We start from the raw sequence: 139291 nt of genomic DNA, 5'->3' as shown, positions 1-139291 counted from the left end.
AGCGCATTTTGGCGTTATATAAACAGAATACAACAATGATCATGCCTAAATGGTTTGTTTAATTATGAGATATAAAAATATAGGAATGGACATTATCCTTATCTTTTAGACACCTATGGGAAATGGTACGACAACGGCAGCCTGCACCTTCATGGAGAAAGTGACATCCGATCAACTTCCATTTTCATGCATTGAGAGTAAAATGCATGCAATGCTGGACCAATTGCTATTGTTTGTTTCTTCATACGATCGACAGGAGAAATCGATGATGATGATTAGTGGCGGATTCAAGATTTGAATTTTGGGAACCCAGTATTAAATATAAGTTTTTTAGATAGGAATAGATTGCAACGGGAGCAAAAAAAAAAAAAAAAAAAAAAAAAAAATCAGTTTATTCATTGAGACATTTCGTCGAATACTTGGCAGGCTTGTTGACATCAATCAAACCATGTTGCGCTTCCCACTAGGTGTCAGTATATGTCGAAACAATCTGATGAGTGAAATAACAAGAGTTGTTGATTGATGTCATGCAATATGTCGATACATGTTTAGCTTGCATTACATCAAACATTTAGTAGACCCAAAAGAAACCTGTACCAAACACACAGAGGATCTTTGAAAGACCTTCACATGTAGATTTTCGGAATATAAGTGATGCTAGGACCACCTTGATCCTTATTTCCATCCGCCCTGTGGATGAGATTGCAAAGTGTACGGAATATCTTCCTCCCCTTTTTTCTTTTTATTTTTGTTTTGTTTTGTTTTGTTTTGAGCAACTTTTTTTCCAGTTTCAGTTTCGTCAAAGGTGGAGAGGATGGGGAAGTGAAAGGAGACTAATAGAGCTCTTGTTCTTGTTTTGTTTATACAAATTTGGCAGAAAAGTGCAACAGCTACTGAATGCTACCGTGGAGCCTAAAGTCTCCTTGGAGAAGGCATTTGGTGGGTAGGTATCATCGATTGAAAGCTTGTGCATGACTAGACTTTTGAGAGCGATTTTTTGGGTGTATCTGTAAAATCATCATGTCTTATTACTGTTTTACTTAAATTATAACACATTTTTTATTTTTTAATTAAGAATTAGATGTCCTAATGATTCTACAAAATTCAAGTGCTTAACTAATGCATTGAAAAAATGATGGGTCTATAACTGTGATATGAAAGGTTTATATAAGGCCATCTGTTTGGTTAGTTTGACAATCCAAATTTATATCATCGGTTGAAAGCTTGTGCATGACTGGACTTTTGAGAGCGATTTTTTGGGTGTATCTGTAAAATCATCATGTCTTATTACAAGAATCCAAATTTAGTTTGACAATCCAAATTTAGTTTTTCATCATTTATCCTCTTTTTACAAGAATTTTCTACACCAATTTGAATCACAATAGTTGTCACAACCCGTCCCGGAATTTTAATTCCGAGGACGTGAAGTTATGAAAATGCCCTTAAACGGGACTAAGGGGCGTAAAATATGTTGTAACTTGATGATTTGGGGATTGGGTAGGAACCCCACATCCCTCAAATCTCTCCCCCATTTCTGCATCTTGTCTCTCTCTCTCCTCCCTCACAAATCTCTCATTCTCTGAGAGTTCTCTCTCTCTCCTTCGAACTCACACAGACCACCCACAAACCACCCCAAAACTATACCAACGAAGGATCTAAGACCACCATCATTCTCCTGAGGACCACACGAACACGATGGTACCAATTTCAGGTGAGTTTCACTTCGGAAAACATGGATTTCAATTTCACTGTGCGTGTGCACTGTTCATGCACACGTAAAACTTGATGTTTTCTGGGATTTTGAAGCTTGTAGGAAGCTTGGTGAGGTCCTAAGGAAGCTCGGAGTGCTTCGTTTGAAGGATTTGGACATCGGGATCACGAACTGTAAGTTTGGCCGAATTTTCGTATTTTTGGAAAAGTTTGATTCCGTTGTTTTTAGGCCATAAAACTAGTCCAACGTGGTAGATTATGATTAGGGCTTCATTTTGGTATAAATTACGTGAAAAATGGACGTAGGAACACGGAGAACGACAAGTTCAAAGTTTGGCCGGAACTGTCGGGGCTTTTTCCGGTGAAACCACGGCGAGTTAGGGGTCGAGACAGGTATGGATGTGTTCGTCTCGTCAATACCTTCAATTTGATATATAGTACGTTGAAAATGGTTAAGAAATGAAGAAGTTATGACACTTTGAAATTTACCCAGAAATTCCGGCAAAACACTATTTCCGGCGAAACCAGTCCGGCGACGCGAGGAAGAAGACGCGCGCGTGGGCAGCGCGTGAACAGTGCGCGTGGGGGCGCGTGAGAGCTCCAAATTGAGTTCTGAAAATTGTCACGCGTTCGTGACGTCGTGTAGATCACCGTGGTATATTCATACACCCAAATTGAATAACGTATGAGAAAGTTATGGACGAATGTTTGGTGTATGTACGTTAAATAACGTCAATTTGGTTACTTTTTGTATAGGTGAAAATTATACAAAAGAAGAGTGTAACCAATCTAGGGGAGGCTCAGGGACCTACGAGACGTCGATGTGATATGTGAGTGGGCAGTTATTTTTCAGTATATATATATACGTATGCTTGACGTATTTTAAAAGAAATACGAATTAAGTATCCTGTCATATATGCATCATATTTTAATATGTGCATTACCATAATTATGCATACTGTTGCATGGTGCTGAGGAGGCCCAGGTAAGCTACATTTGAAATACATTTGATATACGTATGAAATACATCATCACATGCATTAGTAGTAGCATACATTTATATATGTGTATTTGGTGCTGTGGACGCACAGGTAAGTGCCAGGTAAGTGGTATTCATGTTTGTATTCAGTAGTAGCTTGAGCATTTATTGAGCGTGGAGCTCTATTGATGTGAATTACGCTTACGCTTGAGCGTGGAGCTCTATTGATGTGAATTACGCTTGAGCATTTATTGAGCGTGGAGCTCTATTGATGTGAATTACGCTTGAGCATTTATTGAGCGTGGAGCTCTATTGATGTGAATTACGCTTGAGCATTTATTGAGCGTGGAGCTCTATTGATGTGAATTACGCTTGAGCATTTATTGAGCGTGGAGCTCTATTGATGTGGATTACGCTTGAGCATTTATTGAGCGTGGAGCTCTATTGATGTGGCATATTCTCGAGCATGAATGGCATATTCTTGAGCATGAATGATATACCCTTGAGCATGTTGGCATATCCATACATACGTATATATGTTATTTTCTGGGAAACTATACTTGTTTTACGGCGAGGGGTTACAAAGTTTTGAGAAGTGTTTGGATTTGGAAAAGAATTGTTTTGCTGACCCACTCAACTTTGTTTTGCACCCCTCCAGGTTCAAGAATTGCAAATGTGTGGTGACTACGAGGAAGTTCAACGGTGTTCTGACAGAATGGACCAAATGAGGACTCACCTTCGGGTGTTTCATCTTAGAAGTTGTATATTTTAAGCTTCCGAACTGTGTAAATGGTTACGTCACTCTCACGTGACGGCCAGCATGCCCTCCTTCGGGACGGGGTGTGTCAAGTTGGTATCAGAGCCTAAGTTTCAATCTTGGACATCTTGAGAAGTTCTAGTGAATTCTGTCAGAACTACACCGCCTCGTAGCAAACCACATAGTTAGAGGAATTTAGTCTCCCTGATTTAGCTGTTAGGGGAAACTATTATTTTGGTGATTCAGTATATTATCAAAAAGGGACATTTTAAGATGGGTTATGAGTTGAAACTGAATCACTTTATGGAAAAATGATGGACCTAAGGGAGCAAAACGATGGCTTAATCATTTGGAAAAGACATTTTGGATTATGCAAGTTAAGGAAATCTGTCTTTTGAAGGTAAGTCAAGACGACTACCTGGTTTCTGAGTATTGAGTTGCATCCAGGTGGAGACTGGAGTCTTATATGATGTCACCGGAGGAAACAGCTGAATGGAAAAAAAAAAAAAAAAAAAAAAAAAAAAAAAAAAAAATTTAAAGAATTGGTTAAGAAAAGGTTTATTCCTCCGGCATATATGGATGATAATAAGCAAGAGTTTGCGATTTGAGACAAGGAAAGATGACGGCGAATAAGTATTATAGAAAGTTTACGGACTTGCCTTATTACCATCCGGATGTTGTTGATAATCCGGCAAAGATGTCTCGTCGTTTTAGGCTGGGTAATAAGAAGAAGTGGCGTTCTTTGGCGACCACTACCTACTGTACTTATTACAAGGAGTTTTACGAGATTTTATTAAGAATTAAGGACTCTGAGATTATGTCCAGTGATAATGATGAAGAAGAATAAAGGAATGGGAATCAGAGGAATGATGACAAGGATAAAGGCCAGTCATCTCGAGAACCTCGAAAGATTCGGAACTTCAAAAGAAGTGAAGCTAATTCTAGTTCTTTTAGTAAAGATTTTAATGCCATTGACCAGAGGCGAAGTGATAGATGTATTGGTAATCCCAGATATCAGAGACAAGGTGATTTTGGTAAAAGAAATGTACCTTTGGGCTGTAGGTACAATAATGGACACCTTTGAGAATGTAGGCGAGAAAGCAGTGGACGTTTTGCAAGTGGATAGATGGGACATAGAACTGCAAATTATGTCCAAAACCAACAGAAGCCCTAGCAGTTTTCTTTGCCACAACTAGCGCCGATCCAGTAAGTTCCTGGATCTATTAATTATGGTCAGTTAGGCCGTGGTGTACATGAAAGAAGTATTTACACTAATAGAGGTTGTGGGAGACAACAACAAGCCCAGGGATGTGTTAACCACACATCACTGCAAGATACTCAGAATTATTTGGATTTGATTAGGGGTACGATAATTATTCTTAATGACTTAGCTAGAGTCTATTTGTTAATAATGTAGAAATTTTACGTTATTAATGTTATTGCCTTGAAAGTAGTAAATAAACGCGGTTGAGACGTGTGTATGTATTTCCTAATGAGTGGCAAAATAGTAATATTACACCCTCGAGAGTTGTTGCTTACTTATCGAGACAACGATGATTTATCAGTATTGCGGGCTGCAGACCGTAATATTAATAACTTATTCGTGGATTCGTTAAGCAAGCAAACCGGTAGGTTATCCTATGTTAGTATCGTACTTATTTAGAGTGCTCAGTAATAGTAGAGTATGTATTGTTGCCAGCTATTTTTGTTTCATTAGATTGTGGATTTCGATGTTATTCTAGAGCATTCTATTATGATACTTGGCATGACATACATTCATATTGTCTAGCATTTTTGAGATATATTACGTATATGAGTATATGCTTTAATTCCGGGAAACCAGTTATTTTCCATCGGTCTGGATGACTAGAGATTACTTTTGTAAGTATGCAAAGTGGAGTGAGGCAGGCCGTTATTTATGCTGTGAGAGCAAAGAGATTATTATCAAAAGGCTGCCAAGGATATTTATCTCATGTGGTGCTAAGTGATGTCACTTCTAGTAGTGTGGAAGAAGTGGGAGTAGTCAAACATTTACCTGACGTTTTCCCTGAGAATTTACCTGGATTGCCGCCAGTTAAAGATGTAGAGTTCACTATGGATTTGTCTCCAGGTACAAACCATATATTATAGAATGTTGCCTTTTGAACTAAGAGAATTGGAAATTGGTTGATAAAGGTTTTTATTCAACCTAGTACATTACGTTAGGGGAACCCCAGTTTATTGGTGGGAAAGAAAATGGGCGTTAAGGCTGTGCTTTGATTATAAGCAGTTGAATCGAGTAACAATTGAAAACCGTTATTCCTAACCTCACATTGATGGTTGTTTGATCAACTTCTAGGTTGTTGTATATTTTCTAAGATTGACTTGAGGTCTGGATATTATTAGTTGAAGATTATTGGTGAGGATGCCCTTATGATAACTTTCAGGACTCGTTAAGGTCATTTCAAGTTTTGGTGATGCCATTCGGAATGACGAATGCATCTACTACTTTATGAATTTGATGAATGAAGTATTCCAATGATATCTAGACTGATTTGTTGTTGTTGCTAAAAGATTAATAAGACTAGAGCAAAGTATGCTAAACATCTTAAATCGGTATTGCAAGGATCGAGGGAACGTCGATTATATACTAAGTTTAGCAAATGCTAAAGTTAAGTGAATCAAGTGGCATTCTAAGATTTGCTATATCTGCTGAAGGTATTCAAGTGAATCCTTAAAAGGCAGCAGGAATTGAGAAATTGAGAATTTAGAACAACCACGAATCGTGATTGGGATTCGGAGTTATCCTAGCTTAACAAGCTATCATGGATGGTTCGTGAAAGATTTTTCAGTCATTGCCTTGCCATTGACGAGAAAAGAGGTTAAGTTTGAGTGGGATGATAATTATGAGTAAAGGTTTCAACAGTTGAAGTATTCCTCACTTATGCACGTATTTTAGTATTCCCAGAAGATAGTGGTAATCATAAATTTTAGTGATGTTTCTTGAATGGTATGGGATGCATGTTGATGCAAATGTTAGGGTGATTACATACGTTTCACGACGAAAGGAACCTCATGAAATGAATTACCCTACTGGTGATTTGGAAGTCATGATTACCATTCTTGCTGTGAAGTTATGAAGACATTATATTTGGTAAGAATGCAAGATTTTTACGAATCCAAAAAGTCTCCAATATCCATTACTTGGAAGGATTTTGATATGAGGCAGCGAAGGTGGATTGAATTGTTTAATGAACATGATTGTACGACCAGGGTGATCGTAAAATTGTTCTAGCTGATGCACTTGGTGAAAAGACTGTGGTAAGAATTAATGTCTAGCACGCTTGCCAAGATTGTCTTCTTATGGATTGGAAATCAACTGAAGTAAAGTTGAGAATGAAAGATTGAGAAGAAGTTGTAATTGCTAATTTTCAAGTTAAGTCTTTTTAGTAAGGTCGTACTCAAGACTCAAATGGTTAATGACGAAAATTAAGAATTAACCAAGGTAAAGAAAGAAGGGAAAAAGAAAGATTGCTGAGTTCGAGAATAGGATGGTTATGATTGAACTTGAAGTGATAGTTGATCAATGTACCAAGTTAGTACATTTACTCCAGTGTTGAGTAACAACCACAGTGCAACAGTACTTATATGTTTTATGGAGAAGAGATTTGGGTTACGGAACTACTGAGTTTCTTAAGTATGTTGGTTGCGCAGTTTCCGATGTAACGCCATAGGACCATGAAATGTGTCGATTTTTGTTGATTTGTGGAAGAAATACTTCTGGATAAAGAAGATTCGATCACGAAAGAATTTTGGTAGGCCCTGAAAACTATGGATGAGTCTTCTCAAAGTATTCAGGTGATTAAGTTTAACCTGAGAGTAGCCAGGAATGGCAAAAGTGATTAAGAGTTGAACATGTCACTAATCGAATGTTTAACGTAGATGATCTTATAATTTTGAAGTTTTCACTTTAGAAAAGATTGATACGGCTTGGAAAGGAAAGCAAATTAAGTCCTAAGTACCTCGGACTTTATGTGATCATCGAAGAGTAGGTGAAGTTGCTTGATTTACTTCCAGAGTTTGTTAGAGCATGATGTGTTTCATGATTCAACATTTTTAGAAATTTCATCACGAAAAGAAATAGTGAGATTTGGAAAGGAGACAAAATAAGTCTTAAACACATCAGACCGTTTTTGACCACTAAAGGAATCGATGAAGTTGCATACAAGTGGTGATGTCTTCAGAATCGGCTAAGGTGCATAATGTATTATATTTCGATGCGTTGTCACTAGGTGGCAGATTCGTCACATGGAGTTCCGGTGCAACTGTTGAGAATTAATCCGGATTAAACTGGTTGAGGAACCAAGGACGACTTTGGATTGGAAAAAGAATGTATTGAGAATTAAGACAGTGTAATTGGTAAAGAATTGGTGAAGAAAGCATTCAGTGGAAGAAATTACGTGGGAGAAGGAGAATCGGATGAGAGAGATTTATCCGAAGCTATTGTACGAGTTTAGATGATTAGTTGGTTGTTGGAATTTCGGGGACGAAATTCTATAAGGAGGGAAGGTTGTCACAACCCGTCCCGGAATTTTAATTCCGAGGACGTGAAGTTATGAAAATGCCCTTAAACGGGACTAAGGGGCGTAAAATATGTTGTAACTTGATGATTTGGGGATTGGGTAGGAACCCCACATCCCTCAAATCTCTCCCCCATTTCTGCATCTTGTCTCTCTCTCTCCTCCCTCACAAATCTCTCATTCTCTGAGAGTTCTCTCTCTCTCCTTCGAACTCACACAGACCACCCACAAACCACCCCAAAACTATACCAACGAAGGATCTAAGACCACCATCATTCTCCTGAGGACCACACGAACACGATGGTACCAATTTCAGGTGAGTTTCACTTCGGAAAACATGGATTTCAATTTCACTGTGCGTGTGCACTGTTCATGCACACGTAAAACTTGATGTTTTCTGGGATTTTGAAGCTTGTAGGAAGCTTGGTGAGGTCCTAAGGAAGCTCGGAGTGCTTCGTTTGAAGGATTTGGACATCGGGATCACGAACTGTAAGTTTGGCCGAATTTTCGTATTTTTGGAAAAGTTTGATTCCGTTGTTTTTAGGCCATAAAACTAGTCCAACGTGGTAGATTATGATTAGGGCTTCATTTTGGTATAAATTACGTGAAAAATGGACGTAGGAACACGGAGAACGACAAGTTCAAAGTTTGGCCGGAACTGTCGGGGCTTTTTCCGGTGAAACCACGGCGAGTTAGGGGTCGAGACAGGTATGGATGTGTTCGTCTCGTCAATACCTTCAATTTGATATATAGTACGTTGAAAATGGTTAAGAAATGAAGAAGTTATGACACTTTGAAATTTACCCAGAAATTCCGGCAAAACACTATTTCCGGCGAAACCAGTCCGGCGACGCGAGGAAGAAGACGCGCGCGTGGGCAGCGCGTGAACAGTGCGCGTGGGGGCGCGTGAGAGCTCCAAATTGAGTTCTGAAAATTGTCACGCGTTCGTGACGTCGTGTAGATCACCGTGGTATATTCATACACCCAAATTGAATAACGTATGAGAAAGTTATGGACGAATGTTTGGTGTATGTACGTTAAATAACGTCAATTTGGTTACTTTTTGTATAGGTGAAAATTATACAAAAGAAGAGTGTAACCAATCTAGGGGAGGCTCAGGGACCTACGAGACGTCGATGTGATATGTGAGTGGGCAGTTATTTTTCAGTATATATATATACGTATGCTTGACGTATTTTAAAAGAAATACGAATTAAGTATCCTGTCATATATGCATCATATTTTAATATGTGCATTACCATAATTATGCATACTGTTGCATGGTGCTGAGGAGGCCCAGGTAAGCTACATTTGAAATACATTTGATATACGTATGAAATACATCATCACATGCATTAGTAGTAGCATACATTTATATATGTGTATTTGGTGCTGTGGACGCACAGGTAAGTGCCAGGTAAGTGGTATTCATGTTTGTATTCAGTAGTAGCTTGAGCATTTATTGAGCGTGGAGCTCTATTGATGTGGCATATTCTCGAGCATGAATGGCATATTCTTGAGCATGAATGATATACCCTTGAGCATGTTGGCATATCCATACATACGTATATATGTTATTTTCTGGGAAACTATACTTGTTTTACGGCGAGGGGTTACAAAGTTTTGAGAAGTGTTTGGATTTGGAAAAGAATTGTTTTGCTGACCCACTCAACTTTGTTTTGCACCCCTCCAGGTTCAAGAATTGCAAATGTGTGGTGACTACGAGGAAGTTCAACGGTGTTCTGACAGAATGGACCAAATGAGGACTCACCTTCGGGTGTTTCATCTTAGAAGTTGTATATTTTAAGCTTCCGAACTGTGTAAATGGTTACGTCACTCTCACGTGACGGCCAGCATGCCCTCCTTCGGGACGGGGTGTGTCAATAGTCGACTATGACATTCAGTATCATACTTATGTTCTAATATCTATATTATAATATGGGTAATGCTAGGGAGATCAAAACTTTTAAACTAAGAAGGGTGTATTCAAAGAAAACGTTGAAGACCTAATTAATTTTTTTGACTTCAATCTTTGGCACGTATGATTAAATGATATCTATAGTTAACAAAAAAAAAAAAAACAAATAGACCTTAAAGGAGGAAATAAGAAAAATAAAAAACCTAAAATATAAACTTAAATCTTTTTTGTTCAGGAATAAACTGATCAATATTATAAAATCCTCTAACAGTGGAAAGTTTGACAAATATGCTAACGAGAGTTGATTGAGTTGGTAAAGATCGTTCTCTTTGCTAGATCAAGTCCTATGTTCAAGTTTCGCTGCTGGCAATTGGTTTTAAAAGACGCTAAGCGCTAGTTGGGCGGCGGGCTTGGGCCTAACGCCTAGGCGGATTAGGCAGATTTAAGTAAATCTATCATATTTTGTGTAAATAAGTGTTTGCTTATACTTAAAATATATATAATTTCATCATAAACTACAAAATAGCATGACATATATATATATATATATATATATATATATTATGAAGTATTGGAATATAATGAAAACATGGGGAACAATGATATAATGTGTGTTCATTTAAGTATGCAACAAGTCTTTTACAATTTATTAAAAAAATCAAATGCAAAATGAAAGTTATTTATTTTCTGTCTAAGTGAGTCGTAACCTAGGTGGGTGTCTAGGCGAGTCTGGGCAGGCTAGACGGGTGCCTAGGCAATTTAGGCGGGCGCCTCAATAGTTCTAGAGGCCTTTTTTTCAAACGCCTAGACATTAATCGGGGCATTAGCCAACCGCTAGGCATGGATTTTTAGAATAGTCAACAAGGGTTGATTTAGTTGGTTTTCTAAGATTTTTTTACTAAGATTAATTTAAAAAATATTTTTTCTAAAAACGCTTTCAGTTATTTAAAAACATTTTCCAAACCAGCCCTTAATCTAGTATGCACAAAAAGAACCACACTTCAATAAAATCCAAACCCAACGAAAAAACTTTTCTTCGACCAAAAAATTAAAAAAAAAAACTTTTCTTAAGAAAAAGAAATCCCCGTACATGAAAGCAATTTAATGGATTATAATTTGTATTTTTCTAAAAGAGAAAATTGACAACCAAATGAGTCATATTCCAACTCCAAAAGAAAACAATAGGTTTCAAATAAAAACAAACTCAACCAACTTGTATATTTCACAAAGATGTAAATAATATTGTTTTTATACCAAACAAGCAGTAATTATTAACTATATCGTATTTTCCGTCTTAATAAACCATTTATAGTCGCTCACATGCTCCAATTTAATACTTAAAAAAATAGTAAAAGAAGTAGAAAATCAATGAGCAGTACACACACTATGTGTGTGATTTAAAATTTTAAAAAGAATTAAATTGTTACTAAAATTTAATTTGTGCAGTACAAACTTACAGTACGTGTTTTTTGAGTACAAACTTACAGTAAGTGTCACATCCCGGTCCGGGACGGATCACTTCCTGGGCCCGTTCCATCACTGTAGCACTATATTGTCCGTTTTGGACCCCGACCACGCCCTCACGGTTTTGTTTCTGAGAACTTCCCGATGGGTCACCCATCCTGGGAATGCTCTCACACGCTACTCGCTTAACTTCGGAGTTCCCATTGAACCCGAAGCCAGTGAGCTCCCAAAAGGCCTCGTGCTAGGTAGAGATTGGAATATACATTTAAGGATCACTCCCCTGGGCAATGTGGGATGTCACAATTCACCCCCCCTTAGGGGCCCGAAGTCCTCGTCGGCATACCACGACCAGGGTTAGGCTCTGATACCAAATTGTCACATCCCGGCCCGGGACGGATCACTTCCCGGGCCCACTCCACCATCGTAGCACGATATTGTCCGTTTTGGGCCCCGACCACGCCCACACGGTTTTGTTTCTGAGAACTCACACGAGAACTTCCCCATGGTCACCCATCCTAGGATTGCTCAAGCCCTATTCTCGCTTAACTTCGGAGTTCCTACGGAACCCAAAGCCAGTGAGCTCCCAAAAGGCCTCGTGCTAGGTAGGGATTGGAATATACATTTAAGGATCACTCCCCTGGGCAATGTGGGATGTCACAGTAAGTGTTAATTGTTACTAAAATAATAAAATTTATTTTGTGTTAATGGAATATTATTTTTTTTATTTATAACTATATGGAGTACACACGTTATGTATGCGATTTAAGATTTTAAAAAGAATTAAATTTAATTAATGTCAAATTATATAAAAGAACTAGTGGATCGGGGAAGTTTGAAAAGTGGAAGAAACGTGCAAATGTGAGAGAGAGAGAAAGACTGAGAGTGAGTTTCCCGTATTGATAGGGTGATATGGAATTTAAAAAATAAACTTGTTTGTGCGAATTATTTTAATGTTCACATTTTCCAAAAAAAAAAGTTTCCAATTATGTATAAAAGGATAAAAATGTTTATGTTGCAGGGTGATACATCCTGACCAAAATCAAGGCGTGTTGGCCGTCATGTGAGGGTGACATAACCATGTGCACAATGCGGAAATGATATTGATAAAAAGAAATGTGAGTAACTAAGAACCAAGCTAACTAATTTACACTAAGCAAATATAAGTGCAAATCCTGATATTTAAGTGTGATACACCATAATCAGAGTACAAGTAGCCCAAGTGCAGTCTAGTAGGACAGTACTAATTATACAATACCAAAGATGGTCCTACATTAGTGATAATCTATCAGAACCGCGGTCAATTCCTCCTAAGCCACCAACAAGCATTCCTACCTAAAACCTGGAGGGGCGCAAAATAGAAAATGTGAGTAGGCAAAAACAAAGCTTTTTAAAACCATTTCAATTATCAAAGGTAGTAACCCCTCGCCGTAAAACCTGTATAATTTCCCAGAAATTAAAATACATATCTATATCACAATCATGCTCAGAATAGCAAAATCCACAGGTATACCATGCCAAAAATCTCGGTATAACGAATTTGGTAAACTAGTTGAAGTAAGTCAATGACAAGTAACAAATCAGCCGGAATCACCTAACATGACTTGTATGGCTGAGTCTATAGCTCATCCATCCAGCTGGAGTCATCTAATGCTACCTGTATGGCTCAACCAATAGCTCAACAAGTATGCATGCATACGAGTTGGAAACACCTAAAATGGTTTGTACGACAGGACTGGGTGTAAATAAATACGCTCAAGTGCTATGATTACATGAAAACTGTGCAAATGATTGCGGGTCACCTACGAGTCGAAACCACCTATAGTGGTCTGTACGACAAGACTATGCACCTAACTTGGATCCAAGGTAAGCGTATGGTGCAGGAAGTGAACATCACGTGAAAGATTGTGCCCTGACCACGGGCGGGAGCACTAACACTGGGGTGTAGGTTATGAGCTATAGGTACATCTCAGCATAATCATGCAACTCACATCCACAATTTATAAGCTCACCTGGAACTTACCTGAGCGACTGCAGCGTCAAACATAAATATGTGCAACTACTAAATGCATATTCTAAATATAAAACATTTGGCATGGCATGTTAAAACACAAGTCCATTTAAACACGTTTTTTGGGAAAATATATATATATACCAAATGGGGGCGGAAGCTTACTATCTATTGACGATGATAGAAATTATGGGGACAGCACTCAAGACTACAATCATTAACATGAGGAGGAGTACATTTATCATGCCAAAGGCTATAGATGCAAAGGAAGAACAAAACAAATGATTGATCGGTATTTACCTTGAATTTGATAAACTCAATGAATTGTCTAGGAGTATAAGAATCAAAATTAGTAATTATGAAAATATTCTTCATAATGAAATTAATGAATTTAAATTAATGATGCAGAGATATAATTTGAAAAAAATATTTTATTTTAGATTTGGAAACCAACTTACAAAATCGTGTACTGACGATTGATGAGAAAACAGATGGTGCTCGCATGCATCCTTTATGGTAAATTAAATACAAGTGTTTGATATTTGATATTGGGATGGAGCTAAACCACTTCTGTTCTTTGCGAACTCGCAGAAGCTCTAGCTCTTGTTCGACTAAAGTCCGTTCTTTTGCTCTGAAAATGAGCTCTTCTTTTATTCCCCTCATATGAATGATTGAGACTGAGATGATGGAGCCAGGATTCCCGCTTGCATATGCCAAAGCTGGCTAATGATGATGCTTTCACTGTGTATTCACGTGTTCCGACTTCGAATTTATGGATGAATAGTAAAAAGTGATTTTACTATTCATGGAATAGTGTCTTGTCTATTGCTACTGCTGATGAATAGTTCTTTGTCGGAATGATTGTTGCTATTGCTGATCACATGGCTGGAACTGTGCAATTTACACAGGTAAAACCCTTGAAATGATTACAATCTATTACATTTTGAAAAATTCAAATTTCAAATAGATCTTGAGAATCTTGGTAGTAATTAGCTTGATTTGCCCACTTGGTAGGAATTTGTGATGAAGCATCGGATGAGTCTAAATCAGGTTCTTCTTCTTCTTTTCGTAGCAAGGCTGTTTCTACCATAAGCTTATATGCTAAATAAGTTGAGAGGATTTTTCTATTCTCTTCGAACTTGTAGACTTGGATGATTTGGATGACTTTGTTTTTCCCTTGAAGGGGGATGAATGACTAATGTCCGATAAAGACTGAATGTCTTCTGGAACTTCTGGCAATGCCTTCTGAACTGGTGGAGACACCATTGGAATAGGAACTAAAAAGAACTCAGATGAGACCAGACTGATAATTTTCTGGCAATCAAATTTGCCCCACTATTTGACCCACTGGGACTTGTAGATTTGGCCTGTTTCGACTTCGTAGTTCCATCTGGAGATCCAGGGGACCTTGTATTTAGCCATGAACAATGATAGAAGGGTGATTCTGCCATCGAACCAGCTTCTGTCGAATCTTTGCTGGAAACCAGATGATAAAACCTGCATGAGTTCTTCGGGTAGTAAGCTGGCTGTTGGGCCGTGAACTGACCACCAATTGGGAAACCATGCTGGAAAACTTAGCCTAAAATTTCTGTCAAAGGTTACAAACCATGAGTGGTTAAAATCAACCGTTTGATGAAGAAATATATTAGTCCAAGCTTGAATGTAATCAAAGTAATTATAATGGTTGTTCGGAAGGAGAACATGTTGGGTGTAAAGTTGCTTGGTTTGATAAGGGGGATTCCCCATTCTTGTTTTGTAAGAAATCTACCAATATGAAGGGAATGGTGGAGTATTTTGCGTTCATGGGTGGTACTGAAAATGGGCTTAATAGCAATGTTTTATGTTTCAGAGAGGATGGCTTGATAGTATTTGAGGGTTTTATAAGATACTTCTGGTAAATGATGGGAATTTGGAGGAAAAATAGTTTTGGCTATTTATCCTGGTGGTTTTTTTTGTCAATATGATGGGGGATGTAAAATAGGTATTCCATTGGGTTTTTCTTGACATATGGGGATGTTTTAGCAAAGCTAAGTGTTTTTGGTTTGGATGATGATAGGGTTGGCATGGATGAATATGGATCGTATGAATTGGTTAATGTCGTTTGGTAGTTGGGTCGGATATTTCCTATTGTGGATCCTAAGGGAGTGAACCTGTTGGTAATGGCTAGGGCTGGAAAAAAATCCCAAAAATCCCAAACCAAACCGAAAAAATCCCGATCCCAAACCAAAAAAATCCCAAACCAAAATTCCCGAAATTTTCGGTACTTCATCCCGAACCAAACCGAAATTTTCGGTATGGGATTCGGTATTGCATCTCCATTTTTTCGGTATTCCCATACCGAATCGAAATAAATATTATATATATATATTATTTTTTAATTATAAGAGAATTATTTCAACCGTTCATTGTTTTAGATTTAATCTGTGCCGTTCATTTGTTTTTAGGTTAGATCCCCTTCCCTCATTTCAGTTTTCACTTCCGTTTCCATACTTCCATCAAGAGCGCAGCCGCTGTGCCACTGCCAGTGCTGTGCCACCAGCCTTCCTTCACCAGAATCACCACCCAGCTTGCCTTCCTTCGAATCGTCTCTGACTCTCCAGCGGCTCAGCCTTCCTTCACAAATCAACACCCAGCCACCGCCACGCCAAAGCATCAAGGACAGAACTCTCCAACCTTCCTTCACGATTCCTCCGACACTTGCGAGTTGCGATCTCTCTCTCTCGGGCAATTTTCCCTCACAGACAGAACTCTCAATCTAGCACTGAGTCCGAGTCTCACTCTTCATCCAAGATCTCTCACAAAATATTACATGTTGCCTTAGTTGTCCATATCTGGTTTAAATCATTTGATTTGTGAACTGTGAATGGGATTTTCAATCTTAATGTCTCATTTTTGGACATTTTCAATTAATTGGATAATTCCGTTCATCAAAGAAAATTGATAAGCAGAAGGTAGAATGACATAATGCACTCTGTTGCTGTCCTGCAGGTGAAAGTCCTTTTCCTCATCCTTATGGATCTTTGCCGGCGAACAGCAAGCCTGGCACATTCATTGCCAGTTTCTCAGGTGGGAAGCAGCAACATTCAGGTTCGGCTGCATTATATCGATGGCAATTATACTGTACTTCCGGAGGTTGTTGAAGCATCCCTTGGCCCTCATATGCAGGTATAGTTGTATTTCCTAAAATACCACTCATGATGATGGGAGTTGCACGGATTCTGCTCTTGTTAATAATGCTGCTAAACTCAATGCCTGCAACTTTATTCTGTCAGAGGATTAACTTTCTTGTTTACTGGTTGTTTAAAATTCTGTACAGTAATTTTAGCTAATTTTTTTAGTGTCAATTACAATCTAAAATCTCACAGTTACAATCTTTTTAACTGATTGGCTATACAGAATATGCCCCGGCCTAGAGGTGCAGATGCTGCTGGTCTATTACTCCGAGAGTTAGAACTCCACCCTCCAGCCGAAGAGTGGCATAGGCGCAATATGTATGGTGGGCCTTGGTCTGATTCAGATGATATGGATCCTCAAGATGATACCCCCAAGCTATGTAATTCTTCAGACCCACCTGATTCCGGATCTTTGGAAAGTTGTGATGTTTATTATGGAGCCCATGGCCTGTGGCCAAGGAAGCGCAGGATGTCTGAAAGAGATGCAGCTTTTGGCCTAAACACTTCAGTGGGTCTGGGGGCATATCTTGGTATAATGGGATCACGGAGAGATGTTGTTACTGCCGTATGGAAGACTGGTCTAGAAGGGGTTTGGTACAAGGTTTGATATGAAAAGTCCATGCTTTTTGTTTCCCCATCTTAATAGTGTGATTCTTTGAATCTTATTTTCTACTCGTGTGCATGCAGTGCATAAGATGTTTGCGGCAGACTTCAGCTTTTGCTTCCTCAGGTGCTACTACTCCAGCGAATCAAACTGGGCGGGAGACTTGGTGGATCAGCCGCTGGGCTTATTGCTGTCCTATGTGTGGCGGAACATGGGTTCGAGTTGTATAGATGACTGAACTGACTGTACTATTTATTAGGTGAGTTCCTAATCCTTTTACACATGCATAAACCGTTGCTGATCATTGACACAGTGGTATTGCTGATAGTTGACGACTGAGTCATATGCTGTGCATATTGGTTAAACTTTTTGTCTTGTTTTCAAAAATGCTTCGGAAAGCTCTCCATATCTCTGCATCTGCTGCCGAGTTTTCATTCTTATAGGGTTTCTATTTTGCAGGTTGTAAATTCTTGCCCTGATCACCTTGATGGATCCATTTGACCTGTAGTGAGAACATAACTTATGACACGCATGTACACTGCCGCTGGGGAACGTTGTTGAGACGGTAGCCTCGGCAAAATCCTATCGTGAATTTTCGTTCCTACGGGACTGAAAGGCTCGTTTGATTTATTAGGTTGCTAGTTTTGTAGTTTTAACAGTAGAGTACTAATAACATGAACTTTGCCGTTCTTCCGGGCGTGGGGGGTGTCAAGTCAGGTGGGTTGGTAGGGTTTCTGTATTGTCTGTTGTAAATTTTTTGAAGCAGATCAACATATTACTCTCTCTTTTCCTAGTCATAATTAATAAAGCATCATATTTCAAGTCATTACAAAATCTAACCATATGAATAATTTGATGCAATTTTAGTTAGTTAAAATGACAAATGCCTTTCCACTCCTAATAGCATCGAGACATTTGATACGATTTTGTGTAATTCTTATTAGTTGGTGTTAGGGTGTGTAGAAAGGTTTTTGTTACGTGGAAAATTAAGTGACATAAATAAGTAGGGCTGGAAAAAAATATTACATGTTGCCTTTATTTATTACTTTATAATATGTCAAATTTTAGCCCAAAAACATAATATGTCAAATTTTAGTCCAAAAGCCCAAAAGCATTTCGGGATTCCCGATTTGTCCCGAAATCCCGAAATTATTTTGGGATTCCCGAAAATTGGGATTCCCGAAAATTTGGTTTGGGATTGGGATTGAATTTGGGATTCCCAAAAATTTCGGTTTGGGAATCGGGACAATGGTTTCGGTATGGGATCCCATACCGAACCACCCCTAGTAATGGCTAAGGCCGATGAGGAATCGGGAATAGATTCCTGTTTTACTGGTGGTAGAGGTGGAAGAGTGGCTGGAAGCCTTCTCTGGCTACTGATGTTTCTTGTCATTCTTCCTCTGCATAAATTCTCTTGTTAAAAAATCTGGAATGCAATTGTGGCTGCCTTTAATGTATTCAATATCAAAATAAAAAATGCTTAATATGGCTTGCCACCGTGCAAAAATCTGTTTGGATGCAATGTTTTGAACATCTTTTTGTAAAACATATTTTGCAGATTTGTAATCAACACGGATTAAAATTTTTTGATTTAATAAATCGTCTTGAAATTTGTTAATGCATAATTCAATAGATAATATCTTTTTCTTAATAGTACTATAATTACATTGTGCAAAGTTCTATACTCCTGAATGGAAACGAACAATTTGTTTAGGAGATCCGGAAGAAGTTTGTTGCTTGAGGATACCTCCATAACCAATGCCAGATGCATCGGTTTCAACTATCTTAAAAGAGCTGGGAGTTGGAATGCCAAGACAAGGCAAAGTCTTAACATGAGTTTTTATCTGTTTGACAATGGAAGTATGAATGGTAGACCATGCTGGAGGATTCTCTTTGAGACGATCAAACAATGGTTTACACTGCTGACGAAGATGAGGATAAAATTCAGATACATAGTTCAAAGAACCTAAAAAACGTTGTAATTGAGTTTTATCAGTAATTTGATCTGCAAATTTATTAGCAAATTGAATGACTCTATCAATAGGCTGGATGGTAGACTTATGGATGTTATATCCTAAAAATCTAATGTTGGTCTGAAACAGTTTAATCTTTGATGCAGAGACAACTAATCCATTGGACTTAATTATTCTAGCAAACAAATGCAAATGTTTCCAATGTTCGTCTATAGACTTTGAATAAATAAGCACATCATCAATATAAACAATGGAAAATGGCTATATTAGTTGAAAATTTCATTCATAATATTTTGAAATTCATTGGGTGCATTCTTTAAACCGAAAGGCATTACATTCCATTCATAATGTCCGAAAGAAGTTACAAAAGCTGTTTTATATTTATCATATTCACGATTTTGAATTTGCAAAAACCCTGATTTCATATCAAATTTTGAAAAAATAACTACTTGTGAAAGCCTTTTTATCAAATCTCTTTTGTTGGGGATTTGATACCTAATCCATTTCAAAACTTCATTAAAAGGTTTATAGTTAATAACTAATCAGGGAGTACCTCTTTCTAATTCGGCGTTCTTCTAAACATAAAATGCAGGGCATGACCAAGGTGACTTACTTTTACGGATAATTCCTTTATTAAGAAGTTCTTGTATTTCTGTTTACATATATATATATATATATATATATATATATATATATATATATTGAAAACCAAAAGCCCACTCACTTATATGTGGAAGGGTCGTAGCCCTCGAGTCTTGCTTGACTGTGCTCGTCCTCTGGAAAAGTCTCACCTATATGCGAAACAACTATTTTAACATTATTTTTAAGCACATATACAAAACTAGGTAATAACTTCTCATACGTTGCTTAATTGGGGCATTTGAATATACCATCGTGGCCTACTCAACCCCATGAACATCTCCATATTTTTAGAAAAAATTTCTAAGTTCCCACGCACCCTAACGCGCCGGCCAAGGCATGGCCACACGCGCAGGCACGTGCCTTGCATATTGGACGGAATCCCTAACGGCGTTAGGGAATATTCCATTAAATAACATCATATTCCGTCTAAAAATTAACGGTGTTACCTTACGCTGTTAGCATATTCCGTCAAAGTTGACGGAATATTCTCATTCGTCTCTAATGGTTCGCCGGATTCTGGCACCTGCCGCCGCTGCACTCACCGGTTTCTGGAAAAACTTCAAACTTCAATAACTTACTCAATTCTCAACCAAAATTCATAAAATTGGTACCAATGTGAAGCTCGGGACAAAAAGAACATATCCTTACCACTTTTAGGTCCTAAAACCAACGGAATTTGGCTGGAAAAATCTCGATAGTCTGGCCACCCCTGCAACTCGACGAACTCGAGTGTCCCGACGTCTAAAACCTTCCAAAATTATTCTATGAGCTTTGCAAAGAACTATAAAGACTCCCTAGGACCCTAAAACTCAACGAAACATCCGCGATCACGACGGAGTAACAGCGCACCTCGTCGGAGCTCTTTGGTTCTCGAGTTTTCGAAGTCCTCACGTCCAACCAAAGCTATAGTTTGACTCTTAAGCTTGAAAGGAGCACGAAGATAAGATCCACAACCTTGATATATGAGTGATGAAGTGGTTTGAGAGAGTGACCGTACGATTGTACAAAAAATGGAAGAAAATCCGAGAGGGAGAGGGAAAAAGGTCAACGGGTGTGTGTGTGGGGTCCAGGTTGGCCAACCAAACAAAATAAACAACAAACAAAAAAAATCTTAAGTTTTAATTGGGTCCAACTACTTAGGAAGAAAAATGAATTGGTCCAAATCCTAAGCTCATTCACACAACACACTCAACGTTCAAGGGCATAAAAGTCATTTCTACGCTATCGAGGACAAAATATATTATAATTCGGGACAGGTTGTCACACAGTGACAATAAATAGTTGTAAAATAAAGTTGTTAAATGTTTGATAATTTTTTTTTTTGTAAAAGTGCTTTTAACAAAAAATAATAATAATTGTGTCTGAGTGTTTGGTAAATTTTTATATAAAATTACTACGAATATGTTAAATGACTAAAAATACATATGGTATTTTATGTGATATAATTATTGCAAGAGAATAATGTAAAGACAAATATTGTAATTTTGTAAAATATTTGGGCACTGTTCACAAAAATGTGAGCATTGTTCATTATGCTTTGAAAAAAGTTAGGAAGACTAAATTCGTAGATAAAATTTTAGAAACTAAAGGACATAAAAGTTGATGATTGGTTTATTATTTAAGCGTTGATAAACATACTCATTTCTATTAGTGACACATCAAATTTAGTATTTCTAGCATTATTGTTTTAGAAATATGGTCTACCATGCTTTTATTTTTCTACTATCAACAATTTTTTAAAAAGAAAACTAAAGAAAAGAGTTTGAAAATTTTGAGTTTTAATGATAAGGACAAAATAAAGGGAAAGTGAATAGTATCATGATTGACTTTTTAATGTAAAAATGTGATTTTTCGTTAAAGTAAACAGTATTAGAATCTTTTCGTTAAAATTTTCTTTTTTAAAAGCATTTTTTATTTTACTAAAACATATTTGAAGTTCTAAATTTTTTACTAATAGCCTTTTTTAAAAAGCACTATAAACCCAAACCAACTTTTAATATACAGTTTAGATTCGTACTGTTTCTTGAAGGTCCTTCTAGAACCGAAACCAAAACCAATTTTCCCAATTTAGGTTTTGCCTCCTCAGCACACTCACAAAACCGAGCACTCCACTCAACCACTAACAACCAGGGCAGTTCCGTCATTTCAAACAAACCACTCCGTACATCTCAGCCATCCACTTTCAAGCGTAAATTCAACAAATTTACGCTTTTACCCACCAAAGCGAATATCCTTCGGAGTATTCCACTTCGTCTTCCTTCTATAAATTCCAAAACACAATTCTTCAGAACCCCAAAGAACCTGCAACAAAAAAAAAAAAAAAAACCCAAAAATCCCAACAACAAACAACCAAACACGGCCTTAACCGAAAAAACCCCCCAAATGTATGACACATTGAAGAACTCCTACCAACTCTTCGAAGAAATCGGCCGCGGCCGGTTCGGCACCATCGTCCGAGCCTTCTCGCCCGACTCGGCCGAGTTCGTCGCCTGCAAGATCATCGACAAATCGGCCCTTACCGACGAAACCGACCGCGCCTGCCTCGAGAACGAGCCCAAGATAATGACCCTTTTGTCCCCGCACCCCAACATTCTCAAGCTCTTCAACGTCTTCGAGACCGAGGACTCGCTCGCCATGGTGCTCGAGCTCTGCGAGCCCGCCACGCTCTACGACCGCATCGTGCAGCGCACGCTCTCGGAGCCCGAGGCCGCAGCGATCATGAAGCAGCTGCTCGAGGCCGTCTCGCATTGCCACCGCCTCGGGGTGGTTCATAGGGATTTGAAGCCGGAGAATGTTTTGTTCGACTCGAGAAACAATTTGAAGCTTGCGGATTTCGGGTCGGCGGAGTGGACCGGCGACGGAGGCGCCATGGAGGGCGTTGTCGGGACGCCGTACTACGTCGCGCCGGAGGTGCTGATGGGCAGGGAGTATAATGAAAAGATCGACGTCTGGAGCGCCGGCGTGATGATGTACATAATGCTCGGCGGGATTCCTCCGTTTTACGGAGAGTCGGCGACGGAGATCTTCGAGGCGGTTTTGAGAGGGAATTTGAGATTTCCGCCGAAGGCTTTCCGATCTGTGTCGCCTGCGGCGAAGGATCTGTTGAGGAAGATGATCTGCAGAGACGCTTCCAGAAGACTCTCTGCTGACCAGGCACTTAGTAAGATTACTAACAAAAGTTGATTTTTGGTTTATCAAGTTAATTGTTTTAGTGTTTGATTTCTACTACTACAACAATCAAGTCTTACCGCACTAAGATGGGTCGGTTTTTTTAATTCTAGAATGTCACTGAGCTCGGTTTAGCGTCAAGTTTTCCGTCAGTTCCAATTAGTGTTCGATTACTAACAAAGTCGATTTCTTTTGTGAAAATTTTCAGGGCACCCATGGATCTTAAGTGGTGGAGAAGCAAATCCAATTGACCAAATCTGACTTTTGGGTCAGCTGACTCAGATCAATCAACCAAATCCAAGTACATAAATCGCCAAACCCCAGTCATCCAATCTATGTGAATAAGAAGCAGTCCCACTTTCCTCTCTAAAAAAACAGAAATCCTGCCCTCAATGGATCCCAAAAACCCCTAATCCTCTCAAGAGATATTAGCTAGGAAGCAGAAGCGGAAGCAGAAACACTTGCATGGAACGGGTTCACCGTTAAGCAGAAGATGAGATGATCAATTAGTCTACGTAACGAGTTTTACCAAAGTAAGAAAAAGCCTGCACATGATGCTCTGCAGGCAGTTTTTTTTTTTTTTTTTTCATTTTTTAGGGAAAAAAAAGGAAGAACAAAAAAAAGTGGAAAGAGAATCTTGAGAATGTAGATAGAAGTGGGGTTTATGGGGATCCTTTGTCTTTCCCCGCCTTCTCTTGTTTGTTTTAGGAGAGAGAGATTCGGAAGTGAGAAAGCAAACTAGTCCCATATCCTTTGTGTACGAATCTGCGATATCTGAGTGTTCAACTCGGAATCTGAGTACTTTTTCCCGATGGTGGAATAAGTTCGTGTGTGTTGTGTTTGTAAGTGTGTTGCCGTATACAGCCGGCCGGATGTAAGAATTTTCTCTTATAGTATATGCCCTTAAATATTTATGTGCATTTTTTTGTTATGTGGTGCCTTGGGATCAAAATGTTCTATATTTTCTGCAGGCATATTACAGCATATGCTTGCGTTGAATCAAATATATACTCAAACGCTCCCATTAATTCAAATGAAAAGTTGAAAAGTGAGCTCCTCCACCACGTTTACAACTTACTTGCCAAGAAATCCAACGGGATACTCTTCGGATCATTTTTGTGAGGATCTTGGAAATTTATGAATCGTATATGTTCATTGTACATTATACGATCAGTTTTTGTCAAATACTGTTTATATTTATTTTTAAATAAAAATATTTAAACTGATTTTTTATTGTACAATGTACAATAAACAAATACGATTTACAAAATTTTAAGATTTTCACAAAAAAATAATCTGACGAGATTCGGATCCATAAGAAATGGATACACAGTTGGAAGTTCATATGCAAATTATGCCACAAAAAAATAAAATATACCCACCAGGGACCACAATCAACTGATATTTTAACTTTTTAATTATATTTCAGACGCATGCCAGGCAATTGATTTGGCCAGAATACTGTGCCGACTCTTTTGTACTTGTTCTTTACGCCTATATTTTCTTAGTCGTGTTAGCTTACGATTATTTGCACTTAAGTTTGATTTCTGTTTGTTGACAAAAATATACGCAAACTCCTCCCTTATCAAACATGAAGATCGAGAGAAAAACTTACATGACTGGTCATACATCTTTACGCGACTACTCCCGTATCAAAGCTGGAGATCAAAAAATAAACTTTCATGAAACGAATACGCTACACCTTTATCAAAATTACAAATTCGAAAAAGAAACTTTTACGACACGATTACACTGATGTTTCGTCAACGTTCTTGCAGGTCAAGGCTGAAAATTTTCATAAATGCCATTAAGGAATCTAGTATAAAGTGATGAATAGGATGTAGGGGTCCAAGTGTCTTTACGAGAAGGAACCAGCACAAGTGAGCTGTCCAACATATATTGAACAAAATATATCTGAAGCAGGACCAAAATATAATTTAAGATTTATTTAATGGTCAGAACCATAATTTTTTATAAACAAAATATAATTTACAGTAGCGAGTCTGGCGCCGGACACGCTAGTCACGTGAATTTGCTCTTATTCGATTAAATTGCTACTAGCCATCCGATGAGCACACATTCTGTATGTGTGAATAATTTCATTTTATTTTATTTTTTTTGTTAAGAAGTGTGATTATTTTAAAATTTTAAAAAGAGTAAAAAAATGATGATGAAACAATTTCTCTTAATAAGTGTATATTTTATCTTAATATTATATAATTACTATTTTTTGTCCTCCTTATGTAAATATTGTGTATCAAAAGTGAGGGTAAAATAGGAAAAATAAGGATGTGATTGTCATTTTTTTTTTTAAAAAAAAGGTAAAATAGGAAAAATAAGGATATGATTGTCATTTTGTCAAAATATACAAAATTACTAGAGTGCTACTAGACCCACCCAAATGTTCTATTTTCCCACCCACTATAGACAATTAAAAAAGTAAAATGTTATTTCCCCACCCACCATTATTCCCAAAATAACCATAATAATTTTTTTTTTAAATAACTCTGATATATCCTTAAATAATATTATAAATAAATAAATATAGAAAAAATGAAAGAAAATGCAAGACCTAAGACCTAGACATTCAACATCTCCTTCACACCTAACGCCGCCTCGTAGAGACCCCGGATCCTCAAACCACTATTCTTCCTCCTTTCTTTTGTCAAAACCGCAAATCTCACACCCAATTCTCTTTTTTCTCCTTTGAAGTTTCTCGCCATCATCTAGCACACGTCCATTTCTTCCTCCAACCTTTCGGTCGATTCTAACCCAAATCTTTCACAACCTCTTTCCACCAAAGATATCACACCCCACCCACCATTATTTATTTATTATTTTAGTACTGAATTAAATAGAGGTTTAAGAGTCTTTTTTTAAAAGGATAAATATGTTATTAACATTTTCATTAAATGGTGGGTGAGGAAATAAGACACCGGGGTGGGAATATCACCACTCAATTACTATTGTCAAAATGTACAAAATTACTATTTTACCCTTTTCATATCAATTTTGTGTATTCAAAAGTAAGGGCAAAATTGAAAAAAAAAAGAAAAAAAAAAGTTGACAATGACTATTCTCTTAATATAATAGATAGTAGAAAGAAACGTGGCTAACATGTTTAGTTTGCCTAGCCACGGGTACAATAGCGAGTTTCGGTGCAATCTCGTATTTTTGATTTTATATTTTATATTATTGATACGAAAACGATGTTAAAAATACAAAACAGCACAGAATTAATACAAAATTATATTTTTAAGAAAGTATCTTTAACATTCTCTTTCAATAAATATTAGAGGGCAAAGATTAAATGGTTAATTAATCCAAATCCTGACAACGGTGTCACTGTAGACGAACCTTGGATCGGGTGGCAAAACCACAAGTGTTAAAACTAGGGCCACAAAATTATTTAATTACTTAATTAATTGCTTAATTATTAATTAGTTAAATAATTAATCCAACAAGTTGGAATCACGAGGAAGACAATCCCGGTCATCTCGGTTAGTGCGTAGTCAACGGCAGCGCTCCCCATGCGGTTGGACTTTGGAGGCACACCATAAACTACGGTGTGTGATATGATAAGTTGACTAGGATATCTCCTTTTTTCTTTAGTGCGCTTCCGTAATTGCCACGTACCAACTTTTTTTTTTTTTTTCTTCTTTTTTTGGCCTTTTCGATCTTTATTTCAAGCCTAGTAAGCACAAAAACAAAAATTATACTACAAATTAGTGTATAAAACGCTTTTGGAAAATGCTTTAAAAATCAATAGTTAGTAAAAATAAAAATGAATCATAAAAAAGTACGTTTTCTATTAGAAGTACATAACTGATACTTCTTGCAAGTTTGAAATCCAAAAATATTTTTATCAAAAACTTTTTCAATTATTTTAAAAGCATTTCCAAACAAATCTTAGGGTCGTGGTGGATTGAATATGTGGTTAACAAATTAACGATCAATAAGCCATTGGTTGTAACTTGTATATACTATATTCTAGTGCATACTAAAAAAGGTTAAGTAAAATCGTGATTTGTAAAACCGTGAATGGATTGAGGAGTCATGCTAAGTGCTACAAAAACAGAAATCTGCTGTGACCTTAGGTGGAAAATGGGATTCATGGAAAATGGAATTAAGTGCCTATCTCTTTTCTTCCATTTTCCTTCTCTCTAGTTCCCTCCTATTGACGCTTCTGATTAAATCATGCTACATCTTGCGCCAACTTCTTTATAGAGGTCACTTATTACGGTCTAATAGTATTCTTATTCACTTATAATTAATATGTCTTAGGTTTAATTCTCGCCAAAGGCAAATTTGAACCACATTATTGCTATGAGGGAAAGATAAGGGATTTAGAGAAGAGAGTGTTTGTTCACTCTTCCACCCCTTTGTGTAGATAAGATCGTTTGTTCACAAACAAAAAAAAAAAAAAAAAAAAAAACCTTCTTTATAGAGAGAGACAAAAAAGAAGGTAAAAAAGGGAATTTCCCCTTTGTGTAGATAAGATCGTTTGTTCACAAACAAAAAAAAAAAAAAACCTTCTTTATAGAGAGAGACAAAAAAGAAGGTAAAAAAGGGAATTTAGAGAAAAGAGAATTCTACTCTGCTACAAAATTGGGCATCCTACTCATTGACACTAGATTCGGGTAGATCTCAAATACAACGGTTTCAATTTCATATGAGTATATAGTGGCATAGAACAATTTTATTAACGCTTATTACATGACTGTAACATTTTGTGCATAAACATAACTATACCACTCATCACTTACAATTATAAACCAACACACCTATGGAGCGACACAGTAGCTTTTCTCCTAAGTTAGTAAAGAAGTAGGATTCTCTCTCATTCAATTCCTCTTCCCTTCCCTCTCCTATCACATTTTCGACTTTGTGTTTCTTTCATTATAAAAACATTAATATAAAATATTGATGTGATTTAATTGTGACCGTACAAATATGAAATAAAGAAAGAGAAGGGACAAAAATATGAGAGATACTCCAACTCCGTTAGGAAAACAAGAAACGTTGGCCATCCAGTTCCATTTGTTCGTGGAAAGAAAACACAAACTGGGTCATCCCTTACGTATGTATTGGTTCTTGTTGCGTGGGGCCACCAACAATGTTTGTCACGACTGTGTAACGTGTCATTTTTGTTTTTATAATTTCTCTAAATCAAAACTTTTTATTTTGTTTTTAAGAGAAATTGTCAAGAATTTTTCATGAACTCTCCGTCACCTTATAATTTAATATCAAATTTTATACTAATATTATAAATAAGTTAAATTAAGGACAAACCAATGAACGTTAATTTATCTTGATTTTTTATCTTGAATTTATAGTCAAAGTACTGGAATTTGGCTCAGAACCTTTGCCAAATTTGCTTAAAAAGTACTCTTACTTAACTTTCACGTAGAGAACAAGTATTGTCTCCATCATTAGCGCGATCAATTTTGTTCGAATGAGGCTTCCGAGATAATCTCTTATTAGTATCGGAAACACAAAGTGCATAATATATCATTTCACGTATTATAGAGGGATCACATGTTATGATCCGTACCTAGTTATGTTGTCTTTTATTTTCTCGAGGTTGTGAAATTATGAAAATTCTCTTAGAAAAGCTAAGTGGAAATCCTATGTGGACATTTAAGCTCTTTTCATATTTTATCTCATGTATTGCCATATTTAAGTAGTATCGTTGTTACAAACACTTGAGAGCAAGCAAACATAATTTGGAATTACAAGGAAGATTTTACGAACTCATAAGCGCAAGCAGAAGATATTCTTATGTTTAAGTTTATGTGGAATAGTAAAGTGGTATTGGCTTGTTCCAAGACACCATATATCAATTATTCAAGAAAAATCGGTTAACATATTCTGCATGTGCGCCGATAAATGAATGCGTTTTGGAAAAAAAAAGAAGAAGAAAGAAACGAGATGTGGATAGATAATTAAGGTGCATACATGTTAACAAGAACTGCTTTTATAATTTGAATATTAGTCTATGTGAATATGAAGCAATCAGAGTAGGATTATCTTCCCTCTTAATCTTTCTCCTCTTTCTATTTAAACGCTTACGATTAAGCTATGTTCTTCTTTTAATTTTTTTTTTAAAGATATAAAGACAAAATGAAAGTGTGAGAGGAGGGGAGGGAAGGGTAGGAGAGAGAAAGAGGAGGGGAGGGAAGGGTAGGAGAGAGAAAGATGAGGGAAGAGAATCCTATTCAATTCCGCTTTTCTCTCTAAAAAACAGAAAATCTTGCCATCAGTGGATCTTGAAAACCCCTCTTCCTCTCAAGAGCTATTAGCTAAGAAGCAGAACTAGAAAGATAAAAACTTGCATGAAATGAGTTCATTAGATAAAAGATGAGATGATCAATACATATTTCATGGAAGAGTTCATCGTCAGAAAAATCTATGTAGCTTTACAAGCGTTTTTCTTTCTGTGGAGAGAGAATCTTGAGAATGTAGATAGAAATGGCGTTTATGAGGATCCTTTGTCTTTCCCGCCTTCTCTTGTTTGTTTTAGGAGAGAGAGAGAGAGAGAGATTCGAAAGTGAGAAAGCAGACTACTCCCATAGCAAATGTGTTACTTTTTATCTAAAATTCCACGTTTATTGTACTAAAAACGTTAGACGAATCTGCGATATGTGAGTGTCCAACTCAGAATCTAAATCTTTTTTCGATGGGGGAATAAGTTCGTGTATTGTGTTTTTTGTGTTGCCGTACACGGCCGCTGGATGTAAGAATTTTCTCTTATAGTATATATGCCCTTAAATATCCATGTGCATTTTTGGTTACGTGTTGCTTTGGGATCAAAATGTTCTATATTTTATGCAGGCATATTACAGCATATGCTTGCGTTGAATCGAATATCTACTAAACGCTCCCATTAAATCACATGAAAAGTTGAAAGTGAGCCCCTCCACCATGTTTACAACTGTCTTTCGAAGAAATGGGTACACGGTCGGAAGTTCATATGCAAATTATGCCACAAAAAAAAAAAAAAAAAAAAAATATATATATATATATATATATACACACCCACTAGGGACCACAATTAACTGATATTTTAACTTTTTAATTGACGCATGACAAGTAGTTGATTCTTGCCAGATCAGTGTGCTCATTCTTTTGGGATTTGAATTCTCTCCTGAGCTAATGAAGAGGATCCTCATGACCAATCATCGTAGACCGTTGAATTTTTATCTAACGGTTACAAATAAAGGATCCCTTTAAAGTTATAATAATTGTAGCCGTTAGATAAAAATCTAACGGTTCATTATAATTGATCAGGAGGATCCTCTCCATTAGCTCAGGAGAGGATCCAAATCCATTCTTTTGTACTCATCTGCGTGCAAAGTCATAAGCTTTCTTAGTTGTGTTAGCATACGTTTATTTGCAGCTAAGTTTGATTGTTATAAAAAACGATGTGATCAGACATTTTTACAGGGTTATTCCGTTTTCAAAGATGTCGTTGAAATGACGTGATCAAACACATGTATGCGACAACTCTCTTATCAAAGATGCAGACCAAGAAAACTTTCATGATATGAACACACTAACGTTTCATCAATGTTCTCGCGGGCCATGGCGGCAAATTTTCATAAGTGCCATTAAGGAATCTAGTAAAAGTGATGAATAGGATGCAGGGGACCCAAGTGTCCTCACTAGAAGGAACCAGCACAAGTGAGCTGTCCAACATATCCTGAATCCACCTACTGTTTAGGCATCCTCCGGTCTCCATCTGGAGGGAGGACCAAAATATAATTTAAAATTTATTCAGGGTCTGAAACAAAATTTTTGATAAACAAATATTAGAAGGCAAAGATAAATGATTCATTATTCATATCTCGGCACTTAGTATTACGATCTAATAATATTTTTTTTACTGATAAGTGAAAGATCTTACGTTTGATTCACGCCAAAAGTGAATTTGAACCATCTTATTACTAGTTTATTATGAGACATAACACACTTTCTCACCCCTTAATGTAGATAATGTCATTTGTTGATTTTTTTTATCCATATCCCAACAACAGTGTCACTGTAGACGAACCTTGGATGGGGTGGCGCAACCTCAATAGTCTTAAAACTAGGGCCACATAATTATTTAATTACTTAATTAATTGTCTAATTAACTAATTAATTAATCAAAGTATCAATTAGTATTACGATCAAGTCGTATTCCTCTTCACTTGTCATTGAGAGATCTTAGGTTCATTTTTCACTAAAATCGAATTTAAACCACATTATTATTCGCTCATTATAAAACTAAGTTCATTCCTTCCTCTAAATGTAAATATTGTTAGTTAAAATAAAAAAGTAAAAAAAAGTGTGTCCATAGGTTTCAGGTAAATTGAATCGCGAGGAGGACACTGGACAAGTATGATCTGATCAGTAGAGCTCCATATCAAATTAATCCGGTCATCTGGATTATGGTCCAGTCAACCGTGGTGCTCCCCATGTGGTTGGACTTTGGTGGCACACCTTAAACTACGGTGCATCTGTGTGATATGATACGATGGCTTGGATATCTCCTTTTTCTGTAGTGCGAATCGCTTCGTGCCATATTTTTTTTTTTTACTCTTCTTTTTCTTTTTCGTCCTTTGCTAAGTAAAATCCTTGTAGAATTTTAAAAAGAAAAATATTAAGAACACTTTTTCAAAAGTAAGATTCTCTATAAATTTTTTGTTACCTTATACATTTAGCATAATATTTTATAAGGTCGGTGCAAAAATTGGTAAAGAGATTCTCTCAAAATGTGACTCTCTATGAACTCTTCGTCACCTAATGTTTTTGGCCCATTGTTTCATAAGATTGGCACGAAATATACCAAAAAATGAGGTTGCAGAGAATCCATAAAGAATTGTACTTTTGAATCTCCTTAGCTTTTCTCATTCTAAAATATCACTGCGCTCGGTTATTAAAACAAAGTTAAGAATACTTAATTTTGTTAACATGTGCCGCCAACTAATAAAAAAACACAAAAAAACCGCACACTAAATAAGTGCAAAAATTTTAAACTAACAATATTCTGCTCTTGTTTATAAATATTTTATACATAACTACAACACTTATCATGTGACAGCCTTAAACAAAGGGGTGTGCTATTCACACACCATATTTTACTTTTTATACACCCCTTGATAATTTCTATCCGTTGATCTTCTTCAATTCATCTGATCCGATGACCGAAGATTAAAAACGTGTGTAAGAAGTAAAATGGGATGTGTAGATATCACATCCCTAAACAAATATACTTGGTAAATCACTTAGTGGCTTCTCCCGTAAGTTAGTAAAACAATATTGTCTCTTGATCCCTTAATTTTTGTGGAGCTGAAAGAAACGTTGGTCATCCAATTCAATTTGTTTTGGAAAGAAAACACAAATTTGGTCATCCCTTACGTACGAATTCGTTCTTGTTGCGTGGGCCACCAACAATGTTCGTCACTGCTGACCTGTGCATGCACGTTCGACAATTTTTTTTTAATGATTTCTCTAAATCAAAACTTTTATTTTGTTTTATGTCAAACCTTCTTGCGCTCTTGGTGAAAACCAGCCTGTTATTCTTAAACTAATCTTTATCCGTATAGCGACGGCCTTTTCATTCGACACCACTAATGCTAAGTCAACTTTCGCCTGCTCTTGACGGGTAAATCTTGCAGTCAAGCTCACTTACATTTTGTTTTAAAAGAAAATAAAATAGTCGTTTTCGTGTAGGTCACGTATAAATCCGAAGTTTAATTCTGTAGTACCACCCCAAAACCCTCCCAAATAAAAGAAATGACATCATACATCTGAAGAAAAATAAAAGTCAAGTTACGGACGAACTAATGAACGTTAGTTTATTACGCGTTTTTTTTTTTTTTTTTTTTTTTTAAACAATTGAATTTTGCTCGGGAATTTATAGTCAAATCACTAGAATTTGGCACAAAACCTTAGCCAAAAGATTTGCTTAAAATTTAAGCGTGCTTAACTTTGACGTAGAGAATAAGTATTGTCTCCATCATTAGCGCGACCAATTTTGGTCGAATGAGGCTTTCAGAAGAGAAATTTTTATTATTATCAAAAACACAAATTACGTAATGTATCATTTTACATATTGTCACATTCCGACCTTGGGTCCATCCTGGGATTGCTCTTGCGCACTACTCGCTTAACTTCAGAGTTCCGATGAACTCTGAAGCTAGTGAGCTCTCAAAAGGCCTCGTGCTAGGTAGAGATGAGAATATACATATAAGGCTTACAGAATCCACTCATCTGGACGATGTGGGATCTTACATATATTATAGAGAGAGATCATTTGTCATATTATATCTTATTTCTTGTCATATTTGAGTAGTATTATCGTTACGTACCTGTGAGCAGAAGCAAAACATAATTTAGACTTAAAACGTAGATTTTATGAACTCGTAAGCGCAAATAGAACATATTCTTTATGTGTGAAAACCAAGACACCATAAATTATTCAAGAAAATAGGTACATATTTAGTATGTGCGCGCGCATAAATAAGTTGCACATGTTAATTAGTACTGCTTATATAATTTGAATATTAGTTGACAAGCGGGCTATAGGTCAATGTTCGGGCTTGTTCTTGGTAATGCTAGTGTCAATTCAACATAAAATGGTTCAAAAGGGCCTTTATCGAGAATAAATCTCACATTAATGAGACGGAAGATCTTGCATGGGCTTATAAGTAAGTTGGGCTACTCCTCATATTGCCATTTGGTTTTATGGTAAAACCTTAAATTTTTTCATGGTATTAGAGTAAGTTATCCCATGTGTAAAGCCAAACGGCCACACGCACTCCATGTCACACCGTTTATGTTGTCCACATGTTAGACTTGAAAATTCGTCACACGTGAGGGGGCGTGTTGAGAATGAATTCTACATTGATGAGGCAAGAGACCTTGCATGGGTTTATAAGTAAGTTAGGCTACTCTCTATATTGTCAATTTTATGGTAAAACCTCAACTTTCTTCAGCAATGCACTAGCATATGTTGAATGTAAGTTCGTGCGGCGATCATGAAGAAGGTCGTTCCTCGTTTGAAATGTCTTGACGTGACTTAAGAGCTCTATTTTAGAGTCCATTTTTGACATTCAGTCATCGTCTAAAAGTTCACGAACAATAACAATGGGGAGTTTATTGAAGTTTTCTCAGCATATAATTGGTTTCGAATATATATAAGCATCTTTTTATAGGGCCGCTCACGTAATATCATGGTCCATGACTTATAAGTTATACCCAATAATTTGATTAATTCAAGCAGTATAATATAGCAATTTGATATTATCAATACTATTATATCGCTCAAATCATGTGAAGTTCAATGTTGGTTTTGAAACTATTAAAAGGCAATGCATATTAGGAGTAGTAGATCCATGATTTGAACTTTGGGAATCTTAGTGTTAATGCAAGTTTTTAGATGGAAATAGAGCATGAATAGCGCAAAAAAATTTAGTTTGTTCACAAAGGTATTTTCTTGAACACTTAGTTGACTTGTTGTCGTTAGCCAAACTATGTTGCGCACATATCAACAGATATCAACATATTTTGAATCAATCTGATGAGTGACACAAAGAGAAGTTCTGAATCGATGAAATATGTTGTGATATACCTAACATGCATTATATCAAACACTTGGTAAATATAAAATAATCTTGTAGTAAACATTCAAAGGATACTTGAAAGTTCTTCACATGTATATTTCTTAAACTCCGAGCGATTCTGAGATCGCGTTGGTCACATTGTCCATCTACCCCTGCATATTTGGACCATTTAGTTATAATAAATAGACTTCAACAAAAGAAAGTGATTATAAAAAGATCCAGAATATTCTTTTAAAGTAGCATGCATGTGCTTTGGTTCATGCTTTCTCTGACTACTGACTTGGCTTGTTTCTTTCTGCAAGTATTGCTTTAATATATAAATAAAATGCGCATGCACCATGCAGCTTAATTACTTTGCAAATCTCAATTTGTATTCATAAACCATATAAAACAAGAATTATTGATTAAAAAAAAAAAAAAAAACAGAAAGAACCAACAAAACAAAACTCCCCAAAAACCAGAAGAACAGCATGGATCGAAGAAGAAGAACAAAAAACGATAGCACGAATTAGGGTTAGGGTTACACGTGGTAGCACGTGATAGTGAATTGGGTGAGCCGACCATAATGATCTGTCGACGGGCAGATCAATACGTACGTCGGTGGTGCAGACTCTTTGTTAGGTCCGTGATTAACGTTGATAAGTACTTGCACTTGCCTTATCATGAGGCAATGTCAGAAGCACTCATAATTCAGGACCCTTGTAGTTATTTTTTGCTATAAAAAATTAGTGTCTGGTCCATTTGGACTTTAAATCGTTGCAGTAAGTACTCGCAGTTGCTTGCAAGCACGCATGCCTGTGAGGTTGGTGGCTTCCAACGACCAGCCTGACATGTCTTTTGATGAATGAATCGAAAAATCTAACAAAAATATGCATCGGTACATACTAGAAAGTTCTCAAATATTATCGCATTTTAGGTCCTTCTATTTGATTTTGCGGGTCTCATCTTTGATTTATATATAAGTATACTACACTTGAGTTTTTGGCTATTAAATCTTTAGACGAGAATACAATAACAAAGATATAACGTTCAATAATTCTAGAGTATAGAATACTCCAGAGATAATAATTTTTGCTGGCCTAGTTCTAGACTAGTATAATAATTGCTTGCATTAATTTTGTGAATGTCGCGTTCATATATTTGTGGTAAGAACAATATATGAGTGGTGGAATGTACATTAGGACTAAAGTGGTCCAAAGACCTCCTGAAGTCAGGAAAATATATATATGATGGCTTTTCGAGGACCTTTCGGGATTTTGTTATGGGTTTGTTTGGTGTTCAATAAGTGTTTGGTGTAATGCTTTATATACATATCTCGGGAGCACTCGTCAGGTTGCGTCGAGAGTGTTCGACAAATTTTCTCGATAACCCTTATCAGGTTGCTTTTGCATATGTTGATATGTGTTAACATGTGCGAACATGGTTCGACTAACAACAACAAGCCCACCAAATGTTCAACAAAATATCTCGGTGAATACACTAAAAGTTTTTTGCGCACTTCGTGCTCTGTTTCTATCTAAAAAATTTAAACCTTTAACACTAGAACCCCCAAAATTGGAATCCTGGATCGGTCACTGGGTAAAGTTAACGCATTATAATGACCTAATTTTATTGTGTGAGCAGGTTGTAACATATCTTCCTACTTGGCTTTCTACAGTCCTATCTGGCTTAACTTCTACTCCATGTGAGTGCTACCTGTGCAATGCCAATTAGGTATGAAATTCAAATTTCAATTTCCCAACTTTCCCTAACTAATCCTTCTTCTACTTGTTTTTAAAAGGAACTAATCTAACTGCTAGTATAATTATTAATGAATAAGCATATAGATATACAGATCAGATATCTCTTTTTTTTTTTTTTTTTTTTTTTTCTGTCAGGATAATGTACGACTCCTGCTTGTTTAGGTGCAAATATATACTTGAAGAATAAAAAAAAATATCAAACGTTGGGCGCCAATGGTTTTGGTTTGGCCCCATGCCAAGTACAAACGGAAGCCACAGTATAATTAAGTAGCAATTTTGATCTTATTATATATATGATGATATGATATATAAATTCTAATGACAGAATTATTAGGGTTCCTTTAGCAATGGTTTTTTTAAAAATTCATTTTTTTTGACAAACGATAAATTTTGTTAGAATAGATGTTAAATTAGTCAACGACAGAGTTTGAACTCACACCGTCATGCAATGACTTAATACATTTCCACCACACTTCTAGTACTTCTTTAAAGAAACATATAGTAGGTACGTCTTTCAGGGCTTTTCATAACTCAAAAATACTTTTAATTTTCGGGCAAACATATAAGTGTTTTTGATAACTTGAAAACCATTTAATTAGATACCGTTTGATAATCATTTTGTTTTAAAAACTGAAAATTACTTCCTTAAGTTTTCAATAGTTAACAAACAAGATTTCAATTTTTATAAAAGTAAAAAAAAAAAGAAAAAGGAAATAGGTATCAAACGGCACTTGAATTATTTAAAAATACTTAACTATTATTCTCATCTCAAAGTATGATTTAAGAAACTTTTGCAGATATAATATACAGAAACTTCATTTAGTATACTAAACATTGTTGGATGTGTGTCCTACTTCTACATACACTGTCCACGTGTTCCACTGTGTTCTAGTCATGCGACACCAATTATTTTTCCCTTCGTATTATTTAAGATCACCATTTGCATATCAGACAAGAGCTTCATTGTTGCACACAAATTCCTTTTATTTCTGTTGGAATGCACATCCAAGTTAGAATCCACCTTTGATTTAAATATACTCACTTTGATGTAATATCATATTTCTTCAGACTTATTCTTGCTAATCTGTTTGTTCCATATAATGCTTGAAGGGCAGGTAATGACCTAACTAAAACAAAAAAAAAAAAAAAAAAAATCGATCATGGGAATCGGAAGAGGATCCTCTCCTGAGCATAGGATGAGGATTCTCTTGACTACGAAATCCGGGCCGTTCAATTTTAATCCAACGGTTCTAAAACAGTGGGTCCTCTAAAAGTTATAATAATTGCAACCGTTGGATTAAAATTGAACGGCCTTAATTTCGTAGTCAAAAGGATCCCCATCCTATGCTCAGGAGAGGATCCTCTTCCATGGGAATCAAACAATTAGGCACATGAAGTTATATTTTGTTATTTTTTTATGGCACCAAGAAACGAATCGAGCACCTTTGATCTTTTTAAATTTACTCTATCCTCAAACATATAACTATACTAAAAATCTCCGCCTGTAGTCTGGGCCTCGCCTAAGCGCTAGACGGATGACCACCATCCGGATTAATGTCTAGGTTATGATGAAATTATATATATTTTAAGTATAAATATACATTTATTTACACGAAATACAATAGATTTATTTAAATTTGCCTAGTGCACCTAGGTGCTAGACCTTAGCCCGTTGTCCGACTAGCGCCTAACATCTTTTAAAACCTTGAACATATCGAATTACAGATTTCACATTGTAAACAAAATCTTTGCACTGGTGAGTTAAATAATCGTGATCTTTTCTATCTGTTGTCAATTGATTTCGAAAATATACGACGATTTGAGTTCATAGTTCCTTCTATAAATTCTGAACCCTAATCTGCATGCAGCGTCGTTATTACGTATTCATCGTGGACCTCCATAACAACTTGGTCTTCGTTTTGTAGCGCTATGTGGTTGCATTTGTGTCGCATTAGTACTCCTTTTAGTGTGACTTGCAAGTATGATGATGTAAAATCAATTGACATGAAAATATCTTTTTACCTACCATTTTAGAAAGTTATCTTCAGATGACTCAAACATTTAAAGGTGTGTGTAATTTGTCCAATTTTACTGTTTTCTACTTGACATCCGCTCACGTGATTGAAGCCAGTGTTGTCTTTTAGAAAAAAAAAAAAAAAATTCCTGCATCCGTTGCATGAAACAAGTCGCTCACAACATGTGAGTAGAAAATGACCTGAACCACACAATGTGGATCCCTGTCTCACTTTAAATTAAGAGCACCCACCAAAACCAACAGATTTGTGTACCAGTTAAGCTGTATATCATGTACATTTCAATATTCGTGGTGCTTAATCGTCAATATTTGTGGTGCTTAATCGTCAAGTTTGTGGTGCGCTTAATCATCAAGTAATGTACTAATTGATGAGGTCTGTCTGAAGAGAGAGGACTTTTGAAAATGGTTTCGACACACAATTTTTTTCCTTGTGCAAACTCATGTATATACCTCTTGATTTTCTTTTAGTTTAATCAATTTAAATACCATTGATAAACAGAAGCGCATAGACAGAAAATGGGTTAGCAAGTTGAGGTTAGCTTTTGGAGAATTTTGCAGTGTGCTGGAAGCTTGGAACACAGTCAGTACACCAAGGGTAACAATACAATTGATTGAAAACGTAAAAAGAAAAATTTCCAACCAATTGTATTATATGACACTTGATGTACAGGACCAGGTTCTCAACAAAATGATTTTTTTTTTCCAACTTTTGCTGGCCTTGCTTACACAATACCTAGCATTTGTAGGAACAATTTGGAAAATGAATTCTGCATATTCTCTTTTGGAACACCTATTTTATTTATGTCCTTTGATTTATTCTCCAAAACAAAACACAAACAAAGGTGTTAACGGAGAGAAAATGAGCGTTCGGAAATATCTTCGGTGTTTGTAATCACTAGAGCTACAAGTCACAATGTCCAAGAAAAATTAAAGGATGAAAAATGGTTACGAGTACATGCAAGAGAGAGATTTTGTTAACAAGAAGACTTGGACAATTTTCCCCGATATTTTCATTACAGGCATCTGGCTGTTCTGAGATTTTCCATGGTCTCAGAGAGACTAATAATTCATAGCAGCCATTAGTGTACAAGGACGAAGAGAAGAAGGTACACAGCCTTCTACCTTCAAACCCAACTTTATATCATTCTCCATTAGTTTCTAGTGACTTTTCCTTTCAAATTTTACAATTTAAACAGATTACAGCGAAGTTAAATTGGCTCTCGTGCTTCCAGATGGAAACCTTGGCTCGATCATGATACAAATTGGGCTTCGGCTCCTTCCCTCTCCGCCAGATCAAACATCTTACCTGTGCATCAAAGACTGCAAGGAAAACAAAAATGTACATTTTTATCAAATACGTAAATGCATCGTTGACATACAGATTCGAAATGTATTTGATTGAATGAAATGCATCAAGAATTAACCACTGGGAAATAGATGTTTTGTGGGTATACGATTCTGAAAAAGAAAACATTTGCTTGCCAGAAACGTTTTGTTATAATGGAAGAAGTAATTCACTCTCCAGATTCAAGGACAACCAGAATGATGGTCCTAAAGCTGAAGCAGGGGAAACCAATCAGAACTCTTGGAAACGAATTACAACAGCATATAATTCGTAGGAGCAAGATGAGAATGAAGGTGAACGCATCCAAAAGAACAAATATATTGTAGAAGGTGAACGCATTTGCTTACATGTTATCTGCGAAATCCGAAAAGAGAAATGCAGTTCTTATACACATCATCTTTCTTATACACATCATCTTTTCTTTGTTACAATGCTAAAGTATTCACAGTAAATCATCTTGAAATATTGGAATAAAAGAAGCAAGCACAGTAATGGCTTTTTTGCAAGCCAAAACCAGACACCGACATGATGTGACGCAAACAAACTAGTGGAAAATTCAAGTTCTCTAACATGCTATCTAAAGCTTCCTGCATAAAACATAGTTTTGTTTCTCTTGAATAAAAGGTTGCAATTACCTTGATTCCTGTAACAGTGTTCCCAGGCTTAGCTGCTGCTATGCTCGCAAAAGCGCCAACTCCAGATGAAGTATTTCCAGGTTTAGCTGCAGTCATGCTCCCAAAGTTAAATTTCGGCTTTTTCTCTGCAGGTTTTAATATTTGAAAAGAGCACATTAATGTCTCATCCACACTCATCATGGCACCAGCATTATCAAATTCCCCACAATAATTAGGTGCTGAAAATATCGTCACAAGTTGTCGGTTGGCAAATAACTCGTAGCCATCCTCCACAACCTGCCAATGATAAAAAGAAAAACATAACTAATTGCCCTGATGCACGGAAATAAATTAAAATTTCATATCCTCAATAGTCAGTGCAAGTCTGTATAGAAGAAAGCAACATTTGCCAATGCCACTACACCAGCAGGGGAGGTCTGGGAATGCCAAAGGCTTCATTCTTATACCAAAGAAATGAGAATTTATCTGGATTAAAAAATACGTAAAAAAGAAATTATAACCACACAAAACCCCCGACCATAGAATCCCAGATAGGAAGTAATGTTTGGCTCCCACAGGTATATTCCCTACAGTCCTACAAGTGTAAAGAGGATATGAACTGAACCAAAAAAACGCCAATCAATAAAACCTGGTGAGCACGACAAATGAGATCCAAATCATGCTTCTGAAGAAACTCCGTCACCGTGTCAGGACCAAATGTAAACGAAACTCCCCGCTCGTTCCCTCCCCAACCTTGAACATCTTTACTGGGATCAGACCAGAGAAGGTCACAAAGTAAACCTGTGTCTGGTACATCTGTTGGCCTCTGTAAATTTCTGATTTGATCTAAATTATGCAGGTCGGGAGAAAGACCGCCATGCATGCAGAGAATCTTTTCATCAATCAGAGCTGCCACTGGAAGGCAGTTAAAACACTCTGTGAATGTCTTCCATAACCTCACATTGAATCTTCTCTTACACTCATCATAAAATCCGTATATACGGTTTATAGATGCACATTCATGGTTTCCCCTCAAGAGGAAAAAATTCTCAGGATATTTTATTTTATATGCAAGGAGAAGACATATTGTTTCTAAACTTTGCTTTCCCCGATCCACATAATCCCCCAAGAACAAGTAATTGGCATTAGGAGGTAGTCCACCGTACTCGAAAAGCCTTATAAGATCCGAGTACTGACCATGTATATCACCTGCAAACGATAAGCAGTTCACTTTTAAGAATTCATGAGATTAAATCGTTGAAAACTAAAGTCATATGAAAAAGTAGGCAAGAAAAGAATATCAGCAAAAGCATCTGAACTAAGCAATCATGCTGAAATTTTCTACACTATTTGATCTGTTCAAATTTCCAAGACACAAAATGGTGAAATGAGCACAAAACGTGAGCTTTCACAAAGAAGTGATGTACCTCATTGCTAGAATATAATCACCCATAACATTCCCCTAAGCAATTATTTAGATTCGGTTTTCCAGTTACAATATTAATTTTTTATTATTATTCAGAGTACCCATAAACCTTAGCTTCCCATCATCCCCCAACAAATTAATTTGCAATGCCACGATGCCCGCATGTCACATCCCTCAAAATAATTCAGAAAAGATCACATATCTCCATAATTTACGTAGTCTACAAAACTAGAATTACCAACTAACATTTTACAAAATAAGTTCCTTTATCATCAGTTGATTAACAATCAATTACTTCGTTCTTTCTTTTGGTCAATACCAAACTTTGAACGAGCGATGAAAGAAGAATAAGAAAATAAGAGTAACTGACTATACATATGAAACTCAAAACTTCTGTAAGAAGGATTGATTTACAACCCTCCATGTTTCATGTTATCGACCTTGTGTGCAGGTATCATAATTATATGCAACACCCCTCCAATATCATAAAGAAAGAAGGTCACCTTTCATCTAAAAACAAATCCAAACTTTAGCATACTTACAGGCAAAAAACTACATGGGTTTAGAAAATAAAGCCCACTTAGCTCTCGTGCACAAAACATATAAACACGGCCACACACAATGATTACAAATCTAATCTTCTTTGCATTTGCACAAGAACATAAGTGTTACATTACTTGTCATGAGTATAAAGCAGACACTGCAGTAAAGCTCACTGCTTGAACGTCTATGATACAATATTTTGTAGAAATACAATTCTAGGATTCATACAGGCGAGCGCAGTGGCGTTCTATGATTCATTCAGCCGACCTCACTTGGTGGGATAAGGTTTTGTTGTGGATGTTGCAATTCTACAAACAATTAACACGCCCGGACATTCCCAATTCTTGAAATGTTAAAAGGTTTAGCAAATTGTAAACGCGCCATTACCGGATCATCTGAAATTGTTCCAATCAAGCTATTCATGCCCGAATTCAGTAACCAAACTATACTCACTATACAATGCCAAACTACACGACAACCTTCGCGGTTATCAAAGAACAAAATGTTCGACTGACCCAATCCTAAACGAAACACTTCCATAATTTGTGTAGTCAATGAATGTTTTGCCATACAACATACCGATTTTCACGGATTATTCCACAAAAACAAACATTGGTCAGAAACAAAAACAACTAAAATTTCCCCAAAAAATGAGTACACACAACCTAATCAAATCAAAGAACAGAACTTTCCAATAAATTCCAACTAATTCAAAGCCACAGGACAAAACCCATCACGAAAATTCAAAACTAAACGGAAAAATTAAGGTTGTTTTGCAAAGAAAAGTACCACAAATCTTGATGGGTGCTTCGAGCTCTAACAAATTAGGCTGCTGCAAGAAGATTTCTTTAGAGACCAAACAAAGCTGCCGGATCTCCGACTCCGACAGCTGGACCTGCTTCCCGGGTCGGCCTCGGACTTCGAGGAGTCGGTTGATTATGTCATCCAGAACCGATTGGTCCATTTCCCAGGAGTTGGTCGACGTCTAGAAAGTCAACGGTCCGATTGAAAACTGGAAGACTGAAACTTGAAGAGAGGAAGAAGAAGAAGAGAGGGAGGGCAAGGAAAGAGTGGGACTTTTGGGTGGGGGGGATTCGATGGGTTGGGTTCTTCTGGCTGTCGTTTTCTGTGAAAGGGATGTCGTCTCAGTGTTGGACAGAGTGGTGTTTGTGACTTTCTTGTGTGATTTCAGAGAGAGAGAGAGACAATATTTTAAATTCGAAATTCTTGCACAAAATAATATTTATTCTTTTGTCAACTGCTTGAAGGGTGAACAATTTAAGGTTCTTGTTCTTGTTTTTGGGTTTTGATTTCTGCTACAAGATGAAAGTGTTGTTTTCAGTGTTTGGTGGGAGTTTGATGGTACACAAATTTGATGGAAATGAAATGCTCTCCATTTTTTTGGTAAAAAATATAATTTTCTAGAACTTAAGTTTAATCGCTTTTAGGTACGTAAGACTTTTTAAACAAACTTCACAATTTAGTTTTCTTAAAGTTATTTTTACTGCTCATTTTTCAAACTACTCAGTAGTATCAGATTATTGAAGAATTATTAAAAAATCAAGATAACCATTCATTTTAGTGTATATAGTTATGTTTTTAAGTGAGAGGGGGATGATTGAAATTGTTTAAGGGTTCTCCTCCCTCCAAAACACTAAAGTTCAAATCACTTTCAGTAGAAAATAGAAATAATAAGTATGTGACTTTAAAAAGTGTATCTTTGATATTTATTCATGAACAGAAACTTTATAAGATGATTTCTTGAATGTTGAGAACACAACCTAGACATAATCTTGACTTTGAATACAAATGTCATTTTCTTATTTTTTTTGTTTGTGTTTGGTCCGTTGCATGTGTTTGTGTGTTTTAAGGCTTATCCGACAACCCAACATCAATACAAAATTGAGTTTCTCATTTGGTGAATCTAAAAGTTAAATCCGACTAATTAACCGTAATTTGAAGGTAAAACAAAGAAAATGAAAAATAAAAACTTCTACCCTGACTATAGTTCGAACTGTAAGCAAGATTTGACCAAGATTTTTAATCATTTAAATCACATATTTCTTATTTTCCTATGTAACAATTAGCAATCTTTGTCTCTACTCTCGAGTACAAAAAAGTTTAATCGCTTTTAGGTACATAAGGGTTTGTCTTCTTTAGTTCAATTTACTAAGTAGTCTGACTTTTTAAACAATCTTCACAGTTAAGTTTTCTTAAAGTTACTTTTATTGCTCATTTTTCAAACTACTCAGTAGTATCAGATTATTGAAGAATTATTAAAAAATCAAGATAACCATTCATTTTAGTGTATATAGTTATGTTTTTAAGTGAGAGGGGGATGATTGAAATTGTTTAAGGGTTCTCCTCCCTCCAAAACACTAAAGTTCAAACCACTTTCAGTAGAAAATAGAAATAATAATTATGCGACTTCAAAAAGTGTATCTTTGATATTTATTCATGAACGGAAACTTTATAAGGTGATTTCTTGAATGTTGAGAACACAACCTAAGACATAATCTTGACTTTGAATACAAATGTCATTTTTTTTTTTTTTTTTTATGTTTGTGTTTGGTCCGTGTGTTTGTGTTTTTAAGGCTTATCTGGCAACCCAACATCATTACAAAATTGAGTTTCTCATTTGGTGAATCTAAAAGTTGAATTCGACTAATTAACTGTAATTTGAAGGTAAAACAAAGAAAATGAAAAATAAAAACTTCTACTCTGACTATAGTTCGAACTGTAAGCAAGATTTGACCAAGATTTTTAATCATTTAAATCACAGATTTCTTATTTTCCTATGTAACAGTTAGCAATCTTTGTCTCTACTCTCGAGTACAAAAAAGTTTAATCGCTTTTAGGTACGTAAGGGTTTGTCTTCTTTAGTTTAACTTACTAAGTAGTCTGACTTTTTAAACAATCTTCACAATTTAGTTTCCTTAAAGTTACTTTTACTGCTTATTTTTCAAACTACTCAGTAGTATCAGATTATTGAAGAATTATTAAAAAAATCAAGATAACCATTCATTTTAGTGTATATAGTTATGTTTTTAAGTGAGGGGGATGATTGAAATTGTTTAAGGGTTCTCCTCCCTCCAAAACACTAAAGTTCAAATCACTTTCAGTAGAAAATAGAAATAATAATTATGCGACTTCAAAAAGTGTATCTTTGATATTTATTCCTGAACAGAAACTTTATAAGGTGATTTCTTGAATGTTGAGAACACAACCTAAGACATAATCTTGACTTTGAATACAAAGGTCATTTTTTTTTTTTTTTTTGTTTGTGTTTGGTCCGTTGCGTGTGTTTGTGTTTTTAAGGCTTATCTGACAACCCAATATCGATACAAAATTAAGTTTCTCATCTGGTGAATTAAAAGTTAAATCCGACTAATTAACCGTAATTTGAAGGTAAAACAAAGAAAATGAAAAATAAAAACTTCTACTCTAACTATAGTTCAAACAGTAAGCAAGATTTGACCAAGATTTTTAATCATGTAAATCACAGATTTCTTATTTTCCTCTGTAACAGTTAGCCATCCTTGTCTCTACTCTGGAGTACAAAAAGTGATTTTTCAATTAATGTTACCCCCGTCTGGTCGGTAACAAAAAGGTTCCTATTAAAAGTAAGAAAACATTAAGACATTGGATAAAACTCATCAATGCAGAACCTTTTTCCAGTCAACTGAAAAAAACGGCGCGACAATCAGATCAGACGGCCGAAATCGCATCCGAAGAATCTCAAGATGAGAAGAGGAGGAGGACATTCTTCTTCTGGGAATTACAGAAACCCATGTCTGACTATGCACCAACCATGGGCTTCTTTGCTGGTTTATGGCATCAAGCGCGTCGAGGGCAGGTCCTGGCCTTCTCCTATCCGAGGTTTCAACCTTAAATTCTTAGAATTCAGTTCAAAATTCTGATACCCTTCTGGTTTAATCTTATGTTTTTTGATGTTGGTGTGTAAAGTTTTGAGCTTTTGAGAATGTGGTATGTTATTTGCTAGCTAGTTCGTAAAGTGTTAGGAATTTACCTTAAAATCTCCGAATTCAATTCAAAATTCTGATACCCTCGTGTCTTTTTCTTTTTTTTTTTTTTTTTTTTAAAGTTTGGGAGTGAAGTTTTGAACTTTTGAGAATGTTGTCTGTTATATGCTATTGCTAGCTAGTTCGTTAAGTGGGAGGAAAAACTTTAAGTAAGCTGCAAAGTTTTGATCTTAATTTTTTAGAGAAGCAATTTTTTTTTTAATTTACAAGAGTTTAATTTCTTCGAAAAAATTTGATTCGTCAAGTGTTGTTGCTTTTTTCTTCAATTTAGATATTGTTTTGTTGTGATAGTTGTTATTGGATTCTTGTTGTTATGGTTATTGGATTCTTGTTGACGGAGATGAGCGTCTTTGTGAAGTCTTGAATTTGTCTTTCAAAGGCCGTCTCTGGATTCATGCCGCTGGTAAGGTTCCTGATGAAGCTACAATCAAGGCAATGGAGGAATTTTACAGAGAAATTTATGCAGTTGATGGAATCACTGATCTTAAATTTCGGGAACATTATCCCGTTTCCAGACTTTTAGGTATTCTAAGTTTCGTACTTTGTTTCATGGATGTTCCTCGTTTCATGTATGTGTGTGTGTGTCTGCATAAATACATCAAGAGTATCTTCCTTGTGGATTTATCTCCAGTGGAATGCTCTTTTTTATCAATCTTCGTTCAAATTTGGAGAAAGAAACTGTTGCATTTTGTTTTTATTCCTCGTTTAGGCGGTCTAGACATCACACGTGCACACAACACAAATTTGACAAATTACGGTTTCATCTTTGAAATAGGGTTTGTCGAAGTGGCTGGATGTGTTAGACGTGAAGAACTTGTGTCCTGGGAGTTGGTACCTGAAGGGGTGGACTACTGTTTTACTGATGACCTTTTAGTTCATTATATAGCAAGGTGATGATTGTTCCAAGGCCGTGTTGATTAAGCTCTGACCGATTTATTTCATATGCAGGTGAGGCTGGAACCACAAACTGATATGTGTTGGCTTTGTGAGCAGCCACAGGTGTGTGTTATTTTCGATTATTGAGTGGTTTTGAGTGGTTCATATCATATATGATTAAGCTTTTATTTCTTCGATTATTGCAGAAACTGTTAGTTCCATTTGAGATGCGTGGCTACCAAGGTGTCTACAACCTCGTGTGCTATTTTGCTGTTCTACTGCATCACGAGTGTCCCTTGACACTCTACAGCGAGCTGGTTATTCTTTCTTCCCTTTGCATTACTAACATATTTTTAATCTTAATTCAATTTCTTGTAAAGCGCAAATATGTATTCTGTTCGATGCCATTCTCTTCCCCTGCTTTCGGCAGTTAAAAAAGATAGATTTATCTGTAGATATGGTTCTGTTTTTTGTGTAGTTGGATGTAGTATTTGATTTGAGGTTGGGTCGTTTTAATCAAAGGCATTACTACGAGACTACATGGAATTTCTGGTTGTGGACTGAACATGGAATGAAACTGTAACAGATTGTTCTTACTTAGTTTATAAAACAATGCAACGGTAGGGCAACGCAGAACTTAGAGGGGAGCACACAAAGCGGAGGTGAGACTTTGGGCTTGAGTAATGTAAACACAGGTGAGAATCGCTGACCCAAAAACTTGTTGGTTTCAAGAACAAAAGGCTCCTGAGAGGAAAAAAAGGCCATTTTAATTGATATTTGTTAGATGTGGGTTTATTAAGCATAGTCTCGCTCTAGTTACCTAATTTGGATCCGATTTTATGTCTAATAATGATGGTCAGGATGCATTAAACATGGTAATATTTGGCGCCTGTGATGCCATTTTTTTCGATTCTACAACTTTGCCGATGTTGAAACACTTGATATACTGATGTCGATTGCTGGAGGTTAATAATAACCATTTTGAATAGCCAGACCTGAAGACTTTGTCAATGATGTTTGCATTTTTGCTGCAGCGCTGGGTGAGAGTGATGGAGCCATGAAGACTTTTCATTTATTCTTGGAACGTGGAACACTGTGGCAAATATCGCGCATTGCTCGCAGCAAAGCTTGATGTTAGTTTACAGGGTGGTGAGATAAGTACGGGGTTGTTTGGTATCCTTCTTAGATCAATTTTTTTTGCTTTTGAAACAAGTACTAAGTAATTTAGCTGCGTTCATCATTTTTAAAAACTATAAATGTAGTTTAGTGAGTTCAATTGTGATAAAGTTCTGAAATTGGTGGAAAATTTAACAAAAAAATTGCATTTGGGTATGGCATTGTGCAAGTTTTACAGAAATACATTTATAGTTTTGTGTGGAAATTATTGTTGTCTAATCGATCAGTTAATAAGGAGGACTTCCATAACTTGGGAAGGTGTCCCGTACCATGTAAGTTGCTCCAGTTAGATAGGGCTTTCTAGCCATAGGTTTGATGAGTGGTCCTTTGGTTATAAGAAGTGTGAGTTGGCTTCTCTACTTGGCATGGAAAATATCTTTGTATTTCAGCAAAGCTTAGTTCAAATGGGTGTTTCATATTTTTTGTTGTTGATGAGTTTATTAGTGTTGATGAATGCGGCTCCTGATTCTGAAGCAGCTTCTTCTGTATTACCCTATCGCATTCCTAGTCGATCTCCGCCGCCGCCGCCTCTATTCAATCGTCGTAACCATTTCCGTTATGTCTTACCATCTCCTCCTCCTCCTCCGCAGACGCAGCCACCAATGTTGCCACGGCTGCCGTCTCCATCAGATTCATTAGCCCCACCACCGCCACCTCCACCTTCACCATCATTTGCATCGCCACCACCACCATCCTCACTGCCACTGCCATCAACACCACCGACATCACCACAGCCACCACCACCATCATGGGCATCACCACCACCACCATCGTCATAGAAAAGATTCATAACAAAGGATCGATGCGGTTAAGGTGCGCCTTCCTAAGTTATGGTTTTAAATTCAATGTTTGCATTACGAGTGGAGATTTACATTATCCAAAAACTTATCATAATCCTTGCTGAAGAAAGTATGTAGTTTCAGTTCAGCACCTTAGTTCAAATGTTGGGTCCTATCTCCTATGGTGTCGTTCACATTTATTATGATTGATGTAGATATGAGGCTGAGGCATATCAGCATATGTCGGCTTCATCTCTGTATTAAAGTTATGCACCTAATTATGTGCTGTTGTTAGCTAGCACTTACTCCATTTCCCCCATCTATATTTGACTACAAACAGTTCTAAATATATGTTTGGTAAAAAAACTTAAAAGTGCTTTTAGTTTATATGAGCGTTTTCAGAAAGCACTTTCAATTACTTTTTCTTGTCCAAGAAGCGTACTTATAGAAGAAACCTAGACGACACATGACATGATGTATAAATTAGTATTTGCAAAAGAGTACAGCCATAACAAAGATACAAAGAGGTGACAAATTTTGAAGTTTCAGCCATGTTTCGTTACTTCTCACTTTCAGTTTGCAATTGAAAGAATATACAAGATTGTCCGTGTAACATACATAATAAGGTGGTGTGCAGTGCATACTAGCAAATTAAGTAGGGTGGTGCAATACAGCCATTCACACACCATTTTTAACCTTTCACACAGACATTTCAATTTTCGGCGTGTTAGATCAAATGAATTGAAAATGATCAAATGACAGAAAGTACTAGAGAATGTGTAAGAGATAAAAAGTAGTGTGTGGATAGCACCACCCTTATAGTTTACAATTAGATAAAGAGTTTGCAAACCACAAAAGAATAAGAGTTTGCGAACCGTAAACCTTTTACAGATGTATATAGATATATTATATATACATATAGATGGCCAACAGAGCCTATATATTGAAGCTGGAAAATGAATCAGGCAAGCTCGCAGAAGAATTAAAGATAATTTCTTTCTTTGGTCATGCCAACTTAGAAGCATGATGATTATCATCTCCCGTAGTATTTATACTGCATTCTCACTTCTATTTTTCTCCTATTGCACTTTTGTTTATAAATTTTCGATTGAATAAAACAAATAAGAACTAAGGGAATATAAATAGTCCTTGTTGTGACAGCCTGTTCTGAATTATTTGTAACGTTAGTGTGAAAAGACGATTTTACCCCTAGACCTTAATTAGTGTTGTAGGGTGTTTGGTTTGTTTTGTTCTTTTTGGTTGTGAACTCATTTGGACCACACACTCACACACACCCATCTTTCCCGTGACTCCCTCTCTCTTCTCTCTCTCGGACTTCTTCCATTTTCTTCCTCATCGTACGGACAACTTCCATCCAACCATTTCTGGCACGGATCGTGTTTATTGTTGGTGTTTTTGGACTCCTTTCGAGCTCAGGAGTCGACTGGTGGTGTTGGTTGGACTTGAAACCCTCGAAAACCCGAGAACCAAGGAACCCAGATTTGGTGCATTGTTCATGCACACGTGATTGTGTGGTTTTTAGAAGTTTCTAAGGTTATAGGGAGCTTTAGGATGTCTTCACGAAGCTTGGGGAGTAATTTTGAAGTGTTTTGGACGTCGGGAAGCTCGAGTTCATCGAGTTGCAGGTTTGGCCGGATTATCGAGGTTCTTCCGACGAGATTCCGTTGGTTTTAGGTCTCCAAAGTGGTAAGGTTTTGTTCTACTCGTTGTAAGCTTTATTTTGGTGCAAATTTCATGGAATTTGGTTGAGAAATGAAGAAGATATTAAGGTTTGAAGTTTTTCCAGAAACCGGCGAAAATTCGAGTTGCAGACGGCAACAGACGGCTGCGACCGGCGAGGCTCACCGGAGAAGGAGGCGAATATTCCGTCAGAGTTAACGGAATATTCTAACAGCGTCAGGTAACGGCCGTTAACTTTTGTTAGGGTTTTAACGGAATATTCCTTAACGGCGTTAGGGTTTCCACACGAGTGCTAGGCACGTGCCAGCGCGTGGGAGGTCGGAAAATTATTTTAAAAATATGGGGGTGTTCGTGAGGTTGAGTATATCACATTGATATATTCAAACACCCTAATTGAGCAATGTATGAGAAGTTATTACCTAAGATTGGTTATGTGCGTTAAATTGATGGTTTTATAGTTGTTTCGCATATAGGTGAGGACTATCTGGAGGACGAGCGCAACCACGCGAGGTTCGGGGCTTACGACCCTTTTACGTATCAGTGAGTGGGCTTTTGTTTTTTTGTGTATATATATATTATGATTGGTATCTTTCCAGAAATTACGCTTTAATGGTTTTATAATTGAAATGCCATGTCGAATATCGTCGATATTAATATTATTGTGATTGTGTTGGTTATGCTTTGGTGCCGCGGACGCTCAGGTAAGTTAGGTGAGTATATTGTTAGTGATAGATATGGTGTTGATGAGATTGAGTTATAGGTTACATTCCTGCACCTCGGTGATGGTGCTCCGCCAGAGTAGGGCCTAGCCTTCACGTGATCGTTCACCTCCCGTACCGTACGCTCACCTTGGATCCAAGGTAGGTGCTAGCCTGTCGTACAGACCACTTTAGTTGATTCCGACTCGTAGGTGACTTGCGATATATCGCACAACCTTTACGTGATCGTAGCACTGAGCGTAATTAGATACACCAGCCTTTCGTACAGACCACTATAGGTGGTTCCGACTCGTGTGCAGGATAGTGGTTGAGGAGCTATAGATTCAGCCGTACAGGTCACTTTAGGTGACTTCGGCTGACATACTGATATTACTGGCATATTATGATTTGTTTTATCTCACCTGCGTGATGCTTATACTAATTGTTTGGATATTCTGACATGGCATATTTCTAGCATGGCATATTTAAGTTTTATCGTTTTTAGCATGATTTGTTATACAAGTACGTATAATATTTTCTGGAAAGTATATGGGTTTTACAGAGAGGGGTTATTATTTTATATTGAAATGGTTTGAAAAACAACTTTGTTTTTGCCCACTCACGTTTTCTGTTTTGCCCCCGTCCAGGTTTTAGGTAGTGAGGACGTGGGTGACGAAAGAGGCATCGAGGCAGTTCTGACAAAGCACCATCCATGTAGGATTTTCTAGTTATCTTGTGTAGAGTTTGTTTGTTCTGGACTGCACCTAGGATACTTGAATTTCTACTGTACATTTCTCCTTCCATGTTTGTCACTATCACTCACTGATCTTTTTATTGTAAATTATCTCGTTGACTTTATTTTTCACTCTTTTGCTTCCGCATTGTGCACTTGGCTACGTCACCCTCACGTGACGGCCAGCAATCCCCAATTTTTGATCTGGGTGTGTCAGTCCTTAGATCAAATAAAGCGAAAGAAAATCAAGAAAATAAAAGTGTCCAAAACAAGAAATAATGTGTAAAAATAATTTCTCATGTTGTAAACCTATTTTATAGAGAGAAGATAGCAGAGCGGCAAGCAGAGGAGAAAATGGCTTGAGGAATTCTGTGATGATTCTCTATGCATCGAGCCGTTTCTTGCCTCAACCCTCTAAATAGGAATAGGGGTATTTTACAAAGAGACGGTAATTGCTTTGCATTGTGTCTTTATTTTATACTAAACATGATTGGTTTTGTTACTTATCATACAAGCAATATAAAATCCAATGGTAAAGATCTACAATATCTCATAAGATTCCTAAACATAAAATACTTAGAATTTATACAATGAGATTCCTAATTAATAAAAACTGCAACATCTCATCAATTATTTATTACGCCGCTCAAATTTAAAACAAAAAAAAGTTAACAAAATCGATCCTAAAATTTTAATATTGTAAAGAAAAATTCTCTAGCAAGCATGTGGGTCTCCCCTTGTATGTGATATAGTCAATGGAACAATATTTCATAAGTTTCTCTAATTCACTTGACTTTCAATCCCAGCGGATTCTCTCTTCTCCTTTGTTTTCTTTCATTGATTTTGTGGGGGGTTGGTTAGAAAATCCAGAAGGATATGCCATGAGTTACAACACAAACAGCCTATCTAGTGGTCAAGCCATGACTCTACTACACCTAATAAAGGTCAGGTTCTCAATATATTAAATATACAGTACCAATCAAATTACAAATTCACCTATCTCGTGATCTATATACATATTTCAAGCATTATATAAGCTCGATCAGCTCAAGAGTTGGGAGTGTAGAATTAATATGGCTCCTAATTCTTACTTAAGTGAACAGTTCCACGCCGATTTAATTTCTCGTCGCAGTCTGTGCAGTGTGCGTTCTGGTTCTGAATCAAACTGTGTAATCTAGGCAGTTCCTGATCTGGTTTGGACCATGTACTGTGCAGATTCTCCAGTCAAAACGAAAATAATAAAATAAATTGAATTAAAATATTTTTTTATTTTTTATTTTTTTAACGAAAAATAAGAAATTATAAAAAGTCTAAACAAAAATTATCTAAAATAATCTTCAGCTGCGGCGCCTATTTCTTGATATGATTTTTACTACCTATAAAAGTAGGGATAAAAATACATGAAATACTTGCAAGAATACAATGATGTTGTAGTATAGATGCTCATGCAAAGTCGTTCTCCTCAATGACTATTTTAATAATTCATGTAGAAACAATTTCTAATTAAATATTTAGAATTAAAAATTGAGAAAAGAGATTTTGAAATTGAGTAATATTAAAAACGAATTTTAATTAAAAACTAATATGACAAAAGAAGAGTTTTAAATATCAATTTATAAAGGACTAGGGTTTCACCATCACCTAGCAATCTTATGAATTTATACCAATTTCTTATGATCTACACATGCCGCTTGAACGTTAGGTTTTCCTAATTTATATTCTACTTGGAACCTCCAACACAGAATATATATTTAGCATACAACTCGTCCGGATGTTCGGATCAAATCTAAATATGAAAGATTCATTATGTTTTATGAAAACCCTTTGAAAAACCATGCAACTGCTAAGATGTGGTGTTCATTTTAAGTGTAATTGTAATTATTAATCACAAGAAGCCATCGTCAATTTCAAGGAACCTTTCAACCAAAATTGCATCAAATTACTTTTCTAAAGATCTTAATGGTGATCAGGCATTAAAACAATTAGATAGTTTTAATCATGGTGATCAATAATTCAAAGTATGCATGCAATCAATTATAAGCAATTAAATAAAAATTACATATTCATGCTAAGGCTCAAGGCTTCATCTTAGCAAAAGGAATTAGTTATGCATATTCATAATTGAAATCATAGAAAATATTATTAAGAGTAAAAAGAATGAAAACACCTTAGAGTAGAAAATCTCTAAGAACCCTAGTAATTACTCTCTGTCTCTAAAGTTGCATAAAAGAAAGCGTCCCCCGACTAAACCTTTAAAATCCCTCTAAAAGCCAGCGGCACAAACCCTCAAATTGTAGTCTCTTGTTCCAATTAGGAAACTAAATAATCTTGACATAATCTTGACCTTGAATACAAAGGTCATTTTCTTGTTTTTTCGTTTGTGTTTGGTCCGTTGTGTGTGTTTGTGTTTTTAAGGCTTATCCGACAACCCAACATCAATACAAAATTGAGTTTCTTATCTTGTGAATCTAAAGGTTGACTAATTAACCGTAATTTGAAGGTAAAACAAAGAAAATGAGAAATAAAAACTTCTACTCTGACTATAGTTCGATCTATAAGTAAGATTTGACCAAAATCATTTAAATCACAAATTTCTTATTTTCATATGTTGTTAGCAATCTTTGTCTCTACTCTCGAGTACAAAAAGTGATTTTTCAATTACTGTTACCCCCTCCTGGTCGGTAACAAAAAGGTTCCTATTAAAAGAAAACATAGGATAAAACTCATCAATGCAGAACTTTTTTCCAGTCAACTGAAAAAAACGGCGCGACAATCAGATCAGACGGCCGAAATCGCATCTGAAGAATCTCAGGATGAGAAGAGGAGGAGGAGGAGGAGGAGGACATTCTTCTTTTGGGAATTACAGAAACCCATGTCTGACTATGCACCAACCATGGGCTTCTTTGCTGGTTTATGGCATCAAGCGCGTCGAGGGCAGGTCCTGGCCTTCTCCTATCCGAGGTTTCAACCTTAAATTCTTAGAATTCAGTTCAAAATTCTGATACCCTTTTGGTTTAATCTTATGTTTTTTTATGTTGGTGTGTAAAGTTTTGAGCTTTTGAGAATGTGGTATGTGATTTGCTAGCTAGTTCGTAAAGTGGGGAGTGTTAGAAATTTACCTTAAAGTCTCCGAATTCAATTCAAAATTCTGAAACTCTCATATCTTTTTTTATTTTTATTTTTTTTTTTTATTTATTTTTTAATGTTTGGGAGTGAAGTTTTGAACTTTTGAGAATGTTGTCTGTTATATGCTATAGCTAGCTAGTTCGTTAAGTGGGAGTAGAAACTTTAAATAAGCTGCAAAGTTTTGATCTTATTTTTGTAGAGAAGCAATTTTTATTATTTGTAAGAGTTTGATTTCTTCGAAAAAATTTGATTCATCAAGTGTTATTGCTTTTTTCTTCAATTTAGATATTGTTTTGTTGTGATAGTTGTTATTGGACTCTTGTTGTTATGGTTATTGTAATTGTTGACGGAGACAATCGTCTTTGTAATGCCTTGAATTTGTCTTTCGAAGGCCGTCTCTGGATTCATGCCACTGCTAAGGTTCCTGATGAAGCTACAATCAAGGCAATGGAGGAATTCTACCGAGAAATTTATCCAGTTGAAGGAATCACTGATCTTAAATTTCCGGAACATTACCCCGTTTCCCTGACTTTTAGGATTCTAAGTTTGGTACTTTGTTTCATGGATGTTCCTCGTTTCATAAGTGTGTGTGTGTGTGTGTCTGCATAAATACATCAAGAGTATCTTCCTTGTGGATTTATCTCCAGTGGAATGCTCTTTTTTATCAATCTTCGTTCAAATTTGGAGAAAGAAACTGTTGCATTTTGTTTTTATTCCTCGCTTAAGCGGTCTAGACATCACACGTGCACACAACACAAATTTGACAAATTACGGTTTCATCTTTGAAATAGGGTGTGTCGAAGTGGCTGGATGCGTTAGAAGTGAAGAACTTGTGTCCTGGGAGTTGGTACCTGAAGGGGTGGGCTACCGTTTTACTGATGACCTTTTAGTTCATTATATAGCAAGGTGATGGTTGTTCCAAGGCCGTGTTGATTAAGCTCTGACCGATTTATTTCATATGCAGGTGAGGCTGGAAGCACAAACTGATATGTGTTGGCTTTGTGAGCAGCCACAGGTGTGTTTTATTTTCGCACTGCTCCATTTCTGGCAATTCCTGTGATTTTGAGTAGTTCATATCATATATGATTAAGCTTTTATTTCTTCGATTATTGCACGAACTGTTAGTTCCATTTGAGATGCGTGGCTACCAAGGTGTCTACAACCTTGTGTGCTATTTTGCTGTTCTACTGCATCACGAGTGTCCCTTGACACTCTACAGTGAGCTGGTTATTCTTTCTTCCCTTTGCATTACTAACATATTTTTAATCTTACATAATTCAATTTCTTGTAAAGCGCAAATACGTATTCTGCTCGATGCCATTCTCTTCCCCTGCTTTCAATATAAAAAAAAAGAAAGATTTATCTGTAGATATGGTTCTGTTTTTTTTTGTAGTTGGATGTAGTATTTGATTTGAGGTTGGGTCATTTTAATCAAAGGCATTACTACAAGACTACATGGAATTTCTGGTTGTGGACTGAACATGGAATGAAACTGTAACAGATTGTTCTTACTTGGTTTATAAAACAATGCAGCGGTAGGGCAACGCAGAATTTAGAGGGGAGCAAAACTTCTTGGTTTCAAGAACAAAAGGCTCCTGAGAGGAAAAAAAGGCCATTTTAATTGATATTTGTTAGATGTGGGTTTATTTATCTCGCTCTAGTTACCTAATTTGGATCCGATTTTATGTCTAATAATGATGGTCAGGATGCATTAAACATGGTAGTATTTGGCGCTTGTGATGCCATTTTTTTCGATTCTACATGTTTGCCGATGTTGAAACACTTGATATACTGATGTCGAATGCTTGAGGTTAACAATAACCATTTTGAATGGCCAGACCTGAAGACTTTGTCAATGATGTTTACACTTTTTCTGCAGCGCTGGGTGAGAGTGATGAAGCCATGAAGACTTTTCATTTATTCTTGGAACGTGGAACTCTGTCGCAAATATCGCGCATCGCTCGCAGCAGCAAATTGTTCTGGCGTAGTGGATCTTCAACTTGGAATATGCTTTTCTACATCCTTGCATTGTATTGTATCTGTAACCTGTAATCTGTAATCTGTAACTAGGAATGATTTGTGTAAAGCTTGATGTTAGTGTTTGGGTTAACATTTGAACTTTGGGCCGAAAGGAAGGAGGGCCCAAAAAGACTAAAGAAAGCAGGCTTGCTCAAAGCCCAGCACCAAGCCCAGATCGTCCATCTCAAGACCAATTGGCGCTCCCCCATTAATGCAAAGGTTAGGTGCTTACAAGAGAAGTGACAACTGATAGAAATCAACCTACTCTCAGCCCAAAAGTACTTTTCAGTGGCACTACAAGTAAAATATTGATGAGTCATTACCCTTCAATTGCTTTCGGGCAAGAACAAAGCTACGAGCAATCGGGCTAATTCGTCTATAAATGGAGGAAGATGGCCCAGAGACAAGGACACTCAACCAATCAAACAAACAAATATACAACTTGCTTCTCAGTCAAGCAAATACCCAGAAAGTTGCGTTTTGTTCAGACTTTGCACTCTTTTAGCCATATATTTTCCTTAGAAAGACATCTTTTGTCTAGTGTAAAAGCTCTACTACTTTTCCCAAATGATGTGGTATCGATTCTCTCATATAAACTTGTTCATCTTTCATCCCGTTTTAGTACTCGATCCCCTGTAACCACAAGGAGAAGAGACCGTAAGACATTTAGACCTTACCCGACAAGGTGAAATCTTGCCCGATTCTCTTGTTTTGTCTTTAAATCAATAGATCTGGTGTTACAATGTATTTCCCAGTATATATTTAAGTCGTTTCTAGTCTTTTGATGATCCAAAGTCCCATAAGTGCTCAGATCTGGCTTACTTAGTGGTTTACCATCATTAAAAAGGCTAAATGGGAACCAAACTGGTGACTTAATCAGATTTGGACCTTCACCCTTTAAGCATACAAGATAACAAACTAAAAGTCCTTGGTCTCAAGGCATAGAAAAGAACTTAATGTGGACTTAACCCATCCACGAAAATCCTTTGATAACAAAAGGTTAGAATAACTTGGGGCCCAAGTAATCGGCTTAAATACACTTGTTCTACATCTGTCACACAGAGATGGCAGTGGCATGCCTTCACACTCAGTTAGTTTTGATTGTGAGCCTCAAAGCCTACACCTAAGGCCCCACAAATGCACCTTTCAGAACTAACTGTGTCCTCCTCTTGCAGCATCTCGACAAGTAAGAGCCTGACAAACAACCAAAGTGCCAACTCCTCGGGGAGCTGTGTGCTCAAGCCAGGGACCCTTCCCAGCGAAATTCCTGCCCGAACAGTTGGTTTATAGGGTGGTGGGATAAATACGGGGTTGTTTGGTATCCTTCTTAGATCAAAATTTTTTGCTTTTGAAACAAGTACTAAGTAGTTTAGTTGCGTTCATCATTTTTAAAAACTATAAATGTAGTTTCTGAAATTGGGGGAAAATTTAACAAAAAAATTGCACTTGGGTATGGCATTGTGCAAGTTTTACAGAATTTACATTTACAGTTTTGTGTTGAAATTATTATTGTCTACTCGATTGGTTAGTAAGGACAACTTCTATAACATGGGAAGGCGTCCTGTGTCATGTAAGTTGCTCCAGTTAGATAGAGCTTTCCAGCCATAGGTTTGATGAGCGGTCCTTTGGTTATAAGAAGTGTGAGTTGGCTTCTCTACTTGGCATGGAAAATATCTTTGTATTTCAGCAAAGCTTAGTTCAAATGGGTGTTGCATATTTTTTGTTGTTGATGAGTTTATTAGTGTTGATGAATGTGGCTACTGATTCGGAAGCAGCTTCTTCTGTATTACCCTACTGCATTCCTAGTCAATCGTCGTCGTAACCATTTCCGTTATGTCTTACCATCTCCTCCTTCTCCTCCGCAGACGCAGCCACCAATGTTGCCACGGCTGCCGTCTCCATCAGATTCATTAGCCCCACCACCGCCACCTCCACCTTCACCATCATTTGCATCGCCACCACCACCATCCTCACAGCCATTGCCATCAACACCACCGACATTACCACAGCCACCACCACCATCATGGGCATCACCACCACCACCATCGTCATAGAAAAGATTCATAACAAAGGATCGATGCGGTTAAGGTGCGCCTTCCTAAGTTATGGTTTCAAATTCAATGTTTGCATTACGAGTGGAGATTTACAGTATCCAAAAACTTATCATAATCCTTGCTGAAGAAAGAATGTAGTTTCAGTTCAGCAGTTAGTTCAAATGTTGGGTCCTATCACCTATGGTGTCGTTCACATTTATTATGATTAATGTAGATATGAGGCTGAGGCATATCAGCATGTGTCGGCTTCATCTTTGTATTAAAGTTATGCACCAAATTATGTGCTGTTGTTAGCTAGCACTTACTCCATTTCCCCCATCTATATTTGACTACAAACAGTTCTGAATATATGTTTGGTAAAAAAACTTAAAAGTGCTTTTAGTTTATATGAGCGTTTTCAGAAAGCACTTTCAATTACTTTTTCTTGTCCAAGAAGCGTACTTATAGAAGAAACCTAAACGACACACGACTAGATGTATAAATTAGTATTTGCAAAAGAATACAGCCATAACAAATATCCAAAGAGGTGACAAATTTTGAAGTTTCATTCATGTTTTCGTTACTTCTCACTTTTCAGTTTGCAATTGAAAGAATATACAAGATTGTCCGTGTAACATACATAATAAGGTGGTGTGCAGTGCATACTAGCAAATTAAGTAGGGTGGTGCAATACTGCCATTCACACACCATTTTTAACCTTTCACACAGACATTTCAATTTTCGGCATGTTGGATCAAATGAATTGAAGATGATCAAACGACAGAAAGTAACAGGGAATGTGTAAGAGATAAAGAGTAGTGTGTGGATAGCACCGCCCATATAATTTACAATTAGATAAAGAGTTTGCAAACTACAAAAGAATAAGAGTTTGCGAACCCTAAACCCTTTACAGATGTATATAGATATATTATATATACATATAGATGGCCAACATAGCCCATATATTGAAGCTGGAAAATGAATCAGGCAAGCTCGCAGAAGAATTGAAGATCATTTTTTCTTTGGTCATGCCAACTTAGAAGCATGATGATTATCATCTCCCGTATTATTTATACTTCATTCTCACTTCTATTTTTCTCCTATTGCACTCTTTTGTTTATAAAATTTCGATTGAATAAAACAAATGAGAATTAAGGGAATATAAATAGTCTTTAGATCAAGTAAAGTGAAAGAAAATCAAGAAAATAATAGTGTCCAAAACAAGAAATGATGTGTAAAAATAATTTCTCATGTTGTAAACTTATTTTATAGAGAGAAGATAGCGGAGCGGCAAGCAGAGGAGAAAATGGCTTGAGGAATTCTGTGATGATTCTCCATGCATCAAGTGTTTCTTGCCTCAACCCTCTAAATAGGAAGAGGGGTACTTTACAAAGAGACAGTAATTGCTTTGCATTGTGTCTTTATTTTATACTAAACATGATTGGTTTTGTTACTTATCCTACAAGCAATATAAAGTCCAATAGTAAAGATCTACAATATCCCATAAGATTCCTAAACATAAAATACTTAGAATTTATACAATGATATTCCTAATTAATAAAAAATGCAACATCACATCAATTATTTATTACCCCGCTCAAATTTAAAAAAAAAAAAAAAAAAAAAGTTAACAAAATCAATCCTAAAATTTTAATATTGTAAGGAAAAATTCTCTAGCAAGCATGCGGGTCTCCCCTTGTATGTGACATAGTCAATGGAACAATTAGTTTCCCTAATTCATTTGACTTTCAATCCAAGCGGATTCTCTCTCCTTTTTTGTTTTCTTTCATTAATTTTGTGGGGGGTTGGTTAGAAAATCTAAAAGTATATGCCACGAGTTACAACACAAACAGCCTATCTAGCGGTCAAGCCATAACTCTACTACACCTAATAAATGTAAGATTCTCAATATATTATATATACAGTACCACACAAATTACAAATTCACCTATCTCGTGATCTATGTACATATTTCAAGCATTATATAAGCTCGATCAGCTCAAGAGTTGGGAGTGTAGAATTAATATGGCTCCTAATTCTTGCTTGTATCTGATGATATTGCTACTTGTTGGCTTACCGTGTCTGTCACAAAACAGTCATCAAATGGGTAAAAGCCATGTTGCAATCTTACAAGGTTTACATGATATACATGATGCAAGTACGGTGCTTGAAGTTGCAAGTGTGGTTGGTGGTTTCTCTGGAGCTGGTCACAATATGCAACACGTGAAGTTAGGCCGGAGAACTGGAGCTAGAACGCCTCCTTCTCCGACACGCAACAGACTGGCCCAAATGGTTTCCCCAACCACGCCCACCACTACCACGACGACGCATGTCCTCAACTTCTTCAACACCATGATCTTTTTATCTAGCCAATTATCAATGTTTCTTTTTTGTTTGGTTAACTTTGTACCTAGAAGTTGATTCTTTGAAAGTTAGTTCGATGGTTCCAATTTTGTGGTTGATATTCTTGAAATGACACTAATTGACTCTTTATCAAAAAGGCCAATAACGTAATATAGAGTGCCCAACCCCAAGAAAGTCAAATTAGCCTAATGCACTGCTTGTAACATGATGGAGATTTTCATGGAACGAGTTCATTGCAATTGTAGTGTTCCGAACCAATAATACAAAGTCATATGTAAGACTTTTCTTATGACCTTATATTATTATTGAATCTATTTCATATAAGCCAATCTCTTCTAACATATGCTAACATGGTAAACATAAAGCCCAAGAAACCAGATCAAAAGAAAGAGAAGCATAATAAGAAAGCAGAACTGCATGACGAGTGAGCACCAACCAAAGCCGGAGAAAGAATCCGAGACAAAATTGCATGGCCTACTTGCTTTTTAAACTTCTTGTTTCCCTTATATCAGAACCATCCGATGAGAAATATGAGGAGATTTAAATAAGAAAAATCAGAAAAATAAAGAAGAGGGTTGCTATTATCTCTTGAATGCCATGAATGGTGTTGCTTGATTTGATTAGTTGCTTTGCCCACTTGTTGCTTGCCGACAATATAGCAAGGCTTTGGTCCCAAGTACCAAGTACAAATACAACAGCTTTGCCTCGAGCGGATGCAAGTCATTGTTTTCTTCTTATTCATTCCCAGCTTCATCGATCGAACACCTTGAAATGGCCATAAGGGGGGCCAAAATGAATTAGTATCTCACATTACATAGTTAATTAGTATGGCTTTAGCAATTGAGAAATAATTTCACATACGTCTTTCTTCCATGCATACTCATTTTATTTGTAACACTTGAGTGAAATAAAGCAAAGAAAATTAACGAATAGTTTTAAACAAAAATGTGAAAGAAAAAAAAATAGTATTGCCCTAAACGTATCCAAATCCTGATCAAAATAACAGTATTTTCTTTATCGTTTGTCAATATTTAAGAGAAATAAAGGATCAAAGGTGGTTCTTTCTTTGGTTAATCAGAAAGGATCAAAAGTTTCTCATGCATGATGCATCCAATTTAGTGACTCGGTCAACTTAATTAGTACTCTTTGTAAGTTTTGACCATATATTATTATGAGTCGATACAGGGTGATCTGGCAAAATTTAGCTTCTATTTTGAATCTTAAACATGAGAAAGGTAGAGAAGATGATAGGGTAGTGCTATTCATAAGCTTCTTTTTACTTTTTACATATTTTTGTGTCTATTGGTCTTTTTCAATTCATTTTATTCGACGGTTAAAATTTTAAAAGTGTGTGTGACAAGTAAAAATAAATGTGCGAATAGCACTGACCCAAATGAAAAGGTTGTAACGAGCTAATTTGTTTTGGCTTCTCTACCCCACAAATTCAATACAATTATACTAAAGTCAACAAAACATGCATTATGAGTCTTTTACAAAACAAAAATATATAATAAAAAAATGCGTCAAGAGTACTCACATGTACAGTATATAATATTTTTTTGAGTAATTTGGGAGATTAACTGGTGATCTAGCTATAATTGGTTGTGACATCACCCTTTTCAAATGTAATTAAACTAATTAATGATTTAACTGTTGGAACGGTCATAATCAAGGTCCAACACCAACAAGAATCTTATCTTCTTTGTACCTAAGTTACTTACTCTAATCAATTTTTATGGACTAAAATTATTAGCAAACAGCTATACGTACACTAGTACTATGATTATGGAAAAGCTTAGATCATGTTATCCACACACCCTTTTTTCTCTTTCACACACATTGTTAATTTGTGTCATTTGATCATTTTCAAGTCATTCAATCCAACAGTTGGAAATTGAGAAAAATGTGAGGAAAAAAAAAAGTGTATGGATACTACTACCCAAATGCTTTCTATTGATCACCCATTATGAAAATTTACAAGGCAATTATGAAAAGTGAATAAGAAAGGCAATATCTAAGAAGAAAGGAAATATCTAAGAAGAAAGGAATAGTTGGCTATGGTGACCACTGACCGTCATCTTCTCCACTCCACATACTTTCCCAAAAATAGTAACAAAAATACAAGGTCCAAAAATGGTATGGTTAACACTTGACACAGATGGACCAATGTGATTAAGGACAGCTGGCTCGACTAACTTGAGAAGGTTTTATTCATTATCAAGCGACGTGATGTACCATTCCACCTTAGTTAGCTCTCAGATATACCGAGTAGCTCCTCCAAATAGTCTGCGCCTAAATCCTCAAACACCACAACTTTTTCCAACTGATCTTCACCTTCTTCATCATTCTTTTGATGCTGATTATGATGCAATGATTTCTTCTTTTTGTTCATCGATGACTTTCTCTTCATGGAGTGCCTTGTCTTTAAGGCCAAAACCGGAGACGAACCCTCCTCAAAGCCATACTTCATCTCCACAAGTGACTGATGAACCACGTCAGCTGGAAAGTTGAGGACCGCCGAAGACCCCCGCATTGAAAGTGCTGCTTGGTCGTAAGCCAGAGCCGCCGCCTCTGCCGTGTCAAAAGTTCCCAACCAAACCCTAACACCGTTTCGCGTCGAATCTCTTATCTCAGCCGCAAACTTTCCCCATGGCCGCCGCCGAACGCCTCTATAAGCAACCACTTGATCTTCGTTAGCTGTGGCACTAGAAGAATTCACCTCTTCATGGTCTTTCGAGTGAGTGGAGGATACTATTGAATCCGACGAGTTCTGATCTCCTGCTGGCGCCTCAGCAAGAACTCCATAGAGAAGCATTTCTTCTGAGTCGTTCTCATTAAATGGTAGCTGGGGAAAGGCTGATTGGTTGTGATAATCTTTAAAGTCGAACATGTTCCATGAGAGATGATCATCGTGAGAATAATATTCTAGAGAGTTGAAGGAAGAAGAAGATTCAAACGAGAATTCAGAATTACGGTTTTGGAAGAACGACAAGTCCATCTTGCTTTATGGAAGAATGAACAATTTGCAGAATTTCCTTTGAATAAATATTGGAATGGATATTTCAGTGAGTGGTGTACGTTTTGCGTTTATAAAAAATATTTTGAACGCAGTAGGACTTTATATAGGAAGAAAAGAAGGGAATTTGGGTCCCATTAGGACCCATGTTTAAAATATATTAGTGAACAAATAAAAATAATGGTGAGAAGGAAAGAGATAGGGATGAATAACTTTGAAGGTGGTCGTGACCGGAAACAAGTAGTCAAAGAGACAAGTCAGATGAGAGATTTTTCAATGTCATCGGCATATGAAGTACGTATTATTATATAAATAGTGAGATATATGTGTTAAAAGGTTAATAATTTAAAAAATAAAATTTTTCACCACTTTCGTAAAAACATGTGGTGTACCATCCGTGTCCATGTTCCAATAAAAAAGGAAGATGGACATGTCGGCCAGGTCAGTTAAAGATTTATTTTCAATATTTTATTGTATTTCGTGACGTCAACTCGATGATTTCATTGTGCGATGTTACTTATTGTGGGTTTGATGGTATTCATACCTCCACTTGCAAGTTATATGTTTGCAACTTTGCGGATCGGTCATGGACATTGTTGTGTCGTCCTTGTCACATAATTAACTCCATACAATGGGATGATCAAGCTACAGTACAGCTTCAAGGAGAGGGGTATACATGAGCCAAACTACACGCCATCACTTAGTCATTAAACTAGTCAAACAGTCTACGTACCCTCGTCCCTCTCAAAATTATAAGAAGAAACCAATTCCCCGAACGAACGCCGCTCATAAATCCAAGCCAAAACCATAAATTAAACCACGCATTATAATCCTAAAATAACATCCTTATTTTTTTTTTTAACAAACGATATTATCAACATTAAAAATGAAATATTCCATCAGAATATTCACTTGGATATAATAATAAGATATTTTCCATTTATAATTGTTATGCAATTTATAGAATAAATTTCTTCTCAGTGATAGAATAAGTTGACACCAATAGGGTAATTGTTATGCAGTTTATTTGTTTGATCACTAGCTAGAAAAATAATATTTCAAATATGAAACATTTTTTAACGTCAAAAGAGAATATCACTAGATCTAATAGTTAGGTGATGAATTAATTTATGCTTGCAATGTGAAGTTTTGGATGGGTTACAATTTTGACAAAATATATCACGTGTTCTTAAGAGTCAATATAATGTTGAGAAAGAGATATAGATGACATTTATATAATTTAAATTTGTTTTCCCTCATTTATTACAAAACCATATTCTCAACAATGTTGGGAGACAAGTGGTCACGAAGAAAAAGGATTGTCCTTATGATTAGACTGTATAGTCGTTTTCTAAGTTTCAAACCTCTCTTTGTTCACCGGAGGTGCCTAGTTGGGGTTAGAGTTTAATTTCACATACAAATAATTTTTTTAAAAAGAAAGAATAATATTTGCATTCTTCACCGTGGGATAAACACATATAATATTTGCATTCTTCTCGGTGAGATAAACATATTATGTCGCTTGCAAATAACGTATATTTGTCTTACAAATTTTAAAATTAGAACTATTGAATATCTTAATTTTTTATTTGAAGATTATTCCTACAAAAATAATTCAAACTGGAGATCAATTAGTCTTCCAAATGTATCAAATAATCAACTGTATAAGTACCAAGTAACATATCAATTATAAATCGTCCATTTATTTGAAAATTTTGGAGGACTAAATGATTTCCAATTCAAATGATTTTTTTTTTTTATAAGAATGATCTACAAATGAAGATGAAGAAATTATTTGTTTTGATTATGAAATTTCTACAAAGAATATGCGTTATCTGCAAATGGGAGAATGACGTCATCTACAAGTTGGGGAATGGACTCCTCCCCTAAAAGAGAATCAAGTATTATCCAAAAAGAATCATGCTGAAACATTTGAGATGTTAATTACACATAAAACATTAAGCTACTTTTCCTTAAATTAATGTGTATAATAATAATGCACGAGTGTTTGATTTGGATTGTAATGGAGGAAGTCCTAATTCTTTTGCAAAAAATTCATGCACTCAGTCAAAAGTGGCTTTAAGAAGATCAAGGCCTGCTTTCGCGCGCGCACACAAAATATAAAACAAGAGGAAAAGCGGTTCTCCAAAAAAAATAAAAAATAAAAAAATAACAAGAGGAAAAGCATTACACCTTTTTAGTGATTCAAGAAATGAATTGAAACCAGCTACTTCAATTTGCAAAAGGGTAGAAAGATTATGTTTTTAGGTCATATTTTGTAAATATCATAATGTGATAGTTGATGGTTGAATTCTTTTTTTTTTTTTTTAATGAGTCCAACTATATCGATCGTCACATTATGTGATTTACAAAATATGGTTCAAGTAGATGGTCGTTCAATTTTTTTCCTTCAAAACTTAACTTGTTACCACTTTTTATACCACTTGCATTTCTGGTGTTATTTACCCAGCCTATATATATACACACATGTAACATGTAGTACCCTTCGTAAATTACAGAAAATCTTGCATGTCAGATTTATACCTCCTAGAATATATGATCTAGACATGACAGGTTATGTTTGTATTCATATGAATTAGAATGTATAAATTGACCATGGAATACTAACTGAGGAGAGGGATAAAATTAGAATAGATTGACCTGGCTAGATTACATAAGTTAGACATGACATATTATGCCTTCATACAAATCACAATGAATAAATCAACCATTCATATAGTGATAGAAGAGGAGGGTACATGAAAAAATTGCATATCACCCTCATGATTGTATGACCTAAACATGATACATTACGCCTATATTCGTAAAAATCAAAATGAGTACGTAATTTGAGCATGGAATTTTAAACGAGGATGGTGAAAAAAAAAGTGGTATGTGAAATTGGTACAGTTAAGTGTCCGGTTGATAACCATTTTTTTATTACTACAACTATATTCATAAACGAGAGAGAGAGAGCTCCTTAATCTTTTTAATGGGTCAGTCGACTGAAGTTTTATAAAGTTAATATCGGAGCAAACTCTAAAATCTTGCACTTCGAAGTCGACAAACCGAAAAACCTGGACCACTTATTTTAAATCCTAGTACCCCTATTAGCCCATTCACTTACCTACCTTACCACAAACCAAAGGTCCGGATCTGTTTCTTCTTCTTTTAAACAGTGCGAATTTCTTAATCCATCAATTTTGAACGGTGAGATCGGAAGAGGATTTAAATTCGTAATAAGTTCCGTCAAGCATCGTCTTACAAAACTAGGGAGCTCTCCTTAACTGATGACAGCCATACGAAAGGAAAACGTTGTATGGCCCATCTATTTTCGACTAGGAACCAAGAACCACTACTGTATATACTCGCCCGTCACTATCGAATTCAACATGTAGATGTAACTCAATCAAACCAGTTTTCTTTCCTTTTAAAACGGGAAATAGGATAGGCCAGAAAAAAGAAAAAAAGGGAAAAAAATTACATGAAAAGGAAAAGCACGTACACGGGAAAACAAATTGGCTATGGCCATTTGAGCCCTATTGGGATTTAGACAGTGCATGAACCTGTACAAATCATGCATTCAACTAGCTAGGTGTACTGCCTTCAATTTTTTCGTTCAAATTATTGGGTTCAGAAACTGCTTCAATTTTGTCGTTCAAATTATTGGGTTCAGAAACTGCCATCTTTTACTTATATATATTTAGCGACAAGTTCTGCATTTTTGTGGTGGAGAACTCAGTGCATCTTTAAGAAAGGAAGATAGATGAGTTTCAAAGGACGACCGGATAAAGAGCTACCCATCGTATCATGAGGTCAATCTAGGTGCATTTCCCTCGTGGGAATAAGCTATATCTAGTGAAACATCACATACATCCATTGCCACAACATTATCATCTTAATTGTTATATATACAAGTTGAATATGTTTTTCTTTTGTGTTATGGGTATAGAAATTGTTAAAAGCATTGTACCTTGTTATCTTTTTTATACAAGTATTAAGCGAATTGAATAAAGAGCTTTGGGTGCATGTGTAACCGCTCATTATTATTATTTGAGCTACAAACCGGATTACTTGCTTACTGCTTTTACCTTTGCAAAGGCCAAAGGGTGCTTTAGCATTTTTCTATAAATAAAATAGAAGATTAGGTAGATATAAAAAAGGATGCTTTAATTTGCATGGTTCATCAAACCTTCAGAAATTGATCACAAATTCAAAATTTTCATTTTACACTCCAAACTTTTATATTTGAAAATAAAAATACACTTGTAAAAAATGTAGAATAAGATTTTTGAAGTGCCAATAATACTTCCCCTTTAAATATCCACTTTTTAATAATTGTGGTGTTGAATTGGGAATGCTACAGCGTAAAACGAAGATAGGCCATGTGGTGCATTGTATGAAGCTAGCCAATTGTCACTTTCAATGAAATGAAGGAGTTTGAAGTCGTTTTTAATATTGGAAAAAATAAAACAAAAATAAGGAAAAAATAATAGTCAAGTTCAATAATATAAGTACGCTTAAATTTCAACCGATGCGTACGGTTTTCAGTAGCATCGGTGAAAAAAAAAATGCTTATCTTAATTCAATTTCTTATTCAAACTTATAAGCTGTTGTCAATTTCTTTTATGAGCTTTAGTTTTACCCATTTACCTCTCCTAAACTTTTATATAATTTTTTTCTTCTTCTCGTCTTCCATTGTCACATCCCGGCCCGGAGCGGATTACTTCTCGGGCCCGCTCCACTACCGTAGTATGATATTGTCCGCTTTGGGCTTACCATTCCCTCACGGTTTTGTTTTTGGGAACTCACGAGCAACTTCCCAGTGGGTCACCCATCATGGGATTGCTTTAGCCTCCTTCTCGCTTAACTTCGGAGTTCCCATGGAACCCGAAGCCAGTGAGCTCCCAAAAGGTCTCGTGCTAGGTAGGGATGAGAATATACATTTAAGGATCACTCCCCTGGGCAATGTGGGATGTTACAATCCACCCCCCTTAAGGGCCCGACGTCCTCGTCGGCACACCACAGCCAGGGTTAGGCTTTGATACCAAATTGTCACATCCCGGCCCGGACGGATCACTTCCCGGGCCCGCTTCACCACCGTAGCACGATATTGTCCGCTTTGGGCTTACCATTCCCTCACGGTTTTGTTTTTGGGAACTCACGAGCAACTTCCCAGTGGGTCACCCATCATGAGATTGTTTTAGCCCCCTTCTCGCTTAACTTCGGAGTTCCCATGGAACCCGAAGCCAGTGAGCTCCCAAAAGGCCTCGTGCTAGGTAGGGATGGGAATATACATTTAAGGATCACTCCCTTGGGCAATGTGGGATGTTACATCCATTAGTTCACTTCTTACACTTTTTGTTTGAATTTGATGGTTTAGGGTTTATGATAAAAATTAAAGTTCAAAGAGGCAATTGACCGATTATAAAAGTTCAAAGAGATAGTCGGCTAAACTTAAAATTCATAAAGAAAATTGGCAGCTCCTTACAAGTTGAGGGGAAATCGATCAATACCCCCTTTTATATATGGCCTCAAATCTCTCAAATGCTTGCATTTGAATCTTATTTGACTGAATTATACATACATACATATATATATATATATGCATATATATCCCCATGCTTAGGGCTGGTTTGAGGTTGTAGTGTTTCTAAAAGAAGTAGTTTATTGAAAAATTTGGAACACCAAATGTACTTAGTAAAACAAATAAAAATGTTTTTTTTTTTAAATTGCTGTTAATGACATCAAAAAGCATAGAAAAGCAGAAAAAGGGTCTACCATGCTCCTAATTTTTTTTTTTTCCTTTTCAAAGTATAGTGAACAATACTCATTTAATGAAAATTTCAAATGATAAGTATACCTCTGCATATTTTACCAAATAACAATCTTTGTCTGTACATTATTTTTTTGGCAATTATTATATCACATTCAATACCATATTATTTTTAGTCATTTAACATATTCATAGTAGTTTTATATAAAAGCTTACCAAAAATTCAAACACTATTTTTTTGTTAAACATTCACACAAAATTTTTTTTATCAAACACTCAACAACTTTATTTTACAGCTATTTATTTTCACATCACAGTATAAACAATTTTTTTTAAAAAACAACAATACCAAACTAGTCCATGATAATAAAATCATACAAAATTTTCGATGTCTTCACCCCATCTTTTCACCACATAAAAGAAAATTAATACAAAATTACCAACTAAGACTCGTGCAGTTGTTGTGCGTTTCAAAAGCTGGTCAAGCTATTGTATTATATAATCACTCACTAAATACTTTGAACTAATTATCATTGTGTGCGTGACTGCCTCTGCCTCTGCCTCCTTAAAGCTTGGTCAATCAAACTTCGATTAGAACTTCTAGAAGTGCTCGAAAAGTCTTCCGAAGCTCAAGTTCTCCTATGAATTGCGGTCAAATGATTCAATGTCCCGACGTCACTGATTTCGTGGCAATTATAACAGTCATCCTAATAACAGTATTGAGATGTGAAGTCTCATCAAGAAGAAACATTCGAGAAACAAAGTTTAATTATGAGCGGAGACACAAGTTTTATTTTAGCAGTTGTTAATGTGAATGAGGCCAATTTTTTCGTTGGGTGGCTTGGCTATATGTTCATTAAACGGATTAACTTCATAAGAAATAACACCTAAAATTAGGTTTACCCAAATTTTGCATAGGGTTGGAGCTCGCCCTCACCTAAGGTGACTCCGCCCTTAATATATATCCTCTTTTCCATCCTGCTTATCGTGAGATAAAAGAACAAGAAATATAACCCATACAAGTAAGAATATCTCACCGACAAAGGCTAGTGAATAGGGGAGCAAGATATATCATCGATTATATGTAAGAATCTCTCCTTAAGAAGGAGAAATTCTTGAGTGTCGGTGACCTTGCCAAACCTCTGCGTGCCAACCCCTTATTCAAGGCCCAACATCCCGCTTCAGATCTCGCATGTTGGGTCTTAGTCTTGGTGGTTCGGGCGTCCAGATTAAAGAACTACTCAGCAAGGGTTAGTGAATCATAGTGAATAATTCAAAAACTAAAAAGAGAAGAGTTAGTGAATTGGGCTGATTTATTCAAAATGTATGGCAAGCACCACAAGAGAAATGATAGGATTAAGAACAAGGATATGCAAGGTAAAGTATGAGTGGTTGCAATTAAAGATAAAATGAGAGAAAATTGGTTAAAATGCTATGGATACGTGAATCGAAGATCTTAGATACTCCATTTGAAAGATGTGACTATGAGATAGAGGTTCAAGGCAAAAGCATAGGAAAAAAACTAGGAAGATTTGAAAAGTGATTATAAAGAAGTAAATGAAGTACGTAGAGTTAACGGAAGACTTTGCGCAATTTCGAGCATATGACACATTCTAAGATTCTTACAGCCGAGCATAGGACACTTAGTGAAATAAGACTTAATTGTTGTTGTTTGTATATGGCAAGCAGCAAATACTCTCTTGAAATTGGGCAGGACCCTAGTTTTTGAATGAGGACCTGGTTTAGCTTGTGTCTAGAGTGGGCATGGGTTAAGTTAGGCCTATGAGGATGGTCCATGGCAAACATAACCAACTATTAATTACTAAATGGCTCAGCCCAACAAAACTTCAACTGAATTTACCAACTACCTCAGCTGCATAACTGAAACTGAAACTGAACTCTCTCTCTCTCATCCAGAAGTATATCACTGATGAGATAAGGGGCAAACCTCCTCCCTCCCTCCAAATTTTGCAAATTTCCAAAAACCCACCACCGCCGCCACCACCACCATGCTTTCTGTAACAGTAAACTCTCTCAAAACCTTCCCATCTTTCAACCACACCACCACCTCCACTACCACCTTCTTATCCTCCACCTCCTTACTCAATCCCCACCCATCACCCCTCCCCCGCCCCAAACCCTCCTCCCCAAAACCCATTTCCGCCACCATCACTCCCTCCTCCAGCTCCCAACAACAACAGAAACAAGTCTACCAGCCATTCCGGCCGCCCCCATCTCCAATCCCCTCCAAATTCCGCTCCCTCGATGCCAATGGCCGCCTCGAGATCCTCGCCAACCGCCTCGGCCTCTGGTTCGAATACGCCCCACTAATCCCCTCCCTAACCCAAGAAGGCTTTACTCCCCCCACCATCGAAGAAATCACCGGCATTTCCAGCGTCGAGCAGAACCGCCTGGTGGTGGCGGCGCAGGTGAGGGACTCTTTAGTTCAATCCAACACCGACCCAGAAATTGTTTCCGAATTCGACTTGGGGGGCTCCGAATTGTTGTACGAAATCCGGCTCCTGAGCGTCCAGCAGCGAGCTGCTGCTGCCCGTTTCATAATTGAGAACAAGCTTGATGCCGAAGGCGCTCAGGATTTGGCCCGTTCGATGAAAGACTTCCCTCGTCGGCGGACCGAAAAGGGTTGGGAGAGCTTTGACTATGCCAGCGCTGGTGATTGTTTAGGGTTTATGTATTTGAGGCAGGGGAGGGAGCACAAGAATCCATCTGAACCTAGAACTGCTGCTTTAGAGCAGGCATTGAAGGTTGCACAGACTGATAAGGCCAAAAAAGTAATTTTGAAAGAGTTGGAGGGGGAGAGTGAAGATAAAGAGGGGGAGGAGGACGTTGCAGTTGGGGTTCGGGTTCCGGTTGTGAGATTGAAGTTTGGGGAGGTGGCAGAGTCAACTAAAGTTGTGATCTTGCCGGTTTGTAGGGCGGAGGAAAAGGATAAGGAGGTTATGGAGGCGCCGTGGGAGTGTACGGGTGAGGGGGAGCTTGGGGTTATGGTGGCAGAGAAGGGGTGGAAGAGGTGGGTGGTGTTGCCCGGTTGGGAGCCAGTGGTAAGTTTAGGGAAGGGCGGAGTGGTGGTGTCGTTTAGTGACGCGAGGGTTTTGCCTGGGAAGGTGAATAGGTGGTATCAGGAAGAGCCTATACTGGTGGTGGCTGATAGGAGCAAGAGAGAGGTGGAAGCTGATGACGGGTTTTATTTGGCGGCGGTGGATGGTGAGGGTTTGGGGTTTAAGGTTGTAAGGGGATCGGCATTGACGGCAGCTGGTGTGGAGGAGTGTTTAGGGACTGTGGTGTTGATCGTGAGGCCGCCAAGACACGAGACAGACGATCAATTGAGCGAAGAGGATTGGGAGTAGGAAGTGTAAGAGTAAGAGATGGTCCTTCTGAATCACTCTTCTGTAACAACGATTTTTGGTAATGTTGTTTAACCAGACTCGTCGTCATAATTTTCCCAGTTATTTTGTCTTAGTAGGTTTTGAACTGTTTTTGTATGATTATCTTATACGTTCAGAATATTTGAAACGACTTTCGACTTAACTAGATGTGTTATCTTTCGCAATGTGTATCGTGGTTAACTCTTTCGGTTTCAGTAACAAAACAGAACAGTAATCTCCTGGGAACAAACTGCCATGTGATGAACCCACTAAAAGTTCGAAACGAAAACGTGCAGTTCACACAATCTACGGTCGATCTAATGCTTCCTCGAGACTTGTTTAGCACGTTTTGGAGGCCTAACTCCCCGATTCAACCTAATGCTTCGAGTTTGGTTTCATTCGAACAAAATGCCTCCGCGAGGCTTGTTTAGCATGTTTAGAGAATGAATTTCGACGTAGAGGAACCAAACTTAACAAAAATATATATCGATTCAAGTATCATTTGCATTACATACTCAGTAGGCGTCCAAATTTCTTCAAGCAAAACACAATTTTTGCTGGAAACTTGAAACTAACTAACGCTACCAGCAACCCTAAGCTAAGACGTTACTTGAAACTTCACCCAACTATTCAAACATCAACACTCATCTTTTACCTGGCCGCAGTCTTCAATCACAACAGGTTCAGAAGTAGTCCCGCTCTCCGAACCCACCTTCTCCATTTTCTCAACAACACTGTATCCATCAACAACTTTTCCAAACACAACGTGCTTTCCGTCAAGCCATGGGGTTCTTGCAGTGCAAATGAAGAACTGCGAACCATTGGTATTAGGTCCAGCATTCGCCATCGACAAAATTCCAGGGCCGGTATGCTTCAAGTTGAAGTTCTCATCTTCAAATTTTGCCCCATAAATTGACTCTCCTCCGATCCCATTGCCTCTTGTAAAATCTCCACCCTGGCACATGAAGTTCGGGATAATGCGATGAAATGTGGAGCCCTTAAAGTGCAGTGGCTTCCCTGATAATCCAATCCCTTTATCTCCAGTGCAAAGAGCGCGGAAATTTTCAGCAGTTTTCGGGGTTTTGTCAGCAAATAACTCCATTACAACTCGACCCGCCTTCATCCTTCCGATCAATATGTCAAAGAAAACTTTCGGGTTCGACATTTTCTCTACAACTTCCAATCTGCCGAAACCAATCACAACCACATTAGACCAAACACACAGATCAAATCAATTAACACAGCAATTAATTCACAAAGACGATACTTTTGACACAATTTTCGTGATCTGACAACGCAATCGGGCAACTTCTTTCAAAATTCCAACACTTTACAAAAACCCAGTAAACAAATCAAGAAACAAATAAAATCAACAAACCCCACCAAACAGCACAAAGAAATTAATATTAACACAATGTCATCATTCTTCGAAATCCTCGGGCAATGTCGAGAGGATATAATAAAAAAAGAAGAAAGATTTATGATTTCGCACAATTATTGAGCGCATGGGCTGTTCATATCTATCGCCCATAAGCCTTCGATATATGCTTTTCCTCGATTTATTGTTTGCTTTTTTTCTTTAGAAATATAAATTCTTTGGAATTGGGATCTAATAGCATCACAGATTGAACAAAAAAAGCTAGCAAATTTGAAATACAGAAACACTTGGGAGAGAGAGAGAACGTTACCAGCAGATGAAATTTGTATCGGAGATGAACTCTGGAGAGGATGCGATGAGAGGCCAGGGTTTTAGGGGTGTTTATATAGAGGCGCAGGAGGATGAGGGTTTAGGGATTTTTCGATGAAATGGTGATTTATTTTGCAAGGCCGTCCTTGTTTTATGCGGTATTCTTCCATTTGCCCCCTTTCTATTTTTTTTTTAGGCTTAATTGTTTTTGTACCTCGGAAATTATGGTCAAATTTCACTATAATATTTACATGTATTTAAATAAATTATTATTTCTACAATCATATAATGATTAGTGACTATATTAAGTACATATTTGTATTGTATTCAGTTCTCAAATTTCACATTGCACTTCGAAATATGTGATGACTCATCTTGTTATGTGATTGATATTGTGTGTCTCACTTTGCTACTAACACGTTTAGTTTGTAATGAAATTTCTACTACGTCATCATGTTTTACAAAATTTTAGTGAAATTTATAAGGAGGGGGCAAAATGCAAATTGGTCAAGGAAGCAAAATGGGTCATTGTAATTGGAAAGGGATCCTCTCCAGATCTTTCTGTCCAAAGCCTAGGGACCAAGTGATCCGGGCTTTTAAAATTTGATCCAATGGTAAAAAAATTATTATAGCTTTTAAAAGTTTTCACTAATTTATCTGTTTTTAGCCGTTATATCAAATTTTAAAGGTCCATATCACTTGATTCCTAGACTTTGAAGGGAAAGATCCGGAAGGATCTCTTTCCACTGTAATTTGTAACTGATGGGGTAGCACGAGATTTGACCATAATTTCAGACAACACAACAACTACTCAGCTTGAGAAATGTCATTGTTCGTGTGACATACGGCCATGAGGTGGTACTATTTCATGAGTTTTTTTTTTTTTTTTTTTTTTGAACAATCGATGTTATTGGTAGCAAACGATGACTATTTAACATTAATTCTAAATGTAATTAATTCATTCAGATCAACAATTACAGTATTCTAGATCAACAACTACAAATTTTACACGCTTTTCCTTCTAAAGAATGATCAACATCCATACCGATAATATGTTGTCATCCAAGCCACATTTCGGTTTTACGATCCCACTATTTCCAACTGAATGTCGAATACTGATCTTCTCAGTAGCATACTTCTGCTGCAGCCACTCGAAAGCATTGGCATCGAGTTTCCCAGTGACCGATTTCCATTGTTTTGTACGATTATGCTGTTCCCGTATGGAAGCCCGAAGTTTCTCAATGGCCCTCCTTTGTTTCCATGTGAACCTTGCTACGTTATCAAAAGCGCGCTTGGCTGATATGTCTATGACGGTTTGGCACCTGCAAAGTAAAAGCACAATATAACATAAGAAATTCTAGCTCTTCAGGTGATAATAGGTTGGATACTAAGAAAAGCACATCGCATAAGTTTTCCAGAACCTACCATGGGGTTTTATAACGCCGAGCAGCTATCTCTAAACAAAGAACCAAGGCTTCTCTTTTTGACCTGAGGAATCTCTTGGTCTCTTCCTCCTCCTTCGTGATCTTGTTATCTTTTTTTTCCCTTTGTTTTATCATCTTTCTTCGTAGAGGCAGGAGTTGTAAATGCATCAAGCCCAAACGGATCAGACTCCTCATCATTATTTCCGCTGGTGCAGCTGAAGTCACGTCCTGCTTTGTCAGATCATCTTCATTTGCTAAATTTGTTTCATCTTCCAGCACAGCCGCTTCCTATCTGTCAACATCCTCGGTTGCAACAGGCAGATTAGATATGGCTTCCCTTAATCGTCCAGCTGCTTTTGAGAACTTTGTAAACGGTCACATAACAAATGCATGACAAGAAAAAGAGGAAGAAAATGAAGGACGGAAAAAAAGGCAAGTCAGGCATAGTGAATCATAAAAACAAATAGTAGTTCCACGCCGAAATTCATTATATTACATGAAATATATGGTTTGTTATATGATTCAAAAAACAAAATCACAAACTATGGCATAGGAGAAGTCCTTACCAGGAAGCTGTCGTCGGTGAACAACTCATTTGCCATCACCGCCCTGATTGTACACGTAGTTAACTGATTCTTCTGCTTTTTACTGAGACACTAAAATACAAAATTTAAGCTATTAAGTTGAGTATATAACCAGTATTAACATTATCATGTACCATCTGTAGACTTATAGATTACGGTCTTACCTCAGAGGCATCTTGTGCTGCTGAAAACAGTGCATGGTAATCAGCTCGCAAGGAAGGATCCGTACAAGCAGCAGGAGATGCCATTGCGGCTTCCAGTATCGAAAAAAAGTAATCACTGGTCTCAGCCTTGACACTTCCCGCCTGAATCAGCTGGATGGCAAGCTTTGAAGCCTTACTAAATTTTGCAGGAGTCATTATATGTGATGCTATCTTCTGCGTAGCCTCTTTCACCTGTTGCTCTGAGGCATCCGTCGTGGTTCTAAACATCAACTTTTTCTTTTCCGGCACAGTTTCTAAAAACCAGTTCCAACATATTAGCTCATTTCAAAACATTGGTAATTCACAGAAGTTGCATCAATGAAGAAATAAACAAGAATCACACTTTATTAAATCGTCAACACTCCAATTTCCAGCTAGAATTCGAACATTACAAAACCGTCAACACAGGATTTCTATATAGATTTCGAACACTAAGAAACCGCACGAAAAGCTGCATTCCCAAAATTATTTCAAAACATTGGTGTTTCACAGAAGTTGCATCAATGAAGAAATAAACAAAAATCAAACTTTATTAAATTGTCAACACTCCGATTTCCAGCTAGAATTTGAACACTACGAAACTGTCAACACTCCGATTTCTAGATAGATTTCGAACACTAAGAAACCGCATTTCCTGTAAGAGAAGCTACATTCCCAAAATTATATCAAAAGACTAATATTTTCAAAGAGCATAACCTCTGTACATTATTCAGGGATGCAAATTACAATAACTAAAACAAATGCAACCCAGATGGATAAATGAGTTCAATTTTCCTTCCATGGGTTTTCGATAGCGAAAAGGAAAGAAAAGCTAAAACCCTAATCAGGCACTATTTGCAGCTTTTGGAAATATAGAATTTAAAGGTAAAGTAACGGGTTTTGTAGCCATATATTAAAAAAGACAAAGAAATTACCTTCTGGGATCGATTCGGTGGGCTTCGGCCGCTTGAGGGCGGATTTGAGAATTGGTTTTGGGGGAGCTGCAGGAGGAGGAGGAGGAGCAGGGGAAGAAGAAGACGAAGAATCGCAGCTAAAAGAAGCGGTCTTTCGAGGTTTTGGTGGTTTTTGTGGTTCAGGCGGCGGTTGCCGGAGTTGAAGTTCAGAAGAAGGAGGAGGAAGATTTGCAGACGGCAGAGGAAGGCCTTCAAACAGGTCGTCAGCCTTGTCTCTCTATCACGAACAGTTTCGGAGCTTGTCCAAACAGAGCGTAAGCTGAACTTGGGCTTTGATCCAAGCCCATTATAAATGTGAATACATCTTGGGCCGGTGTTATTTTATCTAAAAAAAGAAAACACGCAACCAAATCCAACCCTTCATGTTCTTTAAAGGGAACTTTAACGAAAAATTACATTTTTATACTAAAAAGTCAATTATGTTATTATTCATTTTTACCTTTTATTTTGTCATTATCGTTAAAACTCAAAATTTATAATTTAATTGATTTGGAAAACAATTTTATAATTTAATTGATTTTTTTTTCAAAGTAGATTTTAATGATTAATAAAATGAACAAGTCTGATCATTATAACATTTCTACGATGAAAATTCGTTCATTACAATTGAATGGGTAAAATAAAAAACCTAGTACTAATGACCTTTTTTATTTTTGGTTTTTCACTTGATATTAAATTTACTATAATGTAATGGAAGATAATTGTGATATATGCAAAAGTTAACTCAATCAAGTGTAAACTTAACCGTGACCGCACAAAAAAAAATAAAATAAAAAAGACACCCAAATAGAAGGCAGATAATCTGCCTTCTAGTTAACTCTAGTATTCATCCCAAATGGTCCCGTCCTCGAAGCGGTCCCAAATGGTCCCGTCCTCGAAGCGGTCGTCTATTGATGGAGCCTGGAATGAATCCTTAAAGTTTTGGGGTGTAGGAATAGTGGTCAGAGACTCTGAGGGCGTCTTTGTTGTTGCGTTCGTTTAGAAAGTTGGCCAATGTTTTCTCCCCTTTGCAGGCTGAAGCTACCGATTGGTAATATGAGGAGTAGTCCAAGATCATGTAAGCACACAGCAAACCTTGTCCCTCATCGATGTGGAACAACTCTCAACACGCCCCCGTGTGGCCAATTTTCAAGCCTACAAGTGGACAACAACTTGGTGACGTGGCGCGCGTGTGGCCGTTTAGCTTCACACGAGGACAACCTGCTCTGATACCATGATGAAATTGAGGTTCCACCATAAAACCAATTGGCAATATGGGGAGTAGCCCAAGATCATATAAGCACATAGCAAATCTAGTCCCTCACCGATGTGGGACAACTCTCAATAGGTTCGTGCGGGGTTAGCTTCAACGGCGGAAGGGGTTTTCAAAATTTCATCTTTAAGAATGATTTGTTAACCACATTGTGAAACAATCAAAGGAGAATGAAGAATTGAGTAAGATGAAGAATTAGAGAGAAACTTCAAAGAGAAAATAGAGTTCTGTATTTCTGTATTTCTAACAAGATGATTGACTAATTACATTTGTAAGTTAAAGCACCTTATATACTGAACCATACAAGTTCACTTAAGCATAGAGTAACTAATTAACTAACTAACAAATCACCTAACCACCTGACAAACATTCTAAGAACTTAGGTTGATGTGACAATGATAAAGAGAGATTTGTCTTCATGATTATCTCCATATCACTTTGGTGCTGCTGGAGCGTTCTCTCAATTCGACAATGGTTGGTCCAGTTGTAGAAGATGCTAAGGCCTTGCTTAAATCGATCATTGGAGTTGCACCTTCCCACGTTAATCGCCGCCAAGTTGATGGAGTGGCCCATCGTCTTGCCAGGATTGCTCATTAGGTTGTTGAGAATTGTGATTGAATTGGGGATCCTTCTCTAGTTATATCAGATATGATTCTAGTCTTTCTAGAGGAGAAATCTTCTTCTTTGCCGTTTGGCTTTTGTTGATGAGAATCTGCAGCTTCTTTAAAAAAGAATAAAATTCTCCATTATTCCAAATTGATTCATTTTCAATAGGTAAGGGCCATAGTGCAAGTTTAATTGAAAGTTCTTATCCGATTCGATTTTTTTTTTGTTCCCAATCCTAAAGTTTTAAACCCAAATATTTTTTTTTTTTTTTAAAGCTGAAAATTGGAATGTAATAATAGAGATTACGAATTGTATGTTTCAAAATTTAAGAAAAATAAAAGGAACATCCATGCAAAGATGTGGAGTGGCCATAGGTTGAAACATGAAGATATATAGCCAGGTTTCTTAAGACGTCTTTTACCAACAAAGATGTTATCTCCCCGCTTTCACGAATTGGGTATTCCTAGTCAAATTTTATTTCACCCCCCCACCCGGGGGGCGTTCTCCTCCCCTTCCCTTCCCTTGTCCCTTTTTTGATGGACTCAGCTCTACCAAGAGAGATAGAGTAGTGCTGGAGATTTAACATATAGTAATTAATATAATATGTAATCAGATAGTGGCTTTTATGTTAAATTACCAGCATATAAACATAATTTTATGTTTTTCATATATAATATTAGAATAAAATGCTGAAAACTGGGAAATGCTAATTAGAATGCATAGGAAAGGAACAAGTTAAGCTAAAAGCAGTGGTACTGCATTCCCAAATTTAGTGTATGTACGTGCGTAGTTCCTCTTATTCACATGATATTCATGTATAAGAGATCAGTGTAGCTCACTCATCAATTTGGAGTAAAAATATTAGCAAAAACAAAATCCCAAATTATATCTTTGAATTATGAATGAGCATATACATGATATTATATACGATCCAAATGAGGGAATATGTACTTGAAAATAAAATATTTAAATGATTTAGGGTTTGTTTGTAAGTGTTTTTGAAGTAACTAGAAACACTTTTAGATCATCAAAAGTGCTTTGATTATATTTGGAATGAGAAGTTTGAAGTACACTTTTTAGGAAGCGCTTCTTTTTATTAAATATTTTAGTATTCTTCTAATAGAAGCATTTTTATTGGAAATGTTTTTTAACAGAAGTGCTTTAAATAAGTAGTTCCAAGCGAGTCCGTAATTTCGAGAAATGATTTATACAAACCATTTTTTGTTTATCTGCACACTTTGTTTAGACAAACCACATATTTATATCACAATGGTGTATCATTTTATGTGACAAGTGATGCATACAATCAACATCTAATGAGATGAATTTATTAATTGACGGGGTATGTACATATCACTTATCACATCAAATGGTATCCAAAAATAGTCTCCTTAGTATTTTTCTAAATAGAAATATTCATGAAGAGAAACAAAAATGTGTGAAAACTATTTCTTTTTGACGCTCTTGCTAATGTGACAATTAAGATACATAGAGAGGTTGGGTTATATGTAATTATGCATTATTGATGATGGTACTTGTCATGAAAATCGATCTTCCAGTCAAGTTTCTTACATAATTAAATCACCAAATGAAGCTTAGCTACAAGAAATCGGAGGAGAGGAGGACTTGCAGCCCACCTTCTCATCACGTGCACTCGACCCCACCCAAACAAAACCCTAATTCCCAAGACAGACACTACGCACCACCACCTTCCCCCATTCAACTTTTCATTAATTTAATTTCATTTCTATTTCCAATTCGCATCACATCTATAATTTCTCAGAGAGAGAGAGAGAGAGAGACTAAAAGAAGGAAAGAAAGAACACAAAGCTGGCTAGCTTCCCTAGATTGCCCTTGACCTTGACAAACCCAAACCCTACCCAAGTTAATTTAACCCCAAAAAAAACCCAAACTGTTAATTTTATTCTTCCCCATTTGATCGTTTATATATCTTGGTCGCACCTGACCAGATTTCTCTTACACTTCTCTTGTTACCTTACTTAGCCAGCTAGGGCCCTCTCAATTTTCTTTCCCATTTCTTTACCCTACCTCTTCAAGCTGTTCTTATATATCTACACACACACACATACATATACATATATATATATATATATGTCTATATATATATATGTCTATATATATCTAGGTTTCCTGTTTATACACAGACACTTTCTTTATATAATCAACCAGCTTAATTATATTACTTGTGCCTATATCTTTTCCTTTATTTTATAAATTTATATATTACTATAATACCTTCATCCTTCCCTCCTCCTTTTTTTTTGTTTTTATTTTTCATTTTTTGAATCGATCATGGCGAACCGGTGGTGGACTGGACATGTAGGTCTACCGGGAGGAGGAGTAGTGAACGAAACCTCAGCTGTAGCAGCCGCCGGAAGCTCCCCCATGAAAAACATCATCAAACCAGATCTGGGAATCTCCATGAACAACACCGGAACCAGCAGCCTTGGAGGATCCGGCGGGGATGAAGATGATAACAACAGCGACGACCCCAAGGAAGGAGCCATCGAAGTCGCCACGAGACGACCCAGAGGCCGTCCGCCTGGCTCCAAAAACAAGCCCAAACCCCCAATCTTTGTGACTAGAGACAGCCCTAACGCTCTCCGCAGCCACGTCATGGAGATATCCAACGGGGCCGACATCGCTAGCAGCGTAGCCCAGTTCGCCAGGAGAAGGCAGCGTGGCGTCTGTGTCATGAGTGGGAGTGGCACCGTCACCAACGTCACGCTCAGGCAGCCGTCCGCGCCCGGCGCAGTCATGGCGCTTCACGGGAGGTTCGAGATTTTGTCCTTGACTGGGGCGTTTTTGCCTGGCCCTGCACCGCCTGGGTCGACTGGAATGACCATATACTTGGCAGGCGGGCAAGGCCAGGTTGTTGGAGGAAGCGTGGTGGGACCCCTTGTGGCTTCAGGGCCCGTGATGGTGATCGCAGCGACGTTTACAAATGCGACGTATGAGAGGTTGCCGTTGGAGGAGGAAGAAGAGCAAGCAGGAGGGGGTACTAGTTCGGGGACTGCGGCAGGAGGTGTGGGGTCGCCGCCAGGAATTGGCGGTGGTGGGATGGGAGACCCGGCGGCGTTGGCAGGGGTTTATAATATTCCACCGAATTTGCTTCCGAATGGAGGAGGGCAGACACAGTTGAGCCACGATCAGCAGGCAGCTTATTCATCTTGGGCTCATGGTCAAGGTGGTGGTAGGCCTCCTTTTTAAAAGTTAATTACTTAATAAAATTAGGGTTTATGGACAATTAATTCGGAATAAAAATGAGACGTGAGTGCTTACTAGTAGTACTACTACTCTTTCATATTAACTTAACTTTATAGGAGGAATTAAACTGGAAATCATTAAGGTACTTAAGCTTCCTTAATTTATGTTGTGCTTTGTACTTGGTAGAAATGAATTATAGAAGATGAGAAGCGTTGAGCAGTGGATTATATATTCTGTGTATACATATTTCAATAGCTATGATTTGCTAGCCATCATTTGTTTATGCATCATCGATATCGATATCAATATCATCGTTCTTCTTCTTCTAATTCTTCTGTTTAGTATAAGTAGTATATATAGTAAAACAAGTACTTGCTTTCAATTTTATTAAAACATCGAGTACTGTAGAAATTTTCCCTTTTAAATCAGGTGATGTTTTACACATTAGCATTTATATATGTAAGTTAATGACTAAAACATGAAAGAAATGAATCATAGATTGTTGGAAGAGTTAAATTAAATTAAATGTACAAACATTTATACATAAATATAGGCCCTTTGCATCTTTCTGATATACTTTTTACTAATTTGAGAATTTCTTCCAATTAAACTACTAATCTTTTGAAACAAGTCTTATACTATAATGTATATTAATTTGGTCATCAATTAAACTTGTACATTTTATTGTATTCTATTGTATACTTATCTTGTGGTGGGATCGGTATATATATAATTTATCTATTTTTTTTATAAGGATATGTTTAATTTATTGTATTCTTTCTTTTTGATAATGTATTAACCGGAAATATTATGAAGTATTATTAAACTAGAAATTATTTTAACAAATAATAAGCATAAAAATACAAAAAATTTGGAAGCTATATCCACACTTTTCTTTCGTCTCACGAGTGACGTTCATCTGTATTCATATTTAATTATTAGGTGAAGATTTAAGTCCACTTTTCCATGAAACCAATACACATGTTGTTTCTCTAACTTATTAATTTAATTTGTTAGCTAGTTTAATTTATAGGACCAATATTGCTGATCTTGGCTACTGTGCTTGTCTAAAATTTTTGTTCAACTAAACCACATATATGTTATAGAATTTGAAAAACTTTTCCATGCACATATATCTAATTAACTGAAGAGCCAAGTATGAAGCTTAGGTTAATATATATAAACTACTAATTAGCCATGAGTGTACGCAATTAATGGAACAATGGTCAGCAAATGAACAGATTACCATGCATGCATCTATATAAGATTTATTATTTTCATTAGTTAGCTTAAGTTTTTTTATAAAATGAAATATCTCCATGCTTACCACTCTAGCTAGTCTCTAGCTATTCATCAGTATATATTTGTGCCGAAAATTCCTTGGCGAAATCAACAAAGGGAAAGTCATCACTGCAAACAAATTGAATAAAAATATCCAAAACAATTCGGGCGCCATCTCGACCAATATGTAAATCATGTAGGGATGTGTAGACATGGAACATTTCAAAATCTCAACTTCTTTCATAGTATTTATTAGGTTAATTCACGTTTGAACCCTAATGGCTATTGGTGAATTTAACATCAGGCGGTCCTAAACAAGGTACGCTAGGACGGTGGGCCAGAGTCTAATGCCTATGCGCTTAGACGGGGCCTAGATAAGAGTTTAGCCAAATTTAAGTAAATGTATTACATATCATAAAAATAAGTGCCATCTACACATAAAAAACTATAGTTATGTTGAGAATTTGGGTTTATTGAATTGAGATGAAAATTCAAGTGATTATGAGTTTGTGATACTTTACGAAATATTTTTCAAAGGATTTAGGATTAATCTAACATCAGGCGATCCTAATCAAGGTACACTAGGCGCTAGTTTGGCGACGAGCTGCGACTTAAAGCTTATGCGCCTAGATGGGACCTAGACAATAGCCTAGGCAGACTAGGCGAGTTTAAGAAAATTTATTATATATCATAAAATTAAGTGCCTATTCACACATAAAAAAGCTATACATGTATTGAGAATTTGGGTTTATTATTTTAGATTGGTTTATTATTTAACATTTAACATACAAAAATATCAAAATTTTTGCTTTAGTATTTTAGTGAATTTGATAGTATGAGATGAAAATTCAAGTGATTACAAGTTCGTGGTACTTTACGAAATATTTTTCTAATATTGTATGAATTTATAGTGAATTTTAAAAGAGAAACGGTGTCAAATATATGGTACAAAAAGTAAGTATTGATGGCGTAATAAGCAAGTGGCCTTTTACCACAATGCTGAAAAGGTGTTGTGCCCTTGCATAACGGTGTGGGTTCGAACCCCGTTGGCGGCTAATCTAACTTACTAACGCTATCGGTCAACTCAAAAAAAAAAAAAAATGATTGAGTAATAGCATATCCCTTTATTAATTAAAATATTAAGTGGCAAAACCTGATTGGACAACAATTAAAAAAGAAAAAAAATAAATGGAGAGTTGGTCATGTGGAAAATGGAGATGGAAAGTCTTCTTTTTTCCTTGGAACCAAGGTCCAAGAACAACAGAGCCTTGGTGGTCTTCTTTGTGTTCCTCTTCGTCTGAACTTCGATATTTCTTCTTATTTCAAAGCTTTGCTGCATAACATCTGCACAACCATGGTGGTCAACTCTTCCACCACCTATCCAGACCGTTGAATGGTCCTCGAAGATCCTCACAGGCCTTTTTTCGAACTTTCAAGTAGTCCCGAGACCACTTGGGTTCATAAATTGATCTACCCCTGCTAACGGACACATGTGCTTCACATCTTAAAGATACATAATTATACGCTTCACACGCATAATATTCATCTCCATCCATGTTAACTATTATGGTACTAGAGATATAAAGGAGCTATACATGAATAAAACTTTTATATTTACAGCAAACTAGTTATATAAAATTGTCGCTAAAAGGATGTTTCCTTGACACTCAAAGGATGTATCTTACAGATCGAGTTGTATACAGAAACATGAAGGACCCTCTTCACATGGATTCACATGTCATTGTTTAATGAACCCTAATTTGTTTATTACCTAGTAATTTGCATACAACATTCGTTCTAAATTTCTAATGGTAAGGCAGCTTTTCATTGAGGATCATGGAGCCCACCTCAAGGAGTTTAATATTTAAAGCAGCATGATTAATTAAAATAATCTGCGGACTAAGACTAACAAACAAATAAAACCTCCTTTTTGTGCTCCAGTGGTTGTCTTTGCTGGTGTAGTTTTACCAACATTTTCAAGCCCCAATTATTTTTTAATGTCTAAACAAGCCAATTAAACTATAATACTTTGAAAGGGGAATCCGTAAAACCTGCATTAAGAAACGAGGACAACCTAATAAAGTTGAAGTTTTCTACATTTGATATCAATTAGTAATTGAACAAGACTTGGCTGCTGAAGAATCAGCAGCCCCTCCTATTGAGAGCCTATCACAGCACGATACGTGTCCAAGTGACACGTGTCGTGTCGTGATAGGCTCTCAGCAGGAGGAACTGCTAATTCTTTCAGCAGCGAAATTAAATCCTTAGTAATTTAGTAGAAAGCTACTAACACAATTAATTAATTAATTCATTGGTTATTTAAATATTGAGGAATCATTATGCATTACCATGAGAAATTTTAAAAACTTGAGAGCATATTATCACTTTCCAACTCTACCTCTGATGAATGCGTGATCATGCGATGATGCAAACACAATTAAAAATCTAATTAAAATGTATAGTTGTTTTCGAATGCTGCCGTAGGGTGCCCGTTGTCTTTGGATGAATTACTTTTTACACATGTTGCGAATATTTTATTAGACAAATGACGCTACTAGCTACTATTAAATCTTGGGGTATGCTATCCACGTATCTTTTTTTACTTCTCACACACTTCTTGTTAATTTATGTCCGTTGATCTTCTTCATTTCAATCGATCCGATAGCCGAAAATTAGAAAGGTGTGTGAGAAGTAAAAATAGGTGTGTGAATATCACATCCCTTAAATCTTAATTGCAAAAGAAAAAAAATTTGAGTGGACTGCGTCCAAGCGGATGAAAGTAGGAACCAAGGTGGTCCAGGACCACCTGAAGTCCGAAAAATATACATATGAAGGCCTTCCGATAATCTTTTGAATGTTTGGTACAAATTTTTTTTGTGACTTCTAAATGTTTGTATCTCGACAAGTTGTACCAACACTACCCGACAAATTCTCGCTACATCGCTCATCAGATTCATTTGGCATATGATGATTACGTGTATGCACAACATGGTTTAGCTGATGATAACAAGCCTACCAAGCATTTGACGAAATGCTTCAGTAAATAAATTTTTTTTTTTTTTGAAAAACTAATGAAAAAGGATTTGAAAATTTTGAGTTTTAAAGATAAGGACAAAATAAAAGGTAAAGTGAATAGTACTAAGATTGATTTTTTAATGTAAAAATATGATTTTTCTTTAAAGTTCCTTCTTTTTTTTTTTTTTTAGCTCTTCACACTTTATTTCTATCTAAAAGAACTTGTATTTAATATTGAATCCCAAAGTTCAAATCATAAATCTGCCACTAACTGCGTCTTCTCTTGTTAATGAGGACCTCTCAAAACTCTTCATCGCTATTGGCTAATCACCATGCTTCATATATATTCGCTGCAGCGAGGGCACTGGTTCATATCATTAATTAATTAACTTAATTAACTGAGATGGTTTTGTGATTGATGTGTTCCATGCATTTATACTGGAGATTGTTTTATAATAATTTGAAGTTCGAACCTAATTAACTTAATTATATTTGATCCCAATTCGAATGGCAGCAAGACAAACCAGCTATGGGATCTCATTTTATAAAGGTTTTTATATCTAAAATGATCCATGAGATTTACATAACACGTCACTTTAGTTCTTGAGATTGAAAATCAATAGAAATGGTCTCTGAGATTGTCCACCATCCATTATTTTGGTCATTCTGTTAAAAACTCAGTTAAGTGTTTCGGAGCTCTTAGACGGAAGTTTGGGCAATTTTCCAAGCTTCGTAACTCAATCGTTTCTTAATCAAATTCGACTCATAATATATTAAAATGAAGATGGGAAAGTGTAGAACAAGAGTATACTTATTTGGAAGCCCAATGATCGTCAAAGATGGTCGGAAAATAGTCTGAAAAGTGATGGGTCAGCGGAAAAACTGGAATACTCGTTCGAAACTGGGTAAACTTTAAACGTTCATAACTTCTTCAATACTCAACGAAATCAATTGATTCAAAAACTAAAATCATACTTCTCATTGAGAAGAAGAGAATGATACCTTTCTCAGTGGCTAACTCGTCATGGTTTGGCCGGAAAACGGTTCGAAAGTGGCTAACTCAACGCCAAGATAGCCATTTTTGAGCCAAATAGGTATAATCATGTTCTACATTTTTCTATCTTCATTTTGATATATTATGGATCGAATTTGGTTAAGAAATGATTGAGTTATGAAACTTTGAAAATTGCTCAAACTTTCGGCCAAGAGCTACGAGACACTTAACGGAGTTTCTAACGGAATGATCAAAATAATGGATGGTGGACAATCTCAGTGACCATTTCTATTGATTTTCAATCTCAAAGGTCAAAATGATATGTTATGCAAATCTCAGAGACTATTTTAACTGAAAAACCTTTTATAAATTATAAGTCGATTTGTCAACAATCTAAGCTTTCATTATACAAACAGAACATTTTCTTTAATCATGGGATTACCTTTTTTCTTAATATTCTATTCTTCTAACTGCTTTCTGAAGCCGATATAAATCCACAATATCGCATAATAGTAGTGCAGTAATGACGATATGCTTTTGATTATAATATACCATGAGACCTAGTTTGCTAAGTTGAACAAGGGAAAGCTATATCTAGCTTTTCACATTACCTAAATTCAGAAAAGATACCGTGGTCTAGTCACTAGTTTATCGATCTAGTGAAGCTGATAAGGAAGAAACCAATAGTAAAACTAAGAAATTAATTAAGAAAATGAAACCAAATCTAAGAAATTAATTAAGAAAATGAAACCAAATTGGAGGCATTAGAATTAGAGCTATGCATCCATACGAGTTTCCGATTGGGTGGTTGAATCAAAAGTTTTATTTATGATGAGTTGTGCGTTATTCTATATCTGGTTAGTTTTTATATATATTGAAACTGGTTTACTTATTTTAGTGCCGTTTTTAATTTTATAATATTTTCTTTTAATAATCATGTTTCTAAAGGATACCAAAGTAGAAATCAAAATCAAATTGTATTGTATTTGAGGGTTGAGAATTCAAAAGGCAATAGCGTCGAAAGACAAAAATATGGGTTTGCATAATTGGTACCCATTCCAAAAGCAATTCCCCACTTTGACATTTTGACTACAGGATGCGCTATCCATACACTCTTTTTTGATGTGTTATCCACATATTTTTTTTTACTTTTCACATACCCTTTGTTAATTTATGTCCGTTAATTTTCTTCAATTCATTCGATCTGATGGCCTAAAATTAGAAGAATGTGTGAGAAGTAAAAAAAATGTGTGTGAATATCACACCCCTTTGACTACGAATTGGATCACTTGGACTGATAGAGGGCTAGAATCATACTCGTGGATGGTATGAGCTATTTAGTCCTAATCTGCCAAAGAACTGACGAATTCTGATTAGGATAATGTTAGGGAGACTAAATTTTTAATAAAATTTGCAAACTAAATAATGTTAGTTTAAAATTTTTGTCTCTCTAGTATTACTCTTCTGATTATCCCTGTCCAGCAATTAATTTGTAAAGTCAACTACACAATTACTTGCAGCCAAACTTTCCTCTATCAGTTCTAGAGAGGGTACGTGGTCCTATCCATACACCTATTTTTACATACCACACTCCTTTTGACTTTTGTCCTTTCATTCGATCCCTCAACCAAAACTTGAGATGAGTGTGTTGGATGTAAAAAAATGATGTGTAAATAGCACCACTCTTTAAAAAAATGTAAAATGTTGTCTTTTTTTTTTTTTTTTTTTTACCTGTTTGTATTGTGACAAAATACGTTCAGGTCTACTCAAACGTGCAACAATGGAGCTCCAACATGTTGTAGAACAAGCAACATGAATTCTGAGATGGATGGAAACGACGTTCAAAAGATTCTGTTAGAGGCATGAGAGATTTTTCAGTGTGATTGGCACACGAAGTGGTACATTACGTGTCATTATACAAATTGTGAGATATGTGTATTAAAAAGTTAATAACTTAAAAAATAAAATTTCTCATCACTTACATAAAAATACGTGATGTACCACTCGTGTTCCTGTCACAATTAAAAATTCTCAAGGCATTCGTCGTAAGCATATATAAACCAATTATGTTTTTCATTGCCATTGCCCAGGAAATACTACTTTGTTAGGATAACAGATAGAAAGCCAATAATTTAATGATAAAACTGTACATGATCATTTTTGAGTATTTATCAAATATAGCAAAAAATTAACTCTTAATTTCAAAAATGTCACTTTTTATTAAAAAAAAATCAAATATATCCAAGATTTCACTTAAATAGAGATAAATACTCTTACATTTAACAATTAAATAAATTAAAGGTTTTTTAGCTATTGTTGCCTTAATCTCCGGTCCAACTTCACATTCGCTTCTACACTCCACCACCACAACTGTATCCCCTTCGACCCCTTCATCATTGACATTGAGCACCGCTGCAGTTACTTTAAGTAGAAGCAGCAGAATTTCAATCATGCCTTCAATGCCTTTTTGCTTACTAATATCATTTTTAGTTTTAAATATAAAAATAGTTTTCAAAGTTAATCTACATTTCGTTATATGATTGTATTTGTGAGACCCATGTGACGCCACATCATCACACTAACAGAACAATTGACAAATTTGTCACCAAAAACTAAAATGATCACGATGGACAAATTCAAAGAAAGATTAAAATGATCATGATGGACAAAGTCAAGAACACTACTATTGATTATCATTAATGGTTAAGGATCAGATTAAGGAGTTATGTCAATATCACGAATCATTTTGGCTAAAACGTCTCTAATTTATTTGATTGTTAAATTTGAGGGTATTTGTGTCTATTTAGGTGGAATTTTGGATATATTTGAAATATCTGAATTATTTAATAAAAAGTGACATTTATGAAATTAAGGGTTAATTTTTGGCTATATTTGATAGGATAAGATTTAAATTTTTATTAATGATCACGAGGATATTTGTACAAAATGTGATCTCGTAAAAACCTTGTCGGGGTTTTAAACTTGAGTAAGGAAAAAGCGTACCCCTACCAAAGGTTGACATTGAAACATGACCAATACGGAAGTGAGCCAACGTATGATCGACTCCATTCACTTGACCACACATATGACATTGCTTAGGTGTTAAGTTATGGTTTTCTTTCCTAGAATTTTCATTGGGCAGCCATGCAAAAAGAGGATGTTGGCCTATACTTTTTGTAGCTTCAAGGGTCAATCCCTTCGTACCCCTTGAAAGTTCCTGATTAGGAACGGGTACATTTCGAAGTGAATGCATCAGATTTCTAGGCGTGGCATTTGAACATATTCACTGCCCCCAAGTTTCCTAGAGAAAAAAAAGAAAAAATGAGCAAACATTGAATTTAAGCAAGAAAAGTTGGAGGCACGTATGACTTCAAGTGGACATAGGGGAAGCAAGGTTGCCAGAAGAGGTCAGTTTTTACTCTCATCAGTGTGATGTATGGGCATGTCGAGCCTCTCGTACTAAGATGAATGGCAGACAGGAGATCCAGAGAATTATAAAAAAAACAATCAATTTTCGTTTAAAATGCATGTGGAGTTATGTAAGTGCATATATATTTACACACACGAGAGAAAACAGAAGTTGAGAGAGAGAGAGAGACTTACACAGTGTCATGGTCTCGGCAATACGTATCCTCCGGACACCCGAGTACCATTAAACGCACAGAGCATTAGGGTTAGGGTTAGGGTTTGTTCAAACATACAGTAGCGATTACAGTCCCAAAAACAGAAAAGTTAAGATGACAAGTAAATGGAATGTCAATTCGATTTTACCTGAATGCGATGGGATTTCAGACTTTTCCATCTTTCTTTTTTTCATTTTCTTGTAGTGTCGGGGAAGAGAGAAGTGAATCATTTCCAGGGTTCGTGAAGAGAGTGACCATAGATGCAACCTGATCAATTCCTACCCAATTGGAAAATGAACAATCGTACATTTGCATCCAAATGAAGTAAGAAAATCGAGTGATTTGATGTCGAGAAATTCGCAAATTCACCCCAGTATCGTTTGTCTTATCTGAAATATAATTGTGAATCGGTCCTTAAATTTGGTTTAACTAGACATTGTTTTTGCTCCGACTATCTTTTCGTTCTTCGACTCCGCTCCCAACTCCTAAATTTTTTGTTCTTCTATTGATTAAATGCTTTGTAATATGTATCCCAAATCAATCACGCACATAGTGGCATACATGTGTAGGTAAGTTTCGCAGACTGTTTTGTTTGAATTAAATCATTGGATTGAATAGTAGAGTTAGAATAATCATTGAATTTACTTCAATGTGAGTAGCCTTGGCTTAACATCAACAACAAATAAACTCACTACTCAGTACATATTGTGATATGAAGGTTAATTAGCAATATCTAATTACTATATTTTCTGAGTAAAAACTAAGTTTGACATGTTAAAGTTGGATTCCATCTCTCTCTACAACTTGTGCTCATTGCAGAACTCGACAAAGTTCATCCGCCATTCCTTGCAAAAGAACAGGTTTTCGAATCAATCCGTTCATTCCCAGCTGCAGACATCTCTCCCATATATGCTCCTCCGCAGTTGCCGTGAGGGCTATGATCAATGGCCAACTACGGCTGCAGAACTTCCTGATTCTCATTGCCACTTCAAACCCATCCATTTCCGGCATGTGGAGATCCAAAACAACAATTCGAAAAGAGTTTTCGGCAGCAGTAAGGGCACTCAGGCATTCAAACCCAGAAGACACAGCAGTAACTTGACAGCCAAGTTTCTCGAGCAGCTTACTGGTCACAGTCCTGTTTACGTTATCATCATCCGCTACTATAACCCGAAGGCCACTGAACTGGGAGTTCGAATTTGGTTGCTCCAATGTATTTCCGAGGGGATATATGGCTCTCCCAGTAGACGAGACGATTTGAAACCTGAGAACAAGTGTCATGCTTTCTGCAAAATCCACCGGATTCATGGATATCCAGATATTGCCTTGCATCATCTGTCCATGAATTTATTAAAAAACAATCATAAGTCGCTAAAATTACTCCTCGTATGCTATTCTTTAATTGTCTTCTCATATCAAGATAGTCCAGATAAAAAACCTACTTGAATTTATACTGTGGATTTGTATCCATGACACTAAAATTCGCATAAAAGTGAAGATTGTTACCACCACTCATATAGAGTCAAAGATAAAAAGTTGACCAATATTTTTTACTTCAGAGCAGAAAATACAATTTGACTCACAGTATTACCAATTCAATACAGTATAATTAGTTTGCCGATCAAACTTGAGCATGCCTGAGATATGGTATGGAGAGAACCTGGTGCCGTTTTCATGTAACTGCGTGAACGATTTCTTGAAACCAAACTAAATAGTAAGAAACCAACAGGCATGAACAAGTTAACAAATATCTTTACACGGTTAAATGAACAACGGAGATATTTGACTCTGAGACCATGGCGTCTTGAGTACTCATTTCTACACACAAAATCTATTTCAAGTGAAGCCTACCAACAACTGAATTCATAGCTAATAATGCAGAAATTTATATAGCACCACGCAGCAAACTAAAGAATATTGATAACATAAATAAACATCCGCAGCACGTACCTGAACAATCTTCTTACAAATGCTGAAGCTCAAGCCCCTTTTGATATCATCATTGTCATGCCGCCTACCATCATCGTGTGTCAATGCTACTAATCCGCCGGGATAAGAACTTGCCTCACTAATCTCAAATTCAAACTTTATACAAATGTACTCATCTGGAATACCTGTTCTCCACATTCCTTGCAATCTATCATCAGGGCCATCACTACCACTTTCAGAAATAGCCCGAAAGATGACAGTCCCCCCACCATTATAGGTGCTCAATAGGTACCCAATCATATGCAAGAGCACTTGGAAAGTCCTTTTTTCGTCCCCTATCACCTGATTAGGCAATGAGCTTTGAACATCAATTTCAAAGCTAAACCCTTTATACATACACAAGCATTTGGCAAGGCAAGCAGCTTCCTTGATCATAGAATGTAGTTCAAACGGTTTCATCTCCAATAGGAACCTTCCGTTATCTTTTGCTGACATCTCCATCACATCATTTATCAAAGTGCAGAGAACATAACTAGTTTTTGCCATTGTGTCCACATTAATGCTCTGTTCGAAACTTAAATTCTCTTGAAACATCGAAAGCAAACCCAAAATCGTATGCATTGGCCCTCTCATTCCATGACTCATTACCTTCTGAACCGAGTGCCTTGCTTGGCTAGCCATCATTGCATTCTTCTTAGCTTGTTGCAACGCTCGATTTTGTTCACCCAGTTTCTCCCTCATTAGTTGAGACTCTTCAAGTACTGCAGCATGGGATAGAGCCACGGCGACCTGGTCAGCCACAACTTCCACTATCTCCAGCTCATGATGGCTCCAACCTCCAGAATTTGCAATTGGAAGAACCAAAACCAATATAGCATAATGAGTATCAACCAACTGTGGTGTACCCCCTTTGAAATTTGAAGCCTGAAGCATTGGCATCCGGATTGCTGCTACAGCACCTGATTCAGCAGACTCGCCACTACTTGCAGATCCCAGCGTTGAATCAGGTCTCAGGATCATTACCCTCTCGCTCACTCTTATCTCTAACACATCTGGGTCATTAATTGGGATAGAAAGGCGATACTTTTGCGAAGAACTTGCTTTCAACTCATGGGTCAGGTTCATCTCTCCTCTTTTCTCATTTGGCATCCAAACTGCACAGTTATGCAAGTCTAACGTCTTTGAAAGCTCAACCAGAGTTGTATACAATATGGTATGCTTGTCAAGTGACTTCCTAATTTCCTGTGTCAGCATTCGAACATGCCAACTCGCCTCCTTCTGTATCTTCATCATCCCAACCTCTTGGTCTAATTCCATCACATTTTGCCTCAAGAACAATTCTCTCACTTTTACTTTGAGAATCATAGGGAACAGAGTTAAAAGGGTTATTGCGGTTGCGCAAGAGACCAGGGCAGTGAGGAACTTGGCAATGGTGAGGGACAGCATCAGTTGGAACGTGTAACGGCCATAATATGTCCAAGCATTTAACAAATGTGTCAAGCCACAGAGTACAATGAATGCAATAAACTGCAGGAGAACCCATTTGAACGGAAAATTCGAGCAGCTGACAAAGTAAAGGAGTTCTATAGGGATTGAAAAATATGCAATTGCAATCAAGAAATCGCTCACTCTTTGGCCCTCTATAATGTTTGGAATGCTCCAAAAACCCTCCTCATCACAATTACAATGTGCAAAGTCATGATCACTGCCTGACACTAACGTAACGAAACACGAAACCAACAATCCAATTGCTAATGCTCTTAACATTGCAGATTGCACCCTCCCCAAGTGATCAATTTTGTTCAGATCATTCTCCTTCTATCAAAGTTTCGATTTTTCAAACTCCAGAACAACCAAAACTCACTCAAAAACCGAAAAAAAAAAAAAAACGAATACTACTCAAATTCTATCACTTTAATCCCAAATGAAGAATCTCAAAACATATTTTCCAAATTCCAAGATCTGAAAACACCAACCTGGATTGCTGGAGGGGACTGACATAACCCCCTCCTAAATTCTTAAGATCTAACCTACTCATCTGCCAGGAACTCCAAATTTTTCTCCCTATCCAATCTAAATTTCCCTACAAACTTTCTGCAATCCACTCCTCTGCTGTTCTTTCATTTCAAAAATTACAAATAAAAGCTTGATTTCGGATAATCAAAACCTCAGAGAAAACAAGAAACAGAAGCAAAAAAAAATCTGGAAAAAAAAAAAAAAAAAAATCTAAGCAAAAGCAACACACCTCGTGCCTCCCGTGTCCAAATTAGAAACCGAAAGTTGGAAACTTTTTACTTTAATCCAACTTTTTAGGCAAAACCCACCATTAATCAAAGCCAAAGACTCGATCTTTCGCCACCAACTTGTTGCAGAAACGAAAATTAAAAGTTTAAAGGCTCTAACTTATTTAGTGCATCTTTAATTTAATAAAATATTTTCTTTCCTTATTTAATTCGTTAAAAAAAGGTTGTTCTTTTTCCATTTTTGTGTTGGTTAAATGTGGGCGGGCACGTATGAAGGATGTGCATCCTAGCTTTTACACCGTTGGATGGGTCCAATCTGGTGATGGAGTAGGTAGGAACACGTGATGCACGTGCTCATGATTCTCTGTTTTATATGTAGCCATTAGGTTAGGTTAGAGAAAAGAAACTTGTATGACACATGTTCATATGTGAGTTTGTGACGTTCTATCCCAATAATCAATAATAAGAGGATATGTGAAAGAAAAAAAAACTAAAACACATCTTCATATTTGAACATTTAACATATACTGACAATTGTCAAGCATTAAAAAAAAAAAAATTACTTTTAAAATAACTAAATGCACTTCCCAACCGCTAAAAGTGCTTATGACAGTGTTTAGCATAAGTAATTCAAACTGCTTTTGGCTTTTGAAAAACTGCACTTGAAAGAAGCACCTTGTTAGGCACAACAAGTGTAGTTGCAGTTTCCATTAACGTGTACCCTAGAAAGAAAATTTAGCAGGCTTTCAGGCGAACGCGATTCAAACAATTTACACCGAGAAGGTGAAGAACCATTCGAGGCTCAAGCAGCTCATAACAAAAGCTTTGAAAGAGAGGCAGAACTGTGAATAATTTCCAAATGGATAAATATCGACAACCATATCCGGCAAAGTATAGAACAGATACTCGCCGGCGATACCTACGCACATACACCATGAGCAATATTGACGGCAGCGAGATATTTCAGAGGGTGGAGGTCACGGGTATGGAGCCATCATTTCTAATGAATGCTGCACACTACAAACAGAGTACGGTGACATAACGTTCTCGGGTCTGTATTATACAGCTATCTACGAAAAAACAGCGCTTTCAAATCCCAAAAGCAAATCCCTAATCTTGAATTTGATCGTAGTCCCCGTTCTCTGGAGATTGGTTCGGTGCACGGCCTCCTCTTCCTGTCAATTCATAAGCGCCTGAGGCTCTAGCATCCGGACCACCTCTCCAATCTGTGGGCCGTGAAGGTGCGACATGCATGCCTTGAAGCATGAAATGACTACCCCCCATAGGTTGCTGATCTTCATTTCCCCTGACAAGAGTTCTTCCAGAAGAGTCCAGTGTTGAGCGGAAGCCTCCGCTCATCATTTCCCCTGGCGATGGCAACTTGGTGGCAGAAGCATCTCCTTTTACACCAGCAGTCGCATCCTTTTTGGCATCAATCTGAAATGTGCCCACAATAACCTGTACGTGCAACAAACTAGTGTTTCGATAAATACAGCAGAACCAATTATGAAACATGCTAACTGAAACGAGCAGAGACTTCGGTTAAGAAGAAGAAAGAGTTACATAAATGTCCCAATGCCAAATAACATGGCAAAAAACCAATTTAAGGGATCAGATGGCATCCAAACCCCTTACTGCTTCAACGCAGAGACACAATAAGTAGCTAGTATCTTATGCCGCAGTTGTGCACTAAAACAATGTTACAAACGTTATTCAACCAAGAGTAAACTTGCTCTCAAATAGTACCTGCACAGGGCCTGCAGCCTTCAGGGGCCCACCAATTCCACCGCCAATGATTTGTCCGTCTGTATTAGATAGGCATACACTGAGCCCACCAGCCCTCCCTCCATGGTCAGCACGTACATAAGACCCAGATAATGAAATAATCTCAAAGCGACCCTAACATCAGAAAGAAATCATTATACTTTGATGAACTAAACATGAGGAAGATGATCAAGAAGGACTTAGCCAGACATATAATATTAATCTAAGGACTGACATAATACTTTCTTAGCAAGAATATGCACAGTTTGAAAACATTTTTTCATATATTTTTTTGTTTCCAACTTCCACAATTTCTGGATAGATAAGCATACGCACATTTACAAACTAATATTTTTATTTTCAAAAGAAACCACTGTAGGCATTAGTGACTCGTCATTTCCCCCTTTTCTCCCGCCGAACTACACACATACATGAGCAAAGACACATTGCCCAACTATACATGTAACAATGAACGAATAACTTGGACACTATTAAAATCAAAATTCAGCCACCCACATTGCTGTGGTTGGTACTTTTTCATCAATCATATGATACCCCTTCCTTTTGTAGGATTTACGGGGCAAAATGGCTCAGAACTGTACAGTCAAAAAGTTTTTTTTTATTTGAGAAAATAAGAAGAACAATCATTCAAAAAACATCTACCAACTAAATTAGAGGCAAGTGATAATTGTTATTTTCAGATTTCAGGCTAGCATCTTTGTTGTATCTCAGATTAACTGAATGAATGAACCGAGCAAAAATATCTATATACACACAATAGTAATGGCTGAACTTGTACATTTATGCTCCAACCGAGAGCCCACGGATAAATTAACCTGTGACAGTTCCTATACTTGCCCACCATAAATCAAATACCATATGGAAGGTCCACACTCATATATTGAACATAATACTGAATATGATATACCAAAAACTTCAAACACAATATATTTTAAGATAAAATTATCACACTAGGAAAAGGTTGAGGACAAAATTTACCTCATATGTAATGTTGCCTCCTGAAGTAGCTGGTTGGCGGAGAGACGCATTTGAGATGGTACCAGAAGCAGATAGAATGCATATTTCACGCTTACTTTGTTGCATGAAAAACATAATTTTCTGTCCCACATCCTGTTAGACATTTCACTAATCTGTATGAGCAGATAATACATAAAGAAAACACTATAACAGAAACAGCACATAATAACTGCACAAAAAGTCAACTCAGGCAAGGTAAACAACATAAGATGAGGCAACTGTTGATGTTATAAAAATACAATAGGATCTGCACTAAAGGTAAAGGAAACCATTTCTGTGAGGTTGTACAAAAACCACAAATATATTCAAGGAATTTTTCTATATCCCAGATCAGCATGTGACACATTGAAACACAAATGTAAAAAGAAAAAAATTCATTCATGGAATCAGAAACGAAAGAGATATATTCCAGTATCTGCAATTTATAAGAAAAAATGTGATTGAAAGGGCCAAACATGAAATAAACTGTCACGTTATTCCTAAATTAACTACACTATTGCTTTGAGAATTCATTAGGACATGCATACCTCCCCAGCAGCGACACTTAAAACGTGTGGTGTAAAACCTTGCCCTGCATTGCCTGCGTCAATCAATTAAGAGAAAAAGTACCACATGAGTAAAGTATGATTACTAATACCTCATTTTGTCAAACCAGAAAAATAAATTTACTTGGCATCACAGAAAAACAAGGATTATACATATATTAGGACAAAAAAGACTTTCAGAAGTGGGAAGAAAAAATATTCATATTTGTCAAGTGATATGCAGCATTCTTTAATGAAAACAGGTTTAATAAGTTCTAGAATTCTTAAAAAAACAAAACAAAGGGCTTGCTAAACCACAAAACAAGCCACTTTCAAAGTATTGAGATCACTTTTATACTCGGTATTTCCGAAACTAAACACCCTCTAATAGAAAGCTAGGTATACTATCCTTCAAAAGTAAAAACATAGGAGCTCATGAGCTTCTTATCAATATCTTACTCTCAAGCCAACCAAAGTTTCCACTTCCAAGGATGTGTGATCTAGGAAGATTTTGGTTCATGTAAATAAAAGTTACCAGATTAACTTATCTTCTCGTTTTACTTCCCCATAAGCTTATCATTTAAACAGGTGGGGAAGTTATTCTACTCCCATTTCAAAATTAACAATGCCAACCATGCCACCATTTGGCAATAATTAAACTAACACTACCAAAAGGTTACGACTTTGGGTGTGAGGAGACCGAACAACCGAAAACACTTACAAATTCAACCATTGGAACAAAACCCTCTAAAATGCAACGAATTTACAATAAACCATTACGGAAACAAAAATCAGAAAATAGGGCAAAGCACCAAGACACAATGTAAATAAAAAAACCCACATAAAATCGAAGCAATTGCCAATATAACCCGCCAAGAATCCGAAATTTCACAACCAAACACAAATAGGGCATTTCCAGAACACCCGTCCAGAACCAGCAAGTTTCAATATTTCCGCAAAAATGCAACCAAAATTTCCAAACCCATATCGAAATTGAAGAAATTAGCAGCACAAAACGAAGAATTTCAGTAATTGCAGAAAAAATCTAAAAGGGTATTTATTTGCAACCCACCAAAAGAAAACTGCTGGGATTTCTTGGTCGACCCAGAATACGAAGGCGAGACGGCACCGTGTTGGTCCTTCTTCTCCTTGGAGGACGAGGAGTGAGACGACGTCGTCGCTGCCTTCTTGGCCGCAAGAGCCTGCTCCGGCGTGCCATACTTTCTGGGCCGCCCCCGCTTCCTTTTGGGGGCCTCAAGTGGCGAGGTCACCGCCGAGGAGGGAACCGAGTGAGAGTACACCATGTGGGACCCATCAGTGGAGTGTGTGTTGGGAAAGAGCCCATTGGTCGGAGAGGGGGTGGTCGTGGCAGCGGAGCCGGTGGCGGTCGTGGCGGTGGTGGGGTGTTGGAAGTAGGAGCTCAGTTGGTTTTCATTGGGTTCCATTTTGAGTTTTAGAGAGAGAGAGAGTGCGTATCCGTCGAATAAACAAAATAATTATTTTATTTTTCTTCTTTTAGTTTTATTTTTTGCTTTGGTTTGCGCGTTTATTTGTGTGGTGTGATTTGGGCCGTCGGATTGGGTTTTAGGTTGTTGATTTGACATTTTGACTCCAGTCAACAGTTCACAATTTACGTTTTTTTTTTTCAAAAAATATTTATAACTATACTTTTCTTTATTTGTACGTAAAAAAAAATATTTTAATTGTGGATTTTAGGGTTTAGGATAAAATATAGTGTGGCTTAACTAAAATCTTTTATTTTAAGATAAAATATCATTGCACGAAAAAAAAATGCAAGTAAGAGATGCCAAATTAAGTATAAGAACCTCTATCTTAATCAATTGGTTTAATTCGTATTTGTTTTTATTACATGTTTTATTTTAATTACAAACGATATTATACACTAACATCTTTAAAAAGAAATGAAAAAGTTTGGATTGGCATGCGATGAATTAGAATGGAAGGCCTTGTAATTATCTCCTTAATAATTAATATCATGCATTCCTCATTATTGACGTAACTAATATATTCCAAATATAATTCTTTTATTGAACTTTTTAATCTTAATTAAAAATAGTTTATTCGGGAAACAATAGATTTTATTAAATTTTATGAGTTTAAATTCATTTCTGCTTTTTTGTTTAATATATTGCAAATTATGTTTGTTTTGGTGGTACAATTTCTGTTAATTGGCACCTCACAACCAACCCTAAGTTATTTCTCCAAATGATACATACCTGCTGGTGGGGCTTTGTTCACAAGTTAGTGCAAGTAATTATCAGATTTTTTTGGTTTGTACACCAGAAGAAGAACAATAGTGTAATGCTATTGTTGTGGAATATTGACGGTCCAATATAACTACATTTAAGAAACGTGAATTAGGTCAGTTAATTAAGATAGTGTTCAATCGGGTAACGCTTTGCACTTAAATTCAAATACATGGATATAAAAATACTGTGGAACTCCAGATATAGGTGGAGATCATGGAAATAAAGATACTGTGAAACTCCAAATTGATGGAAGAGAATTGGATTTGCTTGATGGGATGTATGATAAGCCTCTCTCATGCTTTTGGTTATTGTGGCATTGGATGGTCCTCGTGAGTTTCTCATTCAAGATTCTTACTTTCTTCTTTTAATTAAGGAATGATAGAAATTGACGTTTAACGGATTTTTCAGGACATAAACACGTATTATATACGAGCAACAAGTAATAGTGAATGGATCATACTGAATTGATTATGTGTTTGTATTAATGCTTACTTTTCTTTAATTAAAGAACGCTCGAGATTTTTATTGCGGTTTTTGAAGGTACAAGACACGTATTAAGTACGAGTATTATAAGTGGCTCATAAGATAATGTATTAAATCAGTCAGACAGTGTAGTAGGACTTTTAGTAAGGGCGCTAAAGCACTCTCAACAACTTATACATGTGTTCGTGTTGAGTACGTGCTCGTATTTTAGACGGAAATTAAGTTTGAAGGCGCTATGCTTGTGACTGGTTTCTCTTGGGATTTGCCTTTCCACCACCATGGTATTATGCCACAGCCCTCGGCAGTAATAAATTATGCAGATTTTTCCTACCATTTTTGTCCTTTGATGTTAGTATCGACATTTTATTTCCATTTGTGCTGAAAATTCGTACAGGTGCAGGCTTTAATTTGCTCGATCATCGTCGTGGTTGCTGTACTCGTTTTCTGTTAGCAGTAGCAGCTGGTGTTAAGTTGCTTCAAGAAAAGGAGAGAATTTCTGCCACAAATTGGTGACAAATGTCTCTTTCGTGACAAGTGTTGTATAGCTCATTTTTCTTACAGCAAACTCTCTTTTGTGACAAGGATCGCAATTTCTTGCATAGCTCATTTTCCTTACAACAAACTCTACAACGCTCATCCACTCAGTACTACGGTCTGGTGATATTCCTCTTCACTTGCAAGTGAGACGCTTTAGGTTCAAATCTCGTATATGATGAATTCGATACCAAATTCGGTTGCTCATTATGTACTTAGCTGAATTCCTCATCTTCTTAGTGTAAAATATATCATTGAAAACACTGCAGCACCCGAAATTATGTTTTTTCCTCGAGCTGGACTTGAGCGTTTAAGTCTCCAACATCCTTTTAGTATAAACGAAGAAGAAGAAAACCTTCAAATCACACAAATAGAGTTATAACAGTAGCTTAATTTTTCTTACAACGCAACATGTATACTATAGTCATAAACAACATGTATTGCGCCAATCACACAATTATTGTACTACTTGAGTTAAATAGAACTGTGAGTTTGAAGGAAAGTAGATGCATATCTGAAGCTTCTCTGAAAATGCATTTAAAGTGATTTTGAAATCCAAAATTAATTTCATCTAAACATTTTCAATCATTTTAAAGGCACTTCTAAGCGAACCAGTAAACACACGAAATTACCAATTACTTAACTATTTTATAAAATATCACAAGCGATGTAAGTGTGATGCAGACAATGTTTCCTTTATAGCTTTGAAGACAGGTGTCACGGGTTCTGCCCGATCACTTTTCAATCATTCTGGATCCCGTTGATTTTGTTTCAGGGTTTAAAACGCTCCTTGGAACTCCAAGTCTTTTTCTCTCGCTTGCTCCAAGCCATCGCCAACCAAGTTGATTGGATTCAAACTAGAAAGGTATGAGAATTTTTAATTTTTCTGAATTAATTTATATGTTTCCTGTTATTTGATGAATTGGGATGCTCTTTATGTGAATTAATTATTACTAAGAAATTTCTGGTTTGCTTTCGTTATATTCGAGTTCAATTTCTGATTTGAGCACTTGGTTTATGGAAGAAGTATGCTTGCTTCATGGTGTTACTTGGGTCTTTGCAAGTTGTTTTATATTCTAATATTAGTTTTTTTGAGTCCGGGTTTTTGTTACTAGTTTAACATTTTATTTCTAGCTCTCCATACTAAATTTGAGAGAAATGGGTAGGAGAAGATTGAGAGTGCTTGATATCTCTAACTTCATGCATGTTTTGTTTCTGATCATGCTTTTTTGTTGTTGTTGCTTGTATTTATAATTGTTTTCGGTTGCATTGTTCAGTGTCCTCGCACTAACCTTAGAAGGTTCAATTATTTCCAAGTGGTGGTCATAGTTGGCATTATTGTTTTGGAAATGGTAGTGGAATAATTGAACGATAAGCTTTTGGGGAAATAAACATAATATAATTTGGTAACTTCTTTTACTTGAATTAAAACTTGGCCTGGGTTGTTAAATTTCTCCCTGTAGATACATGGATTTTGTTCATAATAGTTCTAGAACTTATCACTCCTACTGTTTCATTTCTTGCTGAGGAGGGTGATGATAACTAGACACTTTTTCACGGCGGTTTAGAAATGTAGTCTATTACTTGAAAATTTCTTCACTTCTGAAAGTCCTTGTTAATGCATGATACAAGCAAATTTTTAAACATTAGTTGCAAGGGTAAATTTAGTGGGAATAGTGGTAAACTAGACATTTTTTTTCACGATGGATTAGGAATGTAGTATATTACTTGAACAAAGTTCTTGTTAATGCAGGATGCAAGCAAGAATTTACACCAATTTTTTAAACAGTAGTTGCAGGGGTAAACCTTAAGGGGGTAAATTTAGTGTGCATAGTGGAAATAATCGTAAGGCAACTGGTACAGTTGATGGGCTTTGCTTGACAAACTATATGTACACACCTCGCAACATGTCGCTAGTGGAATGTTAGACGGTCACCCCATTTCCTCACATGAAGTTGATGGGATCAAGTCAATGGAATGGTATGCACAGTCATAAGTCATCATATTTTAAGTGCTGATGTCAAAGTAAAGGAAGAAAAGGGTCGCGTGTTCTTGTTGACAACCCGAGTGGACAATTGGTTAAAATCATGGGTTAAGTGTAACCAATGTTTTAATGCAAGATATCCCCATCTTCTATTTCCAAACTTGCTATTGTTATTGATGTAAATTTCAAGACTTAACATACTTAGGATAAGGCTTTCTTTAATATGTTGCATTAAAACATGGTTAAGCTAAAAAGATAACACACACAACTTGACATAACTGAGCAGACTGAATCTCGAAATGCTTATCCATGCTTTCATTGGCACACCATTTGTTCTTCTTCAACCATTTCCTGACTTAGGCACATCTTCCAACTCTTCACCATCATCTATCAAACTGTCACTGTGAAAGGATCTATCACACGCTTCTGGAACAGATGATCATATCCTTTCAATCTTTGAGTGTGACAGTGACAGTTTGATAGATAATGGTAAAGAGGTGGAAGATGTGCCTAAGTTGGAAAATGACTGAAGAAGAGCAAAGGTGTGCCAATGAAAGCATGGATAAGCATTCTGAGATCCAAGCTGCTTAGTTATGTTAAGTTGTGTGGGTTATCTCTTTAGCTTATCCATGTTTTAATGCAACATATTAAAGAAAACCTTATCCTAAATATATTAAGTCTCGAAATTTACATCACTAACAAAAACAAGTTTGGAAATGGAAGATGGAGATATCTTGCATTAAAACATGGGTTACACTTAACCCATGATTTTAAACAAGCGTCTACTCGGGTTGTCAACAAGAACACGCGACCCTTTTCGTCCTTTACTTTGACATCAGCACTTAAAATATGATGAATTCTGATTTTGAACGATTGTGCATACCATTCCATCGACTTAATCTCATCAACTTCATACAAGGAAACAAGGTGAACTTCTAACATTCTACTAGTAACATGTGGAATGCGAGGTGTGTACATATAGTATGTCAAGCAACATCCATCAACTGTACTAGTTGCCTCACAATTATTTTTACTATGCATACTAAATTTACCCTCTTGAAGTTTACCCCTACAACTACTATTTAAAAAATTAGTGTAAATTCTTGCTTGCATTAACAAGAACTTTCAAAAGAGAAGAAATATTTCTATTTTTAAAGTAACATACTACATTCCTAAACCACCATAAAAAAAGTGTCTAGTTATCATCTCCCTCCTCAACAAGAAATAAAACGGTAGGAGTGATAAGTTCTAGAACTATTATTGTCACATCCTGGCCTAGGCCCTTACTTCATCACGAGCTCGACTCCACCGCCGTAGCACGATATTGTCCGCTTTGGACCCTGACTACGTCCTCACGGTTTTATTTCTGGGCTTCGAAGTTAAGCGAGTAGCGCGGTTTTATTTCTGAGGTTCGAAGTTAAGCGAGTAGCACGAGCTGGGATGTGACAATTATGAACAAAACAAAAAGAGCTTGGAAAACCATAAAATCCATGTATCTAGAGGAAGAAATTTAACAACTCCAGCCAAGTTTTAATTCCAGTAAAAGAAGTTACCAAATTATCTTCTGTTTATTTCCCCAAAAACTTATCGTTCAAACACGTGAAAGTTATTCCACTACCATTTCCAAAACCATAATGCCAACTACGAGCACCATTTGGAAATAATTGAACTCAACACTTTCGAAAGGTTAGTGCTATGACACTGAACAATTCAACCGAAAACAATTATAAATACAAGCAACAATCATGCAAGTCCATAATCAACCTACACCAATTCATGTACTAACCTAACACAACAATCCCTTCGCCAAGTACTGATAATGGTATGTACTCATCTGTCAGTCCAACTTTTGCAAAGCAATTAAAATTTTTGAAACAGAAAAACTTACAGAAACCAAGCCAAACATGCATGAATTCAGAGGCATCAAGCACTCTCAATCTTACCCTATCATTACTTAGTATGGAGAGCTAGAAATAAAATGTTAAACTAGTAACAAAAAAAGGGACTCAAAAAAACTAATATTGGAGAAGGTCTGCAATCAGGGAGTTTTATGTTTTCTGGGTCGGCTTGCCGTGCAGTCAATCCCATCATGGATTTAAGCTTAAACCCACTGCAGATTTTTTTTTTTCTTGGTGTGTTTTCTAGGTTTCTGGGTTCGATTTTGCAGGTTGGATCTGGATTTGAAAAATGGAACGACTGCATTTTTTTTTTCTTTTGAATTTTGCAGGATATGGATTTGAAAATGGTTGTGGAAGCAAGTAAGAAGCAGATGGGAGGGGCGAAGTGAGGAGAGGTGAAGCGGATAGAGGTGGTCTTAGCAGTCCACCCGATTTCGGGGGGCCTCCCTAAGGTCCTTTAGCGAATCGTTCAGTCGGGGTTGGTGTAGGTGAGAATCATTAACGCTAGTCCGTGCGTGCAACAAACATGGGATTACATTGACATTTGGTCCAGTCCAAGCCAGCGAAAGCTAGCGAGCTCAAACAAACACACCGTTACCATAAGAGAACTAACAGAACAGGCTAAAATTAAAATACCCAATTTCACAGCAATAGGTCATCAAAAACAATAACATCCATGTTCGCTTTTCGAGAAACGGTAAGAAAATTCGGCCAAGAGCTCGCCTTCCAGTTCGTCAGAAAATCATCATGGAACGTATTCTCCGATTTACAAAATCTTTCACAGCTTAATGAGTCTTGCAATAAAAACCCTAAAAGCGAGAAAATTTGCAAAATTGGCTAACATATATATGAGATTCAATTCAGTTCGTGACGAAACTCGAAAAAAAACGAACCGAAACATATGCATATGACGAGAGAGAGAAAGAGAGAGAGAGAGAGAGAAAGAGAGATAAGGACTTACAGTGGATGAACAAAACTTTGCTGAAGATTTGGGGAAAGAGCTTCAATGGCAGATAAGGTGGGGGGAAATCTCAGAGTAGTCCGGTTGCGGCTTGAAAGAGAGTTTTAACTCTTGTGCTGTTGGGGAGTCAATATTAGGGCTGACTCATTCACAATCGTACGTTCTTTTTTTTTTTTTTGGGCTGGGCCCAAGTTATGTATTGATGGAATTTTTCAGTTCTCCAAAGTCCAGACCCAACAATTTTTTTGCATATTTTAAATTCCAATTTTACCATTGTGACAAATCTTTTTTTTTTTTTTTTGTTCTTTTGAGAAATAAAAAATAAAAATGTGTTGAAGGTTAGGAGAGGGATGGCAGAGAGAGAGAAAGGCAAGAATCATATGAGGACGTAGGGCTTCTCATTCTGCTCATACAATGCAACCAGAACTTCCCCACATAAAAAATCACAAAAATATATGAAAAATACAACAGAAAAAGAAAATGTGCATCAAATTAGTCAATAAAAAGAACACAACCCACAAAATAAACGAGGAAAAGTCTCAAACATTAACAAACCTTTGGTGAGGACATCAAGAACTCCACTGGATTCTAACTACTTCCTGAATGCTGAGGTGCGTTGGGGGATATTTTTCCGGGATTGTTTCTTTCGATTTGGTCTAGCTGTGGGTGGAAGCTCTAATGGTTTGAATTTCTTCTTATTTTCGGGAAGTGTTTTTCGTACTTTATTTTCCGTAGTACATTTTTTGGTTTTTATTTTTTTTTTTATCAAACGATAAATTTTATTAGATTAGATTTTAGATTAGTCACCGATAGGGTTTGAACTCACGTTGTCATGCAATGACTCAACTCATTTCCACCACTATGATAAATGGCCATTTACACATTTTTTGGTATTTAGTTGTGTACAAATGTTATACTTTGAAATGTTGATTCTCTTTATCATAATAATTTGCCTTTTTATTTTTCCTACCTTCCCACTTATCTCATCACAAGTGGATTCCATTTACCCATCTAACTTCAAATTTTTGGAGCTCTCTTATTATATCTTTCCAGAGTAATGAGCTTAAGAATTCTAAAAAGAAAAGAAAACACCTAGCGATTGAACGTTATGAGTCGCATGGAGGAAAACTCAAACGATTTAAAAAGGTAAAAAAAACCTGCAAATGCATTTGTGTATTGTGTTTCATTTATTATTAAAACCCATTACTAAAAGACACGTCTTGACACACTTCATCTTAATCGTTCAATATATTTTCTTCAGCAGCTTCGGCTTAGAGGATGAGATGAACAGAGGTTTATATGGTTTGTCCTTGGACGTTCTGGGCACTTTTCCGACCAGTGGAGCCCTTTATCCCTACAGTAGTTGCAATATGCGACAATAAGACGTCCTTTGGAGGAACCACCAGGATGGGCACAACGGTTGGGGTTTTTGTAGAGTCGACGATCCAAAAGACCACAAACTACACCATAACCATCGCCAACAAAAGCGCCGGTGGGACACCATTCCAGTATGGGCAGGAGGAACTGAAGTGCTCATTTTCCTTACGGCAAACTCTACATTGCCCGAAATTATGCTTTTCTTGTTCTGTTTTTTCCTCGAGCTGGAGTTGAGCCTTCGAGTCTCCAACGTCCTTTAGTAAACATTTTTTGTTTTCTGTTTGTTAGCAGTTCCATTGTTAAATACACGAAGAAGAAGAAGAAAACTTCCAAATCACACGTATAGAGTAAAAACCATAACCTATTTTTTCTTGCAACACAACATGTATACTATAGAGTTACAAACAACATGTATTGAGCCAATTACACAATTATTAAGTAGCAACTGTGAATATATATATATATATTCAGAGTAGCAACCCTAAATATAGTATACATACTGTGTACCAACTCTGAATATATATATATATATATATATATATATATATATATGCGCAACAGTTTATTGAAAATGTCTTAGTGATTGTGCAGACCTATTCCCGACCATCTCCATACTAGGCATGTTACATTCGTACCAGAGACCGACGACGCGAGAGAGAAAGTAGAGAGAGAGAGAGAGATGGAGATGGCGAGGAAGAATTGTGGGGTTTTGATACGAGAGACGATGATCGGGATTGGGATTGGCAATCGCTATAACCCCCGAATCCCCATCCCAATCCCAGGTCGTCTTCTTCATCATCACCGTACGGTCCAAACCCTAGCCCCCCCAAATTCAATGCCAACAACCACCGCAGCAGCAGCATCTGCCATTCCTTCCTCCAAGGCATCCGCCTCCTCCTTGGCCTCACTCCCAGCCAGGGTCTCCGCCTCCGGTGCACTCTCGGCCTCGGCCTTAGGCCCAGGCTCAAGTAAGTACCCCCTCCCGCTCGCTCTTTCTCTCTCTCTCTTTCTGTTTTTTATCATCTATCTGCCACTGACTTCGCTGCCGGCTGTTTCTACAGAACTTCTGTTTCCGAGTCCCCAAGACATGATCATGTTGACGGAAAAGAAGGAATATAAGAGAGCAATTAAACAAGTTAAAGGTAAACAACTGCAGATTACTACCTAGTATTGCATTGGATTGAACACAACATGTATGATTTGGACTAGTTAGTTAATTACATTATAATGAGAAAAAACAATCATGAAAAAAGGATCCATAATCTGATCAGAATTGCTTCCCAATTCCCACCCACAAGTGCATATTCAATTCAGTTGGAACTTGGATATTCCTCCCTTGCTGGCTGGCTTTCCAAAAGGACCGCCTTTGCATTTAACATGGACAAAAAACTTTCAAAACCTTGCTTGTTATTCTACGCAGCTTCTTATTTATTTTGTAGGTGGACGTTTGCCAGCAGTTTTCTACTTTACTGAAGCCGCTTGCCCAAATAGTAAGTTGTGATGCAAAACAATTTTATCAGTCAAGTTATTTCTTGTAAACTGCTCCTCTGCAACTTGTATTTGGGTGTACTATTCTTTTGCAGCCGTCACGTACTCAATTCCAATCGTTCGAAAGATCAGGGAGCATTTCCCACATGTAAAACTATATAAGGTTCTGATTACAGTTGAGGTATGGTATCCTAATCTGCTAACTTGATTGGATCATTTGGGAACTATATTTTCATATTGTAAACTGTTTGTATCCCATCTTAAGATTAAGGTGAAAACAACATGTGGGTTCTAGTTTTTTTAATCTTAATAAATTACTAGACAAGTATTTAACTTTTGTTTTTCACTACTGGCCATCTGGCAGTTGCTATACTGTTTGAAATTAAAGTTTTTTACTTTTGTTTTTTTATAATGATTTCTTTATGAAAGCAACATTTTTTTTTTCCCAACAGGATCGTATTATAATGTGAAGCTAGGAAGTAGAAACAATGTTAAGAATATTTAAATTCATTTCACAAATTCTATGTAAAATGCTCTTCTGTACCAAAACAAAATTCAAATTTCTTTTGGTTTCATGGATAACTTGGCGAGCAAAGGGAACTTCATTTTGGATTACATGATAACATCAGTAGTGCATAAGTTCAAAAACAAATTAATGAATAACAAATGAAAATCATTGATTTAATATGACATGGAGGTATACAGTTCACCCACTAGAGTTCATATAAATATTAGACCAAAGATTGTAAAATTCTATGATTTTACCTTTTACTTTCCAAATATATATAAGAACTGTTGTAAATAGAATTTAGCAGTCCATGATACTAAGAAGAAATAAGTTTTCTATCATAAATCATGTTTCTTCTGAGAGTTTTTCTGGGCAGTTTGTGATCGCATCACAAATCACAATGCTTAGTGCAACTAGGTGCATCTTTATCTCTTTTGCTTACCCTGTTCTATACATTGCCTTGGTAAAACATACATAAATATTGTCACACCTGATAAAGCAAATTTGCTGGAGTATCAATCTTTTATTTCGATACTCTAATTATCATTTGTCTTGCAGTATGGTATATAGAAGGCTTATGGTATTATATCTTGTTATGCCCTTTAAATTATTGTCCTAACATTGTTTATTCTATTTATAGAGCGACTTGCGCCCAATAGCATATGATTTGGCTGTTTGCATTTTTGTAAGTGATTCTGTCCCTTTTGTTATCATTGCATGTTCGTAACATAATTAGTTCATTGATTGCTCATGTATGTAACCTTTGTGTTTTTATTATGATTAAAAAACTTGTGGTGTTTTCTTACCATCTGCTAATTGAAAGTTTAGAATAGCTATACTTGCTATACATATATATTTGTATTGGCTAATTAGGCCGTTAGATTAAGCTGAGTAAATAATTCAGCCTTGCTTTCATCTAAAAATTGCAAATTAATTTGATGACCTGTGCATTTTGCTGCAGCCAACATTCCTTTTCTATCAAAACGGGGTTAAGGTTGATGAGATTGTTGGTGGTCATGCTGATCCCGTGATGGATATGTGTGAAAAACTTTACAGGTAATTCTTTTCTTCATTTTTTTACATTTGTTTGTTTTTGCATATTTGTGAATGCAGTCGTATATATTGGTGCCTTTGGGGTTTTTGATGGTTCAATTTAAGTTTACATCTATGTGATCACGCGCAGTATCTCACTTGTTTTGGATTTATATCTGTCTCTCTTATATATATATAGTTAGTTAGTTAGTTAGTTAGTTACTAAACCCTATTATTGACCTTCCTCATATGTGTACTTTCCAATAAAGATACGTCAGGCCAGTTGAAACCCCTCAGCGGACGAGGTCATCCTGGAAGGGGAAAACGGATACTCAACAACTTGTCCTACAAGCTAAGAAAGATGAGAATGACGTAGTAGTTGCAGGAGGGTGGAAAGTGGGAGATGGTTCGATGTTCTTCCAATGGAAAGGTGGTGCGGTAGCTGTTGATAGTAGTGACGTACCTTCAGTTAGTGAAGTGATGAAGGATGTTGAATCTTTATGTACAGCACCAAGGGGTTTCAGTATGTGGTGTTTTGCGAAAGGACTATTTATAGCTAAGCCTGAGAAGAGAGTGGTATTTTCAAACATTAAAGATCCTGGGCTCAAGATTGGTTGGTTTCGTGAAGAAATGGAGGTGGAATAAGTTGGATGCACTTAAATTTATGAATTGTATTATATGCTGTTGACATCATATATATGGTTCGGATGGGTGGGTTTATTTAAATTTGGACAAGTAAGTTGTACTAGTAGATGTTTGTGCTACGTTGACTCTTATTTGATTATATAATATTGAGCCTATCTTTGGTTTCCTTCTGGTACTAGCATTGTTATTATCTGCCAGTGCAACAATTTTTTGCCCATTTTATCATATGTTTACCAGCTGTGATTTGTCAGAACTGTTCTCCTAAACCCTAGAGGTTTAGAGAAAATGGGTGTCACCCACCGTTTGGTCTTTTAATCTAACGGTAGGTGCTTATTTTTAAGTTGTACTTTATCTTATACCGCCGTTGGATTAAGATCAATACCACCGTTGGATTAAGATCAATACCACCGTTTGATCTTTGATCTAACTGTAGGTGCTCGTTTAACTTTTCTGTTGTACACTTTTTATCTTTCACCGTTGGATTAAGATCAAACCCACCATTTGATCTTTTATCTAACAATAGTAAGTGACCACTATTTCCATCATTATGGTGGAACATGACTCGGGGAGATAGTAAAATGACTGATACTTAGTTTAGTGAAAGCTATGGGTTCAATGTTAAATGCTCCATCATCATAGTGGATCTCAAGAAAACTGCCACATGCTTGATCGATGCATTATATTACTAAGGAATGAAAAATCAGTCAAAACTGTTTGGGGTTCATTCATATAGCAGAAACGGTACAAGAGTAACATAAAACTTTTCCAGAAGCCGATAATATATAGCACTCCAAAGTTGTCATCTGTCTTGCACTCAGTAGTGCATGCACAAGTGCAACATGACGACTATTATCGAGTGCTATTACGTAAATAAGCAAACAAGTTGAGCGTTACACTCAATCGTGCAATATGACGACTATTATCGAGTGCTATTACGTAAATAAACAAACAAGTCGAGCGTTACATTTACTTACATAATTATCCAAATTCCAAACCAGCACACTAAGTGGTCTGGACCATAGTGTCAACAACCTCACATAACAAGATTCATAATCCTAATATAAATAAATACATTATTCCTAAGGCATGTTGGCATACAGCCATTCATCAGAAAACATCTCTCCTTCTTCCCCCTCAGCCATCTCACTACACAGCCATTCAAGCTTGGCATCATCATCTTGCAGCTTGGAAAATGTCTCTCTCTTCTCCTGAGATAAAAATAGCCCCTTTGCAAACCACCATAGCTTGTCACCGGGTTCTACCCCAGGTAAAGACTCAACTGCCTCCATCGCTTTAGGATATGACGATGCAACAAAACTAATCGGAAGTACCTCAACAAGTTGTGACGGATCCACTCCACCTTTTATAGCTTGTCTTCTCCTTTTCTTCATCCCAGATGGACTAATTTACACACATTAAGCAAGTCATCAGACGATCGAGGATATTCAACATATATGATTCCATTAACAAATACACAAAATCAGCAAACAAAAAGTAACCAAGAGATTGACCACCAAAAAAAAGAAAAAAGAAACCAAGAGATTGAAGGATTACTTGTAAACATTTGCGAGAGTCTTTAACAAGCTGTTGATAGAAGGTTTGGCAAGTTCATCAACCTTTTCCCCTTTTAGAAAGAAACGGAACGTTGGCTGCAGAAAAATGCACACATCAGCACAATGAGGTTTCAAGAACAGACACGTGCGCTATAAAAAATACAAGGATCAAATCATTTACCGTCTTGTAAACTCCCACCCAGCACAATGAGGAACAACCTGCAGTCTATAGATAAAATATAGAACGTCAGGTTCACAAATTTAAAGGCATAATAAAAAGAAGTTATCGTATGATTCTTCTATGTGCAGCTACACGACGGATCATAATTTATATCATTAAGTAATCTTTTACCCATAACAGTTTAGCATGCTTGTTGCTCCTAGGAAAAGAATAAGGACTAGGGATCTAGACTATTCAGCTATTAGCACATAACGAGGAAGTAATCAGAGAATTGCTAAGTTAGCGAGCGTTTCGAATAACTATTAAAATGTTCAAAAATACAGGAACTAACTATTGAACTGAACTTAGACCCGTAACTAGATTCCGTACCTTGAAAAAGCAAACCCTAAATTTTGTAATGTGTGGGTAAAACACACACATGTAATTCAAGATTGGATCATCACTCGAGTAAGAGACTGCACAAGAAGAAACACCGATTATTATTGGGTTTAGGGTTTAAGGTTTACTTAATTGATTACAGTAAATTCAAAGGAAAATTAATAAAAAAATAATTTAAAAACTTTAAGTTTTAATGATAATAACAAAATAAAGGATAAATTGAATAGTACTAGGTTTGACTTTTTAGTGTAAAAATGTTATTTTTCGTTAAAGTAAACAGTACCAGACTTTTCGTTAAAACTTCCTAAATTCAATTCATTGCACAAAAAAAAGGAAAGGGAATTCGATCATTACAACTTACCAGAACTTGATCCCCGACGTTCGGTGAAGTAGAAAACCGCTGAAAGACTTTCATCTGTACCAATAAATTACCAGAAAACAAAATTATACCCTAAAACAAAACATTTTCAAAAAGAAATTACTAGTAAAATAATAGCATGTACACCTTCAACTTGTTTGAGTGCATCGTCATATTCGGGTGCGACATTCAAGAAGAAAACGTTGGGAGGAGGACGAGGAGCCGGATCTCGATCTCCATCTGGAAGTGGAACCGAGTGCTTGTGTCTCACAAAATGGAGGTTTGGGTTTGGGTGGTAGTTAAGGAGGGAACAAGGGTAGTAGACGGAGGAGGTGGCGGCAGCAGGGGCGGCGGCTAATTTCCAATTAATTGCCGTCTGTGGTGGGGAAGTTTTCGATGGTCTGGAGGAGTTTAGAGTTTGGACAGAATTAGAAAGGAGACGTGCGCAGAGCTGGTGCTTGTTGCGATTTCCCCCGACCAACTGCCGCGTCAAAACCCCGCCGAAATTCATCCTCGCCATTTTCGCCTCTCTCGATCTCGATTCGCTGATCCCTAAAACCGGCGGTTGTAAATAATAGGGTTTAGCCTGGGCGAATTTCAATCACAAGCCCAATCACTTCTCAAAGTCAAATCGTTGAAGAAGACTCACAAGTCAAACTTAAATCCATGCATAAAGTACGAAATGAAATAATAGTTTATTGGACGCCAAGTCCATACAAATCACGTAAATATATAATGTCAAGCTGTGTTGCGTATTGTAATTCTCAGTTTACTACCGTGAAGTTTTTTGGTTTTCAAAATTTCATACATCAAGTGATAATTGTGGAACACTTTCATACATTTGTTAAGCTTTTTCTTTAAACAATCATTAACCTGTGATGTGGCGCTAGATCTGACAATTTCTTACACGATCCGTTAACACGACACAAAAATAACAGATTTTGAATCAATACTAATCGGGTCACCCGTTATGAACCTGTTAATAACTGATTTATACCTTAGTAACCCGTGTAAATTGAGCAAAGAGCATATTGACAATTTAAAGTACCATTTCCAAAAGAATTGATACACAAATGAAGTAGTATTTCGACTAAACCCCGCGAACAATGACCGCTTAGTTGCATACCAACGATCATATGTTCAAAGCTCTCAAAATTCTCAACACGGTTCACACTTACTCTAGGTGTATTATAAACTGGTCAGAAACAATATCGTAAGGGTTGACAATACGAGCAAAAATGTGTGCAATGACAATGAGATTTAAAACGAAAATGCAAACCCGAAAAAGCTAACATCCAACTTTTGATGTGAAAGAATATGTAAGTAATAATAACATCTGAATTCTTGAGCAATTATTCAAACAAATGAACTCACTCAAGTGCAGATGAAGGGTTCTCGTTCTGCTCATACAATGCAACCGGGACTTCCCCATATAAAAAATCACAAAAATATATGAAAAATAAAACAGAAAAATAAAATGTGCATCAAATTAGTCAATAAAAAGAACACAACCCACAAAATAAACCAGGAAAAGTCTCAAACTTCAACAAACCTTTGGTGAGGACATCAAGAACTCCACTGGATTCTAACTACTTCCTGAATGCTGAGGTGGGATGGGGGGGTATTTTCTGGGGTTGTTTCTTTCGATTTGATCTAGCTGTAAGTGGAAGCTTTGGACTACCTTATTGCTGCTGCTAACGGTCCAAAGAGGATCAGTGGGTCAAAACCACAGTTTTCGTTATTTTAATTGGGAAAAGATAATTGATTGAATTTCTTCTTATTTTCGGGAAGTGTTTTTCGCACTTTATTTTCTGTAGTACATTTTTTGGTTTTCTTTCTTTTTTTTTTTTTTGGCAAAACAATAGATTTTATTAGATTAGATTTTAGATTAGTCACCGACGAGGTTTAAACTCACGTTATTATGCAAGGACTTAACTCCTTTCTATCACTGTGGTAAAATATCATTTGCACATTTTTTTGGTATTTAGTTGTGTACAAATGTTATACTTTGAATTCTTGATTCTCTTTATCATAATAATTTGCCTTTTTATTTTTCCTACCTTCACGCTTATCTCGTCACATATGGATTCCATTTACCCATCTAACTTCAAATGATGTATTCAATTGGGATTTTGAAAGATTTTAATTCTTTTAATAAATTTAGGTATTTTCAATCAAGTTTTTCAGTGATTCTTCGAGATTTAAAATGTATTCCATCAGGATTTTAAGATAGTTTATTAAAAATGAAAATTAATGAAAATGGCTTCACAACTTTGAATCTTAACCAAAAATCACATAAACTTTATTTAATGATTAGGATAAACCAAACATTAAATCAACCCAATCAAAATTGGCCCAAACAATGAGTTTTCGATTTTACCCTGATGGCAACACATTCTCCCGTTTATTTCATCCGCTTCACTTCAGATGAAATAAAAAAAACTTTTGTACGGTTTCTACAAGTTTCTACAGATCTCATGTCATTTTCTCTCTGCTATTTTCTCAATTTATAATTTCGATCTGATCGTCTACGATAAAGATGACCCCACCCTTGTGATCCATGAGGAAGTCAAGGCCAAGAAGAGTTCGAGAAGTTCGGAACGCTCCCGACCAGTCTTCCACTGATAACTAGAAGTTCGAGCGAGTTCTGACAATCATCAGAGATAGCTTAAAGATGGACTCCAAGAGGTAACTATAAATTTGGTTTCGAATTTGTGAAAAAGTGTGGATTTGTTTCTCTCTATTTATTTTCTGCATATTTGGGGTCTTCTAGGTGTGATTATGTTGACTATTTCTGGGCTTTTGCAATATTTTACTCATATCCTTTTCAAGTGATTTTTTTAGAAGATGAAATGATTAAGTGTTTGGAGTTTTCTGGTTGCTTTTGATTTGTAGAACTTTTATTGTTTAAATTAATAAATGAATTATTTTTTAAATGTAAAGATTGGTTGGTCTGCAGTAGAATTGAACATTTGAATCTGTTTTCACAGCTTGCTGCAAGAGAAGATAAATATGCAAGTCAAATTTGCAATCAAGAACGATGTCACCGAAGTACCATTTTCATGAAACTTAAGCATTCAATTTAGCTTTCAATTTTTATTTTGTTTTATATTTTGATTTGGCCTATGATGCACTCTCATTGTCCTCTTGATTCCTGCAGCTGATTGAAAATACCCCGTTGGTATATCTCAACAATATTTGTTTTGGATGGTTGCGTAGCACGAATTGCTGCCAAGCTAGAGTCAATGGAACTCTGCGCTTGTGTAAAGGGCAGGCATTTTCTTTGCACTTTTCCCTAAGGGATATTGATTTTGTTGTCCTTATGCAAAAGAAATCAATACTCAAGGTTCATACACATTTGATCTTGAATTTGTATATGCAGGAGTGAATATTGTATGATCAAGGTTTTTAATTTTCAGAAATTGTCAATGTCTAGTTTAAAAAATAGTGATATTAAATTGATTGACTATTTATGAAATTTTCATAGGTACTACACTATTTATTAAACTGACTGATTATTTATGAAACTGACACATTTATTACACTATTTATTAAGCTTAATATTTATGAAACTGACACGGGTACTACACTATTTATTAAATTGACTGACTATTTATGAAATTGATACGGGTACTACACTATTTGTTAAACTGACTAACTATTTATGAAATTGATATATGTACTACATTATTTCTTAAACTGATTGACTATTTATGAAACTGACACATGTACTACACTATTTATTAAGCTCACTATTTATGAAACTGACACGGGTACTACACTATTTATTAAATTGATTGATTATTTATGAAATTGATACGGGTACTACACTATTTATTAAATTGACTAATTATTTATGAAACTGATACATGTACTACACTATTTCTTAAACTGACTGATTATTTATGAAATTGACATATGTACTACACTATTTATGAAACTGACACGGGCACTCACTATTTTTATTAAATTGACTGACTATTTATGAAATTGATACGGATACTACACGATTTTTTAAACTGACTGACTATTTATCAAACTGACACATATACTACACTATTTATGAAACTGATACGGGCACTCACTATTTTTATTAAACTTACTGATTATCTATGAAATTGACATGGGTATTACACTATTTATTAAACTAATTAATTATTTATGAAAATGATACATATACTACACTATTTATTAAACTGACACAGGTACTATACCATTTATTAAATTGACTGACTATTTTTGAACAGAACCAAAATAACTCATCCTAATAAGTAACAATGAACGCACTTACGACAATGACTTTAATTATTAGACTATTAGTCAATTAGGCAACCAGAAGTTGGATTACCAAATTAGCTAATCCTAACCCACCACCCTCACGACAAGTCATCTTAGTCATGTGTGCTATGCTGATGCTATATATATATATATATATATATAGCATCAAACAAGTAACAACTAACAAGCACGTTCAAGGAAACTTGGATAAATGGCTCACAAGTACTATAACAATGCACTAGTACTACTAGTGTTTGCCAGCATTGTGGCGCAGGAAGGAATGTTAATGGTGGGTGCTGCTCAACGAGATCTTTTATTATGGTCTCGTTTCTTTGAAACTTTGCTTTATATATATAGAAAAACAATCAAACCAGGCTTTTCATAGTACAACATCCAACCCAGGCTTTTCATGTGGATTTTCTTCCTTGGAACAAGTTGCTTCTCAACCCTCATCGATGCATTCTGACTGGAATTGAGACAAGCCATTTCTCATCTTCTTCGTCGCACCATCAACCAGCTTATTGCCAGATGATGGGGCCTCCTCCCTTCCCCTTTTTCGTTTCATATACACTTACTTTTCAAAGTTGCTAGAGGCTTGGCTATATGCAAAACGAAATGCAGCTTCTTTCTCACGCAAACTTTTATAAGAGATTAGCACGATGAAACGCAAATCACCGTCGTATCTAAAATCAAGAAGTCCCAGCATTCTACGTAATGGTCTATCACAAATGTCGGCCACCCATGATGCAAAAACAAACCACTATTCTGTTGAATCAATTCAATACTCCACGCACTGCCGCTAGGGTCGAACAACAAAACTAACCCAGTTATTCTACCTTCCATATTTCTCATGAATCTTTATGGGATTTTCAGTCTTTCGGAGCTCAACTCATCATAATAAAACGCAAAAAATGAGTGCTCCTCAAATTCTGAGCTTCCTCCATTGAAATTAGCTATGCAAGTTTCAAACTCTAAATAGAAAACAGAATCTCAGTGATATTTTCTGAGCAACCAAACAGGTCCTAACATTTTCCCCTCCGATTTAAAATTAACGAAGCAAGAACGAACAAAATTCAAGATGGGATTTGTGATCGTATAAATTATTGGGGTTTTTTTTTTCAAATTTTTTTTAATGAGGAAGTGGCATACTTGTAAAAAAGGAAAGTCTATTTCTAACGGGAGCGGCTGACGGAGTGGGGTTCCGTTAGGGGTGAGAGCTGGAAAAAAATATATTTCGTTTTGGACTTTTAATTCAGCCCATGTGTATTCAAGGTTTATAGGGCCTGATATATAATAGTTTTGTCCTTATCATGAAATATAAAGTCCTTTTGGTTAAATAATAGTATATGGTGATTTTTGGTTAAATTAAACTTAATCCAAGCCCTTTTCATTAAAGCTTCTTTATTAAAATTCTTATAAATCCGGGTATTCAATTATGATTTTAAAGAAGTTTATTGAATTAGAAATTGATTTTAAAGAATTTTAAAAAATTGAGGAATTAGAGGGAATTGGAGAGATTTCGTAATGTATTTTAAGTATCCACAAATCTCAGCTCTCCCCATGAGATTTCGAGGAAATTGAATCAAAATTTTATATGGAATCTCTATAAATCAATTAAACTCTATAAAAATCCATGAATTTATAATTCCGTTAGTTTTTCAAATTCCCGATTAAATGCACCTTAATGTTTTGGAAACTCTTATTTTATCTTTCCAGAGTAATGAGCTTAAGAATTCTGAAAAGAAAAAAATACACCTAGCGATTGAACGTTATGAGTCGCAGGGAGGAAAACTCAAACGATTTAAAAAGGTAATGAAAACCTGCAAATGCATTTGTGTATTGTGTTTCATTTATTATTAAAACCCATTACTAAAAGACAGGTCTTGACACACTTCATCTTAATCGTTCAATATATTTTCTTCAGCAGCTTCGGCTTAGAGGATGAGATGAATAGAGGTTTATATGGTTTGTCCTTGGGACGTTCTGGGCACTTTTCCAACCAGTGGAGACCTTTATCCCTACAATAGTTACAATATGCCACAATAAGACGTCCTTTGGAGGAACCACCAGGATGGGCACAACGGTTGGGGTTTTTGTAGAGTCGACGATCAAAAAGACCACAAACTACACCATAACCATCGCCAACAATCGTGCCCGGTGGGACACTATTCGAGTATGGGCAGGCGGAACTGAAGTGCTCATATTCCTTACGGCAAACTCTACAGTGCCGGAAATTATGCTTTTCTTGTTCTGTTTTTTCCTCGAGTTGGAGTTGAGCCTTTGAGTCTCCAGCGTCCTTTAGTAAACATTTTTGGTTTTCTATTTGTTAGTAGTTCCATTGTTAAATACACGAAGAAGAAGAAGAAGAAAACTTCCAAATCACACGTATAGAGTAAAAACCATAACCTAATTTTTCTTGCAACACAACACGTATACTATAGAGTTACAAACAACATGTATTGAGCCAATTACACAATTATTAAGTAGCAATTGAATTGAAATGAATTGTGACCTAAGGAGAGTAGATGCATGCATATATGTTCATTCGGGAGATATTGATAATTATTTATATTACTCAATTAATCAAATAAAAAGGATTCAAGGTAATCTTCCCAACACAAACCCTAAAACAAAAATCAAAAGCCATACCATTATGTCTCTAGATATGGAGGACTCCCTGTCGGGGTTTCTCCACTGTTGAGATTTGATGATGTGAGGAAAAGTTTGTCCTACATCGGTGAGGGACATGTCTTGCTATGGGCTTATATGGTCTTGGGCTACTTTCCATATGACCAATTGGTTTTATGGTGGAACCCTAATTTCATTATCCACGGATCCGGATCTTACACTATACTTGGATTTGGGTTTGGTTTCAGATTTGTACTTGGATTTGGCTTTGACTTTTGCCTTTGCGTCGTCAGAAGAGAAAAAGAGAGATTGCATGAGTAGGGCTAATGGAATTGCATTCTTTTCCAGACATTCAAGCCGTTTACTAACATTTCCAGAATCAAAACAAGATGGGGTCCACTTAAAATCAGGAATTGGATCCCTAAATCTCCTGAAATCAGATCCCCTAGATGGAGGTGGTATTTGGATTCCATGGAGAAGGTTCTTCCAGGAATCCAACTTTTATACCCAAACCGTATCTTCTACCTCCCCCTTCGTATCTGTGACTCTGTTTGCCCAGTCTGCCGACCCCCTTGCATGTTCACCAACTCAATCACGGTTCTAGATGAGGTACACTTAAAAATCAGGAATTGGATCCTTAAATCTCCCGGAATTGGATCCCCTAGATGGAGGTGGTATTTGGATTCCGGGAAGAAGGCTCTTCCAGGAATCCAACTTTTATACCCAAACTACCCCCGTATCTTTTACCTACCCCTTCGTATCTATGACTTTCATTGCCCAGTATGCCGACTCCCTTGCATGTTCACCAGCTCAATCACGGTTTTGGATGATTTTGTGCCGGGATGGGCTTGGAAGACTGAGTTGGTGGAATGAGTTGTCGTTGGCGAATAACGGATTTGAAACTCCTTCGATGCCGCATCTGCCAATTGAACGACTAACACCTGGAATTGAAGCTACAGTGGTCGTGGATCCATTGCTATGGTGGTTGAGGGGTATATTCCAGTGGCTGTGTGGTTGGAGAGAGATGGAGGGAGATGATAAGTAGATGGAAAAATAAGAGAGGGGAGCTGAAGATAGTTGGGGTGGGGCGGTGGCTATGGAGGCGTAAAGGGGTGGGGCGGTGGCTATGGAGGCGTAAAGGGGTGGAAGATGGAGACAGGGCAAGGAAAGACAGGGGTGGGTGGTGCGCATTGCAGCTTGACCTTCAAGATGAAGGTGTGGGAAAGATGGAGATGTGGGAAATGTGCAGCTGGACCTATTTATATATTTTTATATAGATGAATTTTATTATATAAATTTAACTAAGAAATTTAATTTAATTAATTAGTATGAAAATAATTTATTTATGTAAGGGAAATTTAGTAATCAACCTAGTTTTAATTCCGATTGAAGTGAATTAGTCAACAACTTATATAGACTCAACATCATTTATACTTCGATTCCAGGCAGTTTTAGTAAACAACTTCAACATGAATCTAATTCTGATTCCACCTCAATTCAATTCCTTATCAATCCAATTCCTCTCAATCTGATTACGGATTACTAAGCGTGCCCTTAGCGTTGTGGAGGTGAGACTGGATTTCGGTTTGGTTCTAGTTTTTGCTTCGTTTTTGGCCATGGCTTTCCGCAGAGAAAAGATTGCAGATCAGAGAGTCAGGAGAGGGGACAGAAAATGAGAGATTTTCACAAATTAGGGTTTTAGCGTTATTGTCAATGGTGATGTATAAAAAGGAAGAGGGCCGACTTCAATTTAATAGGAAGTAAATAAATTGCCTTTTTGTTTTCTTTTTTTATTTGTAAAGAAAACTGATTTTACAGCTGAAAGAAGTCAATACATTCGAAACCTTCCTCTCTTTTTTTTGTCGCAATTTTAGGGCTATTTTGAAAATGTGGATGGTTTTCACAATTTTCTCTCAAGCGAAAACCTTAATTCTACAATTTACTCTCTCACACCATCCTAACGCTGAAACCCTAATTCTGCAATCTCTCTACTTCATAATGCTAAAAACCCTACTTCTGCAATCTCTTTCTTTCTGTCTCACGACGCCATGGAAAAATTGAAAGCAAAATCCAATTCTTAAACCAAAAACAAATCCGCAACCAAACCCAAAATTTCAACTACTGCGTGAGGTCAGATCCTTGTATGGCTTTTTATTTTTGTTTTAGGATTAATTTGTGATGGTGAAGATATTATATGGAATTTTGGTTATAGGCTAATCGAATATTATAAATAATTAACATCTTCCAACTGAATATACATGCATCTATATACCATCCGTCAAACTCATTTCAATTCCAATTCTATTTAAATCAGTTGCTACTAAATAATATTTTTTTCCTTTCCTGGAGTGGAGTATTTCAAGCAAAGCAGGTGGCCTGCACGGCAATCGTATTGTTTGTAGAAGAAAGGTTAATTTGCGCAATTGGTTCAGTAAATGTTTTTTCGAACCCTATACATAGTATACATACTGTGTACCAACTCTGATATATATATATATATATATATATATATATATATCTTTAATATTAGAAAGCCAGCAATCAACTTTGGTGTCTCAAGGCTTCACCAAAAAATTCTAGACTAAAATAACCCTCAAACAAAAAAAAACAAAAACCGACACAATATAATACATTAAAAAACTCATGGACATTTTTGTCAGAATACAAAAATATAAAATTTGTTTTATTAACAGAAAAAGAAAAAGAAACAGATAACTCCTCCATTTTAGGAGAGAGAACAACCAACGTGGGGAGAAAAATCTTCAGGATTAGCACGTTTAATTTTCAAACTGCATAGCAGTTTTCATACAGTTTTCAAACTCACACAACCTTTTATCATAACTTCTCTGTTCCATTGGTGTTCTATCGATTTGGCTTGGCTTTACTCCAATAGAACTCTATGTGCAGCATCGCAAAGTATCTTTAATTTTATTTCCTCTCTCCACGAATCAAAGGCTTTCAACGTTTCGTTGATGATGCAATTGAAAGGTACGGAATCATGCAAATTCCCAATATTTATGAAGTTTTAGCTTCAATTTCTCTCAAAAAATTCTTTCGTTTGTTATTGTTTTTTAGCAAGTCGTGAGAGCTGGTTGCATAGGAAGAAGGATCAATGAAATCACAAACGTTATGTTCCAATTAATCCAACCTCTTCTCTTCAGTTTTGCTTTTTTCATTCTGTTGCCTCTCTTTTTAGTGTTTGATCGGGTTCTTTTCAGTTCCAAATGCAAAAATAAAGAAGAAATAAATACAGAAACCATATTTTTCCAAACCTTTTGTTTGTATTTCAAGCTATAACTACTCTGATTTTTCCTTCACAAAGGGCAGAAGGATCAATGAAATTACAGACGTAGTGTTCCAATTAATCCAACCACTTCTTTTCAGTTTTGCTTTTTTCATTGTTTATACATTGTCGCGTTTCTCCTTATGTGGCCCTCGAGGTTCTTATTCCTTTCTTTAAGAGCTATTGACTTCTGTAAACATAATACCTTTTTGTCCTCTAATGTGATTGTTTTTTCAGGAAGAGATTGAAAAGATTAAGAGGTGCCCTGAGCAAGATTCCTGTGACTGTCGAAGCCACAAAAAATGAAGAAGGAACCTATTGATAAGATCTCAAACAGACGTGTCTCTATTTTTACACCTGGTTGGGAGATATCTGTCGGAGTAAAAACTACTGATCTAAGCCAACTGATTCTCAAAGAGTGGAAAAAGAAGAAGCATGAGCAGTATGTATCCTAAATTATATACAAATTTGTTACAAGAAATCTAACATTATATATACCTTCAATATATAGGTGGCGCATGAAAAAGGCTGTGGAAGAATTAAAACCTTCAACAACTCCTCAGATCATACGTATTTGGAATAAAGTCCAACAAATTAGGTACAACACCATTTCTTACCTATTTATTTTTAATGGCATTCTCTATATCATTCTACAAATTAATTATCTCAAATTATAAAATAAAATAAAACAATTTATGGGTGCAGAAAAAAGATTAACAGTGGCCAAACAACTTTTCTAAATACGGTAAGTCTTCTCTTATTTTCATACAAAAGTATACTATAAATTCAAATTGTATTCAATTTTCAAATATAAATAAAATTGCATTTTTTGTCAGTTTTACAAGCATCACACCCGTCTCAAAGTACAAAGGTTGAAGTACAAGATTAAGGTAATATTTCTTATTATTTAATTTTGTAAATATGGTTACAATTTGTTACCTCAAACTTGACAAATATATTTATCTTTCAGTATTCTACAAGTAACTGGAGTAAAAGTATTGCCATAAGAAAATTGTCAAACTTAAAGGTATTTAGGTTAAGTTGCTTACAATCTTTATAGTTGGGATTGTGCATTATAGTTAGACTTCTTATTTTATCATCATTGCTTGCAGATTAACCATGAAAATCTAAAGCATCAAGTGCAAGCAAATGGGTGGCAAGCATGGCTTTGATTTCACACGTAGGCGCTATGTTTACATATGTACATGTTGTCCATATTTTGCTGAAATCAACAGTTTTCAATCAAGATCAACAATCAATCAAGGTTTTCTTCAAGCGATTATGTCACAAAATTTTCAAATTCGAAAGTGTAGCATTATCGAGAGAAATAGGTTTTAGTGTAAAAGAAATCTCTATTTGGTAGGCTCTCTCTAAATCCAGTTCCTTATAGCCTGCAAATGAGTTGTGGAGATAATTTTAGTGAAAATTGGAAAGATTATGTAGTATGCTCGGTAGAGAAGGAAGGAAGAGGACCTTTTTTTCCATCATATCGCCACCTCCATCTTTGTTCTAGACAACGTCCCAGCACCTGTATTATAGGTTTGACGTATAACAAAGTTCAAAACAACCACATATTATGCATGTATTTAGTTCACAAAAGAAATCAATGCTGATATTGTATATCGAAGATATAAAACTGTGTACTTGCCCTCTATCCGATAAAGGCACTCAAAATCAAAAGATGATGGTGAATTGGTGAAGCAGATGCTAAGATTAGCAATTGGATTAGCTTTTGTTCTACAATTGGTGATGCAGATGCTAAGATGGCTTTGGAAAACAAAGCGATTGGAGTCATACCCTTCCAAATCAAGAGAAGCAAGTTGGCAAAATTTATCATACATTAGAGGCATACCTTTCTGAACTATGCAATCAGAGTCGGCATTAAATTGGTTGCATTCCGAACAGATGGGGGGAAGTTGTGTCTAAAATTACCTCTCAATGTTATATGTTTCCTTATTATTGAAGTCATGGTATTATATAGCTGCAGTTGATTAGGTGCTTACGATCTTTTGCAGGAAATAGCTTTATCTAACCATTGGATTTTTTGAATCACGTACTTCGAAAATGTAATATTATTGGCTATGTGACGAAATTATGTGATTGTAAGCATTTATAATGGAGTGTGTGATACTAAGATACCTTGATTGGGAGTTTTCTAGAAGGCTGGTACATATGATATTGGGAGTAAATCAATTAAGTTATTGTCAAGGGGTATCATTACTTTACACAAAGTAAAAAGGAAAAACATGATAACTTTTTAGGACGTGTATGATAAAAAAAGTTCCTATTTGCACAATACATTTAAAGTATATCTTGACAATTACAATGGAAAAAACTAACACAATACACCTTTAGGGGCGCGTAGCGCCCGTGATGCAAAAATGCCTCTCGCACGCACGTTAGTGCGTGCAGAGAGGCTAGTATATATATATATATATATATATATATATATATATATGCGCAACAGTTTATTGAAAATGTCATAGTGCTTGTGCAGACCTATTCCCGATCGACCATCTCCATACTAGGCATGTTACATTCGTAGCAGAGCCCGACGACGAGAGAGAGAGAGAGAGAGAGAGAGAGAGAGAGAGAGAGAGAGAGAGAGAGAGAGAGAGAGAGAGAGAGAGAGAGAGAGAGATGGAGATGGCGAGGAAGAATTGTGGGGTTTTGATACGAGAGACGATGATCGGGATTGGGATTGGCAATCGCTATAACCCCCGAATCCCAATCCCAGGTCGTCTTCTTCATCATCACCGTACGGTCCAAACCCTAGCCCCCCCAAATTCAATGCCAACAACCACCGCAGCAGCAGTATCTGCCATTCCTTCCTCCAAGGCATCCGCCTCCTCCTTGGCCTCGCTCCCAGCCAGGGTCTCCGCCTCCGGTGCACTCCCGACCTCGGCCTTAGGCCCAGGCTCAAGTAAGTAGCCCCTCCCGCTCGCTCTTTCTCTCTCTCTCTCTCTCTCTTCCTGTTTTTATCATCTATCTGCCACTGACTGCGCTGCCGGCTGTTTCTACAGAACTTCTATTTCCGAGTCCCCAAGACATGATCATGTTGACGGAAAAGAAGGAATATAAGAGAGCAATTAAAGAAGTTAAAGGTAAACAACTACAGATTACTACCTAGTATTGCATTGGATTGAACACAACATGTATGATTTGGACTTGTTAGTTAATTACATTAAAATGAGGAAAAACAATCATGAAAAAAATGATCCATAATCTGATCAGAATTGCTTCCCAATTCCCACCCACAAGTGCATATTCAATTCAGTTGGAACTCGGATATTCCTCCCTTGCTGGCTGGCTTTCCAAAAGGACCGCCTTTGCATTTAACATGGACAAAAAACTTTCAAAACCTTTCTTGTTATTCTATGCAGCTTCTTATTTATTTTGTAGGTGGACGTTTGCCAGCAGTTTTCTACTTTACTGCAGCCGCTTGTCCAAATAGTAAGTTGTGATGCAAAACAATTTTATCAGTCAAGTTATTTCTTGTAAACTGCTCCTCTGCAACTTGTATTTGGGTGTACTATTCTTTTGCAGCCGTCACGTACTCAATTCCAATCGTTCGAAAGATCAGGGAGCATTTCCCACATGTAAAACTATATAAGGTTCTGATTACTGTTGAGGTATGGTGTCCTAATCTGCTAACTTGATTGGATCATTTGGGAACTATATTTTCATATTGTAAACTGTTTGTATCCCATCTTAAGATTAAGGTGAAAACAACATGTGGGTTCTAGTTTTTTGAATCTTAAATCTTAATAAATTACTAGACAAGTATTTAACTTTTGTTTTTCACTACCTGGCCATCTGGCAGTTGCTATACTGTTTGAAATTAAAGTATTTTACTTTGGTTTTTTTATAATGATTTCTTTATGAAAGCAATTTTTTTTTCTTTCCCAACAGGATCGTATTATAATGTGAAGCTAGGAATTAGAAATAATGTTAAGAATATTTAAATTCATTTCACAAATTCTATGTAAAATGCTCCTCTGTACCAAAACAAAATTCAAATCTCTTTTGGTTTCATGGATAACTTGGCGAACAAAGGGAACTTCATTTTGGATTGCATGATAACATCAGTAGTGCATAAGTTCAAAAACAAATTAATGAATAACAAGTGAAAATCATTGATTTAATATGACATGGAGGTATACAGTTCACCCACTAGAGTTCATATAAATATTAGACCAAAGATTGTAAAATTCTATGATTTTACCTTTTACTTTCCAAATATATATAAGGAAGAACTGTTGTAAATAGAATTTAGCAGTCCTTGATACTAAGAAGAAATAAGTTTTCTATCATAAATCAAGTTTCTTCTGAGTGTTTTTCTGGGCAGTTTGTGATCGCATCACAAATCACAATGCTTAATGCAACTAGGTGCATCTTTATCTCTTTTGCTTACCCTGTTCTATACATTGCCTTGGTAAAACATACATAAATATTGTCACACCTGATAAAGCAAATTTGCTGGAGTATCAATCTTTTATTTCGATACTCTAATTATCATTTGTCATGCAGTATGGTATATAGAAGGCTTATGGTATTATATCTTGTTATGCCCTTTAAATTATTGTCCTAACATTGTTTATTCTATTTATAGAGCGACTTGCGCCCAATAGCATATGATTTGGCTGTTTGCATTTTTGTAAGTGATTCTGTCCCTTTTGTTATCATTGCATGTTCGTAACATAATTAGTTCATTGATTGCTCATGTATGTAACCTTTGTGTTTTTATTATGATTAAAAAACTTGTGGTGTTTTCTTACCATCTGCTAATTGAAAGTTTAGAATAGCTATACTTGCTATACATATATATTTGTATTGGCTAATTAGGCCGTTAGATTAAGCTGAGTAAATAATTCAGCCTTGCTTTCATCTAAAAATTGCAAATTAATTTGATGACCTGTGCATTTTGCTGCAGCCAACATTCCTTTTCTATCAAAACGGGGTTAAGGTTGATGAGATTGTTGGTGCTTATGCTGATCCCGTGATGGATATGTGTGAAAAACTTTACAGGTAATTCTTTTCTTCATTTTTTTACATTTGTTTGTTTTTGCATATTTGTGAATGCAGTATCTCACTTGGTGCCTTTGGGGTTTTTGATGGTTCAGTTTAAGTTTACATCTATGTGATCACGCGCAGTATCTCACTTGTTTTGGATTTATATCTGTCTCTCCTATATATATATATATATATATAGTTAGTTAGTTAGTTACTAAACCCTATTATTGACCTTCCACATATGTGTACTTTCCAATAAAGATACATCAGGCCAGTTGAAACCCCTCAGCGGACGAGGTCATCCTGGAAGGGGAAAACGGATACTCAACAACTTGTCCTACAAGCTAAGAAAGATGAGAATGACGTAGTAGTTGCAGGAGGGTGGAAAGTGGGAGATGGTTCGATGTTCTTCCAATGGAAAGGTGGTGCGGTAGCTGTTGATAGTAGTGACGTACCTTCAGTTAGTGAAGTGATGAAGGATGTTGAATCTTTATGTACAGCACCAAGGGGTTTCAGTATGTGGTGTTTTGCGAAAGGACTATTTACAGCTAAGCCTGAGAAGAGAGTGGTATTTTCAAACATTAAAGATCCTGGGCTCAAGATTGGTTGGTTTCGTGAAGAAATGGAGGTGGAATAAGTTGGATGCACTTAAATTTATGAATTATATTATATGCTGTTGACATCATATATATGGTTCGGATGGGTGGGTTTATTTAAATTTGGACAAGTAAGTTGTACTAGTAGATGTTTGTGCTACGTTGACTCTTATTTGATTATATAATATTGAGCCTATCTTTGGTTTCCTTCTGGTACTAGCATTGTTATTATCTGCCAGTGCAACAATTTTTTGCCCATTTTATCATATGTTTACCAGCTGTGATTTGTCAGAACTGTTCTCCTAAACCCTAGAGGTTTAGAGAAAATGGGTGTCACCCACCGTTTGGTCTTTAATCTAACGGTAGGTGCTTATTTTTAAGTTGTACTTTATCTTATACCGCCGTTGGATTAAGATCGAACCCACCGTTTGGTCTTTGATCTAACTGTAGGTGCTCGTTTAACTTTTCTGTTGTACTTTTTATCTTTCACCGTTGGATTAAGATTGAACCCACCATTTGATCTTTTATCTAACAATAGTAAGTGACCACTATTTCCATCATTATGGTGGAACATGACTCGGGGAGATAGTAAAATGACTGATACTTAGTATAGTGAAAGCTATGGGTTCAATGTTAAATGCTCCATCATCATAGTGGATCTCAAGAAAACTGCCACATGCTTGATCGATGCATTATATTACTAAGGAATGAAAAATCAGTCAAAACTGTTTGGGGTTCATTCATATAGCAGAAACGGTACAAGAGTAACATAAAACTTTTCCAGAAGCCGATAATATATAGCACTCCAAAGTTGTCGTCTGTCTTGCACTCAGTAGTGCATGCACAAGTGTAACATGACGACTATTATCGAGTGCTATTACGTAAATAAGCAAACAAGTTGAGCGTTACACTCAATCGTGCATGCACGAGTGCAATATGACGACTATTATCGAGTGCTATTACGTAAATAAACAAACAAGTCGAGCGTTACATTTACTTACATAATTATCCAAATTCCAAACCAGGACACTAAGTGGTCTGGACCATAGTGTCAACAACCTCACATAACAAGATTCATAATCCTAATATAAATAAATACATTATTCCTAAGGCATGTTGGCATACAGCCATTCATCAGAAAACATCTCTCCTTCTTCCCCCTCAGCCATCTCACTACACAGCCATTCAAGCTTGGCATCATCATCTTGCAGCTTGGAAAATGTCTCTCTCTTCTCCTGAGATAAAAATAGCCCTTTTGCAAACCACCATAGCCTGTCACCGGGTTCTACCCCAGGTAAAGACTCAACTGCCTCCATCGCTTTAGGATATGACGATGCAACAAAACTAATCGGAAGTACCTCAACAAGTTGTGACGGATCCACTCCACCTTTTATAACTTGTCTTCTCCTTTTCTTCATCCCAGATGGACTAATTTACACACATTAAGCAAGTCATCAGACGATCGAGGATATTCAACATATATGATTCCATTAACAAATACACAAAATCAGCAAACAAAAAGTAACCAAGAGATTGACCACCAAAAAAAGAAAAAAGAAACCAAGAGATTGAAGGATTACTTGTAAACATTTGCGAGAGTCTTTAACAAGCTGTTGATAGAAGGTTTGGCAAGTTCATCAACCTTTTCCCCTTTTAGAAAGAAACGGAACGTTGGCTGCAGAAAAATGCACACATCAGCAAAGGAACACACACACGCACACACAAGGTTTCAAGAACAGACACGTGCGGTATAAAAAATACAAGGATCAAATCATTTACCGTCTTGTAAACTCCCACCCAGCACAATGAGGAACAACCTGCAGTCTATAGATAAAATATAGAACGTCAGGTTCACAAATTTAAAGGCATAATAAAAAGAAGTTATCGTATGATTCTTCTATGTGCAGCTACACGACGGATCATAATTTATATCATTAAGTAATCTTTTACCCATAACAGTTTAGCATGCTTGTTGCTCCTAGGAAAAGAATAAGGACTAGGGATCTAGACTATTCAGCTATTAGCACATAACGAGGAAGTAATCAGAGAATTGCTAAGTTAGCGAGCGTTTCGAATAACTATTAAAATGTTCAAAAATACAGGAACTAACTATTGAACTGAACTTAGACCCGTAACTAGATTCCGTACCTTGAAAAAGCAAACCCTAAATTTTGTAATGTGTGGGTAAAACACACACATGTAATTCAAGATTGGATCATCACTCGAGTAAGAGACTGCACAAGAAGAAACACCGATTATTATTGGGTTTAGGGTTTAAGGTTTACTTAATTGATTACAGTAAATTCAAAGGAAAATTAATAAAAATAACTTAAAAACTTTAAGTTTTAATGATAAGGACAAAATAAAGGGTAAATTGAATAGCACTAGGTTTGACTTTTGAATGAAAAAAATGTAGTTTTTCGTTAAAGTAAACAGTACCGGACTTTTCGTTAAAACTTCCTAAATTCAATTCATTGCACAAAAAAAATGAAAGGGAATTCGATCATTACAACTTACCAGAACTCGATCCCCGACGTTCGGTGAAGTAGAAAACCGCTGAAAGACTTTCATCTGTACCAATAAATTACCAGAAAACAAAATTATACCCTAAAACAAAACATTTTCAAAAAGAAATTACTAGTAAAATAATAGCATGCACACCTTCAACTTGTTTGAGTGCATCGTCATATTTGGGTGCGACATTCAAGAAGAAAACGTTGGGAGGAGGACGAGGAGCCGGATCTCGATCTCCATCTGGAAGTGGAACCGAGTGCTTGTGTCTCACAAAATGGAGGTTTGGGTTTGGGTGGTAGTTAAGGAGGGAACAAGGGTAGTAGACGGAGGAGGTGGCGGCAGCAGGGGCGGCGGCTAATTTCCAATTAATTGCCGTCTGTGGTGGGGAAGTTTTTGATGGTCTGGAGGAGTTTAGAGTTTGGACAGAATTAGAAAGGAGACGTGCGCAGAGCTGGTGCTTGTTGCGATTTCCCCCGACCAACTGCCGCGTCAAAACCCCCCCCGAAATTCATCCTCGCCATTTTCGCCTCTCTCGATCTCGATTCGCTGATCCCTAAAACCGGCGGTTGTTAAAAATAGGGTTTAGCCTGGGCGAATTTCAATTACAAGCCCAATCACTTCTCAAAGTCAAATCGTTGAAGAAGAGTCACAAGTCAAACTTAAATCCATGCATAAAGTACGAAATAAAATAATAGTTTATTGGACCCAAGTCCATACAAATCACGCAAATATATCATGCCAAGCTGTGTTGCGTATTGTAATTCTCAGTTTACTACCGTGAAGTTTTTTTGGTTTTCAAAATTTTATACATCAAGTTTTTTCGTTCCAATTTGATACCTAAAGTGATAATTATGGGACACTTTCATACATTTGTTAAGCTTTCTCTTTAAACAATCATTAACCTGTGATGTGGCGCTAGATCTGATAATTTCATAATTTCTTACACGATCCGTTAATACAACACAAAAATAACAGATTTTGGATCAATACTAATCGGGTCACCCGTTATGAACTTGTTAATAACGGATTTATACCTTAGTAACCCGTGTAAATTGAGCAAAGAGCATATTGACAATTTAAAGTACCATTTCCAAAAGAATTGATACACAAATGAAGTAGTATTTCGACTAAACCCCGCGAACAATGACCGCTTAGTTGCATACCAACGATCATATGTTCAAAGCTCTCAAAATTCCTAACACGGTTCACACTTACTCTAGGTGTATTATAAACTGGTCAGAAACAATATCGTAAGGGTTGACAATACGAGCAAAAATGTGTGCAATGACAATGAGATTTAAAACGAAAATGCAAACCCGAAAAAGCTAACATCTAACTTTTGATGTGGAAGAATATGTAAGTAATAATAACATCTGAATTCTTGAGCAATTATTCAAACAAATGAACTCACTCAAGTGCAGATGAAGGGTTCTCGTTCTGCTCACACAATGCATCCGGGACTTCCCCATATAAAAAAATCACAAAAATATATGAAAAATAAAACAGAAAAATAAAATGTGCATCAAATTAGTCAATAAAAAGAACACAACCCACAAAATAAACCAGGAAAAGTCTCAAACTTCAACAAACCTTTGGTGAGGACATCAAGAACTCCACTGGATTCTAACTACTTCCTGAATGCTGAGGTGGGATGGGGGGGTATTTTTCTGGGGTTGTTTCTTTCGATTTGATCTAGCTGTAAGTGGAAGCTTTGGCCTACCTTATTGCTGCTGCTAACGGTCCAAATATGATCAGTGGGTCAAACCACAGTTTTCGTCATGTTAATTGGTTGAAAAGATAATTGATTGAATTTCTTCTTATTTTCGGGAAGTGTTTTTCGCACTTTATTTTCTGTAGTACATTTTTTGGTTTTTTTTTTTTTTTTTTTTTTTTTTTTTTTTGGGTGAAACAATAGATTTTATTAGATTAGATTTTAGATTAGTCACCGACGAGGTTTAAACTCACGTTGTCATGCAAGGACTTAACTCCTTTCTATCACTGTGGTAAAATATCATTTGCACATTTTTTTGGTATTTAGTTGTGTACAAATGTTATACTTTGAATTGTTGATTCTCTTTATCATAATAATTTGCCTTTTTATTTTTCCTACCTTCACGCTTATCTCATCACATGTGGATTCCATTTACCCATCTAACTTAAATGATGTATTCAATCGGGATTTTGAAAGATTTTAATTCTTTTAATAAATTTAGGTATTTTCAATCAGGTTTTTCAGTGATTCTTCGAGATTCAAAATGTATTCCATCAGGAGTTTAAGATAGTTTATTAAAAATGAAAACTAATGAAAAGGGCTTCATAACTTTGAATCTTAACAAAAAATCACATACTAACTTTATTTAATGGTTAGGATAAACCAAACATTAAATCAACCCAATCAAAATTGGCCCAAACAATGAGTTTCCGATTTTACCCTAATGGCAACACATTCTCCCGTTTATTTCATCCGCTTCACTTCAGATGAAATAAAAAAAACTTTTGTACGGTTTCTACAAGTTTCTACAGATCTCATGGCATTTTCTCTCTGCTATTTTCTCAATTTATAATTTCGATCTGATTGTCTACGATAAAGATGACCCCACCCTTGTGATCCATGAGGAAGTCAAGGCCAGGAAGAGTTCGAGAAGTTCGGAACGCTCCCGACCAGTCTTCCACTGATAACTAGAAGTTCGAGCGAGTTCTGACGATCATCAGAGATAGCTTAAAGATGGACTCCAAGAGGTAACTGTAAATTTTGTTTCGAATTTGTGAAAAAGTGTGGATTTGTTTCTCTCTATTTATTTTCTGCATATTTGGGGTCTTCTAGGTGTGATTATGTTGAGTATTTCTGGGCTTTTGCAATATTTTACTCATATCCTTTTCAAGTGATTTTTTTAGAAGATGAAATGATTAAGTGTTTGGAGTTTTCTGGTTGCTTTTGATTTGTAGAACTTTTATTGTTTAAATTAATAAATGAATTATTTTTTAAATGTAAAGATTGGTTGGTCTGCAGTAGAATTGAACATTTGAATCTGTTTTCACAGCTTGCTGCAAGAGAAGATAAATATGCAAGTCAAATTTGCAATCAAGAACGATGTCACCGAAGTACCATTTTTCTTCATCAAACTTAAGCATTCAATTTTTATTTTGTTTTATATTTTGATTTGGCCTATGATGCACTCTCATTGTCCTCTTGATTCCTGCAGCTGATTGAAAATACCCCGTTGGTATATCTCAACCATATTTGTTGTGGATGGTTGCGTGGCACGAATTGCTGCCAAGCTAGAGGCAATGGAACTCTGCGCTAGTGTAAAGGGCAGGCATTTTCTTTGCACTTTTCCCTAAGGGATATTGATTTTGTTGTCCTTATGCGAAAGAAATCAATACTCAAGGTTCATACACATTTGATCTTGAATTTGTATATGCAGGAGTGAATATTGTATGATCAAGGTTTTTAATTTTCAGAAATTGTCAATGTCTAGTTTAAAAAATAGTGATATTAAATTGATTGACTATTTATGAAATTTTCATAGGTACTACACTATTTATTAAACTGACTGACTATTTATGAAACTGACACATCTAATACACTATTTATTAAGCTCACTATTTATGAAACTGACACGGGTACTACACTATTTATTAAATTGACTGACTATTTATGAAATTGATACGGGTACTACACTATTTGTTAAACTGACTAACTATTTATGAAACTGATATATGTACTACACTATTTCTTAAACTGATTGACTATTTATGAAACTGTCACATGTACTACATTATTTATTAAGCTCACTATTTATGAAACTGACACGGGTACTACACTATTTATTAAATTGATTGATTATTTATGAAATTGATACGGGTACTACACTATTTATTAAATTGACTAATTATTTATGAAACTGATACATGTACTACACTATTTCTTAAATTGACTAACTATTTATGAAACTGACATATGTACTACATTATGAAACTGACACGGGCACTCACTATTTTTATTAAATTGACTGACTATTTATGAAATTGATACGGATAATACACTATTTCTTAAACTGACTGATTATTTATCAACTGACACATGTACTACACTATTTAAGAAACTGATACGGGCACTCACTATTTTTATTAAACTTACTGATTATCTATGAGATTGATATGGGTACTACACTATTTATTAAACTAATTGACTATTTATGAAACTGATACATGTACTACACTATTTATTAAACTGACACAGGTACTACACCATTTATTAAATTGACTGACTATTTTTTAACAGAACCAAAATAACTCATCCTAATAAGTAACAATGAACGCACTTACAACAATGACTTTAATTATTAGACTATTAGTCAATTAGGCAACCAGAAGTTGGATTACCAAATTAGCTAATCCTAACCCACCACCCTCACGACAAGTCATCTTAGTCATGTGTGCTATGCTGATGCTATATATATATATATATATATAGCATCGAACAAGTAACAACTAACAAGCACGTTCAAGGAAACTTGGATAAATGGCTCACAAGTACTATAACAATGCACTAGTACTACTAGTGTTTGCCAGCATTGTGGCGCAGGAAGGAATGTTAATGGTGGGTGCTGCTCAACGAGATCTTTTATTATGGTCTCGTTTCTTTGAAACTTTGCTTTATATATATAGAAAAACATCCAAACCAGGCTTTTCATAGTACAACATCCAACCCAGGGTTTTCATGTGGATTTTCTTCCTTGGAACAAGTTGCTTCTTCTCAACCCTCATCGATGCATTCTGACTGGAATTGAGACAAGCCATTTCTCATCTTCTTCGTCGCACCATCAACCAGCTTATTGCCAGATGATGGGGCCTCCTCCCTTCCCCTTTTTCGTTTCATATACACATACTTTTCAAAGTTGCTAGAGGCTTGGCTATATCCAAAACGAAATGCAGCTTCTTTCTCACGCAAACTTTTATAAGAGATTAGCACGATGAAACGCA

General features: G+C 36.4%; 12 protein-coding genes, 3 long non-coding RNA genes and 1 pseudogene across 15 annotated transcripts; 10 read left to right on the top strand and 6 right to left on the bottom strand.

Annotated features, from left to right (window-relative positions):
• The first annotated feature begins 16344 nt into the window (after positions 1-16344).
• LOC137723792 (mediator of RNA polymerase II transcription subunit 16-like) lies at positions 16345-17991 on the top strand. The gene is made up of 4 exons (XM_068462980.1): positions 16345-16560; positions 16792-17169; positions 17256-17431; positions 17632-17991. The coding sequence occupies exons 1-3, from the start codon at positions 16360-16362 to the stop codon at positions 17400-17402; spliced, it is 726 nt and encodes a 241-aa protein (XP_068319081.1). The 5' UTR covers positions 16345-16359; the 3' UTR covers positions 17403-17431; positions 17632-17991.
• A 4108-nt stretch (positions 17992-22099) lies between these two features.
• On the top strand, positions 22100-23865 carry LOC137723588 (phosphoenolpyruvate carboxylase kinase 1). Its single transcript, XM_068462785.1, has 2 exons — positions 22100-22947; positions 23164-23865. Exons 1-2 carry the CDS (start codon positions 22170-22172, stop codon positions 23214-23216), a joined length of 831 nt encoding a protein of 276 aa, XP_068318886.1. The 5' UTR covers positions 22100-22169; the 3' UTR covers positions 23217-23865.
• A 15428-nt stretch (positions 23866-39293) lies between these two features.
• Positions 39294-43476, bottom strand: LOC137722650 (serine/threonine-protein phosphatase PP1-like). Its single transcript, XM_068461701.1, has 4 exons — positions 43059-43476; positions 40950-41509; positions 40322-40597; positions 39294-39661 (listed from the first exon to the last, which is right to left on the bottom strand). Exons 1-4 carry the CDS (start codon positions 43231-43233, stop codon positions 39644-39646), a joined length of 1029 nt encoding a protein of 342 aa, XP_068317802.1. The 5' UTR covers positions 43234-43476; the 3' UTR covers positions 39294-39643.
• A 2536-nt stretch (positions 43477-46012) lies between these two features.
• LOC137722214 (uncharacterized) lies at positions 46013-48415 on the top strand. The gene is made up of 5 exons (XM_068461176.1): positions 46013-46148; positions 46692-46835; positions 47088-47155; positions 47261-47311; positions 47395-48415. The coding sequence occupies exons 1-5, from the start codon at positions 46013-46015 to the stop codon at positions 47620-47622; spliced, it is 627 nt and encodes a 208-aa protein (XP_068317277.1). The 3' UTR covers positions 47623-48415.
• Positions 48416-55027: 6612 nt separating this feature from the next.
• LOC137721714 (uncharacterized) lies at positions 55028-58028 on the top strand. The gene is made up of 4 exons (XR_011066705.1): positions 55028-55236; positions 55793-56260; positions 56366-56416; positions 57281-58028. It is a non-coding gene; the product is annotated as an uncharacterized lncRNA (long non-coding RNA).
• Positions 58029-63739: 5711 nt separating this feature from the next.
• LOC137723724 (ethylene-response factor C3-like) lies at positions 63740-64887 on the bottom strand. The gene has a single exon (XM_068462917.1). The coding sequence runs from the start codon at positions 64813-64815 to the stop codon at positions 64066-64068; it is 750 nt and encodes a 249-aa protein (XP_068319018.1). The 5' UTR covers positions 64816-64887; the 3' UTR covers positions 63740-64065.
• Positions 64888-72489: 7602 nt separating this feature from the next.
• Positions 72490-74158, top strand: LOC137722564 (rubisco accumulation factor 1.2, chloroplastic-like). The gene has a single exon (XM_068461596.1). The coding sequence runs from the start codon at positions 72619-72621 to the stop codon at positions 73975-73977; it is 1359 nt and encodes a 452-aa protein (XP_068317697.1). The 5' UTR covers positions 72490-72618; the 3' UTR covers positions 73978-74158.
• A 307-nt stretch (positions 74159-74465) lies between these two features.
• On the bottom strand, positions 74466-75817 carry LOC137722565 (peptidyl-prolyl cis-trans isomerase CYP19-3-like). Its single transcript, XM_068461597.1, has 2 exons — positions 75684-75817; positions 74466-75179 (listed from the first exon to the last, which is right to left on the bottom strand). The coding sequence occupies exon 2, from the start codon at positions 75158-75160 to the stop codon at positions 74633-74635; it is 528 nt and encodes a 175-aa protein (XP_068317698.1). The 5' UTR covers positions 75161-75179; positions 75684-75817; the 3' UTR covers positions 74466-74632.
• Positions 75818-76612: 795 nt separating this feature from the next.
• On the bottom strand, positions 76613-79932 carry LOC137722213 (uncharacterized; annotated as a pseudogene).
• Positions 79933-83017: 3085 nt separating this feature from the next.
• On the top strand, positions 83018-83935 carry LOC137721702 (AT-hook motif nuclear-localized protein 20-like). The gene has a single exon (XM_068460727.1). The coding sequence runs from the start codon at positions 83018-83020 to the stop codon at positions 83933-83935; it is 918 nt and encodes a 305-aa protein (XP_068316828.1).
• A 9506-nt stretch (positions 83936-93441) lies between these two features.
• LOC137722865 (protein EIN4-like) lies at positions 93442-97177 on the bottom strand. The gene is made up of 2 exons (XM_068461967.1): positions 94796-97177; positions 93442-94180 (listed from the first exon to the last, which is right to left on the bottom strand). Exons 1-2 carry the CDS (start codon positions 96539-96541, stop codon positions 93656-93658), a joined length of 2271 nt encoding a protein of 756 aa, XP_068318068.1. The 5' UTR covers positions 96542-97177; the 3' UTR covers positions 93442-93655.
• Positions 97178-97841: 664 nt separating this feature from the next.
• On the bottom strand, positions 97842-101833 carry LOC137722764 (AT-hook motif nuclear-localized protein 14-like). The gene is made up of 5 exons (XM_068461848.1): positions 101416-101833; positions 100347-100399; positions 99781-99912; positions 98764-98916; positions 97842-98475 (listed from the first exon to the last, which is right to left on the bottom strand). Exons 1-5 carry the CDS (start codon positions 101786-101788, stop codon positions 98128-98130), a joined length of 1059 nt encoding a protein of 352 aa, XP_068317949.1. The 5' UTR covers positions 101789-101833; the 3' UTR covers positions 97842-98127.
• An 8600-nt stretch (positions 101834-110433) lies between these two features.
• LOC137721769 (uncharacterized) lies at positions 110434-113592 on the top strand. Its single transcript, XM_068460789.1, has 7 exons — positions 110434-110818; positions 110912-110992; positions 111290-111340; positions 111434-111519; positions 112487-112531; positions 112808-112902; positions 113148-113592. Exons 1-7 carry the CDS (start codon positions 110530-110532, stop codon positions 113521-113523), a joined length of 1023 nt encoding a protein of 340 aa, XP_068316890.1. The 5' UTR covers positions 110434-110529; the 3' UTR covers positions 113524-113592.
• Positions 113593-118451: 4859 nt separating this feature from the next.
• Positions 118452-119360, top strand: LOC137721879 (uncharacterized). The gene is made up of 3 exons (XR_011066735.1): positions 118452-118681; positions 118984-119044; positions 119154-119360. It is a non-coding gene; the product is annotated as an uncharacterized lncRNA (long non-coding RNA).
• A 9468-nt stretch (positions 119361-128828) lies between these two features.
• Positions 128829-131989, top strand: LOC137722212 (uncharacterized). Its single transcript, XM_068461174.1, has 6 exons — positions 128829-129105; positions 129206-129286; positions 129666-129814; positions 130795-130839; positions 131116-131210; positions 131457-131989. Exons 1-6 carry the CDS (start codon positions 128829-128831, stop codon positions 131830-131832), a joined length of 1023 nt encoding a protein of 340 aa, XP_068317275.1. The 3' UTR covers positions 131833-131989.
• Positions 131990-136844: 4855 nt separating this feature from the next.
• Positions 136845-137787, top strand: LOC137722264 (uncharacterized). The gene is made up of 3 exons (XR_011066749.1): positions 136845-137044; positions 137347-137407; positions 137509-137787. It is a non-coding gene; the product is annotated as an uncharacterized lncRNA (long non-coding RNA).
• Positions 137788-139291: the final 1504 nt, after the last annotated feature.

Source organism: Pyrus communis, chromosome 17 (genome assembly GCF_963583255.1).
Source record: "Pyrus communis chromosome 17, drPyrComm1.1, whole genome shotgun sequence".
Taxonomy (NCBI): Eukaryota; Viridiplantae; Streptophyta; class Magnoliopsida; order Rosales; family Rosaceae; genus Pyrus; species Pyrus communis.
This window is presented reverse-complemented; position numbering and strand designations above follow the sequence as displayed.

Bases quoted from the DNA above. Each gene is read 5' to 3' on its own strand.
- LOC137723792 (XM_068462980.1), top strand. From the start codon at position 16,360: ATGCACTCTGTTGCTGTCCTGCAGGTGAAAGTCCTTTTCCTCATCCTT. The intron at 16,561-16,791 runs GTATAGTTGTAT...TTGGCTATACAG, and splicing joins CCCTTGGCCCTCATATGCAG to AATATGCCCCGGCCTAGAGG. The intron at 17,170-17,255 runs GTTTGATATGAA...GTGTGCATGCAG, and splicing joins TAGAAGGGGTTTGGTACAAG to TGCATAAGATGTTTGCGGCA.
- LOC137721769 (XM_068460789.1), top strand. From the start codon at position 110,530: ATGGAGATGGCGAGGAAGAATTGTGGGGTTTTGATACGAGAGACGATG. The intron at 110,993-111,289 runs GTAAACAACTGC...TTTATTTTGTAG, and splicing joins AGCAATTAAACAAGTTAAAG to GTGGACGTTTGCCAGCAGTT. The intron at 112,532-112,807 runs GTAAGTGATTCT...ATTTTGCTGCAG, and splicing joins ATTTGGCTGTTTGCATTTTT to CCAACATTCCTTTTCTATCA.
- LOC137722650 (XM_068461701.1), bottom strand. From the start codon at position 43,233: ATGGACCAATCGGTTCTGGATGACATAATCAACCGACTCCTCGAAGTC. The intron at 41,510-43,058 runs GTACTTTTCTTT...TATCGTTTGCAG, and splicing joins AGCACCCATCAAGATTTGTG to GTGATATACATGGTCAGTAC. The intron at 40,598-40,949 runs GTTTTATTGATT...TATCATTGGCAG, and splicing joins TCATTTGTCGTGCTCACCAG to GTTGTGGAGGATGGCTACGA.
- LOC137721702 (XM_068460727.1), top strand. From the start codon at position 83,018: ATGGCGAACCGGTGGTGGACTGGACATGTAGGTCTACCGGGAGGAGGA.
- LOC137722212 (XM_068461174.1), top strand. From the start codon at position 128,829: ATGGCGAGGAAGAATTGTGGGGTTTTGATACGAGAGACGATGATCGGG. The intron at 129,815-130,794 runs GTATGGTGTCCT...TTCTATTTATAG, and splicing joins AGGTTCTGATTACTGTTGAG to AGCGACTTGCGCCCAATAGC. The intron at 130,840-131,115 runs GTAAGTGATTCT...ATTTTGCTGCAG, and splicing joins ATTTGGCTGTTTGCATTTTT to CCAACATTCCTTTTCTATCA.
- LOC137722865 (XM_068461967.1), bottom strand. From the start codon at position 96,541: ATGTTAAGAGCATTAGCAATTGGATTGTTGGTTTCGTGTTTCGTTACG. The intron at 94,181-94,795 runs GTACGTGCTGCG...ATTCATGGACAG, and splicing joins TTTGTAAGAAGATTGTTCAG to ATGATGCAAGGCAATATCTG.
- LOC137722214 (XM_068461176.1), top strand. From the start codon at position 46,013: ATGAGAAGAGGAGGAGGACATTCTTCTTCTGGGAATTACAGAAACCCA. The intron at 46,149-46,691 runs GTTTCAACCTTA...TGTCTTTCAAAG, and splicing joins CTGGCCTTCTCCTATCCGAG to GCCGTCTCTGGATTCATGCC. The intron at 47,312-47,394 runs GTGTGTGTTATT...CGATTATTGCAG, and splicing joins GGCTTTGTGAGCAGCCACAG to AAACTGTTAGTTCCATTTGA.
- LOC137723588 (XM_068462785.1), top strand. From the start codon at position 22,170: ATGTATGACACATTGAAGAACTCCTACCAACTCTTCGAAGAAATCGGC. The intron at 22,948-23,163 runs GTAAGATTACTA...GAAAATTTTCAG, and splicing joins CTCTGCTGACCAGGCACTTA to GGCACCCATGGATCTTAAGT.
- LOC137722764 (XM_068461848.1), bottom strand. From the start codon at position 101,788: ATGGAACCCAATGAAAACCAACTGAGCTCCTACTTCCAACACCCCACC. The intron at 100,400-101,415 runs GTGGGTTGCAAA...TGATTGACGCAG, and splicing joins ATCCCAGCAGTTTTCTTTTG to GCAATGCAGGGCAAGGTTTT. The intron at 99,913-100,346 runs GTATGCATGTCC...AATGTCTAACAG, and splicing joins TAAGTGTCGCTGCTGGGGAG to GATGTGGGACAGAAAATTAT.
- LOC137723724 (XM_068462917.1), bottom strand. From the start codon at position 64,815: ATGGACTTGTCGTTCTTCCAAAACCGTAATTCTGAATTCTCGTTTGAA.
- LOC137722564 (XM_068461596.1), top strand. From the start codon at position 72,619: ATGCTTTCTGTAACAGTAAACTCTCTCAAAACCTTCCCATCTTTCAAC.
- LOC137722565 (XM_068461597.1), bottom strand. From the start codon at position 75,160: ATGTCGAACCCGAAAGTTTTCTTTGACATATTGATCGGAAGGATGAAG.